General features: G+C 43.8%; 1 non-coding gene across 1 annotated transcript; it reads left to right on the plus strand.

The window, feature by feature from the left end:
• Nucleotides 1-78,093: 78,093 nt before the first annotated feature.
• LOC121000239 lies at nt 78,094-78,278 on the plus strand. The gene has a single exon (XR_005778857.1). It is a non-coding gene; the product is annotated as a U2 spliceosomal RNA (small nuclear RNA).
• Nucleotides 78,279-144,179: the final 65,901 nt, after the last annotated feature.

The following is a 144,179-nucleotide window of genomic DNA, read 5'->3' on the forward strand; positions in this document are numbered from 1 at the left end:
ACATAGTTGACGCAGAGTTGGATTTTAATCCATAAAGGGCATAAATCACCTAACAATCCAATTTTTTTTTTAACAACGTGGTTTAAAACATCCAGTGTGTGTATACGATCAGGTATGATGTTGTATCGATCAGGGAGTGTAAGGGTTACGCCCGCTTCACAGACATTGACAGACGAAACTCCCCTTTTAATGCACCGCAAGCAACCGCAAACAGTCCATTTGCCCAACCGCAAACTCCCCATTTGTACAAAGTTGGATACCAAGCTAGCCATGTCCCGTTGATGTCATTGAAGGTTTCTTCCTCCACCCAGCCACGTACAACACCAAGGGTCCCGGAAAGTTGAATTGAATTGATTTTTCGAACGGGGAGATGTTTAGAAAAACGCTGGCTCCGTCCCCTTTGTTTGAATCCACGGTCACTGCGTCTGTGCAGTGCAATTTACTGTCCCACTCGATATGAGTGGTATTTTCTGTAGTTCTCTCTTCTCATCAGTTTAATCCCTGTTACGTCCCCAATCTGGGGTCCATTTATTAAATAGATTTTTCGAACGGGGAGATGGTTAAAAAAAACGCTGGCTCCCTCCCGTTTGTTTGAATCCATGCCACGGTCACTGCGTCTGCGCCGTGCAATTTACTGTGCCACCCGATATGAGTGCTATTTTCTGTAGTTCTCTCTTCTCATCAGTTTAATCCCTGTTATGTCCCCATTCTGGGGTCCATTTATTAAAATTGATTTTTCGAACGGGGAGATGGTTAAAAAAACGCTGGCTCCCTCTTCTTTGTTTGAATCCACGCCACGGTCACTGCGTCTGCGCCGTGCAATTTACTGTCACACCCGATATGAGTGGTATTTTCTGTAGTACTATTCTCATCAGTTTAACGTCCCATATCAGGGTGGGATTGCCTTTTGTTAAAAAAAAAATTAGGCCGGGTACCTTCGACTGCCTTCACAGTGACAGACCAAACTCTGATACACCAAACTTAATTGATTTTAGGAACCGGGAGATGGAAAAAGCAGCTTGGTCGGTCCTCTTACTCCCAAGTTGGCGCACTGCGCGTGCACGGAGCAATGTGCTGTGACACCCTATATGAGTGGTGTCTTAACTAGTACTATTCCTATCAGTTTAATCCCTGTTACGTCCCCTATCCGGGGACGTGTGTTGAATTGATTAACCATTGTCGAATTAACGAACCATTACGACATCCTGGAATAATTTTGTTCTGAGCTTTGTACTTGCTTTGTATTGGAATTGATGGGGATTTTTTTAATTGTCTGCATTATTTCTAATAAACTATTAAGAGACTTTATAATGATTTTTTTATTTTATGTATTAAAAACCCACCCATACAACCTAAAATAAATAAACAAAAAAATGTAAGTTTTTTCTATAAAAAATTATCCAGCCGATCGCTTTTGGTCTGATCATAATGAAGCAACGGATTTGAGAAATATAGTATAATATAGTGAGCACTCAATATCTGTTGCTATATATCAGGTCCGATATGTTTATAAATTATTTATTAAATCACAATATAGCATACATAACATGAATTAGATTGGAATTGAACAGTATAAAATGTAAAATAACTCAGTCTGATGTAAAATAACACAGTTAGTTAATAGATGATTTCAGATATATATCAATAAAAGTTAAAACTTATTAAAAATGTAGAAAATCCTATTCATATTATGTCATGGTCTTACCTTCTTGCTGTTCTCCTTCGTTTGACATGTGCTGGTGGCCATCTTGGTTTCTGGGTTTCTTGTAGCCTTCCACCCTGCGGCTCCTCCTTCCCACTGGGAGGAGCTGGATGCCTAGCTCATATATATAGGAGGTCTGTGGCTTCAGTTCCTTGCTTGGTCCTCCTGTGTTCACATGCTTCTAAGACTGCTGCTGCTTCTGGTTCCTGATCCTGGCTTCGTCTGACTACCCTGCTGGTTCCTGATCCTGGCTTCGTCTGACTACCCTGCTGGTTCCTGATCCTGGCTTCGTCTGACTACCCTTCTGGTTCCTGATCTCTGGCCTCTCAAAGACTCTGCTTCGGTTTCACCATTCGTTTGGACTTTTGCTTTACAGCTTTATGTTCAATAAAGCCTTCTTATTTTCACTTATCTCTTGTTGTACGTCTGGTTCATGGTTCCGTGACATTAGGACCAAGCCATGAGTTCTGACGGTACAGGGCCATCCTCGCTACCCATGCTGGTTGCCAGACTTGATCAGCAGGATCACCTGTTGGGTCGGTTCGCTGTGGCGTTGCAAACCCTGCTTGAACGCACGGCTCATTTCGCTCCCGTTGCCGATGGGTCGGTTGTCGCTCCTACTGCCGCTCCGGTTGTTGCGCCAGAGTCTACCCCGACACCTGTTGTTGCGCCTGCGGTGTTTCGGGGTATGACCGGTTCTGCCCCTCTTCCACAGCGCTTTGGGGGAGAGCCAACTCAGTGCCGAGGTTTCCTTAACCAGGTGGGCATTTATTTCGAGTTGCTGCCACATGCCTTTCCTACTGAGAGATCAAAGGTGGGCTTCTTGATCTCGCTGCTCTCGGACAAGGCCTTGGCCTGGGCCAGCCCTTTATGGGAGAACAACAATCCGGTGGTTGCCGAGTTTTCCGGTTTTGTTGCTTCTCTTCGGAAGGTATTCGATGTGCCGGCTCTCCATGGATCCTGAGAAGGTTTCGGCTGTCTTACAGTGGCCCCAGCCCAGTGGTCTTCGTTCCCTGCAGCGCTTTTTGGGCTTCGCCAATTATTATCGGAAGTTCATCAGGGACTTTTCCATGCTGGCCAAGCCTCTCACGGATCTGACCAGGAAGGGCAGTAATTCCCAGGTCTGGCCGCTCGAGGCCATCCGAGCTTTTGAGGCCCTAAAGTCCACTTTTGTGTCGGCTCCGATTCTGTCGCATCCCAACCCTGGGTTGCCCTTTGTCCTGCGAGGTGGACGCGTCTGAGACGGGAGTAGGCGCCCTTCTGTCTCAGCGTAGAACACCAGAGGGTCCTCTGCTTCCTTGTGGGTTTTACTCCCGGAAACTGTCTTCCGCGGAGTGCAACTATCAGATTGGTGACAGGGAGTTATTGGCCATCGTGCAGGCCCTTAAAGAATGGAGGCACTTGCTCGAGGGTTCGGTGGTTCCGGTTCTCATCCTGACGGACCATAAGAATCTGACCTACCTTTCTGAGGCCAAGAGATTGACACCACGTCAGGCCAGATGGGCTCTGTTCTTGTCACGTTTTAATTATGTGGTCTCCTACCTACCCGGTTCCAAGAACATCAGGGCGGATGCCCTATCACGGCAGTACTCCGAGCTGTCCATGGAGGAGTCGATTCCGACTTCGGTCATACCTCCGAATCAGATCCTGGCCGCCATTCGCACCAGCCTGACCTCTCCCCTGGGTGAGCAGATTTTGGCGGCTCAATCTGGTGCTCCCCCTGGGAGACCCAACGGCAGATGTTTTGTGCCTGAGGAGTTGCGCACTCGGTTGTTGCGAACCTACCATAACTCCAAGACCGCGGGGCATCCTGGAAAGAATCAGCTGTCCTGGGCTGTTTCACGTCTGTTCTGGTGGCCTTCCCTACGTTCCGACATCGCCGCATATGTAGCGGCATGCTCCGTTTGTGCCCAGAGTAAGTCCCCTCGGCACCTTCCGTTGGGCCTTCTGCAACCCATAGCCATCGGGGAGCGCCCATGGTCACACCTGGGGATGGATTTCATTGTGGACCTCCCTGCATCCCGAGGCCATACGGTCATTCTCATGATTGTGGATCGGTTTTCCAAAATGTGTCCAGGTTCTGGCGCGCCTTTTGCTCCCAGTTGGGGATTCATCTCTCCTTCTCCTCGGCCTACCACCCTCAGTCCAATGGGGCCGCAGAACGATCCAATCAGGCCTTGGAGCAATTCCTTCGTTGCTATGTCTCCGATCACCAAGACAATTGGGTTGACCTTCTGCCTTGGGCTGAGTTTGCCAGGAACACGGCGGTGAACTCTTCCTCTGGGACGTCTCCCTTCATGGCCAATTATGGGTTCCAACCTGCCGTGTTACCGGAGGTATTCTCTCCCCAGGATATTCCGGCTGTGGAGGATCACCTTTCCATCCTACGTGCTTCTTGGGTACAGATCCAGAAGTCCCTTGAGGCCTCTGCGCAGCGCCAGAGACTCCAGGCTGATCGCAGACGAGCGCCTGCTCCTTCCTACCAGGTCGGAGACCGTGTATGGTTGTCCACCCGCAACCTCAACCTTCGAGTGCCCACTCCCAAGCTGGCGCCTCGATTTGTTGGTCCCTTCCGTGTGCTTCGCAGGGTAAACCCGGTAGCCTATGCCCTTGCGCTTCCTCCTGGCATGCGGATCTCTAACGTGTTTCATGTCTCCCTGTTGAAGCCACTGGTGTGTAATCGTTTCACTTCCTCGGTTCCTCGGCCTCGTCCGGTCCGAGTGGGCAATCTTGAGGAGTATGAGGTGAGCAATATCCTGGACTCACGCCTGGTCCGCGGTCGGGTGCAGTTTTTGGTCCATTGGCATGGTTATGGTCCAGAGGAGCGTTCCTGGGTTCCCTCCGCAGATGTCCATGCTCCTGCCTTGCTCCGAGCCTTCCACGCACGCTTCCCTCAGAAACCGTTTTTTGCTCCGCGGAGGAGGGGCCCTTGAGGGGGAGGTACTGTCATGGTCTTACCTTCTTGCTGTTCTCCTTCGTTTGACATGTGCTGGCGGCCATCTTGGTTTCTGGGTTTCTTGTAGCCTTCCACCCTGCGGCTCCTCCTTCCCACTGGGAGGAGCTAGATGCCTAGCTCATATATATAGGAGGTCTGTGGCTTCAGTTCCTTGCTTGGTCCTCCTGTGTTCACATGCTTCTAAGACTGCTGCTGCTTCTGGTTCCTGATCCTGGCTTCGTCTGACTACCCTGCTGGTTCCTGATCCTGGCTTCGTCTGACTACCCTGCTGGTTCCTGATCCTGGCTTCATCTGACTACCCTTCTGGTTCCTGATCTCTGGCCTCTCAAAGACTCTGCTTCGGTTTTACCATTCGTTTGGACTTTTGCTTTACAGCTTTATGTTCAATAAAGCCTTCTTATTTTCACTTATCTCTTGTTGTACGTCTGGTTCATGGTTCCGTGACATATTATTAGCGCTACACCTATATTTGCAGCGCTACAGAGTCTCAATCGTGTGTTTATGCTGGAGGAAAAAACAGTTCACAGTCTTATGCGGTATCTCCGTGAGTAGAAAGTTCAATATTACTCACTATTTGGGGTCCAGTTTATGCGTATCAGCCCATGGTGGCGTCCCACCACAGGTCAGTACACTCACCCGACTTCTTTGTAACGCTATAGGATATCTTCCGATAGCTAAAATCCGCAGTGTCGTTACGGTGAATGAAAAACCTGCTCACAGCTGACTTTTATGCGCCCCACGTGTAGCTGGCGTCCTGTATTTTACCGGCACTCCACGAGATCAGGGCGTCAGGGAATTCTCACTTGTAGATAAGTTCGAGGCTCCTATGGTGAGTCAGGGATGATGCCAGTTACCGTCTATGCGGTTATATCCGTAACTGTGCGTGCTGATCAGCTTATGATTCCGGTATGGTGAGGTGTCTTTTTCAATACAAGGATCCCATCCGCTATACGCGTTTCAAGGTCTCTGACCTCTTCCTCAGTAGCTGGTTATGAGATCCATCTTTACTTCCTTATATACCCTAAAACGGGTTACACCTCTTTTACTTGATTAGGGCTCATTACAAAATCTGGTTTGGAGTGAGGTGCTTTTGAAGTCATTCCTCATACTATTCAATCAGGATATTCAACACTTTTCTCTACTATAAATATATATTATATACATTGATACATATCTTATACATTGAACAGACCTAATTCATACGCACTATATAATTCTGTAATAAATATCATTCTATAATCTAAAAAAAAATTTTTATTATTATTTTCATAAAAATACCAATAAACATTTCAATAAACATTTTATATATATAGACATAAAATTATTAAAAAATGATATAAGTTCTGTATGGTTGTTAAAGAAAATTTTTTGTTAGCTAAAATATACTAAAATATTAATTTAATTAAAATTATTCTGAATTCATCTGTGATTGATGTTCGTGTAGCGCTAATAATATGAATAGGATTTTCTACATTTTTAATAAGTTTTAACTTTTATTGATATATATCTCAAATCATCTATTAACTAACTGTGTTATTTTACATCAGACTGAGTTATTTTACATTTTATACTGTTCAATTCCAATCTAATTCATGTTATGTATGCTATATTGTGATTTAATAAATAATTTATAAACATATCGGACCTGATATATAGCAACAGATATTGAGTGCTCACTATATTATACTCTATTTCTCAAATCCCTTATCGTGGTCAGGGTGAACCACACCTTAGTTTGAGCACCTACCCTAGCTGTCTGAAGGGTGAGCCACTATAAACCTATACTATTTATTCAAGCACTATCACCTGATAGTTGAGCCCCCCTTCTGAACAACTATGGATATTTGGAGCTATATTGAAGGTCAAAAATTACGGATAGATAATTATTCATTTGAGGAATCAAATACAAGAGAAAATACTGCAGATAGATCCATAACGGAGACCTTTAGAGAACTAGAGTTTTTACTCATCAAACAATTGAAACAAAGATGGGAAATTAAATCCCTGAACCGCCATTTGGAGCAGGGTATTGTACCAAAGAGATTAAGACTCAGCACAGGATCTCTGCAGTATTAGTTTTGACAAAGAATGGGAAGATTTACTTAAATCACAATCTATATTACTTGTGCAACTTATTATTAAAAGGAGAATAACAATATTAGAGGAAATATCTGGTAAAATAGAAGCACTAAGAGAAATTGTAGATAAACTCCCTAAGAATGAAATATTTAAAAACTGGCACAACAGAATATGCAAACAATTGGGCACAGTGGAACAAGAAATTATCTAAAAAAAAAGTAGAAAAATTTTAAATTTGGTGAAAAATGATAGACAGATGGACAGATATAATACAATAGAAGATCGTCCAAACATTGTCAAAACACCAAACCAAAGAGAAAGAGACATAAATGAAGAAAGAACAATACAATATAATATCCCAATCACTAATAGATATGAGACACTGAATAATCCCCCTTTTTTAGACCGCACCCCCCCACACCACAGGATTCGAACAAGGTCATCCAGACAATCACCACGGGATCACCATCACACAACACCAGTCACAGGGCACAACTACAATTTGAGACACAGGGAGGAAACACAAAGGAACAATCAGAACCAATATTTTCAGAGGGCACATCAAACACGGAATCAACATGCACCTCACAACAGCAGAGAGAATTATGTAGAGAATTATCACAAACACCAGCACAATCAAAAATTAGAAACCAGAAAACACCAAGAGGTAAGAGAAGGAAGGGAAAGGACAAATTACAGGAGACACTAACTGAGGAGGATGACTCTATAATAAATTTAAGCACAGTCACTTTAACCCCGGCACAACATGCACTGTTGAATAAAGGTTTGAAATTTTCGCCTACGGCTTCACTAAGTAAATTTGACACATATATAGGGATAGAGAAATTTGTACGTAAATTATGTCTAAAAAAATATTTTTTGAAGAACCCTATAAACACAATAGGGACAACACAAGGGAAATACACACATACGAATCTCAAAGTAAAAAGTAAAACATACCCAAGACATGAAATGGGACAGGATATCATTACATTTAAGAAAAATGTAGAGGCTGATATAAGAAAAATCAAAAAGGATCCAAGAAAATTGAATAATTTGAAACCCCATGAAATTCATGCAATCAAACAATTGCTACAAAATGATAATATAACCATACGCCCAGCGGTATAGGGGGAGCAATTGTGATTTTAGACACATGTAAATATAACATAGAATGCAGAAGACAATTAGAAGATAAAGAAACATATCTAAAACTACAAAAAGACCCTATGTTAGGATTTGTGAAATCCTTGGAGGTATATGTAGAACAAGGTTTGGCAAAAGGACTCTTAAATATACAGGAATCCAAATTTATCATGGGAACACCTAAACGTACACCTGTTTTCTACATTATACCAAAGGTTCACAAAGATCCATTGAACCCTCCGGGGAGACCCATTATTTCCGGTATAGGATCATATACATCAAATTTATATCAGTATCTAGATAGATTATTGCAACCAGTGGTAAGGAAGACATTTGCCTATATTAGGGACACTACACAGATAGTTCAGATTATAGAGAATCTCGAATATGAACCAAATTGGATTCTTGGAACCCTTGATGTCAATTCCCTATACACTATAATTAAACATGAGCAGGGATTAGAAGCTTTGACACAACAATTAACATCATATGGGAAATATCTGCCGGACCAGGTAGAATACATAGTGAAAGGGGTACAACATATCCTAACCATAATTATTTTATATATGATTCCGACTTCTTTCTCCAGATGATGTGCACCGCCATGGGCACCAGGTTCGCCCCCCAGTTATGCCAATTTGTTCATGGCACAATGGGAGGAAGAACATATAGCACCCATACTGGGGGCGGACTTGGTGCTCTGGCGAAGGTTCATTGATGATGTGATCTTCATCTGGAGGGGAATGGAGGAACATTTAGCGTCATTTTTGGACCATATAAATCGGAATGAGAATAATATAAAATTCAGTTCTAAAATTCATAAAAAGCAAATAGAGTTCTTGGATCTAACTATCATGGTGGAAGATGAAAAATTTATTTGTCAAACATATCAAAAAGAGATAGCGAGGAATAGCTATATTCTTTACACAAGCTGCCATCTTCCAAGATGGTTTCTGAATATCCCTAAGGGACAATTCAGAAGGTTACGGCGCAACTGCACAAGGGAAGAGGATTATATGAAAGAGGCTATATCCATGAAGGAACAGTTCCTGACAAAAAAATATCCTCCACAACAAATAGAAAAAGCTTTAGTGGAAGTGAAAAGTATGGATAGAAAAATATTCTTTGAAGAGAAACTAGGGACCAGAATAGAAACTGACCCCAAAATAGGGGATCCAATTAGAATTGTTCTACCCTATAGTGCACAATACAGGAAGATTGAAGCCATTATTAAAAATCATTGGCATCATGTTCCAAACGATAAATTAATAGGACCATATTTAACTAATGGTCCTCAAATAGTATACACAAAAGCACCTAATCTGGCCCTTAAAGTAGCACCAACCATAAAAAATAAAAAGGAAAATACCCATAAAAATTATTTTAATCTTAAGGGTTTCTACAGGTGTAACACCTGTAGTAACTGTAAAAATACAAAATTTTCGAAAAAGACAAGTTTAATCTCTTCCACATCCAACTCATTCTCGTATGAAATTGATACTTTTTTATCATGTAATACATCAAATGTCTTATACATGATAGAATGTCCCTGTAAAAAACAATATATAGGGCGGACAAAAAGGTTACTAAAAGTCAGGATTGCAGAACACATGACTAAGATTAGAACAGGATACGAAAAGCATTCATTGTCCAAGCATTTTAAATATCACCATAATCAGGATCCCTCCCTATTAAAATTTATGGCATTCGAAAAAATAGATATACATTGGAGGGGTGGTGATCACATCTCCAATATGTCGAGACAGGAGGCAAGACGTATTTACGATTTTAACACATTACTACCTGAGGGCCTCAACGCAGATTTTGAAATATTCGGTTTTCTGTAGATCAAGGGGTGGGTGCCCCTAGCGGACGAGATATCGGTGGTTTAGCTATAAGATTGGCACCCCGATTTCTCCTTCGCTGGGAGTCCCCACCCCCTATACATCACTACGAACATCAATCACAGATGAATTCAGAATAATTTTAATTAAATTAATATTTTAGTATATTTTAGCTAACAAAAAATTTTCTTTAACAACCATACAGAACTTATATTGTTTTTTAATAATTTTATGTCTATATATATAAAATGTTTATTGAAATGTTTATTGGTATTTTTATGAAAATAATAATCAATTTTTTTTTTTAGATTATAGAATGATATTTATTACAGAATTATATAGTGCATATGAATTAAGTCTGTTCAATGTATAAGATATGTATCAATGTATATAATATATATTTATAGTAGAGAAAAGTGTTGAATATCCTGATTGAATAGTATGAGGAATGATTCAAAAGCACCTCACTCCAAACCAGATTTTGTAATGAGCCCTAATCAAGTAAAATAGGTGTAACCCGTTTTAGGGTATATAAGGAAGTAAAGATGGATCTCATAACCAGCTACTGAGGAAGAGGTCAGAGACCTTGAAACGCGTATAGCGGATGGGATCCTTATATTGAAAAAGACACCTCACCATACCGGAATCATAAGCTGATCAGCACGCACAGTTACGGATATAACGGCATAGACGGTAACTGGCATCATCCCTGACTCACCATAGGAGCCTCGAACTTATCTACAAGTGAGGATTCCCTGACGCCCTGATCTTGTGGAGTGCCGGTAAAATACAGGACGCCAGCTACACGTGGGACGCATAAAAGTCAGCTGTGAGCAGGTTTTTCATTCACCGCAACGACACTGCGGATTTTAGCTATCGGAAGATATCCTATAGCGTTACAAAGAAGCCGGGTGAGTGTACTGACCTGTGGTGGGACGCCACCACGGGCTGATACGCATAAACTGGACCCCAAATAGTGAGTAATATTGAACTTTCTACTCACGGAGATACCGCATAAGACTGTGAACTGTTTTTTCCTCCAGCATAAACACACGATTGAGACTCTGTAGAGCTGCAAATATAGGTGTTGTCATGGTCTTACCTGCTTGCTGCTCTCCTTCATTTGACATGTGCTGGCGGCCATCTTGGTTTCTCGGTTTCTTGTAGCCTTCCACCCTGCGGCTCCTCCTTCCCCTGGGAGGAGCTGGATGCCTAGCTCATATATATAGGAGGTCTGTGGCTTCAGTTACTTGCTTGGTCCTCTTGTGTTCACATGCTTCTAAGACTGCTGCTGCTTCTGGTTCCTGATCCTGGCTTCGTCTGACTACCCTTCTGGTTCCTGATCCTGGCTTCGTCTGACTACCCTGCTGGTTCCTGATCCTGGCTTCGTCTGACTACCCTGCTGGTTCCTGATCCTGGCTTCGTCTGACTACCCTGCTGGTTCCTGATCCTGGCTTCGTCTGACTACCCTTCTGGTTCCTGACCTCTGGCTTCGCAAAGACTCTGCTCGGTTTCACTATCCGTTTGGACTTTTGCTTTACAGCTTTATTTTCAATGAAGCCTTCTTATTTTCACTTATCTCTTGTTGTACGTCTGGTTCATGGTTCCGTGACATTAGGACCAAGCCATGAATTCTGACGGTACAGGGCCATCCTCGCTACCCACGCTGGTTGCCAGACTTGATCAGCAGGATCACCTGTTGGGTCGGTTCGCTGTGGCGTTGCAAACCCTGCTTGAACGCACGGCTCATTTCGCTCCCGTTGCCGATGGGTCGGTTGTCGCTCCTGGGCTCGCTCCTACTGCCGCTCCGGTTGTTGCGCCAGAGTCTACCCTGACACCTGTTGTTGCGCCTGCGGTGTTTCGGGGTATGACCGGTTCTGCCCCTCTTCCACAGCGCTTTGGGGGAGAGCCAACTCAGTGCCGAGGTTTCCTTAACCAGGTGGGCATTTATTTCGAGTTGCTGCCACATGCCTTTCCTACTGAGAGATCAAAGGTGGGCTTCTTGATCTCGCTGCTCTCGGACAAGGCCTTGGCCTGGGCCAGCCCTTTATGGGAGAACAACTATCCGGTGGTTGCCGAGTTTTCCGGTTTTGTTGCTTCTCTTCGGAAGGTATTCGATGTGCCGGCTCGTGCTGCCTCTGCTGCGAAGCTCCTTATGTCCATCAGACAGGGTTCACGATCCGTAGCTGAATACGCCATTGAGTTTCGTACCCTGGCAGCAGAGGTGGGCTGGAATAATGAGGCTCTGGTCGCTGCTTTCTCTCATGGTCTCTCGGATGCCTTGAAGGATGAGGTTGCAGCTAAGGACCTACCAGTTGAGCTCGAGTCTCTTATTTCTTTCCTGATTTTGATTGACACCAGACTCAGGGAGAGACCTTCCTTTAAGGAGAACCTGCGGAGGTCTTCTAACAGATTGGTGCCTACGTTTGCTGTCCCACCCGTGCCTCCCTCTCCTCCCACGCCTCCTGGGGATGACTTGTCTGGGGGTGAACCCATGCAGCTGGGGTTTGCTCGCCTGTCCGAGGGGGAGAGGGCACTCCGGAGACGTGAGGGCCGATGCATGTACTGTGGTCTCGGTGGGCATTTTCGGTTGGCATGTCCGAACCGTCCGGGAAACGCTCGTACCCTGAGATCCTGTCGGGGGCAGATCTTGGGTGGAGTCTCCTCGTCCCCGGTTTCCCGTGTTGACAAACCACTGATCACTGTTGTCCTCTCCTGGGTCGGGGGCTCGGTGACGACCCAGGCGTTGGTGGACTCTGGTGCTGGTGGTTTGTTCATTGATAGTGTGTTCGCTGCCGCCAATTCCATTCATCTGCAGGCTCGAGGTTCCCCACTGGCTCTTGAGGCGATAGACGGCAGACCCCTTCTGCCGCCACACGTGACTCATGAGACCCTTCCAGTGGGGATAGCCATTGGTGCCGTTCACAGAGAGTCGGTCTGCCTCCAGGTTATTTCGTCTTCACACTACTCGGTGGTCTTGGGGTACCCCTGGCTCCAGAAGCATAATCCGACTTTCGATTGGAGATCGGTCGAGATCCTCTCGTGGTCACCGCAGTGTGGGGCTAGTTGCATCCATGGGTCTGTCAAGTTGCTGTGTACTTCCTCAGACTCTCTGTTGCCTCCTGAATATGAGGAGTACCGGGATGTATTCGATAAGGTGCGCGCGGTTGCCCTACCTCCGCACCGCCCATATGATTGTGCAATAGAGTTACAATCTGGTGCCGTTCCTCCTCGTGGCAAAGTCTATCCACTGTCGGTAGCGGAGAATGAGGCCATGGAGGAGTACGTGTGGGAGGCGCTTTCACGCGGACACATTCGCAAATCTTCGTCCCCGGCAGGGGCTGGATTTTTCTTTGTGAAAAAGAAGGGCGGTGAGTTGAGGCCTTGCATCGATTACAGGGGTCTCAATCGCATCACGATCAAGAACGCTTACCCGATACCCTTGATTTCCGAGCTGTTCGATCGCCTTAAAGGGGCCACGGTCTTTACCAAACTCGACCTGAGGGCGGCATATAACCTGGTAAGGATCAAGGCGGGCGATGAGTGGAAGACCGCGTTTAACACCAGGACCGGTCATTACGAATCCTTGGTTATGCCCTTTGGGTTGTGCAATGCGCCCGCAGTCTTTCAGGAATTCATCAACGATGTTTTCCGTGACCTGTTGCAGCAGTGTGTGGTAGTCTATTTGGATGACATCTTGGTATATTCTGAATCCATGGAGGCCCACATTCTGAATGTCAGACGAGTGTTGCAACGGTTACGAGAGAACAAGCTGTTCGGTAAGCTTGAGAAATGCGAATTTCACCGATCCCAGGTAACCTTCTTAGGTTACATCATTTCCGCTGAGGGGTTCTCCATGGATCCTGAGAAGGTTTCGGCTGTCTTACAGTGGCCCCAGCCCAGTGGTCTTCGTTCCCTGCAGCGCTTTTTGGGCTTCGCCAATTATTATCGGAAGTTCATCAGGGACTTTTCCATGCTGGCCAAGCCTCTCACGGATCTGACCAGGAAGGGCAGTAATTCCCAGGTCTGGCCGCTCGAGGCCATCCGAGCTTTTGAGGCCCTAAAGTCCGCCTTTGTGTCGGCTCCGATTCTGTCGCATCCCAACCCTGGGTTGCCCTTTGTCCTCGAGGTGGACGCGTCTGAGACGGGAGTAGGCGCCCTTCTGTCTCAGCGTAGAACACCAGAGGGTCCTCTGCTTCCTTGTGGGTTTTACTCCCGGAAACTGTCTTCCGCGGAGTGCAACTATCAGATTGGTGACAGGGAGTTATTGGCCATCGTGCAGGCCCTTAAAGAATGGAGGCACTTGCTCTAGGGTTCGGTGGTTCCGGTTCTCATCCTGATGGACCACAAGAATCTGACCTACCTTTCTGAGGCCAAGAGATTGACACCACGTCAGGCCAGATGGGCTCTGTTCTTGTCACGTTTTAATTACGTGGTCTCCTACCTACCCGGTTCCAAGAACATCAGGGCGGATGCCTTATCACGGCAGTACTCCGAGCTGTCCAGGGAGGAGTCGATTCCGACTTCGGTCATACCTCCGAATCAGATCCTGGCCGCCATTCGCACCAGCCTGACCTCTCCCCTGGGTGAGCAGATTTTGGCGGCTCAATCTGGTGCTCCCTCTGGGAGACCCAACGGCAGATGTTTTGTGCCTGAGGAGTTGCGCACTCGGTTGTTGCGAACCTACCATAACTCCAAGACCGCGGGGCATCCTGGAAAGAATCAGCTGTCCTGGGCTGTTTCACGTCTGTTCTGGTGGCCTTCCCTACGTTCCGACATCGCCGCATATGTAGCGGCATGCTCCGTTTGTGCCCAGAGTAAGTCCCCTCGGCACCTTCCGTTGGGCCTTCTGCAACCCATAGCCACCGGGGAGCGTCCATGGTCACACCTGGGGATGGATTTCATTGTGGACCTCCCTGCATCCCGAGGCCATACGGTCATTCTCATGATTGTGGATCGGTTTTCCAAAATGTGCCACTGTGTTCCTCTCAAGAAGTTACCCTCTGCACAAGAGTTGGCCACGATTTTTGCCAGGGAGGTCTTCCGGTTGCACGGTTTGCCTAAGGAGATTGTGTCGGATCGGGGGAGTCAGTTTGTGTCCAGGTTCTGGCGCGCCTTTTGCTCCCAGTTGGGGATTCATCTCTCCTTCTCCTCGGCCTACCACCCTCAGTCCAATGGGGCCGCAGAACGATCCAATCAGGCCTTGGAGCAATTCCTTCGTTGCTATGTCTCCGATCACCAAGACAATTGGGTTGACCTCCTGCCTTGGGCTGAGTTTGCCAGGAACACGGCGGTGAACTCTTCCTCTGGGACGTCTCCCTTCATGGCCAATTATGGGTTCCAACCTGCCGTGTTACCGGAGGTATTCTCTCCCCAGGATATTCCGGCTGTGGAGGATCACCTTTCCGTCCTACGTGCTTCTTGGGTACAGATCCAGAAGTCCCTTGAGGTCTCTGCGCAGCGCCAGAGACTCCAGGCTGATCGCAGACGAGCGCCTGCTCCTTCCTACCAGGTCGGAGACCGTGTATGGTTGTCCACCCGCAACCTCAACCTTCGAGTGCCCACTCCCAAGCTGGCGCCTCGCTTTGTTGGTCCCTTCCAAGTGCTTCGCAGGGTAAACCCGGTAGCCTATGCCCTTGCGCTTCCTCCTGGCATGCGGATCTCCAACGTGTTTCATGTCTCCCTGTTGAAGCCACTGGTGTGTAATCGTTTCACTTCCTCGGTTCCTCGGCCTCGTCCGGTCCAAGTGGGCAATCGTGAGGAATATGAGGTGAGCAATATCCTGGACTCACGCCTGGTCCGCGGTCGGTTGCAGTTTTTGGTCCATTGGCGTGGTTATGGTCCAGAGGAGCGTTCCTGGGTTCCCTCCGCAGATGTCCATGCTCCTGCCTTGCTCCGAGCCTTCCACGCACGCTTCCCTCAGAAACCGTTTTGTGCTCCGCGGAGGAGGGGCCCTTGAGGGGGAGGTACTGTCATGGTCTTACCTGCTTGCTGCTCTCCTTCGTTTGACATGTGCTGGCGGCCATCTTGGTTTCTGGGTTTCTTGTAGCCTTCCACCCTGCGGCTCCTCCTTCCCCTGGGAGGAGCTGGATGCCTAGCTCATATATATAGGAGGTCTGTGGCTTCAGTTCCTTGCTTGGTCCTCTTGTGTTCACATGCTTCTAAGACTGCTGCTGCTTCTGGTTCCTGATCCTGGCTTCGTCTGACTACCCTGCTGGTTCCTGATCCTGGCTTCGTCTGACTACCCTGCTGGTTCCTGATCCTGGCTTCGTCTGACTACCCTGCTGGTTCCTGATCCTGGCTTCGTCTGACTACCCTGCTGGTTCCTGATCCTGGCTTCGTCTGACTACCCTTCTGGTTCCTGACCTCTGGCTTCGCAAAGACTCTGCTCGGTTTCACTATCCGTTTGGACTTTTGCTTTACAGCTTTATTTTCAATGAAAAAAATAAGGGGTTGGGTCAGCACAACCTGCTGCAGGTGCAGATCACTATGGCGAAATACATATACAAACGGAAAATGCAAATGTGATCGCACACTACATCCAGCACTCTGCCCTCCATGCTGGATGAGACATTGGTTTATATTTTGGCCAAAGCATAGTAAGCCACTCACCGCGTCAAGGCTGTCTCATGAGTGGTCCCTAACTCTTGTTCCTACCTGTTCATGGGCCATGACAGCCACATAAAATCCAGGGAATGCAGGTCAGCATGCAAGCCAAGTACACTTTGCTTGTAACCCCGTCCGGTGCCATTACAGCTTTCATCGGATCCAGGGATGCAAGTACCAACATGCATGCTGAACCTACCATATACTTCTCCTGGAGCCAGATGGCTAATGGTAGGTTCTATACAAGCAGACTCAGTTTTATACTGACTTTAAAACCAGCCTCAAGGACAGATTAACTGGTCAGGTGTGCAATGACTCCAAGGAGATCGCCACGCCTCCAATATATACTACAAAGAAAAAAATAAGGGGTTGGGTCAGCACAACCTGCTGCAGGTGCAGATCACTATGGCGAAATACATATACAAACGGAAAATGCAAATGTGATCGCACACTACATCCAGCACTCTGCCCTCCATGCTGGATGAGACATTGGTTTATATTTTGGCCAAAGCATAGTAAGCCACTCACCGCGTCAAGGCTGTCTCATGAGTGGTCCCTAACTCTTGTTCCTACCTGTTCATGGGCCATGACAGCCACATAAAATCCAGGGAATGCAGGTCAGCATGCAAGCCAAGTACACTTTGCTTGTAACCCCGTCCGGTGCCATTACAGCTTTCATCGGATCCAGGGATGCAAGTACCAACATGCATGCTGAACCTACCATATACTTCTCCTGGAGCCAGATGGCTAATGGTAGGTTCTATACAAGCAGACTCAGTTTTATACTGACTTTAAAACCAGCCTCAAGGACAGATTAACTGGTCAGGTGTGCAATGACTCCAAGGAGATCGCCACGCCTCCAATATATACTACAAAGAAAAAAATAAGGGGTTGGGTCAGCACAACCTGCTGCAGGTGCAGATCACTATGGCGAAATACATATACAAACGGAAAATGCAAATGTGATCGCACACTACATCCAGCACTCTGCCCTCCATGCTGGATGAGACATTGGTTTATATTTTGGCCAAAGCATAGTAAGCCACTCACCGCGTCAAGGCTGTCTCATGAGTGGTCCCTAACTCTTGTTCCTACCTGTTCATGGGCCATGACAGCCACATAAAATCCAGGGAATGCAGGTCAGCATGCAAGCCAAGTACACTTTGCTTGTAACCCCGTCCGGTGCCATTACAGCTTTCATCGGATCCAGGGATGCAAGTACCAACATGCATGCTGAACCTACCATATACTTCTCCTGGAGCCAGATGGCTAATGGTAGGTTCTATACAAGCAGACTCAGTTTTATACTGACTTTAAAACCAGCCTCAAGGACAGATTAACTGGTCAGGTGTGCAATGACTCCAAGGAGATCGCCACGCCTCCAATATATACTACAAAGAAAAAAATAAGGGGTTGGGTCAGCACAACCTGCTGCAGGTGCAGATCACTATGGCGAAATACATATACAAACGGAAAATGCAAATGTGATCGCACACTACATCCAGCACTCTGCCCTCCATGCTGGATGAGACATTGGTTTATATTTTGGCCAAAGCATAGTAAGCCACTCACCGCGTCAAGGCTGTCTCATGAGTGGTCCCTAACTCTTGTTCCTACCTGTTCATGGGCCATGACAGCCACATAAAATCCAGGGAATGCAGGTCAGCATGCAAGCCAAGTACACTTTGCTTGTAACCCCGTCCGGTGCCATTACAGCTTTCATCGGATCCAGGGATGCAAGTACCAACATGCATGCTGAACCTACCATATACTTCTCCTGGAGCCAGATGGCTAATGGTAGGTTCTATACAAGCAGACTCAGTTTTATACTGACTTTAAAACCAGCCTCAAGGACAGATTAACTGGTCAGGTGTGCAATGACTCCAAGGAGATCGCCACGCCTCCAATATATACTACAAAGAAAAAAATAAGGGGTTGGGTCAGCACAACCTGCTGCAGGTGCAGATCACTATGGCGAAATACATATACAAACGGAAAATGCAAATGTGATCGCACACTACATCCAGCACTCTGCCCTCCATGCTGGATGAGACATTGGTTTATATTTTGGCCAAAGCATAGTAAGCCACTCACCGCGTCAAGGCTGTCTCATGAGTGGTCCCTAACTCTTGTTCCTACCTGTTCATGGGCCATGACAGCCACATAAAATCCAGGGAATGCAGGTCAGCATGCAAGCCAAGTACACTTTGCTTGTAACCCCGTCCGGTGCCATTACAGCTTTCATCGGATCCAGGGATGCAAGTACCAACATGCATGCTGAACCCACCATATACTTCTCCTGGAGCCAGATGGCTAATGGTAGGTTCTATACAAGCAGACTCAGTTTTATACTGACTTTAAAACCAGCCTCAAGGACAGATTAACTGGTCAGGTGTGCAATGACTCCAAGGAGATCGCCACGCCTCCAATATATACTACAAAGAAAAAAATAAGGGGTTGGGTCAGCACAACCTGCTGCAGGTGCAGATCACTATGGCGAAATACATATACAAACGGAAAATGCAAATGTGATCGCACACTACATCCAGCACTCTGCCCTCCATGCTGGATGAGACATTGGTTTATATTTTGGCCAAAGCATAGTAAGCCACTCACCGCGTCAAGGCTGTCTCATGAGTGGTCCCTAACTCTTGTTCCTACCTGTTCATGGGCCATGACAGCCACATAAAATCCAGGGAATGCAGGTCAGCATGCAAGCCAAGTACACTTTGCTTGTAACCCCGTCCGGTGCCATTACAGCTTTCATCGGATCCAGGGATGCAAGTACCAACATGCATGCTGAACCTACCATATACTTCTCTTGGAGCCAGATGGCTAATGGTAGGTTCTATACAAGCAGACTCAGTTTTATACTGACTTTAAAACCAGCCTCAAGGACAGATTAACTGGTCAGGTGTGCAATGACTCCAAGGAGATCGCCACGCCTCCAATATATACTACAAAGAAAAAAATAAGGGGTTGGGTCAGCACAACCTGCTGCAGGTGCAGATCACTATGGCGAAATACATATACAAACGGAAAATGCAAATGTGATCGCACACTACATCCAGCACTCTGCCCTCCATGCTGGATGAGACATTGGTTTATATTTTGGCCAAAGCATAGTAAGCCACTCACCGCGTCAAGGCTGTCTCATGAGTGGTCCCTAACTCTTGTTCCTACCTGTTCATGGGCCATGACAGCCACATAAAATCCAGGGAATGCAGGTCAGCATGCAAGCCAAGTACACTTTGCTTGTAACCCCGTCCGGTGCCATTACAGCTTTCATCGGATCCAGGGATGCAAGTACCAACATGCATGCTGAACCTACCATATACTTCTCCTGGAGCCAGATGGCTAATGGTAGGTTCTATACAAGCAGACTCAGTTTTATACTGACTTTAAAACCAGCCTCAAGGACAGATTAACTGGTCAGGTGTGCAATGACTCCAAGGAGATCGCCACGCCTCCAATATATACTACAAAGAAAAAAATAAGGGGTTGGGTCAGCACAACCTGCTGCAGGTGCAGATCACTATGGCGAAATACATATACAAACGGAAAATGCAAATGTGATCGCACACTACATCCAGCACTCTGCCCTCCATGCTGGATGAGACATTGGTTTATATTTTGGCCAAAGCATAGTAAGCCACTCACCGCGTCAAGGCTGTCTCATGAGTGGTCCCTAACTCTTGTTCCTACCTGTTCATGGGCCATGACAGCCACATAAAATCCAGGGAATGCAGGTCAGCATGCAAGCCAAGTACACTTTGCTTGTAACCCCGTCCGGTGCCATTACAGCTTTCATCGGATCCAGGGATGCAAGTACCAACATGCATGCTGAACCTACCATATACTTCTCCTGGAGCCAGATGGCTAATGGTAGGTTCTATACAAGCAGACTCAGTTTTATACTGACTTTAAAACCAGCCTCAAGGACAGATTAACTGGTCAGGTGTGCAATGACTCCAAGGAGATCGCCACGCCTCCAATATATACTACAAAGAAAAAAATAAGGGGTTGGGTCAGCACAACCTGCCTGTAGGTGCAGATCACTATGGCGAAATACATATACAAACGGAAAATGCAAATGTGATCGCACACTGCATCCAGCACTCTGCCCTCCATGCTGGATGAGACATTGGTTTATATTTTGGCCAAAGCATAGTAAGCCACTCACCGCGTCAAGGCTGTCTCATGAGTGGTCCCTAACTCTTGTTCCTACCTGTTCATGGGCCATGACAGCCACATAAAATCCAGGGAATGCAGGTCAGCATGCAAGCCAAGTACACTTTGCTTGTAACCCCGTCCGGTGCCATTACAGCTTTCATCGGATCCAGGGATGCAAGTACCAACATGCATGCTGAACCTACCATATACTTCTCCTGGAGCCAGATGGCTAATGGTAGGTTCTATACAAGCAGACTCAGTTTTATACTGACTTTAAAACCAGCCTCAAGGACAGATTAACTGGTCAGGTGTGCAATGACTCCAAGGAGATCGCCACGCCTCCAATATATACTACAAAGAAAAAAATAAGGGGTTGGGTCAGCACAACCTGCTGCAGGTGCAGATCACTATGGGGCTGGTTTTAAAGTCAGTATAAAACTGAGTCTGCTTGTATAGAACCTACCATTAGCCATCTGGCTCCAGGAGAAGTATATGGTAGGTTCAGCATGCATGTTGGTACTTGCATCCCTGGATCCGATGAAAGCTGTAATGGCACCGGACGGGGTTACAAGCAAAGTGTACTTGGCTTGCATGCTGACCTGCATTCCCTGGATTTTATGTGGCTGTCATGGCCCATGAACAGGTAGGAACAAGAGTTAGGGACCACTCATGAGACAGCCTTGACGCGGTGAGTGGCTTACTATGCTTTGGCCAAAATATAAACCAATGTCTCATCCAGCATGGAGGGCAGAGTGCTGGATGTAGTGTGCGATCACATTTGCATTTTCCGTTTGTATATGTATTTCGCCATAGTGATCTGCACCTACAGGCAGGTTGTGCTGACCCAACCCCTTATTTTTTTCTTTGTAGTATATATTGGAGGCGTGGCGATCTCCTTGGAGTCATTGCACACCTGACCAGTTAATCTGTCCTTGAGGCTGGTTTTAAAGTCAGTATAAAACTGAGTCTGCTTGTATAGAACCTACCATTAGCCATCTGGCTCCAGGAGAAGTATATGGTAGGTTCAGCATGCATGTTGGTACTTGCATCCCTGGATCCGATGAAAGCTGTAATGGCACCGGACGGGGTTACAAGCAAAGTGTACTTGGCTTGCATGCTGACCTGCATTCCCTGGATTTTATGTGGCTGTCATGGCCCATGAACAGGTAGGAACAAGAGTTAGGGACCACTCATGAGACAGCCTTGACGCGGTGAGTGGCTTACTATGCTTTGGCCAAAATATAAACCAATGTCTCATCCAGCATGGAGGGCAGAGTGCTGGATGTAGTGTGCGATCACATTTGCATTTTCCGTTTGTATATGTATTTCGCCATAGTGATCTGCACCTGCAGCAGGTTGTGCTGACCCAACCCCTTATTTTTTTCTTTGTAGTATATATTGGAGGCGTGGCGATCTCCTTGGAGTCATTGCACACCTGACCAGTTAATCTGTCCTTGAGGCTGGTTTTAAAGTCAGTATAAAACTGAGTCTGCTTGTATAGAACCTACCATTAGCCATCTGGCTCCAGGAGAAGTATATGGTAGGTTCAGCATGCATGTTGGTACTTGCATCCCTGGATCCGATGAAAGCTGTAATGGCACCGGACGGGGTTACAAGCAAAGTGTACTTGGCTTGCATGCTGACCTGCATTCCCTGGATTTTATGTGGCTGTCATGGCCCATGAACAGGTAGGAACAAGAGTTAGGGACCACTCATGAGACAGCCTTGACGCGGTGAGTGGCTTACTATGCTTTGGCCAAAATATAAACCAATGTCTCATCCAGCATGGAGGGCAGAGTGCTGGATGTAGTGTGCGATCACATTTGCATTTTCCGTTTGTATATGTATTTCGCCATAGTGATCTGCACCTGCAGCAGGTTGTGCTGACCCAACCCCTTATTTTTTTCTTTGTAGTATATATTGGAGGCGTGGCGATCTCCTTGGAGTCATTGCACACCTGACCAGTTAATCTGTCCTTGAGGCTGGTTTTAAAGTCAGTATAAAACTGAGTCTGCTTGTATAGAACCTACCATTAGCCATCTGGCTCCAGGAGAAGTATATGGTAGGTTCAGCATGCATGTTGGTACTTGCATCCCTGGATCCGATGAAAGCTGTAATGGCACCGGACGGGGTTACAAGCAAAGTGTACTTGGCTTGCATGCTGACCTGCATTCCCTGGATTTTATGTGGCTGTCATGGCCCATGAACAGGTAGGAACAAGAGTTAGGGACCACTCATGAGACAGCCTTGACGCGGTGAGTGGCTTACTATGCTTTGGCCAAAATATAAACCAATGTCTCATCCAGCATGGAGGGCAGAGTGCTGGATGTAGTGTGCGATCACATTTGCATTTTCCGTTTATTTTCAATGAAGCCTTCTTATTTTCACTTATCTCTTGTTGTACGTCTGGTTCATGGTTCCGTGACAGGTGTAGCGCTAATAATATGAATAGGATTTTCTACATTTTTAATAAGTTTTAACTTTTATTGATATATATCTGAAATCATCTATTAACTAACTGTGTTATTTTACATCAGACTGAGTTATTTTACATTTTATACTGTTCAATTCCAATCTAATTCATGTTATGTATGCTATATTGTGATTTAATAAATAATTTATAAACATATCGGACCTGATATATAGCAACAGATATTGAGTGCTCACTATATTATACTCTATTTCTCAAATCCCTTATCATGGTCAGGGTGAACCACACCTTAGTTTGAGCACCTACCCTAGCTGTCTGAAGGGTGAGCCACTATAAACCTATACTATAATGAAGCAACGGCCTTATCATCTGGGGTGTGGCAACATTGCCAACACACTCATAGAGGTGATGATTGCTTCATTGTGATACGCAAGCCCCTTCACCACAACAAGGTAACGATCACGAAGGGGAATTGACACTTGTATATGCCTGAAAAATAATGTTATTGTTGCAGCCGCTGTTGTAGCAGCGGCCGGAAAAATTGATATTTTCAAGGCAGAAAGGTGACTAAAACATTGCGGCTTGAACCCTAGTTGGTGGCAGAGAATTCACGAAAGTCATCCGGTATGCAGACATTAAATACAAAAGCGTGGGGACCATTTTGAGGCCAAGGCATGTCATCAGGCCTTTTGTTAGTCAAACGTATCCCCCACTGTCAGTCCCTTCGGGATCCATGCCTCATTCATCTTAATGAAGGTGAGGTAATCAACACTTTTTTGACCGAGGCGACTTCTTTTGTCAGTGACAATGCCTCCTGCTGCACTGAAGGTCCTTTCTGACAGGACACTTGAAGCGGGGCAGGCCAGAAGTTCTATCGCAAACTGGGATAGCTCAGGCCACAGGTCAAGCCTGCACACCCAGTAGTCAAGGGGTTCATCACTCCTCAGAGTGTCGATATCTGCAGTTAAGGCGAGGTAGTCTGCTACCTGTCAGTCGAGTCGTTCTCTAAGGTGTGCTATTGGCGTGCTGTCTGGCTGACCCCGGGTGCCGATACATGCTGTCTGACTGTGCCACTAGCTCCTTGCGACGACCTCCCCCTGCTTCCAACTCGTCTCCCCCTTCTCTCTCTCTCCCCTTCTGAACTTTCCCCCTCTTCTTCTTCTCTTCGATCAGGCACCCACGTGGCATCCACGGACACATCGTCATCATCAACCACTTCACTTGTATCTGACACCTCAGCAAAGGAAGCAGCAGTGGGTACAACATCATCATCATCATCACACTGTACGTCCATGCGTGTAATGCTGCCTGACTGAGACATATCCCTGTTATCTCCATCCTCTGGCGATAATGGTTGCGCATCACTAATTTCATCCAACTGATGTGTAAATAACTCCTCTGAGGGATCAAATGAAGCGGCTGTGGTGGCTGTGGTGGTAGTGGTGGTGGTGGTGGCGGGCGGGAGAGTGGTAACTTGAGAGCAGGTGACCAAAGCTGAGCTGGAGGTGGATGGTGCGTCAAGGTTCTTAGCGAAAGCTATTGAAGATTGGGAGTCCTGTGTAAGCCAGTCAATAATTTTCTCAGAATTTTTTGGGTTCAGGGTACGTGGCCTCTGAACACTGGGCATTATTCCAGGGCCAGTGGAAATCACAGCAGCACGAACACGACGGCCCCTGCGGCGTGGCCTGCCTCTACCTGTCATTTTTTATTAGATAAGTGTTACTATGCGTGCAAGGTACTGTGCCACCCTATATAAGTGGTGGGCAGTGGGCACAGTACAGTCTGTGTGGGCCTGACACACACTGGCTTGCAACTGTGATTATATCACAGAAAAATATTAAATCAAATTTTTTTTTATCTGCGAGGTATTTGTGAGTGAGTGACACCCTGTAACGGTATAAGTGGAGGTCTAGCCACTAGCCAGCGGCCACAATACAGTCTGTGTGGGCCTGACACACACGGGCTTGCAACTGTGATTATATCACAGAAAAATATTAAAGATGGGCCCGACACGTATGTGCGCTAAGAGCTTCCATTATTCATGTATACTCATTTATAGTCGGTATTGTACCACTTTTATCTAGAATGACCCCCATTTCCTAGCTCTATTGTTTGTATATATAATGGTGTGCAGCCATTTTGTTTTTGTAATTATGTTTGCTTCATGGATATGCACCTGTGATCCTGAAGGTTTTAGTCTAAATTTTCTTGCAACATGTTGGGGGTGGCACCCCTTTTAGACTGGACACGCCCATCTACCTGGGACTTCTGAGCAGAATATGTTTGTAGCTGGTTCCTACACTGCCCTGAATATTGTAGGCTTAAGTAAGTCCAAAGTGAGGCAGTTTCTTTAGTGATAGGGACCCATCTGCGGAAGCCACCTTGACGCCTGGTAGATGGGCCCGACACGTATGTGCGCTAAGAGCTTCCATTATTCATGTATACTCATTTATAGTCGGTATTGTACCACTTTTATCTAGAATTACCCCCATTTCCTAGCTCTATTGTTTGTATATATAATGGTGTGCAGCCATTTTGTTTTTTTAGAAAAATATTAAATAGAATTTTTTTTTATCTGCGAGGTATATGTGAGTGAGTGACTCCCTGTAACGGTATAATTGGAGGCCTAGCCAGTGGCCACAATACAGTCTGTGTGGGCCTGACACACACTGGCTTGCAACTGTGATTATATCACAGAAAAATATTAAATATAATTTTTATTTATCTGCAAGGTATTTGTGAGTGAGTGATACCCTGTAATGATATAAGTGGAGGCCTAGCCACTAGCCAATGGCCACAATACAGTCTGTGTGGGCCTGATACACACTGGCTTGCAACTGTGATTGTATCACAGAAAAATATTAAATATAATTTTTATTTATCTGCGAGGTATTTGTGAGTGAGTGACACCCTGTAACAGTATAAGTGGAGGCCTAGCCACTAGCCAGTGGCCACAATACAGTCTGTGTGGGCCTGACACACACTGGCTTGCAACTGTGATTGTATCACAGAAAAATATTAAATATAATTTTTATTTATCTGCGAGGTATTTGTGAGTGAGTGACACCCTGTAACAGTATAAGTGGAGGCCTAGCCACTAGCCAGTGGCCACAATACAGTCTGTGTGGGCCTGACACACACTGGCTTGCAACTGTGATTATATCACAGAAAAATATTAAATATAATTTTTATTTATCTGCAAGGTATTTGTGAGTGAGTGACACCCTGTAACGGTATAAGTGGAGGCCTAGCCACTAGCCCGTGGCCACAATACAGTCTGTGTGGGCCTGACACACACTGGCTTGCAACTGTGATTATATCACAGAAAAATATTAAATATAATTTTTATTTATCTGCGAGGTATTTGTGAGTGAGTGACACCCTGTAACGGTATAAGTGGAGGCCTAGCCACTAGCCAGTGGCCACAATACAGTCTGTGTGGGCCTGACACACACTGGCTTGCAACTGTGATTATATCACAGAAAAATATTAAATATAATTTTTATTTATCTGCAAGGTATTTTTGAGTGAGTGACACCCTGTAACGGTATGAATGGTGGGCTAGCCACTAGCCAGTGACCACAATACAGTCTGTGTGGGCCTGACACACACTAGCTTGCAACTGTGATTATATCACAGAAAAATATTAAATATATTTTTTTTTTATCTGCGAGGTATTTGTGAGTGAGTGACACCCTGTAACGGTATAAGTGGAGGCCTAGCCACTAGCCAGTGGCCACAATACAGTCTGTGTGGGCCTGACACACGGGCTTGCAACTGTGATTATATCACAGAAAAATATTAAATATAATTTTTATTTATCTGCAAGGTATTTGTGAGTGAGTGATACCCTGTAATGATATAAGTGGAGGCCTAGCCAGTGGCCACAATACAGTCTGTGTGGGCCTGACACACACAGGCTTGCAAATGTGATTATATCACAGAGAAATATTAAATAGATTTTTTTTTATCTGCGAGGTATTTGTGAGTGAGTGACACCCTGTAACGGTATGAGTGGAGGCCTAGCCACTAGCCAGTGGCCACAATACAGTCTGTGTGGGCCTGACACACACGGGCTTGCAAATGTGATTAGATCACAGAAAAATATAAAATATCATTTTTTTTTATCTGCGAGGTATTTGTGAGTGAGTGACACCCTGTAACGGTATAAGTGGAGGCCTAGCCACTAGCCAGTGGCCACAATACAGTCTGTGTGGGCCTGACACACACAGGCTTGCAAATGTGATTAGATCACAGAAAAATATTAAATAGAATTTTTTTTATCTGAAAGGTATTTGAGTGAGTGACACCCTGTAATGGTATAAGTGGAGGCCTAGCCAGTGGCCACAATACAGTCTGTGTGGGGCTGACACACACTGGCTTGCAACTGTGATTAGATCACAGAAAAATATTAATTAGAATTTTTTTTTATCTGCGAGGTATTTTCTGTCACACCCTGTATGAATGGTGTGCACACAGTACTGTCTGTGACTGAGCCTGCAGCCTCTCACACACGGGCAGGCAACTGCAATATATATATATATATATATATATATATATATATAAAAATATAAAAAAAAGCAGACTGATGTACCAGCCCTGAAAAGGGCTTTTTGGGGTGCTGTCAGGACGCTTTATTTTGGGGGAGTGTATCCCCCGCCGGAGACCTTGAGCATAAGTGATTAAAGGGACGACCCCTACATAAACCCTTCTTTCTCAAAAAAAGCAGGGGGTATGTGGACTCCCAAATGGCTGACTGAGCCCTAAACGTGGCTTTAAAACTAGACCCATAATCCTGCCGTTTGATGAGAGAAGATTGTTGCATAACCCTGGCAATATGGATACCGAATTAGCAATGGAGCACATGCTGCTGAATTCTGTCTTTATGTTATACCACTGTAGAGCCCCTTTGGCAATAAACCACAATTAGAGTGATATTTACATATATTTATTAGAATGGTATTTATGGAGCTTAATTGCCCCAAAGTATATATGGCCATATAAATGGACACACTCTGCGGTAGAAATTGAGGCCAAGGAATGCCCAATATGACATAGACTACCAGTAGGGGTTAAAACTCCAATAGGTAGTGACATAGACTATACAGGGTTAATGCTGAATCGCTCTTTACATGGCAGAGACAATCGCTACACAAAGGCAATACTGGATACACATAGAGGTGCTGAATCGCTACACCGAAGTCTCGATGTGCCACGCCTATCTGATTTGAATAGAAACGTTACTATAGCAACGAAAAGAACACGTCAACATAGGGAATCCAGCTCTTTACCCGATGCGCAGGCGCACTAACTAAGTAGGTGCGCTAGGTAGTTTGCGTCCTCCATGAGCCTGCACGTGCCCATAGCGCATGCGCACCTCTGCTATGGAGACGCTGAGATGCGCACGCTTTTCATACAACATAGGATGATGAGGCAAGTCCCCTCCATGATGTGCCGACCAGACTTGTACAAAGTTTTTTGTGAGTAAACACCATCTCAATGGTATATAATTAAGACACTGTTTGATAGAGATGGGGAATGTAGTATAGGTTTAATACTATTGGACTAAATCACAGGTGGGTGGATTATAGAGGATCCACGTTATTGGTGTATTTTTCATATTATTTGCATGTTTAATTAGGACATGTGACCTACTGGGAGGGGCTGTATGTGTATATATGTCTGCTACTATCCACATTATATGTTGCTTGAGAAAGACCGTTGCGGTCGAAACGTCGCATTTTTTGCTGGTGAAATAAATTCCACAGAATTGAAGACAAGTGAGTGCTGCGGTTTCTTCATATATGACGCAACCAAGGGGGAACTCCAGACTGGCTCCCAACACGGCTGGCACCACCACAAGATAAGGCTTTAATTTTTCCGCTGTGCTGCTATACGCATTTTTTTATATGATCAACACTTACCTGACGCAGCTGTGATGAAAGGAGGCTCCAAGCTGGAAAACCCACAGTCTAGTCTTCGCTTAAACCCCTCCGGGAAAGCACGCCCCTTCCGGAGCCACATACCACAATCAAACCTCCAAGCAAAACCCACACCATAACTACATACACCAGGTGGGGGGAGGAATGACAGAAACACACCGGAGGGGACAACAGACAGAGCAAGGTAAACAAATTAACAAATAGGGATAGTTCACACATAATAATCATTCAGCCAGGGAGCAATGCTCCTACACAGACTGAAGCAAAATCAAACTGACCTTCAGGCTCCACCACACCAACATATAAGGAGGCCTGAGGTCAAACCCACCACACCTACCAAGCACACCTTAACCCCCCGTGCACACCAAAGCAGGGAAAGGAAACATCCTTAAAGGGAAAGCGCACACACATGCACATCAACAAGTTGCCACCGGCAACCCGCATGCGCGGCGAAAGTGTCACGGCACACACCAAAGGCCGTGACAACTGATTGTGGGGTGTGATACACCAGCTTCCACAAAATATTGATTCAGGGGTGTGATACACCGGCTTCCACCAAATATAGATTGAGGCCTGCGATACACCAGCTTCCACCAAATATTGATTAAGGGGTTTGATATACCAGCTTCCAGCAAATTCTCATTATTGGGTTCTATATGCCTGTTTCCACAAAATACTGATACAGAGTATTGATATACCAGCTTCCACCAAATATTGATTGAGGCCTGCGATACACCGGCTTTCACCAAATATTGATTAAGGGGTTTGATATACCTGCTTCCAGCAAATACTCATTATTGGGTTCTATATTCCTGCTTCTACAAAATACTGATACAGGGTATTGATTTATCCCAGCTTCCACAAAATATAGATTATGGCCTGCGATATACCTGCTTCAACAAATACTGCTCTTCTATAGAGACATTGTCACAGGGTCATTTTGAAAATGACCTGCATTGGAAGAGGCAGGCCATTCCACAAGGGTGGTAGCGGTTGGGCAGGTGCACCAGGCCGGAGCCTAAGGCTAAATGCACATGATCAGGATTGGTGCGGATTTTCTGCGTGGATTTACGTACGGAAAATCCGCACTGTAGGTCATGTACATTTTATTCTATGAGAATTTGAAATTCTCAGTGCACACAATACGGATTTTTTCGGCCGGGATTTTGAAAATCCGCATGTGGAAAATCCGCACCGAAACCGCACCAAATCCGCATGCAAATCTGCACCAATTGATGCGGATTGACCGCACAGATTTGCCTGCGAACACCTGCGGATTTCAGTGCGGATGCTCCGCACATGAATCCTGAATGTGTGCATGTACCCTAAATGGGAAGTTGGAAAAGGTGCGTGCGATTACGTCAAAGGACGTACCAGAGTTGGTTGAGTGGCTCACTCAGCCTTCCGCTTCTGCACCCCCCTTATCCTCTGTATCTGCACCCTCCTCACTCTCTGCTGTGTGCACCCCCAAAGACACCACCATAGTCCCTCCACTCGAGTCAGAGGAATTCATTTCCCATCCATTCCCAGACCTTACCGATGCGCAGCCATTCTTGGCATCGGATGAGGAAGAGGAGGTAGCAATGGCCGCCACCCAGCGGTCTGACGACAGTACCCAGATCAGCCCAAGGAGGGTCGTCCCCGCTGTTGCTGCCTACTCCGAGATCTCTAATGTCAGTGGTGGTGAAGGTGACGATGATGACATGTCAATAGACGTCACATGGGTGCCCACAAGAGAGGAAGAGGAGGGGAGTTCAGAGGGAGAGACGGAGCAGCAGATAGGGAAGAGAAGCAGGCAGAACTAGCAGTGCAAAGGAGGCACAAAGCAGACTGCAAATGTATCTGGAGTGAGCCATCCACCATGCATGGTTACATCTGGCGCTCCCAGGATGCCGGCACATGGCTCCGCAGTGTGGGCTTTTTTTAACGTGTCAGCTGATGACAATAGTGTTGCCATCTGCAGCCTGTGCTGTCAACACATAAGTCGCGGTAAGCCCAACACTCACCTAGGGAGGACCGCCTTAAGAAGGCACCTGGCCTTCCATCACCAAGCCCAGTGGGAGCAACACCATCAGAACCCACAAAGCCCCACTCCCACGTCCTGCCTCTTCTCCTTCTCCTCTCTTCTCCCATTTGTCCTCCACTCCACCTTCCACCGTGCCGTCTTCACGTTCATCTGGCAAAAGGCAGGCTTCTGTGGAAAAATGTTCGAACTTAAAAAGTTGATGACGCCGAATAACCCTCTTGCCAAATGGCTGACAACCGGCTTGTCGGAACTGCTAACCCGCCAACTACTTCCATATAGACTGGTGGACTCAGAGGCCTTTAGAAAATTTGTGGCCATTGGCACACCGCAATGGAAGGTCCCCGGAAGGAAATATTTCTCCCAGAAGGGCATCCCAGAGCTATATGGCCATGTTCTGCTGCAAGTGAATGTATTTGTGGCACACAGTGTCAGTGCCAACATACATCTGACCACAGACACGTGGTCTAGCAAACACGGGCAGGGAAGGTACTGAACTTTTACTGCCCAATGGGTGAACCTTCTGATGGCTGTCAAGCATGCAACCCATGGAACCCGTGATACCGCCACGGATTGCATGCAGGCCTGCCTCTTCTTCTCCTCCACTCACTCCATCCCTCGTCTCCTCCTCGGCTGACTCCTCCTTTTCCACTGCTACCGCCTCTTCTACTGCACCCACCCAGCTCCCCAGAACCTATTCGACATGCCAGGTGAGCCGTTGTCATGCTGTGCTGCGGCTGTTGTGCCTGGAAGCCAAGAGCCACACTGCCGTTCCTGCACTCCTTTCAGCTCTACGGTCACAGGCCAATCAGTGGCTAACCCTGCTCAATTTGACAGTTGGTCAAGTGGTGTGCGACAACGGTGCCAATCTGCTGAGTGCTCTGAAACAGTGCAAAATGACACACCTGCCGTGCATGGCACACGTCCGAAACTTAGTCGTGCAGCGATTCGTTGCAAAATACCCCATCCAGGACGTCTTGCGGCAGGCCAAGAAAATCTGTGGCCATTTTAGAAGATCTTACACTGCCATGGCTCGCCTTGCTGAAGTTCAGCGGCGACACCACTTGACCGTCAGACGTCTGATTTGTGACTGCCCGACGTGCTGGAACTTTACCTTGTATATGCTTGATAGGCTGCTCCGGCAGAAATGTGCCTTTAATGACTACTTGTATGAACTCTGCGTCAGGACAGGTTCTGGGAGCTTGTTTTTTTTCACTGCGCCAGTGTCTGCTCATGCGCAACGCATGCAGACTTCGCTTATTGGTACGGTGAATAAATAATTGTTGGGGCCTATAGTTCACTGGCCTGCAGAAAAATTTATATCCATTGACCGTCTAATATGCCTCCAGCCAGATAATCACTTGATGTTTTCTTTCCGGTGAATGAATAATTTTTGGGGCCTGTAGTCCACTGGCCTGCAGTAAAACTGATATCCATTGACCGTCTAATATACTTCCAGCCACATAATTACTTGATCTTTTCTGTACGGTGAATGCATAATTTTTGAGGCCTGTAATCTAACTGGCCAACAGTAAAATTGTTATATGGTGACCGCCTAATGTACCTTCAACCACATTATCAATTGTTCTTTTCTGTACGGTGAATGAATAATTTTTGGGGCCTGTAGTCCACTAGCCTGCAGTAAAATTGATATCCATTGGCCGTCTAATATACCTCCAGCCACATAATCACTCGATGTTTTCTGTCCGGTGAATGCCTAATTTTTGGGGCCTGTACTCCCATGGTCTAAAAAAAAAATATCTATTTTTTTCAATTTAAAAAAAAAAAAAATATGGCTTTTAGAATATGGAGACACTAAAAATGGCATTCCTTTCCCTGCCATGTGCCCATACAGCAGTTTACAATCATATATGGATAATCTTCCAAAAAAGTGAAATTCTGAAATTTTATCTCCATTTTCCATAAATTCTTGTGGTACACCTAAAGGGTTAACAAAGTTTGTAAAATCAGTTTTGAATACCTTGAGGGGTGTAGTTTCTAAAATGGGGTCATTTTGGGTGGTTTCTATTATGTAAGCCTCACAAAGTGACTTCAGACCTGAACAGGTCCTTAAAAAGTAGGTTTTGGGAATTTTCAGAAAAATTTCAAGATTTGATTCCAAACTTCTAAGCCTTCTAACGTCCGCAAAAATTAAAATGGCATTTACAAAATGATCCAAACATGAAGTAGACATATGGGGAGTGTAAAGTAACAACTATTTTTGGAGTTATTACTATCTATTATAAAAGTAGAGAAATAGAAATTTGGAAATGTTTCCAACTTTTTGGTAAATTTTGTATTTTTTTATAAATAAAAATGAAATTTTTTTACTCAATTTTACACTATCATGAAGTACAATATGTGATGAGAAAACATTGTCAGAATGGCCTGGATAAGTAAAAGCGTTTTAAAGTTATTACTATATAAAGTGACATATGTCAGATTTGCAAAAAATGGCCTGGGCAAAAAGGTGAAAAATGGCCCGGTCCTGAAAGGGTTAATGTTATGTATATAATGTTAAATAGCTAAAAATTTGAATATACACATCTTAAAATAATTCGCAGTAGTTCTATTTGTTTGTATGTAATAGTGGCAGAAAAAGATAAGCTTATAAAACTTTGTCTAAATTATATGAACTGGCCTCCAACCTCAATTAAATTTGACATTTGTAAATATTAAGACATTTTATACATGGAAGAAAATGATTGAAATACTGAAAGATGAGTTTTTAGATACAGTATGAATGTAATAGAAAATGCTTTTTCTACACGAATAATCACTTCATGATTGTGTTTGTATTAATATTTTTTAATGAACTATTACTTTAACTGCCTTTGTTTTCAGAAATGAATTGTGTTCAAAATAAGCCATCAAATAATTGAGACTTTAGAATTAAAGAGTTCACTTTTTCTACTGTAAACAAAATAATTCTTAAAAATATCTTAATTGAGAAAACATTAACTATACAAAGATTCCTATTATTGCACTGTTAAAAATTGCCCAGTACACTAACCATAGAGACTTTTTCATTGGTTAAACCTCTATGGAGCTTTTTAAAGATAAAAATTATTTCATACTAAGGTGAACCATTAATTCAGTATACCCTGTTAGAATTATAAATCTAAAGAGAAAAGCCAAAACAAACTTTAATCCAAGTCATTAAAACAATCTAAGTAATAGACAAAACTACAATACAAGTAAAAAGTCAGATGGAGGGCTATTATGTATTAAGTACAATATAACAATATTTATTCATGGTGCTTCCCTTCCATCAATATTTTAATATTGTAGCAATGATATGCATGAATGGCACATGATCATTGAGTCTTAATGATCATGTGAGGTTCAGGCCATGTCACCGCTGAGGTCAAGAATCAGCAGTAACTGGTGACTTGATGCTGGAAGTACGGATTTTTTATTTTTTTATTTTAGAAATCACACTATTCCCACTTGCCCTGGAAAGTTGTTTTGGGTTTTATATTGTATAGGATTAGAAAAGCATGTTTGTGTTTAGTTTAGTGTTGAGTGAATTGAAGTGAAATAAATTGAATTAGATCTGAATTTCAGGAAAACTTTGATTGGTCACGAATCTGCATTTCTTTGCCCTTCGTGGTAACTAATCTTTTTTTCTAAAATAGCGGTTACACGCGTTACAAAGGTGAAGGTAAGTTGTCTGGGAACAAAATATGACCCATAATGCCGTGTAGCCAGCCAGCTAGAATATTTGATAGGAACAGTGTAGGGACATCCTAGGGAGAGTTTTCAAACATTGTGGGGAGAGCATAGGAGAGTGCAGGGACAGTGCAGGCTCTGTGTAATCGCCCTGTACATTTTGTTCCACTGTTATGCCATTAATTCTTAATGTGTTCTGTTTTACATAGATTGGCTGTGCATCAGACTCAGTCTCAACAGTCGGTCTAATATATAGGCACATGTACCTAGTTCATCTGCTGCATCATAAATAATTAATCTGTTCAGTTATACATAGACATACTGTGCATCAGACAACAGGCGGTGTAATATATAGGTGTAATATACACTCACCTAAAGAATTATTAGGAACACCATGCTAATATGGTGTTGGACCCCCTTTTGCCTTCAGAACTGCTTTAATTCTACGTGGCATTGATTCAACAAGGTGCTGATAGCATTCTTTAGAAATGTTGGCCCATATTGATAGGATAGCATCTTGCAGTTGATGGAGATTTGAGGGATGCACATCCAGGGCACGAAGCTGCCGTTCCACCACATCCCAAAGATGCTCTATTGGGTTGAGATCTGGTGACTGTGGGGGCCATTTTAGTACAGTGAACTCATTATCATGTTCAAGAAACCAATTTGAAATGATTCGAGCTTTGTGACATGGTGCATTATCCTGCTGGAAGTAGCCATCAGAGGATGGATACGTTTTCTCATTCTGTTTACGCCAAATTCGGACTCTTGAATGTCTCAACAGAAATCGAGACTCATCAGACCAGGCAACATTTTTCCAGTCTTCAACAGTCCTATTTTGGTGAGCTCGTGCAAATTGTAGCCTCTTTTTCCTATTTGTAGTGGAGATGAGTGGTACCCGGTGGGGTCTTCTGCTGTTGTAGCCCATCCGCCTCAAGGTTGTGCGTGTTGTGGCTTCACAAATGCTTTGCTGCATACCTCGGTTGTAACGAGTGGTTATTTCAGTCAACGTTGCTCTTCTATCAGCTTGAATCAGTCGGCCCATTCTCCTCTGACCTCTAGCATCCACAAGTAATTTTTGCCCACAGGACTGCCGCATACTGGATGTTTTTCCCTTTTCACACCATTCTTTGTAAACCCTATAAATGGTTGTGTGTGAAAATCCCAGTAACTGAGCAGATTGTGAAATACTCAGACCGGCCCGTCTGGCACCAACAACCATGCCACGCTCAAAATTGCTTAAATCACCTTTCTTTCCCATTCTGACATTCAGTTTGGAGTTCAGGAGATTGTCTTGACCAGGACCACACCCCTAAATGCATTGAAGCAACTGCCATGTGATTGGTTGACTAGATAATTGCATTAATGAGAAATAGAACAGGTGTTCCTAATAATTCTTTAGGTGAGTGTACATTGTCTAGTCTATCTGCTGCACCATTCAGTACATGATGGCCCACAGAATGATGCCTGGGCCCTCCAAAGGAACAGGCAGTGGCAGAAATATTGCTATAGGTACATAAGTAGCAGCAGAAGAAGGGGTGGTACTACTGTAGCAACAGCCACAGCAACAGGCCAAAGCTGCCACTGTCATCCAGAAGTTGTGTTTTGACCAACAATCCAGCTGTACTGGAATGGTTGACTCCCTCTTCAACATCATCTCAGGTGGCAGCAGATCGGGAAGTAATGTATGCTGTCGGCTCTGCTACGCTTTTCAGTGAGGACAAGCTCAGTGAGGACAGTCAGCATCTATAGGCCAGCACAGAATTGTCGAAGAGGTCTGCTGCATCCTCCATTAGGCATGCAGCTAGGAATGATAACAGTTGGATTGGAACACATGTTGTGAGCGGTCAGGGATATGGGCATGAGACTGGTGAGGGTGACATAAGTGACAAACAGACAGTAGTGGATCATGATGTAGCCGATCGCATGTGGGAGCTGGGTGAAGAGGGAGCATCATCATCATCAGGGGGTGAGGGCAGCAGCAGGCCCATAATACAGCAACAGGGTGGAAGTAGTGGGAGATTTTCAGTCAGAAAAATGACAAAAAAAAATAGGGTCCTTTCATTTCAGCATCCAGAAGGCCTCTATCACACAGTCAGTATTTTGCATCAGGATTTGATCATGACTTGGAAGTGAAAAGCAGGAGTGGGTCCAAAGCACAAAAGACATGCAACTACAAACAAGATTCCAAAAAAGTTGGGACACTATACAAATCGTGAATAAAAACTGAATGCAATGATGTGGAGGTGCCAACTTCTAATATTTTATTCAGAATAGAACATAAATCACGGAACAAAAGTTTAAACTGAGAAAATGTACCATTTTAAGGGAAAAATATGTTGAATCAGAATTTCATGGTGTCAACAAATCCCCAAAAAGTTGGGACAAGGCCATTTTCCCCACTGTGTGGCATCTCCCCTTCTTCTTACAACACTCAACAGACGTCTGGGGACCGAGGATACCAGTTTCTCAAGTTTAGATATAGAAATGCTCTCCCATTCTTGTCTAATACAGGCCTCTAACTGTTCAATCGTCTTGGGCCTTCTTTGTTACACCTTCCTCTTTATGATGCGCCAAATGTTCTCTATAGGTGAAAGATCTGGACTGCAGACTGGCCATTTCAGTACCCGGATCCTTCTCCTACGCAGCCATGATGTTGTGATTGATGCAGAATGTGGTCTGGCATTATCTTGTTGAAAAATGCAGGGTCTTCCCTGAAAGAGATGACGTCTGGATGGGAGCATATGTTGTTCTAGAACCTGAATATATTTTTCTGCATTGATGGTGCCTTTCCAGACATGCAAGCTGCCCATGCCACACGCACTCATGCAACCCCATACCATCAGAGATGCAGGCTTCTGAACTGAGCGTTGATAACAACTTGGGTTGTCCTTGTCCTCTTTGGTCCGGATGACATGGCGTCCCAGATTTCCAAAAAGAACTTTGAATCGTGACTCGTCTGACCACAGAACAGTCTTCCATTTTGCCACACTCCATATTAAATGATCCCTGGCCCAGTGAAAACGCCTGAGCTTGTGGATCTTGCTTAGAAATTGCTTCTTCTTTGCACTGTAGAGTTTCAGCTGGCAACGGCTGATGGCACGGTGGATTGTGTTCACTGACAATGGTTTCTGGAAGTATTCCTGAGCCCATTCTGTGATTTCCTTTACAGTAGCATTCCTGTTTGTGGTGCAGTGTCGTTTAAGGGCCCGGAGATCACGGGCATCCAGTATGGTTTTACGGCCTTGACCCTTACGCACAGAGATTGTTCCAGATTCTCTGAATCTTCGGATGATGTTATGCACAGTTGATGATGATAGATGCAAAGTCTTTGCAATTTTTCGCTGGGTAACACCTTTCTGATATTGCTCCACTATCTTTCTGCGCAACATTGTGGGAATTGGTGATCCTCTACCCATCTTGGCTTCTGAGAGACACTGCCACTCTGAGAAGCTCTTTTTATACCCAATCATGTTGCCAATTGACCTAATTAGTGTTAATTGGTCTTCCAGCTCTTCGCTATGCTCAAATTTACTTTTTCCAGCTTCTTATTGCTACTTGTCCCAACTTTTTGGGGATTTGTTGACACCGTGAAAATTGGAATCAACGTATTTTTCCTTTAAAATGATACATTTACTCAGATTAAACGTTTGATCTGTCATCTATGTTCTATTACAAATAAAATATTGACATTTGCCATCTCCACATCATTGCATTCAGTTTTTATTCACAATTTGTTTAGTGTCCCAACTTTTTTGGAATCCGGTTTGTATTTCAATCACATGTTAGCTCTGTTTTGGACCCACTCCTGTTTCTGCCTTATGAATACTGATGCAAAAAAATGACCAAATACTGACTGTGTGATTGAGGCCATTAAAGTACTGCATGCAGGACATCTTTTCCATTTGAAAAAAGCAGATTTTAGAGGCAAATGGCCAAAACTTTTGCAAATTAAGCATTAGGCCTGTATCACACGGTCAGTATCTTGCATCATGATTTGATCATGATTTGGCTACCAAAAGCAGGAGTGGGTCCAAAACACAGAGGACATGAAATTATTTCTATATCATTATCTCTGTTTTCGACCCACTCCTGTTTTTGCCTTGGCAATATAAATCAAATGCTCAAAATACTAACCGTGTGAAGGTGGATGTTCAAACTACTAGATACACTTTTTAAAAAAAAAATAAACAGTGATATGAACACAGCCTGACCCTCATGGGCCACTACCTGGATTCTGGGCACTTCACGGTTAGGTCCACACTAATAAATTAGGATAAATTACACCTGTTGTGTAATATAGTAACTTTACTCATTTCACTTTATTGCTGACCTTTTGTACCAAATATAACCCAGGGACAAGTATAGTGCTGTTTTGGGAGGAAAGCAACCATGTTTTTTTTTAAATCCTGCACAACCCCTTTTATCCCTCTCACTGATTATCTTGAGTTCTTTTTGTTCCAGAAGAATAGGGAAATACTGTTTTGCAGTAGTCCAGCTTGGGTTGCTTGACAGCTAGGGGAAGAGGAAAGGTATTTCTGAGGGCTCTTTTTCAGACTTGTTTTAAAACAAAAAATCTAGTTATGATCTAGTATGAATTAGAGCAGGTTGAAGTGAGAGCTACATATACAGTACCATACATGTAGCTCTTACTTCAGCCTATGTAGAGAAGGAGAGAGGGGCTGGAGGTGTACGAGCAGGTAGCATGCAGGGAGATGAGGAAGCTCACAGACCTTTTTTCCATCCCTGCATGAGATTAAATATTAAAGGGGTTGTCCGAGTTATATAAAAACTAGGGAAACCCCTGTAAATGAACTGAAATAAATGAATGGATACTCACCTACAGTATGTTATCCACTGTTTCTTCAAGAGCTGTGATACAGTCCTCTTCAGTCCAGCTGCAGCAGTGAGCTTTTGTGCATAGGCCACTGCTGCAGCCAAATGCTGGCCTCGGCACTGTATGGGATATCTCTGCTGAGGCTAATGATTGGCTAAAGCTTTGGCTTGTTTGCACAGAACGTCATTACTGTAGCCAGAAAAACAAATGACAGCAGTGAGAACTAGAGTGCAGTGCTGGAAGAAGCAAGGGGAAAAAAAATATCTCCTGAGCAAACTATAAACTTAATACATTATTTATCTGTCACAGAAAGTGCAGTACAAAAAAACTATAATTTTGCACCAAATAAAGTATTTTAATTGTGCAAGTTTTTAAGTTGTCAGTATAAGTTTTAACACTCAAAATACCAAAAGATACATAAATGTAAATTGTGAAGATTTCCCTCAATTTGTTGAGGGTAAAGGACATCATTGCTAAATAATTTGAGCACTATGCTCCCCAATTTCCTTCCTTTTCTCTTTTCCTTTTTCTTTACTCTACAAGTCTGAGTTCAGATTTGTAAAGTAAAAGCCCCTTTATAGCTCTAATTACTGGGTCTGTTTCAACTTTTAAGCTCTACAGACAAATCATGAGGATTTGCATTTATTGCCTGCTATGCCTTATTTAAATTAAATACATGTATCTTTGCTATTGTACTTCTAGGCTATAATGCTATTTGTTCAGTACTTTTCTAGTGATTAAAAAGAAGCTGTTTTATTGCCTTATTACTTGCTTTTATTGGCAATAAAAAATTGTGAGCCAATTTATAGCAGGGCTATCTATAAGCTGTAAATGATAAAATGACTAGGGAAAAAAATCTCCCCATGAGCTTGCTTTTTATCAGAACATATCTGATTAGAATGTACTGTATATAAATATGTTCTAAATATTCTCCTTAGTAAATAGGTTTATTGATAAATAATTCAATACAGATGTATGCCTTTTTATGGCACAATTTAGTGCTTCTTTAGTACCTTTAAAAGTACAATATAAAAGCAGACATAAACTGAAGAAATAAACATTCACCTATGAACACATTAAAAAGCTTTTAAAGAACATTTATGCTGTGCATCAATGTAATGACATAAGGTAGCAATAAAAACACTGTGCACGTGTCAGTGAAATACTGCCATCTTATTCCTAAAAAAATATAGAGTTTTGAGTGTCTTAGAATACTATGCGTTTTAGATATGAGCAAATCACTTGTAAATGAATTGAATTAATTGCTAATTTTCAAAAAATCCTACTTCCAAAGGTTTAGAGTGAAACCTCAAAACGGAACCCACCATTTTACTAGCAAATTCAGACTCACAGCCAATCATGAGGGACAATATTGACCTGTCTATGGGGGTGATTTATCAATTATGTAGTTTGCTCCAGAAAAGTGCTGTTAAAAATTCACAAACTATATAATTGCAAATTTTTAAATGCGACATTTGAGAAAATAGTCACAAGTGGCATTTTTTACTTTGCCCTCACCACTTTTTGAAAGGGGGCATTGCGATGGTAGGAAGTGTGCGTGACCAGATGCAGTGACAAATTTATCTTCATTTACAACAGTTTTCTGGCACAAATGAAGCCCGGAAATTGTATTTTATAGCATCACAGGCAGCATATATTGTGACCTCTGTACACTGGCACCATTTTTTTCCAAAAACCTGTGTCAAAGCTTCTACAGTTAAAAAGTGTACAATAAGTGTATGTTCCATTTTCACCATTCCATTAAAGCATATATTTTAGTTGCAGACGTTGTGCAATTGAGACTTTTTTTTCTCAAAACCTGTTGCAAATTTTCTATAGTTAATAAGTTCAAATAAGCATTTATTTACTTCAGCTATTAACCGACAGTACACCTATTAACTATAGAAAAAAAATTCAGCAGGTTTTGAGAAAAGAAAAGTGCAATTGCACAGCCTCTTCAACCAAAATATACCTTTTTTTTTTTACTGAAGTGGCTGTGGTCAGATGAGACCAAAGTTGAAGTAGTCTAAACCTTAAACACTATGTGTTGCAGAAAACCAACACTGCACATAACCCTGAACACACCATTCCCATTGTGAAACATGGTGGTCGTAGCATCATACTGTGGGTATTCTTTTCTTCAGCAGGGACAGTGAAGCTGGTCAGAGTTGATGGAAAGATGTATGGAGCTAAATACAGGGCAATCCTGGAGGAAAAGCTGGCAGAGGCTGCAAAATACTTGAGATTGGGGGAGAGGTTTACCTTCCAGCAGGAAACGACCATAAGCCTACAGTCAGAGCTACAATGGAATGGTTTAGATCAGTGGTGGCGAACCTATGGCACGAGTGCCAGAGGCTGCACTCAGAGCTCTCTCTGTGGGCACCCGCATCCTGGAAAAAGTCTATGGTGTACCAATATTCCTTAGACTTTTCCTGCCATTCATCAGCGCAGGGCGCTTTATCAACAGCACAGGCAGCGCATTGAATGTAGGCAGGCTATTATAGCTAAATTATAGAGTACATGGGACATATACTATATTTGTATTCAGGCTAAATTGCTGTGTTGGCACTTTGTGATAAATAAGTGGGTTTTGGGTTGCAGTTTGGGCACTTGGTCTCTAAAAGGTCCACCATCACTGGCCTCAATGGCCACTGGCCAGGTACATAATGATCTGATGTTCTCAGCATTAGTTAATGCTACGAGCATTGGATACTTATGCAGCTGGCCAGCAGCCACGGGTGCCCTACGGAATTCAACTGTATCATTGTCCTCAGTATGGTGATCGGGCAGTATTTTATGCTGCACTGTGGTATTTGGTTTTGCTAGAGTGGTATGTTGTGCTGCACTACTGTATTGCTGGCCCCATCTACTTCAATTATTCCTGCTAACTTGTGGCTTCTGTTGGCAATGCCTACTTGTGTGGCCCCCCCTTCTGTCAATTTGGACTCCCCTACAACTTGGGGCCACTTTTAGGTTTTTTTCCAGGGCTACTTTAAGTTCTCATTCTGTTCCTGGCTCAGTCAAAGTCCAGACCTAAAGCTCATTGAGAATCTGTGGCATATATGTGTTCACATATGCTTTCCATACAATCTTACTGAGCTTGAGCTATTTTACAAAGAAGAATGTGCAAAAATGTCATCCTCTAGATATTCAAAACTGGTAGAGACATACTGTACCCAAAAGACTTGCACTGTACACTGAAGATTCTACAGAAAAGTAATATAGACAGTCAATGTGAGTATTGCGTGTTTTATAACTTAGTAACTAATCATTGTATGGACTCACATACTTTTTATCAATGCACTTCTGGTTACTTACAGAAAAGCAAGGAGGGTGGAGCTGGGAGGGAGAGGAGATGCCCTAGAGCTACTAGAAGAGAGAAAATGACAATGTAATCTTGTAGCTCAAACATCATTAGCTACACAGGAGAGACAGATCTCCTGTTTACACACAAAATAATACACTGGCCTGGGGGACAGTCCGGAGATCGAATGACCATACACCTATAGTGAAAGGATTAAAAAATGGGCAAGTGTAAGAGGTTGTCCGTCATTACAATATTGATGCCCTAACAATACGATAGGCCACTAAAATCAGATTAGTTGGGGTTCAACTCCCAACTGTAGGGTTGCCTCAATTTTAAATGAATGGGACAATGCTGCAATACACTGAATAATTGCTGCTATTGTAGGGTGTTCTTATGTATGGATTGAAATAAATATTCAAGAGGCTGCAGCACTCTTATGATTGCCCTGGCCCCTTCAAAGAGTTCATCAGTGGGGGTGCCAATATTTGGACTACAAACACTCTGATATTGATTGCCTATCCTAAGGATAGTGATCTTAGGCAAACCCTTTAAGAACTAACAAACATTTTTCTCCCAGTAGAACTGAAACTAAAATCTGAAAAATGACCGGTTTGTTCCACTGAATGTAGCCAGATGTTGACAAGCATCACTTTTTGCAAGCCAAGACACCTCACATTCAAATGGGTTGATTAACCATCATAATTACATATAGACACTTATCTAGTTGTCTGGCATTAATGCAGATGCTATGGACACATTTCAGACATATTCCAAGACTAAAGCCAAATATGCATAAAGAGATTCTGTTAGTTCAGCTAATAAGTTGCAGCAATGTAATCTTACATTCTGCTTTTACATTACCTCATTGGTGAAGAATCCCCAAAAGCTAATTAAAAGATGTCTTATAGCAAAGACCTGGAGTTGACCTTGTCACGTTTTGCTTGGCTTGTATGTATAATAAAAATGTTCAACTAATCAGCAATACATTGAAACTACTGTTACACTGAACTTGCAGTGTTTCCTATGTTAAGCTTGACAGCAATCTGAAATGCTTGTAATGCTTTCATGCAATTCCCTAGAAACTTATTATATACGAACTCCATGACCCAAGTAATTGTAAAAACCATCTTACAAAATTCTACAAAATATGTGCTTGTAACCCCCTAACCGCAAATTATTCAAGGACACGCAAACACAATATTATTAGAAACTTATCATCCTACTTAGCATAAATGCAGATTAAATGAGGCTTCATAGTTCTATATACATGGGAAACATCCTATTTAAAAAATAAATAAAATGATAACAATGTTGGGATAGAAAATCCTAAAGAAGTAAAGCTATATATTTAATGTAAATTAGACTGAATTCAGATTTTCTATGGGATACTTGTTAGCAAATTTCCTGGCAAAATTGAGTGTTAAAACAGACCTCCAGAGCACACACAACTTTCTAGCATTGAATACCTACCTAATAATCTATCAAGCTATGGACTACTTTTAAGGTATACAGTAGTTTACTCACTTCCCTGCAGTTCAGCCCTGTGTCTGCTTCTGATCAGACACCATCTTCAGTTGAATTTTAAATTTCGCCCTCTTTCTTTGTGTACTCTGCCATTAGTCCCATGAAGCCTCAGCACAGCATCACATGGGTAGATACAGATACACTAAGCCTTCTGGGAGGACAGTGTCATTATTCCCCCTCTAAATTCTCCAAAACAGGTTAAAAGACCATAGGTATACAATATCTTAAAAACATACTGGGTGTATGTTCCTTGAGCCTTAAAGGTAACAGAGGAAGATACTGGGATCTGATAGGTATTAAAGAAGCAAGGTGCTTGATAACAGGTCCTGTATGTGAAAGATATAGAACTTGACAATACAGCATCTGAAAAAGTTTTAAAAACAGCCTATCTTTATTTTTATTTTTTAAAAGACAGTGTGTTATGGAAATTAGATTAGTCTAATGTAATTTCAGCATTATCTAGTTTCCAGGATGATCTCTCCCTGTGTTTAACCAGAGTTGCAAATAAAAACTCTTTTAAAACTCTTTTTTTTTAGATGCTGAAGCACTGCATTTTCTACAGGGTGGGCCATTTATATGGATACACCTTAATAAAATGGGAATGGTTGGTGATATTAACTTCCTGTTTGTGGCACATTAGTATATGTGAGGGGGGAAACTTTTCAAGATGGGTGGTGACCATGGCGGTCATTTTGAAGTCGGCCATTTTGAATCCAACTTTTGTTTTTTCAATAGGAAGAGGGTCATGTGACACATCAAACTTATTGGGAATTTCACAAGAAAAACAATGATGTTTTAACGTAACTTTATTCTTTCATGAGTTATTTACAAGTTTCTGACCACTTATAAAATGTGTTTAATGTGCTGCCCATTGTGTTGGATTGTCAATGCAACCCTCTTCTCCCACTCTTCACACACTGATAGCAACAGCGCAGGAGAAATGCTAGCACAGGCTTCCAGTATCCGTAGATTCAGGTGCTGCACATCTCGTATCTTCACAGCATAGACAATTGCCTTCAGATGACCCCAAAGATCAAAGTCTAAGGGGGTCAGATCGGGAGACCTTGGGGGCCATTCAACTGCCCCACGACGACCAATCCACTTTCCAGGAAACTGTTCATATAGGAATGCTCGGACCTGACACCCATAATGTGGTGGTGCACCATCTTGCTGGAAAAACTCAGGGAACGTGCCAGCTTCAGTGCATAAAGAGGGAAACACATCATCATGTAGCAATTTCGCATATCCAGTGGCCTTGAGGTTTCCATTGATGAAGAATGGCCCCACTATCATTGTACCCCATATACCACACCATACCATAATTTTTTTTGTTCCAACAGTCTTGGAGAGATCTATCCAATGTGGGTTAGTGTCAGACCAATAGCGGTGGTTTTGTTTGTTAACTTCACCATTCACATAAAAGTTTGCCTCATCACTGAACAAAATCTTCTGCGTAAACTGAGGGTCCTGTTCCAATTTTTGTTTTGCCCATTCTGCAAATTCAGTGCGCCGATCTGGGTCATCCTCATTGAGATGCTGCAGTAGCTGGAGTTTGTAAGGGTGCCATTTGTGAGTAGCTAATATCCGCCGAAGGGATGTTCGACTAATGCCACTCTCCATTGACATGCGGTGAGTGCTACGCTGTGGGCTCTTGCTGAATGAAGCTAGGACAGCCACTGATGTTTCTTCATTAGAGACAGATTTCATGCGTCCACATTTTGGCAAATCCAACACTGAACCAGTTTCACGAAACTTAGCAAGCAGTTTGCTAACTGTAGCATGGGAGATGGGTGGTCTCGTAGGGTGTCTTGCATTGAAATCTTCTGCAATGACCCGGTTACTGCGTTCACCAGACATCAACACTATTTCTATCCGCTCCTCATGTGTTAACCTCGGCGACATGTCAATGGCTGTAAACAAAGAGAAACTTGTAAATAACTCATGAAAGAATAAAGTTACGTTAAAACCAAGTACACCATTGTTTTTCTTGTGAAATTCCCAATAAGCTTGATGTGTTACATGACCCTCTTCCTATTGAAAAAACAAAAGTTGGATTAAAAATGGCCGACTTCAAAATGGCCGCCATGGTCACCATCCATCCTGAAAAGTTTTCCCCCTCACATTTACTAATGTGCCACAAACAGGAAGTTAATATCACCAACCATTCCCATTTTATTAAGGTGTATCCATATAAATGGCCCACCCAGTATATTCACCATAAGTAGACAAGAGTCTAATCATTATCAGTAAGTGTATTAGCACTATTTCTTCTACAGGATTATGAATAACTACCATTTATGGACAGTTACCTCACTGGCACCGTGGAGGGAAGCTCCATTAAAGGGAACCTGTCACCGGGATTTTGGGTATAGAACTGATGACATGGGTAGCTAGATGGCCACTAGCACATCCACAATATCCAGTCCCCATAGCTCTGTGTGCTTTTATTGTGTAAAAAACCAGATTTGATACATATGCAAATTAACATAAAAGAGTCATATCTTACTTGTGTGACCAGAGAAGAGTCATATTTTCAAGCTCTGACTCATCTCAGGTTAATTTGCATATGTATCAAATCTGTTTTTATACACAATAAAAGCACACAGAGCTATGGGGACTGGGTATTGCGGATGTGCTAGCGGCCATCTAGCAGCCCATGTCCTCAGCTCTATACCCAAAATCCTGGTGACAGGTTCCCTTTAAGCCAAGCATGCATGTGACTCCCCCATATACATGCATGCTGGTCTCCCTTGAGTGTGCATATGTTCTCAATAGGTAGAGTGTAGCAATCCACTGGAAAACACCTCTGGTGATGGCTCATCTTCTTTTAAACAAAAGAACTGAGCATTGATATTCAACATAAGCAATCCTTTTTTCTCTCAACATTTGTTAAGAAAGTGTAGCCACATTCCAATTAACATAAAACAGTTAGCTCGTCTTGCTGAAATTGGTGTGTTTGACTGACTGCAGTGGGTACTATATATACAGTTCTCACAAAAAGTTAGGTATTAGCGATGATCGAGCATGCTCGGCCGAAAACCTGTTCGGCTCGAGCATCTCGATGTTCGGCACATGGTGGTACTCGGCCGAGTACAGCATGTGCTCGAGTGCCATGCTCGAGTCTCCTCCCCGCACATTTCTTGGCTGCGATGAAACCAATAAACGTGCAGATAAGTACTGCCCGCACTGTGATGCCTGTAGCCATGTTAGCTACTGGCATTACAGTGATTGGCTGGCCGGAACGCGTCATAGAGTGCTATATAGCACCCGATGACGCATATTTGGCTTATTCGTAGTCAGGGAGAGCTGAGCATAGGAAGGGACAGAGAGTGTAGGGAGTGTAATTGAATATTTTTTTTGTACAAAAACGTTTCAGAGACCCAAAAGTCCTTGCAAGGACTATTGTGTCTGACAGCAGCAATATAAGTTTGTAGTGCAACATGCGCTAAATTGTTCAGTTTTAGGGAGAGCTGTGCATAGAAAGGGACAGACAGTCTAAGGAGTGTAATAGGAAGATTTTTATACAAAAAACTTTTCAGAGACACAAAAGTCATTTTAAGGACTATTGCGTGTGACAGCAGCAATATATATTTTTAGCGCATCCTACGCTAAATACAGTGTAATAGGCCGCTGCGGACAGTTAAATTATCTGCGCCACATCTCCTATGTAAAGTGTGTGCATCCCTAAAATATCTGTGACATCCAGTGTACTTTCTTAATAGACAGTGTCTGCTGCGGACAGTTAAATTATCTGCGCCACATCTCCTATGTAAAGTGTGTGCATCCCTAAAATATCAGTGACATCCAGTGTACTTTTTCCGTAGACGTTGTCCGCTTTGGACAGTGACCTTACCAGGGCCACATCTGCAGTGTAACGTGTGCGCTTCAAAAAATGTTCTGTGACATACAATGTAATTTTTCTGTAGACGGTGTCGCTTCTGACCATGACCTTACCAGGGCCACATCTGCAATGTAACGTGTGCGCTTCAAAAATTTATCTGTGACATACAATGTAATTTTTCCGTAGACGGTGTCCGCTTTTGACAGTGACCTTACCAGGGCCACATCTGCAGTGTAACGTGTGCGCTTAAAAAATTTGTCTGTGACATACAATGTAATTTTACATAGACGTGTCCGCTTCTGACAGTGACCTTACCAAGACCACATCTGCAGTGTAACGTGTGCGCTTAAAAAATTTATCTGTGACATACAGTGTACTTTGTCAGCTTTCAAACTACCGTATTTATCGGCGTATAACACACACTTTTTCCCCCTGAAAATAGGGGGCAAATGATGTATGCGTGTTATACGCCGATATTCATTGCGGCCCGGCAAAGATGCAGCATCACAGACTGCGCTGTATGAGCCGGGAGAGAGGAGGGGCTGGAGTCCGTAACTAGGGGCGGGGCCCGGTGCAGTCACTGTACTCTTACACCGGGCCCCGCCGCTCACCAAAGTATTTATAAACGTGAATCCTTATCCTGTTATTAAGCTGCCCTCTCCCATGTTCCCATGTCCCCCCTGTATCCCCATAGCACTTACTTAAGCTTCAATAGCAGGCAGAGCAGACGGCAGCAGTAACATCACTCACTGACGTTGAGCGCCTGCTCCGCCCCCTTTATGAATGAAGCAGGCGGAGCAGACGCGTGACGTCAGTGAGTGACGTTACTGGTGCCGTCCGCCCTGCCTGCTATGGAAGCGTGTGAATCGTAAGTGCTGTGGGGATACAGGGGAACATGGGAACATGGGAGAGCGCAGCGTTAGTTCAACTTAATAACAGGATAAGGATTCACGTTTATAAATACTTCGGTGAGCGGCGGGGCCCGGTGTATTGGGGGACACTGTTATGAGGGGGATCTGTGGATGACATATAGCAGTGTCATCCACAGATTCCCCCCATAACAGTTCCATCCACAGATCCCCCCACCCCATAGCAGTACCATCCACAGATCTCCCACCCCATAGCAGTACCATCCACAGATATCCCACCCCATAACAATGCCATCCACAGATCTCCCACCCCATAACAATGCCATCCACAGATCTCCCACCCCATAACAATGCCATCCACAGATCCCCCATAACAGCACCATCCACAGATCCCCCACCCCATAACAGTGCCATCCACAGATCAACAGTTGCTTTTACTGTCCTTTTACATTATTTACCTTATAAGTGGTAATAATATTAATAAAAAAAAGTTCTGAGCTACCCTTATTTTGCTTCAAAGTTCTTTATTTGAAATTTAATTTTTTTTCCTGAAATTTCCCTTAAAATGAAGGTGCTTGTTATACGCCTGTGCGTGTTATACGCCTGTGCGTGTTATACGCCGATAAATACGGTATACTCCCTCCAGAACCCAAAGACTTTGGTTTCCCGGAAGCAGCTCGGCAGGTCATGGGAATAACGCCGCCAGATCACTGGTCGTCATCGTTTATGGTCGGAACTACGACGGTATCTGATCCTCTTCGAACCTCCTACTTTAGTTTTTGATTAATGAAAACATTCTTCACAAATGCTTTCGCTTTGGTTCGTCTTGTGCCGGTCCAAGAACTTCACCTCTAGTGGCGCAATACGGATGCCCCCGGCCGTCCCTCTTAATCATGGCCCCAGTTCCAAAAAGAAACAAAATAAAACCGGAGTCCTATTCCATTATTCCTAGCTCAAGTATTCAGGCGACCCAGCCTGCTTTGAACACTGTAAATTTATTCAATGGTCAGCTCACCAGCAGGCCCTCAACCATAATGTTTTAGAGGGTCAGCTCAGCAGCAGGCCCTCGCATATAATGTTTTTAAGGGTCAGCACACCTGCAGGCGCCCACCTACAATGTTTTATAGGGTCAGCTCACCTGCAGGCCCTCACCTAATTATACCTAATGGGTAATTTGTGTGCATGCTGCCTTGCTTGGATGTGGTCACCGTAGCCCTTTCTCAGGCTTTCTCTCCGGAATTGAACACTGATTCCCCCTTACCCGTGGTCACCATGTTTGGCGCTGAAAATAACATCGAAAGTTGATAGGGCAGACATCAGAATGGATTCTTGCCATCACGGGGACGTGTAATCGGCCCCAGGTTATCTAGAGTCACCAAAGCGGCAACAGGCCCTCACCCAAAATGTTTTAAATGGTCAGATCAGCAGGCCCTTGCTCCAAATGTTTTTGAGGGTCACAAGCAGGCCATCTATCATAATTTTTCATGGCTGCGTATAATGCCCTCCTTTATGTGTAACAAAGGGTGTATTGGAGTGCCGGTTCCTTATCATTTTTTGCCAGCCCTTTCACTTGGTGCATAGGCTTTATCAGTGTAGGAGTCCCACTACCTGAACAATTGTACCGCAGTTTGTATCAGAGTGCCTCTTCCTTGTAATTTTTGGCAGCACTTGCGCTTTATATACACAAGTAAATATACAGGAAAGATTGTTTCCTAACAATGTTTCCTTTAACATCGATTTTATCTTTGGTTTTGTGCGTATTATTTTCAGTCTGTAAAAGTGGCGTACTACTCGGACAACATCGTTTCCAGCAGCGACTTGGGCATCCAGGATGCATCCAGACAAGATGCTGTTCCAGAACCATTTTGGTGGTGTTTCCATCAATTTCTGACCTTTTCCTATGAACCAGGCACCCTCCCCTCTTCAGAGCAGAGGGTGCCTGGTTTAATGCTCAGGTTCTCCCATTGGCTTCCATTATACTCAGGTGCTTGGTAGAGCACCCCAGCATCCTGATGTGTTCGGCCCAAGCCCCCGAGCACTATGGTGCTTGATCTACACTATTAGGGATACAGTATTTGACTTTAAAGAGAAATTTATAGAAAACGTAAAAAGTTCACTCTACAGTGAATTTATATAATGAAGGAATGTCACTTAAGTAGAAGCATGGAGTGGTGATTTCCTCATCTCAAATAATTTATTTAAACAAAATCCAACAACAGTGGTACATATACCAGCACAAAAAAAAGTCACTGTCTCAAAAACTTGTCATGTGGCCTTGAGCATCAATTATAGCTTGACAATGATGTCTCATGCTGTTCACAAGTCGACTTATTGTCTGCTGAGGCATGCCATCCCACTATTCTTGATGGGCAGCGCTCAGGTAATTTAGGTTCTGGGGTAGAGAGTTACGAGCCTCTACACGGCCACTTAGCTGATCCTATAGGGTTTCAATGGGATTCAGGTCTGGAGAAAGGGCAGGCCACTCCATTTGAGGTACCCCGGTCTCCAGCAGCCGTTCCCTACTGATCCAACCTCGATGAGCTGGCTCATTGTCGTCCATGAAGATGAAATTCGGTCTGTGTTGTTCATGCAGAGGCTCGATGACTGGATTAATGATTCAGGCAGTATGGGCTTGTCACTGTACCATTCACAAAGTATAGGATTGTTCTGCATTGAGTAGACACACCTGCCCACATTATAACACCAACACCACCACCAAAGGATCGTCTGGGGACAACAGTGGCTGTTGCATAATACTCTCACTTACATCTCTAACATCGTTAGCAGCCATAATTTCTGATCAGCGTGAATCGATTTTAATCAGTGAACAGCACTGAGGCCCACTGGTCCCTTATCCAGCATAGATGCTCCCTGGCCCATGCAAGACGATGATGCCTGTGGTCAAGTACCCTTGCAGGTCATCTAGCACGCAGCCCACACTGATGTTAAAGGTTTTGAATGGTCTGACGTGACACTTGGGTGCCTCTCACCTCCCTTAAGTGTGCCTGGAGTTGTATTGCATTCAACATCCGGTTCTGTAGGGCATTGTTCACAATGAAGCAGTCATCAGTGTGGGAACTGGCCAAAGGACTTTCACTTCTATGCCTTTCTGTGACTCTTCCAATCTCTCTGTATCTCTGTTGCAACCTGCTGATGACACTTTGTGACACTTTGAGCTTAGAAGCCTCGCAATAGGGAGGTATTATTGATAAATTTTTAGGTGTCTTCTTGGTCTCGTAATGTCAAAATGTAAACAGCATGATATGAAGGACTGTTTAAATACCAATTTTAATTGAACCAGGAAATGTATTGTGAATTTTGCTGTTAAGCTCCTTGATAGAGAACAGCAAGTTGTGCAAAAAGTACTGAACCATTGAACAGTTGGACATGTGCATTCAAAAGTTTAGAGAATGTCACATTAAGTTCAACATTAAAGGTTAGAATAAATTATAAGTTCATCCTGAAATGTCACCCACAAACCAAATATCCCTAACTTTTTTGTAAATAGTGTATATATTAGGCAGCATTTTTGTAGTAATATGACTCAAATCTGAGCATAATAGCAACTGCAGAAAGAAAAATCAAAGAGTGCTTTATTCCCTGAAAGCTCCAATTACTGCGGTAAACAAACAAAAAAACAACAAAAGAACAAAAAAATTAAATTAAAATAAAATGATGCCTCTGTAGTGAAAGAATGCTGCAGTATATTATGACTTGTGGTCAAACAGGGTTACCAATTGTGCTGAATGTGTGCAAAATCTGACAAGGTATGTTCAAAGCAATCCTGTCACGAATGTACGATTTGATTAATGATCGGATTATGTTTCATTGTATTAATTATAGGACTGTTATTAAAATGTCATTATGTGCAAGTGAATAGTTAACTGTTTTATTTGCAGCAATGCTTTACACATAAAGGCTAATGTGCATTTCAGACACTATAATAAAAGTCATTTGTGCTCTCAAGCCAATATAGGAAATCTCCAGTTGCTGAAGTTAATAGTAACATAAGTGCATACCTATTATAATTACCTCTATTATGTGTGCATCTTGCATTTGGCATGCTGGGCATTGGTAATGGATTTCTAAAATAAATAGTGAAATAATCAAAATCAAAATATCCACTGTAAGCACAATTCACACTGAATATAAACAATATAATTTCCCATATGAATCTGCATGTGTTAAAGCATTTACTCTGTTATCACACAGTAACAATCATCTTTTTATGTATATTGTATTTTTATTCTTACATTAAATATCAGGATTGTTATCTTGATAAGGCCTCATGCACACGACCATATGTATTTTGCGGTCTGCAAAAAACGGATCCGCAAAAAATACGTTTTACGTCCGTGTGCATTCCATATTTTGCGGAACGGGGCAGCTGGTCCCTTTTAGAACAGTACTATCCTTGTCCGTAATGCGGACAATAATAGGACATGTTCTATTATTTTGCGGAAGGGAAATACAACCATATGGAAACAGAATGCACACAGAGTAACTTCCGTTTTTTTTTGCAAACCCATTGAAATGAATGGTTTTGTATACGATCCGCAAAAAAAGCGGAACGGACAGAATATACGTTCATGTGCATGAGCCCTACAGATTTGCACTATTTGTAAGGGATCTAAATGGCGAAAAAATGGATAGTAAACAAATAACAAATCATGATGTTTAATGCTTAACCACCTCCGGACCGCCGAACGCAGCGGCGCGTCCTTGAGGTGGTTGATTTATTCCTCCTGGACGCATATACGCGTACTCTCGCGAGACGCGAGATTTCCTGTGAACGCGCGCACACAGGCGCGCACGTTCACAGGATCGGAAGGTAGGCGAGTGGATCTCCAGCCTGCCAGCGGCGATCGTTCGCTGGCAGGCTGGAGATGCGATTTTTTTAACCCCTAACAGGTATATTAGACGCTGTTTTGATAACAGCGTCTAATATACCTGCTACCTGGTCCTCTGGTGGTCCCTTTTGCTTGGATCGACCACCAGAGGACACAGGTAGCTCAGTAATATGTAGCACCAAATACCACACTACACTACACCCCCCCTGTCACTTATTAACCCCTGATCACCCCTGATCACCCCATATAGACTCCCTGATCACCCCCCTGTCATTGATCACCCCCCTGTCATTGATCACCCCCTTGTAAGGCTCCATTCAGACGTCCGTATGATTTTTACGGATCCACTGATACATGGATCGGATCCGCAAAACACATACGGACATCTGAATGGAGAATTACAGGGGGGTGATCAATGACGGGGGTGATCACCCCATATAGACTCCCTGATCACCCACCTGTCATTGATCACCATTCAGATGTCCATATGATTTTTACGGATCCACTGATACATGGATCGGATCCGCAAAACACATACGGACATCTGAATGGAGCCTTACAGGGGGGTGATCAATGATGGGGGTGATCACCCCATATAGACTCCCTGATCACCCCCCTGTCATTGATCACCCCCCTGTCATTGATCACCCCCCTGTAAGGCTCCATTCAAACGTCCTTATGTTTTTTACGGATCCGCGGATACATGGATCGGATCCGCAAAACACATACGGACATCTGAATGGAGCCTTATAGGGGGGTGATCAATGACAGAAGGGTGATCACCCCATATAGACTTCCTGATCACCCCCCTGTCATTGATCACCCCCCTGTCATTGATCACCCCCCTGTAAGGCTGCATTCAGATGTCCGTATGTTTTTTACGGATCCACGGATACATGGATCGGATCCGCAAAACACATACGGACATTTGAATGGAGCCTTATAGGGGGGTGATCAATGACAGGGGGGTGATCACCCCATATAGACTCCCTGATCACCCCCCTGTCATTGATCACCCCCCCTAAGGCTCCATTCAGACGTCCGTATGATTTTTACGGATCCACTGATACATGGATCGGATCCGCAAAACACATACGGACATCTGAATGCAGCCTTACAGGGGGGTGATCAATGACAGGGGGATGATCACCCCATATAGACTCCCTGATCACCCCCTGTCATTGATCACCCCCCTGTCATTGCTCACCCCCCTGTAAGGCTGCATTCAGATGTCTGTATGTTTTCTACGGATCCACGGATACATGGATCGGATCCGCAAAACACATACGGACATCTAAATGCAGCCTTACAGGGGGGTGATCAATGACAGGGGGGTGATCACCCCATATAGACTCCCTGATCACCCCCTGTCATTGATCACCCCCCTGTCATTGCTCACCCCCCTGTAAGGCTGCATTCAGATGTCTGTATGTTTTCTACGGATCCACGGATACATGGATCGGATCCGCAAAACACATACGGACATCTGAATGGAGCCTTATAGGGGGGTGATCAATGACAGGGGGGTGATCACCCCATATAGACTCCCTGATCACCCCCCTGTCATTGCTCACCCCCCTGTAAGGCTGCATTCAGATGTCCGTATGTTTTTTACGGATCCACAGATACATGGATCGGATCCGCAAAACACATACGGACATCTGAATGGAGCCTTATAGGGGGGTGATAAATGACAGGGGGGTGATCACCCCATATAGACTCCCTGATCACCCCCCTGTCATTGATCACCCCCCTGTCATTGATCACCCCCCTGTAAGGCTGCATTCAGATGTTTTTTTGGCCCAAGTTAGCGGAAATATATATTTTTTTTCTTACAAAGTCTCATATTCCACTAACTTGTGTAAAAAAAAAAATCTCACATGAACTCATCATACCCCTCACGGAATCCAAATGCGTAAAATTTTTTAGACATTTTTATTCCAGACTTCTTCTCACGCTTTAGGGTCCCTAGAATGCCAGGGCAGTATAAATACCCCACATGTGACCCCATTTCGGAAAGAAGACACCCCAAGGTATTCCGTGAGGGGCATATTGAGTCCATGAAAGATTGAAATTTTTGTCCCAAGTTAGCGGAAAGGGAGACTTTGTGAGAAAAAATAAATAAAAATCAATTTCCGCTAACTTGTGCCAAAAAAAAAAAAATTCTATGAACTCGCCATGCCCCTCATTGAATACCTTGGGGTGTCTTCTTTCCAAAATGAGGTCATATGTGGGGTATTTATACTGCCCTGGCATTTTAGGGGCCCTAAAGCGTGAGAAGAAGTCTGGGATCCAAATGTCTAAAAATGCCCTCATAAAAGGAATGTGGGCCCCTTTGCGCATCTAGGCTGCAAAAAAGTGTCACACATCTGGTATCGCCGTACTCAGGAGAAGTTGGGCAATGTGTTTTGGGGTGTCATTTTACATATACCCATGCTGGGTGAGATAAATATCTTGGTCAAATGCCAACTTTGTATAAAAAATGGGAAAAGTTGTCTTTTGCCAAGATATTTCTCTCACCCAGCATAGGTATATAAAAAAATGACACCCCAAAACACATTTCCCAACTTCTCCTGAGTACGGCGATACCACATGTGTGACACTTTTTTGCAGCCTAGGTGGGCAAAGGGGCCCACATTCCAAAGAACACCTTTCGGATTTCACCGGACATTTTTTACAGATTTTGATTTCAAACTACTTCGCACGCATTTGGGCCCCTAAAATGCCAGGGCAATATAACTACCCCACAAGTGACCCCATTTTGGAAAGAAGACACCACAAGATATTTCGTGATGGGCATAGTGAGTTCCATGGAAGTTTTTATTTTTTGTCACAAGTTAGTGCAATATGAGACTTTGTAAGAAAAAAAAATAAAAAATCATCATTTTCCGCTAACTTGTGACAAAAAATAAAAAGTTCTATGAACTCACTATGCCCATCAGCGAATACCTTAGGGTGTCTACTTTACGAAATGGGGTCATTTGTGGGGTTTTTCTACTGTCTGGGCATTGTAGAACCTCAGGAAACATGACAGGTGCTCAGAAAGTCAGAGCTGCTTCAAAAAGCGGAAATTCACATTTTTGTACCATAGTTTTTAAACGCTATAACTTTTACCCAAACCATTTTTTTTTACCCCAAATTTTTTTTTTTTATCAAAGACATGTAGAACAATAAATTTAGAGAAGAATTTATATATGGAGAGAGGTCCCGTAACAGAGAATCTGGCTTCATGTCAGCAGAGAATCAGTCTGCATGTCATAGCAGAGAATCAGGCTTCACGTCACCCAACACTGAAACAGTCCATTGTCAGATATTTAGGTCCAGGCACCCAGGCAGAGGAGAGAGGTCCCGTAACAGAGAATCTGGCTTCATGTCAGCAGAGAATCAGTCTGCATGATATAGCAGAGAATCAGGCTTTACGTCACCCAACACTGGAACAGTCCATTGTCAGATATTTAGGCCCAGGCACCCAGGCAGAGGAGAGAGGTCCCGTAACAGAGAATCTGGCTTCATGTCAGCAGAGAATCAGTCTGCATGTCATAGCAGAGAATCAGGCTTCACGTCACCCAACACTGGAACAGTCCATTGTCAGATATTTAGGCCCAGGCACCCAGGCAGAGGAGAGAGGTCCCGTATCAGAGAATCTGGCTTCATGTCAGCAGAGAATCAGTCTTCATGTCATAGCAGAGAATCAGGCTTCATGTCACCCACCACTGGAACAGGCCACTGTCAGATATTTTTAGGCCCCGGCACCCAGACAGAGGAGAGGTTCATTCAACTTTGGGTTGCCCCGCAATATAATTGTAAAATGAAAATAAAAATAGGATTGAATGAGGAAGTGCCCTGGAGTACAATAATATATTGTTAAGGGGAGGTAGTTAATGTCTAATCTGCACAAGGGATGGTCAGGTCCTGTGGGATCCATGCCTGGTTCATTTTTATGAACGTCAGCTTGTCTACATTGGCTGTAGACAGGCGGCTGCGTTTGTCTGTAATGACGCCCCCTGCCGTGTTGAATACACGTTCAGACAAAACGCTGGCCGCCGGGCAGGCCAGCACCTCCAAGGCATAAAAGGCTAGCTCTGGCCACGTGGACAATTTGGAGACCCAGAAGTTGAATGGGGCCGAACCATCAGTCAGTACGTGGAGGGGTGTGCACAGGTACTGTTCCACCATGTTATTAAAATGTTGCCTCCTGCTAACACGTTCCGTATCAGGTGGTGGTGCAGTTAGCTGTGGCGTGGTGACAAAACTTTTCCACATCTCTGCCATGCTAACCCTGCCCTCAGAGGAGCTGGCCGTGACACAGCTGCGTTGGCGACCTCTTCCTCCTCCTCTGCCTTCGCCTTGGGCTTCCACTTGTTCCCCTGTGACATTTGGGAATGCTCTCAGTAGCACGTCTACCAACATGCGCTTGTACTCGCGCATCTTACTATCACGCTCCAGTGCATAAAGTAAGGTGGGCACATTGTCTTTGTACCGTGGATCCAGCAGGGTGGCAACCCAGTAGTCCGCACACGTTAAAATGTGGGCAACTCTGCTGTCGTTGCGCAGGCACTGCAGCATGTAGTCGCTCATGTGTGCCAGGCTGCTCAGAGGTAAGGACAAGCTGTCCTCTGTGGGAGGCGTATCGTCATCGTCCTGCGTTTCCCCCAGCCACGCACCAGTGATGGGCCCGAGCTGCGTTGGGTGCCAGCCCGCTGTGAACCTGCTTCATCCTCATCCTCCTCCACCTCCTCCTCATCCTCGTCCTCCTCGTCCTCCAGTAGTGGGCCCTGTCTGGCCACATTTGTACCTGGCCTCTGCTGTTGCATAAAAACTCCCTCTGAGTCACTTCGAAGAGACTGGCCTGAAAGTGCTAAAAATGACCCCTCTTCCTCCTCCTCCTCCTCCTGGGCCACCTCCTCTTCCATCATCGCCCTAAGTGTTTTCTCAAGGAGACATAGAAGTGGTATTGTAATGCTGATAACGGCGTCATCGCCACTGGCCATGTTGGTGGAGTACTCGAAACAGCGCAACAGGGCACAAAGGTCTCGCATGGAGGCCCAGTCATTGGTGGTGAAGTGGTGCTGTTCCGCAGTGCGACTGACCCGTGCGTGCTGCAGCTGAAACTCCACTATGGCCTGCTGCTGCTCGCACAGTCTGTCCAGCATGTGCAAGGTGGAGTTCCACCTGGTGGGCACGTCGCATATGAGGCGGTGAGCGGGAAGGCCGAAGTTACGCTGTAGTGCAGACAGGCGAGCAGCGGCAGGATGTGAACGCCGGAAGCGCGAACAGACGGCCCGCACTTTATGCAGCAGCTCTGACATGTCGGGGTAGTTGTGAATGAACTTCTGCACCACCAAATTCAGCACATGCGCCAGGCAAGGGATGTGCGTCAAACCGGCTAGTCCCAGAGCTGCAACGAGATTTCGCCCATTATCGCACACCACCAGGCCGGGCTTGAGGCTCACCGGCAGCAACCACTCGTCGGTCTGTTGTTCTATACCCCCCCCACAACTCCTGTGCGGTGTGGGGCCTGTCCCCCAAACATATGACTTTCAGAACGGCCTGCTGACGTTTACCTCGGGCTGTGCTGAAGTTGGTGGTGAAGGTGTGTGGCTGACTGGATGAGAAGGTGGAAGAAGAGGAGGAGGAAGCTGAGTAGGAGGAGGAGGAGACAGGAGGCAAAGAATGTTGCCCTGCGATCCTTGGCGGCGGAAGGACGTGCGCCAAACAGCTCTCCGCCTGGGGCCCAGCCGCCACTACATTTACCCAGTGTGCAGTTAGGGAGATATAGCGTCTCTGGCCGTGCTTACTGGTCCACGTATCTGTGGTTAGGTGGACCTTGCCACAGATGGCGTTGCGCAGTGCACACTTGATTTTATCGGAAACTTGGTTGTGCAGGGAAAGCACGGCTCTCTTAGAGAAGTAGTGCCGGCTGGAAACAACATACTGTGGGACAGCAAGCGACATGAGCTGTTTGAAGCTGTCTGTGTCCACCAGCCTAAATGACAGCATTTCATAGGCCAGTAGTTTAGAAATGCTGGCATTCAGGGCCAGGGATCGAGGGTGGCTAGGTGGGAATTTACGCTTTCTCTCAAATGTTTGTGAGATGGAGAGCTGAACGCTGCCGTGTGACATGGTTGAGATGCTTGGTGACGCAGGTGGTGGTGTTGGTGGTACATCCCATGTTTGCTGGGCGGGAGGTGCCAACGTTCCTCCAGAGGCGGAGGAAGAGGCCGAGGCGGCGGCAGCAGCAGAAGAGGCCGAGACAGCAGCAGCAGAAGAGGTAGCAGGGGGAGCCTGAGTGACTTCCTTGTTTTTAAGGTGTTTACTCCACTGCAGTTCATGCTTTGCATGCAGGTGCCTGGTCATACAGGTTGTGCTAAGGTTCAGAACGTTAATGCCTCGCTTCAGGCTCTGATGGCACAGCGTGCAAACCACTCGGGTCTTGTCGGCAGCACATTGTTTGAAGAAGTGCCATGCCAGGGAACTCCTTGAAGCTGCCTTTGGGGTGCTCGGTCCACTGCTCCCTCTTTGTCTTTTGCTACGCTGTTGGTTCTGTCTCACCACTGCCTCTTCCTCCGAACTGTGAAAGTCAGTGGCACGACCTTCATTTCATGTGGGGTCTAGGACCTCATCGTCCCCTGAATCGTCTTCCACCCAGTCTTGATCCCTGACCTCCTGTTCAGTCTGCACACTGCAGAAAGACGCAGCAGTTGGCACCTGTGTTTCGTCATCATCAGAGGCGTGCTGAGGTGGTATTCCCATGTCCTCATCATCAGGAAACATAAGTGGTTGTGCGTTAGTGCATTCTATCTCTTCCACCCCTGGGAAAGGGCTAGGTGGATGCCCTTGGGAAACCCTGGCAGCAGAGTCTTCAAACAGCATAAGAGACTGCTGCATAACTTGAGGCTCAGACAGTTTCCCTGATATGCATGGGGGTGATGTGAAAGACTGATGGGCTTGGTTTTCATGCCATATCTGTGCGCTTTCTGCAGAAGACTGGGTGGGAGATAATGTGAACGTGCTGGATGCACTGTCGGCCACCCAATTGACTAATGCCTGTACCTGCTCACTCCTTACCATCCTTAGAACGGCATTGGGCCCCACCAAATATCCCTGTAAATTTTGGCGGCTACTGGGACCTGAGGTAGTTGGTACACTAGGACGTGTGGCTGTGGAAGAACGGCCACTTCCTCTCCCAGCACCAGAGGGTCCACTAACACCACCACGACCATGTCCGCGTCCCTTACTAGATGTTTTCCTCATTGTTACCGTTCGCCACAATAAGAAAAATTATTATTATTATTCGGGCCAATGTATTGAATTCAAAATCAGGCCTTTTTTTACAGACACCTAACACTATCTGGCTATCTATTTAGATACCGTATTACACTAATACAGGCACACCAGTAATGACAGATTTGGATGAATATAAATGTGAGGCCTATTTTTTAGGCGCTGGGTGACAGGTATACGTTTAATCACAGAATTAGATTTGGATCTGCACTGTAGCGTGTGTGTGAAGTTCTTGAGAATGACCCTATCAGCACCTTGAATCTAATCTACCCTTTTAGGGATAGATTTAAAGTAGGCCTGATACAGCAGAAACCACTAATTTTGAGAATTGCAAAATTGGGAATTGTTTTTCAACCCAGAACAAAAACTGTGCTTTGACGGACACTAAATAACTTGACCAGCTAAAACAGTAATGACAGATTTGGATGAATATAAATGTGAGGCCTATTTTTTAGGCGCTGGGTGACAGGCTCAACTTGCCCCTGATGTAGTATATGGCCAAAAAATAACCACACTATTGATGGTTAAATGCACTTTGTGACAGGCTCAGCTTGCCCCTGATGTAGTATATGGCCAAAAAATAACCACACTATTGATGGTTAAATGCACTTGATGAAAGCTTGACCCTGATGTAGGATATAGCAAAAAATAACCACACTATTGATGGTTAAATGCACTTGGGGGACAGGCTCAGCTTTCCCCTGATGTAGTATATGGGCAAAAAATAACCACACTATTGATGGTTAAATGCACTTGATGACAGCTTGACCCTGATGTAGATATAGCAAAAAATAACCACACTATTGATGGTTAAATGTACTTGGTGGCAGCTTGTGCTGGCGCACCACAAGCCACAAAATGGCCGCCGATCACCCCAGAAAAAAGTGACTGAAAAACGCTCTGGGCAGCCTAAAAACACTGAGCAATTGAATAGCAGCAGTTCAATGATCCACAGCTGTAGATCGATCACTGAATGAAGTCTTTTGGAGGAGTTAATCACTGCCTAATCTCGCCCTAACGTCGCAGCTGCAACCTCTCCCTACATTTGTATCAGCAGAGTGACGTGCAGCGCTACGTGACCCAAGCTTATATAGAGGCTGGGTCACATGCTGCACTGGCCAATCACAGCCATGCCAATAGTAGGCAAGGCTGTGATGGCCTCTTGGGGCAAGTAGTATGATGCTTGTTGATTGGCTGCTTTGCAGCCCTTCAAAAAGCGCCAAGAAAGCGAACCCGGACTTTTATGAAAGTGTACAGTTTGGGTTCGCTCATCCCTAGTCAGCAGCAATGAAATAACCACCAAATGAAAGCTCTATTAGTGAGAAGAAAAGGAGGTAAAATTCATTTGGGTGGTAAGTTGCATGACCGAGCAATAAATGATGAAAGTAGTGTAGGTCAGAAGTGTAAAAAGTGGCCTGGTCATTAAGGGTGTTTAAGCTAGGGGGGCTGAGGTGGTTAAAGGAATGCAATCTGCACTGGATTTTTATTTTGTTTTGTTTTTTAAATATTTTACTATATTTTTTTTCTGCTGTTTGGCCATTCTGAAAAATAAAATTAATGCTTTTGCTTTATTAGTTTAACCCTTTATTTAAAGAGGGAAAAGAGTTTAAGGGTACGACCACACATTGCGGTCATGATCCAGTCGGGTTGCGGCCAGCTGTGGTCAAAACCCGCTCAGCCAATTAGGCTGCAGCTGCCTGATATTTACCTAATGAAGACCATACTATATAGGCGGTCTGAATTCTTAATGGCTGCACAGCACCTTCAATATTGGATCACAACTGCGCTGTGAGGTCGTACCCTTAGGGTCAGTGTAGGCTTCTCTTTTGAGTGCACAACTAAGCATTCTAAAAGGAACTCATTTTAAGCATTGCTTTTTGGCCTCCTGCTCACGTATGTTCATATTGAACATGTCGTTAGTAACCCTATTTTGCACCATATTGTGGCTGCTTTGTTTCAAGTTAGGTTTCACATGAAAGATCACATTTTCTTAATTTGCAGGGAAAACTCGTGTATTTATCAGTGTATTTCAATAGAATGAAGTGTTTGACCATTTAAAATGCTTTGAAATAGTTCTTTATGATATAGATCCTGAATATACTTGTGTGCATGACACCTTATAGTGAGGGGGTATACCTCAGGTAGACTTAAAGCTGCTCCTGTTAAAGCTGGTAGGAATCCATTAGAAAAATAAGGATGAAGTCTAATCACAAAAATTGTTGATAATCCTAAAGCCTTTTGGGAAAATATTCTGTGGACTGACGAGACAAAAGTATAACTGCCACCTCCACACTGTCATTGTGCCACCCTGTAGCCTCCTCCGGATGCTGCTGCCGCCACCTCCACCTCCACATTCTGTAATTGAGCCACTTTGTGGCCTCCTCCTGATTCTGATGCTGCTGCCACCTCCACTCTGTCACCTTGCCACTCTGTGGTCTCCTGATGCTGCTGCCACCTCCATACTTTGTCACCTTGCCACTCTGTGGTGTCCTGATGCTGCTGCCACTTCCACACTTTGTCACCTTGCCTCTCTGTGGTCTCCTGATGCTGCTGCCACATCAACACTATTTCACCTTGCCACTCTGTGGTCTCCTGATGCTGCTGCCATGTCCACACTATGTCACCTTGCTACTTTGTGGTCTCCTGATGCTGCTTTCACCTCTACACTGTCATTGTGCCGTTTGGCCTCCTCCTGATGCTGCTGCTGCCGCCATCTCCACAATCTGTCACTGTACCACTCTATGGCCTCCTGATTCTTCTGCTGCCACCACCTCCACACTGTCATTGTGCCACCCTGTGGCCTCCTCCTGATGCTGCTGCTGCCGCCACCTCCGCACTCTGTCATTGTGCTACTCTGTTGCCTCCTGATACTACTGCTGCCACCTCCACACTATGTCACCTTTCCACTCTGTAGTCTACTGATGCTGCTGCCTCCTCCACACTGTGTCACCTTGCCACTTTGTTTTTTCTTGATGCTGCTGCCACCTCCACACTATGTCTCTCTGCCAGTCTGTGGTCTCTTCATGCTGCTGCCACCTCTGCACTATGTAGTACAGAAAAGAGAGGGGAAAAAAATAACTGTGTGTCAATCAACCAGATTACCCCTTTGGTAAACACCTCCAAGGGAATCGTGAATGAGAGGCACAGGAGGGCGCCAGAGATCGAACTAGGGTTAGGAAAAAATCTGAGACAGAGAAAAGAGATTGGGAAAAAGAGGGATCAAGCAGGCTGCCAGTGTAGGCTATTGTGAAGTATACTGTCACAATTAGTGGTAAGATATGAAACAAGAAAAAAATAACCAAAACCACCAAAGGAAGTTGTTCGGCACCTCTATATATATCTCAACTAAAAAGAAATGAGTTCAGAGTATAATCACTAGTACAAAATACATATAGAAATAAAGTGTAGAATGCATACCCAACACTTTAACAGCATAAATAGCAGAACTTACTTCACCAGGGAGGAATCCAATAGGATAAGCTCAAGACACCCATTGGATTTACCCCCCTCACCTGGATCACACGTAGAGTCACAGGATAAAAACAGCAGATCCACAGTCGGATCTTCTTGAAACTTCCTTTATTAAAAATACAGGCAAAATGATGAGCTCAACGTGTTTCGGGGTCTTCCAAACACCCCTTCCTCAGGAGCTCCTGTGTGCAGCAGTGATGAGCTTCAGGGGCAATATTCGAATTTGCGATATTTTGTGAATATTTGGGCGAATATTCATCATATATTCACGAATTCGAGCTCTCCAGTTATTATTTTCTTGTTTGCAAAAATCGGCAATCGGAAAATTAGCGATAACAAAATTTGCAATCAACACTACTCCTATAGCCAACTTTCCTATTGGTTGCTAGGGATGTTGCTAAGTGCTGATATTTGCGATAAATTGTGAATACGAATATATAGCACTATATTCTAAATATTTGCAAATTCACGAAGTGGCGATATTCGTGATTAAAATTCACGATTCGAATATTCGCGCTCAACACTAGTATGCAGTGATTCTAAGAGCAACACCTATCATCTTCATGTCATACTGGCTCAAACTATTGTTTCACTACCATAGCAGACTCACTATGCAAGGCACAGTGTTCTACACCACTATAAAGGCTCTCTGCAGCCAGGAAATAGACGTTTTTTTTAACGTGATTCACCACGAATAAATTCGGATCAAAACAAATTTTTGGGGGAAATTCGTGGAGCCGGCCGAATTATAATTTTGAGAAATTCGCTCATCTCTAATCAGAATGTGTATACTACAATCAGACCACATGATACAATGTTTAAAGGATAGAAAGTATTTAATTTTATTGTGGAGATAAGTTGAATAATTAATTATATGTGTAGTTTACTTTTTAAATTGATTTGTAAAGATGTTTCACCATAAAATCAATGCTAATCAATGTACATTTTTCAAAAAGAGATTATCCAATCATGTTTCTCCCCACAGATTTTTTTTTTTTTTTTTTTATTAGAAAAAGGTTCATATTTGAGAATAAGTTCAGGATAAAAAGATTTATTTGCTAACATGCAATAAGGAAAGTGTTTATTCCAAATGTCAAAATGTAAAGAAGACAGACACGACTATAAGGTTTTCACGTACTGAAGTTATAAACTATAGGATTTTCTAGGGCTTGCTCTCCATTGGGGGCTTTTATATATCCGATTTTACAATGAGTAAAATAATCTTTTTATTTTCAGGAAGAAGATTTCTATATTTCTGGATGTCAAAATGTTCTCTTTACTGTTATGTAGCAGCAAAACATATAAATGTGAATCCGGTTTCATAAAAATATTATTAGCAAAACATCTTTAAAATGTCATGCAAATTTACACAAAGGTGTCCCTATAGGAAAGCAACTACAATTTTGTTTCAATAGCAAGGCAACTACAATTTTGTTTCAGTATCATTCTTTTTTTTTGTACAGACAGAAGACATTTTACAGAATCAACATCTTACCCTAGTGATCCGGTACTAAGGGTAATATATTTCTTTTACAAAGCCACTAAATTAAAAGTTATTGGAAATGTGTTTACATAAACTTATATAGCATTATAAAATGAACACATTTTATAATATTTAATATGACTATTTTACTTTTTGTTTATGAGACTAAAGATAAATAATACATTACAATTTCGAAGAAATGCCCTGCAATGACAATGATACCCATTAACTAAATACAAGATTTCCCTACTGCAATAGAAAACAATAGGAATTATAATGTCATTTAACAGAAAAAATATATTGAAACTTACAGTGAAACTTACACATTCACTATGTTAATATGTTACTTTCTGGATCATGTGCCATACATTTGGCATGTGATCCTAGCCTGTCTACAACCCATGATGTACACGACTTGCACTTGCTACGTCAGGCAGCCTCAGGCACTGACAGTGACTAAGGTCGCATTACTGCTCAGACACAACCCATATTGTGAGTTGTAATTAGGCTAGGATAACGTGCATAATCTATAGCATATCATCCATGAAGTGTTTTCAACGTAATTGCAATGGGGAGCGCAGAGAGTGCAGCCCAAGCCCGGTAGAAATATTTTTAACATTACCACTGTTAAAGTGCTTAATCACATGAGGGGGTGACCATTAAAAAATAAAAAATAAATTGCGGATAACCCAGACCTGAGCCTCTTTTGGCATTAATGGCATTAAGCACCACAACATTTTTCTTTTCATTTTCTGTCACCCCATTCGAGAGCTATAGCTTTACTTTTGGCAATGTAGTACTATGAGGGCTTAGTTTTTTTTTGCAAAATAAGTTATATTTTTAATGGCACTATTTTGGGGTACATTGATTAAAGCAGTTGTCGCATGATGTAACCAGTTCTCAACCATCCATAGGCTATAAACATCCTGGCAGTCTGAACTTATCTCTGAACAGACATTCTGGAAGTCAGTGACAGCTAGGCACCCAATAGAGAAGACAGGAATGAGCACTGTGTATACAGCTGAGGAAGTGCTATGCCCCTTCCTGTTCTTTTCCTAACAATCATGCGACTGCAGGGACTGGAGACTGCAAGAGCTGCCAGGTCTTCCTAGACCTCGATCAGCTCTGCAGTGAGGATATACAGCATTGTGTAGCGCTGTGCAGCATCTGTGGGTGCTGCATTCCCCCTGTAACTGAGGCTAGTATGTCAGCCCCAGTTAGAGGAGAAATCAGCAGTAAAACATTTCATGGTAAATGTCCCCCAAAAGGTCTTGTATGACATTTTGGGGGACACAAAACATTAAATAAGAAAAGTGTTTTGTAAAAAAAAAAAATGTTACAGGTGTAAAAACAAAAACACCCCATTTCCCCAATCAAGTCATGTAAAAATTGTAAAAAAATAGAAAACAAAAAAGTCATATTTTGTATTGCCATGATTGGCTCTATAAAAATATCCCATGATCTACCCCAATGGTTAAACGCCATAAAAAATATGCCAAAAAAAAGCTTCTTTTTAGTCACTTCAGCTCCCAAAAAAACACATCAAATTATCAAAAAGTTGTAGTTACCCCAAAATCGTACTAATGTCACCTTATCCCACATAAAACAAGCCCTCACACAAGACCATTGCCAAAAAAATAAAAAAGTATGGCTCTATAAAAGTGACAACACAACAGCATGATTTTTTTCAAAAAGCTATTACTGTGTAATACTGAAAAAAAAATGATAGAACTATTTGGTATCTCTACATCTGTAACAACTGGCTCTATAAATATATTCGATCTACCCCTTCAGGTGAAAAAAAATCTAAACTATGCCAGAATAACTTCTTTTGTCACCTTTTCTCCCCCAAATAAACAGGTGATCAAAAAGTCAACAATGGAATTATAAAAAGTAAAGTTTGTTCTGCAAAAGGCAAGCACTCAGCTGATAGAAAAATAAAAATGTTATGAATGTTAGTGTATTGCGATACCAAATATAAAGTTTTAAATAAAAAGTGATTTTATTATGCAAAAGTAGTAAAACATGAAATATATATATATATATATACTGTATATAAGTTTGGTTGATTGGATTGGCTCACCCTCTATTAGCATGGAATGGGTGCTCCCCCTAAAAAAGATATCCCCAATCTTTTAAAATGGTTTGATTATCTAAAATAAATGGATAAGAGGGGCACACCAACAACTAGAATCACATTGGAGACCAACCAGTAAGTGAATAAGCTATTTATTAGCAACTAAATAAAATAAGGTGAGGATCCTCAAAAATCAATCATTAAAACATGCACATTAAAAGACATATAAAACCATGAGGTGGTGGTATCGTTGGATACAACAATATCACTGATGGATATATTGGCTGATTGTAGCAGGTTTATATAGACGGTCTTTTTAGGAAACAATTCAGATGCGCAAGTCTGATGCGCAATGTCTCTCTTGTTAATAAGGGTTCAGGCTAAGCCGATAATTGCAAGTACATGCAGAGTCTTTGTAGTATTAAATCTTCACAGCATATAACAAAGAATCTGCTGCTAGACTGTACTGTGTATGGACACACTACTCACAGTTTCGATGTAATGGAGCGGCCGATCACTCGTGCTTAGCGTGGCGTCCCACGTGGTACAGCACCGATGGTCTGATTTTGGATCCGCTTATTTATACTGGTGAGTAGATCTCCAGGACAAAGCAAACAATAGGTTTAGGCGCCGGGGTCAAGTAGGTCAGGACCCAATATGATGTTCGGCGTTACTGTGTGTCTTTTATCCAGACACAAAAAATCCTATGTTTCTTCCTGTCCGCGGTGTGGAAGCGCTTCTGAAGATTCAAAGACGGTGCGCAGATGGTGGCCTGCGGTTTCTTTCTTTCCTGCGGTTTCTTGGTGTACACAGTCTCGAGGAAAGAAAGAAACCGCAGCAGATTCTTTGTTATATGCTGTGAAGATTTAATACTACAAAGACTCTGCATGTACTTGCAATTATCGGCTTAGCCTGAACCCTTATTAACAAGAGAGACATTGCGCATCAGACTTGCGCATCTGAATTGTTTCCTAAAAAGACCGTCTATATAAACCTGCTACAATCAGCCAATATATCCATCAGTGATATTGTTGTATCCAACGATACCACCACCTCATGGTTTTATATGTCTTTTAATGTGCATGTTTTAATGATTGATTTTTGAGGATCCTCACCTTATTTTATTTAGTTGCTAATAAATAGCTTATTCACTTACTGGCTGGTCTCCAATGTGATTCTAGTTGTTGGTGTGCCCCTCTTATCCATTTATTTTAGATAATCAAACCATATATATATATATATATATATACAGTGAGTGCAGAATTATTAGGCAAGTTGTATTTTTGAGGATTAATTTTATTATTGAACAACAACCATGTTCTCAATGAACCCAAAAAACTCATTAATATCAAAGCTGAATATTTTTGGAAGTAGTTTTTAGTTTGTTTTTAGTTTTAGCTATTTTAGGGGGATATCTGTGTGTGCAGGTGACTATTACTGTGCATAATTATTAGGCAACTTAACAAAAAACAAATATATACCCATTTCAATTATTTATTTTTACCAGTGAAACCAATATAACATCTCAACATTCACAAATATACATTTCTGACATTCAAAAACAAAACAAAAACAAATCAGTGACCAATATAGCCACCTTTCTTTGCAAGGACACTCAAAAGCCTGCCATCCATGGATTCTGTCAGTGTTTTGATCTGTTCACCATCAACATTGCGTGCAGCAGCAACCACAGCCTCCCAGACACTTTTCAGAGAGGTGTACTATTTTCCCTCCTTGTAAATCTCACATTTGATGATGGACCACAGGTTCTCAATGGGGTTCAGATCAGGTGAACAAGGAGGCCATGTCATTAGATTTTCTTCTTTTATACCCTTTCTTGCCAGCCACGCTGTGGAGTACTTGGACGCGTGTGATGGAGCATTGTCCTGCATGAAAATCATGTTTTTCTTGAAGGATGCAGACTTCTTCCTGTACCACTGCTTGAAGAAGGTGTCTTCCAGAAACTGGCAGTAGGACTGGGAGTTGAGCTTGACTCCATCCTCAACCCGAAAAGGCCCCACAAGCTCATATTTGATGATACCAGCCCAAACCAGTACTCCACCTCCACCTTGCTGGCGTCTGAGTCGGACTGGAGCTCTCTGCCCTTTACCAATCCAGCCACGGGCCCATCCATCTGGCCCATCAAGACTCACTCTCATTTCATCAGTCCATAAAACCTTAGAAAAATCAGTCTTGAGATATTTCTTGGCCCAGTCTTGACGTTTCAGCTTGTGTGTCTTGTTCAGTGGTGGTCGTCTTTCAGCCTTTCTTACCTTGGCCATGTCTCTGAGTATTGCACACCTTGTGCTTTTGGGCACTCCAGTGATGTTGCAGCTCTGAAATATGGCCAAACTGGTGGCAAGTGGCATCTTGGCAGCTGCACGCTTGACTTTTCTCAGTTCATGGGCAGTTATTTTGCGCCTTGGTTTTTCCACACGCTTCTTGCGACCCTGTTGACTATTTTGAATGAAACGCTTGATTGTTCGATGATCACGCTTCAGAAGCTTTGCAATTTTAAGAGTGCTGCATCCCTCTGCAAGATATCTCACTATTTTTGACTTTTCTGAGCCTGTCAAGTCCTTCTTTTGACCCATTTTGCTAAAGGAAAGGAAGTTGCCTAATAATTATGCACACCTAATATAGGGTGTTGATGTCATTAGACCACACCCCTTCTCATTACAGAGATGCACATCACCTAATATGCTTAATTGGTAGTAGGCTTTCGAGCCTATACAGCTTGGAGTAAGACAACATGCATAAAGAGGATGATGTGGTCAAAATACTCATTTGCCTAATAATTCTGCACACGGTGTATATAAACGACAGAAGTTCAGGGCAGCACACCTGGTGGTAAATAGTTGGGTGCCAGCGGTGAAAACACCTTACCAAGGTGTATAATACGAAAGAAATAAAGACACCGCAGCACATCCGTTGGTGAAGAAAAAGTGTGAACCTTTATTCACCCTTGCGACATTTCAGTCCACTTGCTGGGACTTTTTTCAAACGTCGCAAGGGTGAATAAAGGTTCACACTTTTTCTTCACCAACGGATGTACTGCGGTGTCTTTATTTCTTATATATACAGTACAGACCAAAAGTTTGGACACAGCTTCTCATTCAAAGAGTTTTCTTTATTTTCATGACTATGAAGGCATCAAAACTATGAATTAACACATGTGGAATTATATACATAACAAACAAGTGTGAAACAACTGAAAATATGTCATATTCTAGGTTCTTCAAAGTAGCCACCTTTTGCTTTGATTACTGCTTTGCACACTCTTGGCATTCTCTTAATGAGCTTCAAGAGGGATAAGATGTAGCTTCCTCAAATGACGTAACTGGCGCATGCGCATGAGTGTCAAAAGCTGTGTCGGCCATCTTGAAAATGGTAAAAACCTCATATGGGAAAAAACGCAGACAATAGACCGCAACAATAACGCGATATAGTGTGATCTCCTCACAAATCACAGTGGGAGTATGCGCAGAATGGCACTACTTAAATCAAATAGAAAAAGGTAACTAATGATGATCACTGTGTGTGCGCATAGCCTGACAATGAACAGAGTAGCGCAAAACGGAAACAGTGCCGTTCACCTAATTGTGTATCCATAAGGAACAGAGAGAAACGAGTGCATAACAAAATGCAACATGCTTCCCCAAGTGAGCCATCTGAAGCAATATACCCAGCAGCAATCATGCTGTGGGCATGCCACAAAAAGGCCCACAGTTCCCCATGGACACACATGTCATATAGGACACACAGTATACAGCGCAATATACCAATTATATAAAAATCGGAAAAAAGTATGACCACAGCAAAAAACAACAAAAACTCTGTATGGAAACATGTAGGCAGATACGGGACATCTAGGGTACGTCTCACTTCTCCAACCTGCAGCATCATTCGTGTCTGTGAGTGAAAGAAAAAAGAATAGAAATAAGAAACTGGCTTAATAGTGTTCAAAATACACTAAATACCCTCAAAAGATAGACACATATCGCATATATGACAATTGTGGGGCAAACTACTCCACTAAACATATAACCCCGGGTTGTAATCCGCATTGAGACCATTGGGTCTCAAGCTGTTGAGGGTATAAATCCAAAAAAGCTCTCTTTTTCTCAGGATCAACACCCTGTTGCCCCCACGTCTGGGCATGGGAATGTGGTCAATGACCCAACATTTGAGATCTCTTTCGGAGTGTTGAAGCTCCGTAAAATGTTTGGCAACAGGGAGGTCCTTTCTTTTTTTGCGTATTGACAATCGATGATTGTTCAACCGCGTTCTGAGATCCGTCGACGTTTCACCCACATATAATAATTTACACGGACAGATCAACACATAAATTACATAGTTTGAATTGCATGTAAGGTGAAATCGGATAGGGTAAGAAACTCCAGTGGTAGGATGGACAAAGGTAGAGCCCCTACCCATGTATTTGCAATCAATGCAACACAAGCAGGGGAAACTACCCTTGCCATGTGTAGTTAAAGAAGTTTGAACAGATTTGGACCTAGGCCCAATGTCCGCTCTGACAAGTTGGTCACATAGATTCCTAGATCGACAGAAAGAGAAGAGGGGAGGGGATCTAAATTCTAAGATCTCACTATGACAACCACCCAGAATACCCCAATGACGCTTGATGATGCGATTAATGGCCTCACTTTGTTCCGTATATTTCGAGATGAAGGGTATCCGACTGACGGACCTATCGGACACCCTCCTCTCCAAAGTGCTGCTCCTGTCTATATCACGGACCTTTTGTATGTGAGAATCCAGGAGCCGGGTGGGATACCCCCTATTCTGAAATTTCTTGGACATATTGTCCAAGGCCAGGTCAACCTGTTCAGGTTCAGAAACGATGCGTTTAACTCTGAGAAATTGAGAAAAAGGCAAACTTTTAAGCATACTCCGGGGATGTCCACTATTAAAGCAAAGAAGGGTGTTTTTATCTGTGGGCTTGGTGTATAACCGTGTATGCAGCTTGCCCTGATTGAAAATGACCGTGGTGTCCAGGAACTGCAATTCAGTCTCAGAGTGTACCAAGGTGAATTGAAGGTCCCTGTTGACACTATTGAGAAATAGATGAAAATCATCAAGTTGGGCAACACTACCTGTCCATATGAGGAAGATGTCGTCGATGTATCTCCACCACTGCAGCATGTCATTGACCACATTCCCATGCCCAGACGTGGGGGCAACAGGGTGTTGATCCTGAGAAAAAGAGAGCTTTTTTGGATTTATACCCTCAACAGCTTGAGACCCAATGGTCTCAATGCGGATTACAACCCGGGGTTATATGTTTAGTGGAGTAGTTTGCCCCACAATTGTCATATATGCGATATGTGTCTATCTTTTGAGGGTATTTTGAACACTATTAAGCCAGTTTCTTATTTCTATTCTTTTTTCTTTCACTCACAGACACGAATGATGCTGCAGGTTGGAGAAGTGAGACGTACCCGAGATGTCCCGTATCTGCCTACATGTTTCCATACAGAGTTTTTGTTGTTTTTTGCTGTGGTCATACTTTTTTCCGATTTTTATATAATTGGTATATTGCGCTGTATACTGTGTGTCCTATATGACATGTGTGTCCATGGGGAACTGTGGGCCTTTTTGTGGCATGCCCACAGCATGATTGCTGCTGGGTATATTGCTTCAGATGGCTCACTTGGGGAAGCATGTTGCATTTTGTTATGCACTCGTTTCTCTCTGTTCCTTATGGATACACAATTAGGTGAACGGCACTGTTTCCGTTTTGCGCTACTCTGTTCATTGTCAGGCTATGCGCACACACAGTGATCATCATTAGTTACCTTTTTCTATTTGATTTAAGTAGTGCCATTCTGCGCATACTCCCACTGTGATTTGTGAGGAGATCACACTATATCGCGTTATTGTTGCGGTCTATTGTCTGCGTTTTTTCCCATATGAGGTTTTTACCATTTTCAAGATGGCCGACACAGCTTTTGACACTCATGCGCATGCGCCAGTTACGTCATTTGAGGAAGCTACATCTTATCCCTCACGCGACTCGGCGCCTGCGCATTGCATCCACCTGAACGCCGGACGTGGCGGCTATCGACATGTGTGGCATCGAGCGACATCGGGTATGTCATTGCTCCTCCTCCCTTTGGCAGCATCGTTTTGTTCTTCCCACTCATTATATATCCCAGGATACACCTGATGTTTATTGATTCATCAATTTATCTTTATGCACTTTATTGCGATTACGCATTGATTTTATAATATATTTGATATATACCACTGATCTATTGATATTTTGTACATTGATATACTTATGTTTTTATGTATCACATATGCACTATTTGCACTTTGTTGTATTTGGCTGATAATTGATCACATTGTGATGTCATAGGGGTTGGCCTATATATACCCCCTTTTGTATTGTGTTCATTGCTTGACAAAGGCTCTTGTATGAGCTGAAACGTTGCCATCCACATGGGTGAATAAACACCATCAACTTTTACCTGGAGTGCTGTCCGTTTTTCATCTATATTTGACGGGGTAAGCTGCTACATCCCTGGACATAGCACCCTTCCTGTGTTGTTTCTCCGGTGCCGCCATTGTTTTTCTTTTTTTTATATATATATATATATATATATTATATCGCTCCTTTCCTTCTGTGCCCTGGCATATCCCCAAACAGCAGTTTGTGATCACAAATGTGGAGTTACTGTATTCAGGAGAACATTGGTATCAGAGTGATATTCTTCTACTATCCCTTGTGAAAAAGAAAGTTTGGGTCTAATGTACTTTTTCATTTTCATAGCCATGTGTTATAAACCTGTTGGGTTAGAATTCTCACTAAACCTCACAAATTCCTTGTGTGGTGTAGCTTCTAAAATGTGGTTACTTTTTGGGGGTTTCCATTAGTATAGTATAGTTTATGTTCACATATGAGGTGTTTTGTAAATTGCAGAATCAGCATAATAAATATTGAGGTTTGTTTTGCTGTTAACCCTTGCTGTGTTATAGAAAAAATTAACTAAAATGGAAAATCTACAAAAAAGTGACATTTTTACATTTTACTTTCATTTTGCATTTATTCACATGGAATACCTAAAAAGTTAACAACATTTCTAAAAATCTGTTTATGAATAAATTGAGAGGTGTAGTTTCTAAAATGGGTCATTTATGAGCTTATCTAAGCTACCCCAAGTGACTTCAAAACTGGATTGGTCCTTACAAAATGTGATTTTGGAAATTTTCCTGAAAATTTTAAAAATAGCTTCTAAAATTCTAAGCCTTCTCACAGCCTTAAAAAATAAAATGGCTTTTATAAAATGTTTTTTTTTTTTTTATAAATAAAGGTAAAACATATTGATGCAAATTTACCACTAACATAAAGTACAATGTTTCATGAGAAAACGATCTCAGAATGGCTTGGATAAGTAAAAACATTCTAAAGTTATTATCACATAAAGTGAAATTTCAGATTTACAAAATTAGACCTGGTCAGGAAGTGGGTGAATAGCCTGGTCTGGAAGTGGATAAACATATCCTCTGTCTATTCTGTGTGGGACTACAGGAGGTAGCTGAATTATACCACTTGCCTATGTACACTAGTCTTATTAAGATGAATGCAGCAGCAGCATTCAAACTTAACTCCATTTACACACTACATTTGCTAGGGTACAAAACAGAAATTATATCATAATTTTTGCATCTTGCGGCATAAATAACATGTCACTTGTATTTAGAGATGAGGGAATCGAAGTTGACGAAGTAGAATTTGATCCGAATTTCTGGAAAAATTAGATTTGCAATGAATCCAAATTTCCTCACGCTTCAGGGTAACGAATCGCATTTTTCCCTAAAATGGCTGCTGGAGGACATGGAGCAAGGAACTCTGGGAAGGCAGGATCACCCATAATGCCATCCATGCAGCCAATCAGCAGCCAGTCAGCCATGTGATGTCACAGCCCTATAAATAGCCTCAGCCATCTTGGATTCTGCCATTTACCAGTGTACTTAGAAGAAAAATATATTTGCTGTTCAGCGGTGCAGTTATATGTTCTAAAACCCTTTTTGTCGTGTAATAGTGGCAAAATAAAAATATGTTTGCCATTTAGCGGTGCAGTTATGTTATAAAGCCCTTTCTGTCGTGTAATAGTGGCAAAATAATATATTTTCCGTTCAGTGGTGCAGTTATATGTTCTAAAGCCTTCGGTGGCGTGTATAGGTGGAAAAAAATAAGGGCCTATTTGTTGTTCAGTGGTGCAGTTATATGTTCTAAAGCCCTTTTTGTCATGTATTAGTGGCAAAAGAAAAATATATTTGCTGTTCAGCGGTGCAGTTATATGTTCTAAAGCACTTTTTTTGCGTGTATTAGTGGCACAAAAAAAAGTATTTGCTGTTTGGTGAAGTGAGAGAATTACAGCCTTTTTTGTCATGTATTAGTGAAAAAAAGGGGCTTATTAGCCGTTGTGTGGTGAAGTGAGAAAAGTACAGACTTTTTGTGGTGTTTTTATTTCCTTTTTATTTATTTATCTGATCTAACAATATGTCAGACAGAGAAGTGCCAGGCCCTGCACAGGGAAGTGACAGAGGCCTAAATGTTTCTGGTGCTGGCACAGGTCGCAGCAGAGTAAGGGGGTGTAGCAGCAGTAGTCGCAGCGAAAGGCCTGAGCTCCCGGTGTCATCTAGCGGTCGTGTCTTGACCAGCAATCCAGCGGTTCTTGAATGGTTGACTCGGTCATCTCTGTTTTTGATCTACTCCTGTTTTTTTTTTTGGCAATACTGATGGATTACTGAGCAAATGCTGACCGAGTGAAGGCGGATGCTCAACAGACAGATCAGTTTTTTTGGGGTTATTGTTCTGAGGGATCAGAGGAAGGGCAAAATAATCAGTGACGTCAACACAAACTTACTGCTGACACCCTCTCCACTCTGTTAGGGGGCTCTAATTGCATAAGCGTTCAATAGAACAGGTTCTGTAGAAATCTATGCAGAATTAGCTGACAACGGTGTAAAAGAATTTCAGTTCTTCTTGACGCTAACATCGACCTGTAAGGTCATACTTCAGTTATTTGGTCAGTTTTGGCCCCATGACTGCCCAAAATAAGTGAAGTGTGCAGTGATTCTAAGAGTGATGCCTGTCATCTGCATGCCATACTGACTTACAGTATTATTTCACTACCATAGCAGACTCCCTTTGCAAGTTACTGCAAGGCACCGTGTTCTACACCACTATAAAGGATCTCTGCAGGCAGGAAATAGCATTTTATTTTTTATTTTTATTCAGCGAACCGGCCAAATCAAATTTTTTAAAAATTCCCTCATCTCTATTTGTATTTTATGGGTTAGTACAATTACTTGTATACCAAATATATGTAGGATTTTCTAGGTTTACCTTTGTACAATTATAGTACATTTCATTGAGAAGAAGATAGGGTGACATTTATCAAGACCAGTGTTTTCCATGACAATCATGATTCCCCTGCATAATCGAAGGGTGCAGCAAATTTATGCAGAGGCGTAGGCCTCTCTTAGATTTGTCAAATCCTCCAGCATGCCATGTGACAGATTAAAATCTATTGTAGCCTCCTATCTGCCATAGATTTTTGTCTCTCCAAAAAACTGGCGTGAATTAAAATAAATGTGCTGTCCTGTAGTGTTAATATATTTTTTTTATAGATTTAGCTAGCAATATTTTGACACCAGCTGTGTCAGGATGGTCACTTTAAAGCAATTTGTTGTATTGTTGTAATGTGTTTTTTTAACACATTAAGGCCTGTTTAAGATGACTGTATGGCTGCTGTTCCCTTGTTGCAGACTGGAAACTGTGGGTCAGCAATATATGGGCACTGGCTGTGTGAACTCCTTGCTGCAGTGTGGAACCATTGACTTCAATGGGTCCACGATCAGCAACGTACAGCAAAAGATAGGACATGTCCTATCTTTTGCGGTGCCAAGGCATGGATTAGAAGCCCACAGAAAAACTTGAAAGATCGCTTTTCGGCCTTTTGGCTAAGATCAAGTGTAGTATCTGTTCTTATCAGTTCAATATCTGATACATCTCTGGGGACCATATATTAAATGATTTTTCAAACAAGGAAATGGAAAAAGAGCTTGCTCTGTCCACTCCATGCATTGACCTGGTATTGCAGTACCTCCTGGACTGGTGCACTAAAAAAAAAAAAAAAAAAAAAAAGGAACACTTGAAAGTTCTTTCATGGACTTCTGGGTCCTTGCCTCTGCATAGCAAAAGATAGAGCATGTCCTATATTTTACCATATGCTACGGATTGCGGCCTATTCAAGTCAATGTCCACAACACAGGCACAGAGGCCATATGGTTGTCTGAATGGGGTCTAAGTCAGACAATATAACGATGAAGACATCTATATATGTCAAGTTACTGTGTGCTGCAAGTGTTTATGTGACTCTACTCTGTCTTATTTCCACACCATTCAAGAATGGCTGAGTCTTGCACTGCTTCCTCAGGCCCTATACTAGGCAAAACACATTGGGGGAAGTTGACTAATCAAAATGCACAAGACTTTTGATGTAATTTACACCAACAAACTGGAGTACATGCTTTGCACCACATTTATTAGGTTTTTTAGACACCTATTGAGCCTCCTTCTAACCTTCCACCAAGGTATGGCATACCGTAAAGGAGTGTGTTTTATGATGTGAAAATATGTGTAAATAAATTAGGCAGTGATAGCCACAGCTCCCCAAATATCAGTGATAGACCTTATGTCCCCCATATGAGTAGCTGCTAAATATCAACCTAACAATGTCCCTTATAACAGAAGATGCCACAGTATCACCCAAAGAACTGAAATCCATAGTCCTTTCCCATTAGAGTCAGCTGCAATACCTACCCATTAGTGCCAGGCAAAGCCCCATTTAGTGCCAGTAATAGTTTCCCCTATTAATGCTATCAGCCACAGTGCCTGCCATTAGTTCTACCAGCAGGATTTGCACTGTTTAATGAAGGGAAGACAGAATGGTGCTGTGGTCAAATAATAACTGTACACTTACATGCTTCTGCGCCTTTGGTAAAAATGACAAGTAAGTCTGTGTCCTGATAGTTTTGGGCCACACATAGTTAAATATTGTGCTTTACTAATGTCTTAGTTCTGGCATTATTATATCAAAGAGCAATGTTCATAATTCTGCTGATGGTCATTTATGAAGAGACAAAACTTTGATGTTGCATAATAATATAATTTTCTGACCTCTGAAATGCTTGAAAACCTAAAAGAAAAAATAACTTGAAATATACTTAACTTAACATTCATCCAGTGCAACATCATGTCAACTGACATGAGCCAATTGTTGGTCACCACAATGAAGTGTTACCCTTCACTGCAGCAGCCAGTCTGCCACTGTTACATGAAATGATGCTTAACCATAACAACAAGGAATGCCTATGGATGCTGGTTACCAGCAACACGACAAGGGTTAAAGTTTTAAGGGTAATTTTTTTAAAAATAGAATTGAAGGTTACTTGTGGGAAGGAAGGTATCATTATCTCTTTAACAACTCTTTAATATTTTTTAACAAAACATACACAGAAAAAAGCACTAGACAAAGACCGTGCAAACTTACTCTGTATTAAATTGTTTTCTATTATTAAGAAAAACATATTCCATTTTTAAACAATTATCAATTTCCAATTTTCTGAATTGCAAAATGAACTGAGAAAGCAATTTTTAGCAAAATGTAAATTATGATATTTTTTGACTGCCAATTATTTCTGTTGTTTCACACACTGTAGTGTACTTTTGCAGACAATAGGGAACTATTCTGGGTTTGTAAAACAATGAAAAGCTGGAGCCTGTTTGCTGTAGTGAGCTTTCATTTGCGTAAGCCTAATTTCTATTCTGTTCAGCAACTTAGAAAATGAATGAAGCAATTTCTTTTGGTCTTCAGAATAATAAACATTTAAATTAAATACTATGTCATTTAAGATTATGTTCTTCCATGTGAAGCTGATTAAACTAATTCATTTAAGAGATATGGACTATGAAAAAATCAGTTAATGTTCTACTCAACACAATTGTGCATCCTATTAGGTTGAAAATTGAGCAAACATAGCTTCTTTAAGTACATCATTGTCATGGTCACTTAGAAACCCATTCAGTGGAAAAAGGTTTGTCTATAACTGATCAATTGTACAATGAACATTTAGAAAGCAAGTATCTAAATCGAGAAGGAAAACTTAGAAACAAAGATTTAGGAAAATCTTCCAGTTTATTTCATTTATGTTGCTTATATGACTTCAACATATTCCATAGACAAGTACAACTATTTTCATCATATCAGTCCCTGTCTTTGCTATGGCTCCCGAGCAAACCTCTTAATGGTTAGCACACACATACATACTTGAGCCAATTTCCTTGGAACCCAATTGCTGTACCAACATATCTTAAGGGTTTAAGAATACCCCTAGTACCTTTGCCTGCATGGTAGTGATTGAATAACTGACATTTAGAGTACAGCCACATGGGCCATAATTTCTGATGCAGATTTGTTATAGATTTTGCTGTAGATTTGCCATGGAATTTACCCTATGCATTGAAAAGGGAGAAATCCACTGTGGAAATCTGCCTTCTAAATTGACATGCTGCAAATTTACAATCTGAACCACAAGTGAATTTACCCTACAATTGTTTTCGTCAAAGTCTGATCCACTGTGCAGCTTCTCTAAAACACCCCAAATTTGCTCACAAATAACCTAACTGACCTAACATATGTAATGAACAATAATGTAGCTCAAGAAAACCCAGGCTGATGGTGTTCTGCAGAAAGAAATTTCTGCTTAACAGAACACAAAGAAAATACTCCAGCCATTTACATATTTGAGTAGACCTCATCAACCTAAAGGCCCTAAAGTAGCTGCTACTTATATAACTATAGTTATATTCATACATAGAATTGAATACTCTAGTTCCTAAATCAAAACTCCAAAATCAATATTCTTTTAACTTCTATTACAACCTACAAATCAAAAGTTAATGTAAAAACTCGTATGAAACCTAAGAATCACAAATATTTCAAATATTTGCATTATATTGTGTATGAAGTTTTTCTGTTGGAATGACACAGGTACATTTTAAATTATCCAGTGATGTTAAATTTTATTTTATACCACAGTTGCCCATATTCTTTTAATTAATTAGGCTTTGGTGCTATTTTTATAATTCTAGCAAGAAGAGGGTTTTAAATACTAATGACGCGATCTGTGAAAGCTGTATCTTCCTCACTACAGTGTTCCTAAGCCACCAAATTGATGTCTCATTAAATCCCTTCTTGAGATGCCATTATACTTTTCACATTAAGCTGCTGCTGATTAAATTGAAGTACATTATTTAAGTAAGTGAAATCACTTGCTAACAACCGAAGCTTATTCTATCCTGATCTGTGTTTCCAATGTTTTAGAAATGTAATGCATCCCATCCAAATTAAAATAAGGTGGGATCATTTGGCCAGGTAATGATAACTGAGGTCAAATTATCTTTTTAAAATAAAATCATCTATGTTAAAAACAATATTGTTAGATTTCTATCTCATGAGGATATGAAATGCGAAATTGGAATCCATTCTCTAAAATAGAATTAACTTAATAATAGTTCCCAACAGCTTTTATACATCTTTAGAAATATGACAGGGCTAAAGGGATATAGAATACTATAGATCTGTAATGTTATATATAACAGTAAATCCCTGTTCACAACAAGCAACCAGATTTTTTACATTTGCAAAAAAACAAAAAATTATAACAATTAAGTAAAAATCAACTTTGAACAATGAAAATGATTTTTATAATTTATGGCTGTTTCTTTTTGCATTTTGATATGGCAATAATTGGCAAATATTACATTTCAACATAATACTCTATGCGTTAAAGTAAAAAGAGGTAAAGCCTCAACAAATCACCATAGGCTGTACCAAATGACAAGCAGAAAGGCTATGGACACCTTTAGGGACATTTTTTTTATTATTATTGAATTGTACTTATTTTGAGCCAATTACATTTTTTTTTTCATTTTGTCTTTATTAAAGATGCTGACCCCTTTTTTCTGTATGACCTTGAGATTTCCTAGTAGCCTGCCATCTGTTTTCACTCTGTTCCATCAGGCAGCTCAGCTGATGGCTCTTTATCTTTGATCTCAGACCTCCTAAACACTCATTGTAGCTTAATTCTTATCTTACTGATAAGAGAGTGTCTTAAATAAGCGTTTATGGCCTTTTAGTAATTTATTCAGAAGGGTTATTAGATGACCAGCATAAAGTGAGGAATAACACAGCTAGACAGTTAGTGACAGAACCCTTTGTGCAATCATGAACAATTTACCCCCAAATGTGTACATAGCCTTTAAAGAGGACTTGTCACAACAAAATGCAATGCAATCTGAAAGCACCATGCTACAGAGTAGGATATGGTGAGTAGATTGATAGATATCAGAGACTGATAGCTAACTCGGTTTATACACATACACACAATGCTATCAATAACTAATAACTCCCTTTTGTACCAATAGCTGTTCAAAGGAGGGTCGAAAAAAAAACCAAAGATATAAATCTATAAATGACAGGTTTTACTGAACCCCCCCACATCTGAACTTAGCCTTTTTTTAAACAGAATCTTAAGGGTACAGTGACATGATCAGGTGTCTGGATGCAGTTTTGGAAGCCATAAGCAGAGCAAGACTAAAGGATAGATACGACTTCTCTTTTTTTAAAATTAACTTCCTGTATCAGGAAACCTGACCATGTGGCTGTACTCTTACAAGACTGACCAGATAAGATGTAAACTGGGCCAAATTTCCAAATACAATGCATTTCAAACCATAGATCAAAACATTTGAAAAATTGCTACCTCCATGCAGAAATCAAGCCACATTCCTCCTCAGAAGAAGTTGATCAAGTTTTGATGTAGGAAGTTTCATCAGCAAGAGATTTGCAATATTCCAGATATGGTTGATGAGATAAAAACAGAAAGCAGACAGTGAGAGGAAGAAAATCTCATCTCTTCATTTCATAAAAATATACGAGATACATTTTGAGCACAATGATGCTTTTAAGATTGCATTTTGAAAATGAAATAAGCGCAGCACTACAATACTGTAACATACTTAGTTTGCCAAGCAAATCTATGAAAAAGTGTGCCTTATGGGTCCATAATTTCCCAAGTGACAATTTTAATTGCTTTGCCCTGCTTGTTGAAGATCTGTCCAAAGACGCATCAACAATCTCATAAAATCTCCCTGGTAAATTAAAATAAGAACATAAACGAGTCATTTTTCCTAAATTGATTATTCACAGGAGATTCTACATAGTGGTAAAGTCAATGAGAAATAATATGATCACTGATGAACTACATATTTTATTAGGTTTATTAAATTGTCCTGGCGTTTAAAAATTCTTTGTGATTCCATGGTAGCAATAGAATATGCAATTGATATAAAATCTAGTAGTGCACAGTATCTGAGTAATTAGACCCCATCATAACAGAGGGGAAAAAAATGGGAGTGTTTGCTGTAATATTACTTAGCTCAGTCATGTAGGTCAAAAACAGATGTCAACAGTATCATTATTAATACAGTCGCAAATTAGTAAAATCTTTGTGTAACATACGAGACCTGCTTGTGGTGAGTTACTCAAGGCACATACTAGTTTTATAGATAACCAAATAATACTACACACATATAGTATGAACTCAATCTTTATTATTTAAAAAAGAACAATTAATTACATGATACAGCAAAAAATTTATATAGTGATAGTAGTGCAGGAAAATACTGCGACAAGTATAAAACCACCATCCCTCCAACACCAATAACTCCTATGGTTCGTTTTGCGCAGTTAATAGTGAGATTGCAAACCAACAATTAATACGAATGTTGTTTAAAAATCACATATAAAAGTATAAATAGTGGGCATATCTCATACCTTGACCTGATGCCATGGTAACTAACCATACCCATTAAAATGTCATTGCATATAAGTTAGTTAGTTAGTTAGTCTCCAGAGGCATCTCCAAGTACACCAAGAGTGTGCTAACATGGATGCAAAAACTGGATAATGTATAAAGGATAATGATGGGCATAAGACAAGCAATTACTGACCCGGAGTGGAGAGAGGATGATGGCACCAACCGGACTTGCATTTCGCCTCGCTTCTTCAGGGGCAAAGCCCTGAGCCAGATCTGTTTAGCAGCCATAGTGGGTCCATACCTGCTGTATTACGCTAGGTAAATACTATGCTAATATCAGCTCCTATGCAAATTGTACTTATGAAAATTGTACTTTTCAATATCTGCAGATAATATTTGAATAAAGGGTTTAATAGTTTAGAAAGTATATTTTTATATATAGGATCATCTTCTCTTGGTCATAGTGGAGAGTAGTTGCAAAGAGCATCCCTCTCAAGTTCTAAAAGTTTATACTTTGTGATCAGTATATTATCAAGGAACTTGTCTAATGATGAGGACAACCTATTAAAAAATATTTGTTAATAAGTTCTATACTTATATTGCTTACTACTTTCTACTTGCTACTTTCACAACTGCTCTTTTGCTGTCCGGTTTTGAGATCCAGAATGGCATCTCAAAACCACAGCAAAATGCTTCCTTTATAATAATACAACTGTCTGCAACAGTTCTGAACAGATCCAGTTGTATTATAATGAAAATGAATAAAAAATGTAATCCTTTGACTTACATGGTTTTTGGCGCCTGATCCAGCTTCTTCCGTTTCCCATGCCTCACACAAAAACACTGCTTGCAGCATTTTTGCCACGGCATGGGAACGCAACAAACCCGGAACGGAATGCCTTCTGGTGCACTGTGTTACGGTTTGTCCAGTTTTTTCCCCATTGACAATGAATGGGGACAAAACTGAAGCATTGTGCTATGGTTTTGAGAGCCTGTGCCAGATCCTCAAAACTGGAAAGCACAATGCAGATGTGAAAGTATCCTTAGCATAAAGCCTTTAGTGACTCCTTTAGACTTTATACCCAATTAATTTCCAAAAGCATTGTGCTAGATGGGGCATGGAAGTGTGGTGATCAGCTGATCACTTGGTTGCCTTTAGACTGGAAAAAGGTTGTCTTAATGTGACAACTTTTTTGGTGGGCAACTCCAACCCTACTATCCCTGCTCTTTGCAGGAGGAAACTGCTGGTGTCCAATACTGTAGTGTTGATTAGGGGGTGGTTAAGAATAATAAAAGTATTTCTGCTGCAAGGTTCCTTTAAGTAAATAAGTTAACATTATTATAGCATATTTCTTTAAAAGTTTGCATACTGAGATATGTTGACAATATAATTTCCTTGCCCCTCTTTTTGAAGGTTATTTATTAGCATACGGTACACTGCTTTTGTAGTTTTTATTTAATAAATTAGATGCATAAAGCAAACAATTACATTTGCTTTAATGCCATATTTACATTTTTATGATGTTCCTTCGGTTGCCAATATTTAATTTATAAAAATATTGGAATTTATATTTGTGATGAACTAACAAATCTATATCTACAAGGAGATTTTGCAAGATTTGGGATTTTATTACCTGAGTCTCTTATTAAATTTATATTGATTTTTTTTCTTGTCCATTATTTGCTATGAGGAAAAGACTCTTATGTCTCCATGAGCAGCATGCCCCAGCTCCTTTAATACAACTGTCTATACAGAATGGAAAGATGCTTTTAAAAAAAATATCATTTACTCGAGTCATATTTCAGTAATGGCCTGGACTGAACCACTGCCACTATAAAATGCATTGTGTAGCTTTAAAATAATAACACAAATCTTTATATTTTTATTGTCAGAGAATGAGATGCTGCTAGCAAAAAATATTCATGCTCTAATATATCTGCAGTTAAAAACTTTCAATACGTCATCTATCCTCACCATTCTGCATCCTGAAAAAGAATATAGTGTCATTTCTGATTATTGTTTTTCAATATGTAAACACTATCATAGTCAAGGCAGTAGTGCTGTAGAAAATGGGGAAATGTGAATGGAACGAGCAGTTGCAATTATGCCGTCGCTACAAATGAGATGAAGCACAGGCATTCTTAAAGAAGAAACAGCCCCGCTTCCTCTTCAAACAGCTAATCTGGGTGTCAGACCCCGCCGATCTGAAATTGACGACCTATTATGAGGATAAGTGGATATCCTTAGGATAACTACTTATCACAGTAGTTTGAGCTTCTTGGTGGTGATGATGATAGGTCATCAACATCAAAGCAGTGGAGATGCATAGCCACTACAATGTAGATACCATGCTGGTAAACATTGAAGAAGACACAGCACTTTCACTGTTGACTGGGAAGACGCTGAGAGTTGGACTCCCACCAATCTAACATGTATGACCTATTCTGAGGAAAGCTCATCAATATCTTCAAACTGGAATACTCTTTATAGCTATTAAGAATATGTAAGTACTATAGGTGAGCAAAGCTCTTTCAACTAATAGCACTTTACTATTTTAAGGTTTATGATATGTTAAAAAAGTTGTGCAGGCCATACATATTGATGACCTATCCTCCTCTTTCCCTGATCTGTGGGGGTGCGGGGTGTCGGGCCCCTGCCAATCTGATATTGATGACCTATCCTGAGGATGTCATCAATATGTATAACCTGCGCAACCCCTTTAATAAGTATTCTTCATCTACATGTTAACACAAAAAAAATGTTGCTATTGTGTAATTTGAATGTATTACACATACTAATACTAAGTGGTTAAATCATTTCATGTCGCCAGGAAATAATAAATTTGTACGTTTTAAAAATATTTCCAGGCTAGAATTTACATATAATTATCAGTTGAAAAAATAGGAATCCTTAAAGTTAGGTTTCTAGACATTTCTTTTCTCCTTTCATGGCTGCAGCACTGTGCTATATTGAATGCAATGCCTGCCTTTATATTTGTACAAAGTCCACCTTTCTCTAAGGGATCTTTGAAAACATATCTTCATGAATTTTGTATGACTATAACATCAGTTGACATTAAAGACATAGTTACAAAGTCTTATTTTTGTCTTGAAAATTGTGTTCCACCCTATCTGGGATTTCAGGGTTTATAGATTCAAACTAGATTTCTCATTGCTTTATGCTCATACATCAGTATTACAACAATGTACCTATAAATTTGAAACACATCTGCAGCATATACTAGAGATAACAGGGGATTTAGATGTAAACCAGAATAAGGATTAGACAAGCTATTAAACAAAGAAGGTCATAAATCACAGCCAGATGACCATGTTTATGATAACTAATTTTGTTGAGTTCAATCTATATATTGAAATTTAAAAATATATTGGAATCATTGTAGATTATGTTAACTGGTATCTGTTACCATTAGAGATGAGCAAATTTCTCAAAAATATGATTCGGTCGGTTCGGCGAATTTTTCGAAAAAATTTGATTAGATCCAAATTTATTTGCGGTGAATACGGCTATTTCCTGGTTGCAGAGAGCGTTTGTAGTGGTGTAGAACACATTGCCTTGCAGTAACACATAGGGAGTCTGCTATGGTAGTAAAACAATGCTATGAGCCATTATGACATGCAGATGACAGGCGTCGCTCTTAGAATCAATGCACACTTCACTTATTTGGGCAGTTACGGAGCCAAAACTCAAGTGTGAACTCAGCCTTACAGGTCAATGTTAGCATCAAGAAGAAGCACACTCCTCTTACACTGTTGGCAGCAAATTCCACATAGATGTCTACAGAACCTGTGTAAATGCTTATACAAGTAGAGCTCCGCCGACAGAGTAGAGAGGGGGTCAGCAGTAAGTTTTTGTTGACGTCACTGATTATTTTGCCCTTCCTTTAAACCGTCAGAACAATAACCCCCAAAAAAGGGATTCTGTCTGTTGAGCATCTGCCTTCACTCAGTCAGCATTTGGTCAGTAATCCATTAGTATTGCTAAACCCCCAAAAAAACAGGAGTGGATCCAAAACAGAGTTGACACGTGAATGGAATATTTGCATATCTTCTGTGTTTTGTAACCACTCCTACTTTTGGCTACCAAATCATAAGACAATTCTGATGCAAAATAGGGACCATGTCATGCAGGCCTTACAACTGTTAAATAGATAGGATCCGTTGTGCTTCTCATTTTTCCTTCCTTCTGACAGATCAGAAGAAGGGTAAAATACATGATGATGTCAGCCAGGCCAAAAGGCAAAATAGTGGTAAGGTCATAAAGCAACGCGGGTGGGAACAGATTAGAAGTCCACAGAGTGGCCCTATGACATAGTGGTGAGGTGGAAGCAGCAAGAGGAGACCACAGAGTGGCCAAATGAGTCTGGAAGTGGCAGCAGCATCAGGAGAAGGCCACGGAGTGGCACAATGACTGTGTAGGTGGCAGCAGCAGCATCAGGAGGCCACAGAGTGGCACAATGACAAATTGTGGAGATAGTGGCAGCAGCAACATCAGGAGGAGGCCATAGGGTAGAACAATGACAGTGTGGAGGTGGCAGCAGCAGCAGCATGAGGAGACCACAGAGTGCCACAATAACAGAGTGTGGAGGTGGCAGCAAAATCATCAGCAGAAGGCCACAGGGTGGCACAATGACAGAGTGTGGAGGTGGCAGCAGCATCATCAGGAGGCCACAGAGTTGCACAATGAAAGAGTGTGGAGGTGGAGGCAGCAGCAGCATCAGGAGGAGGCCACAGAGTGGCACAATGACAGTGTGGAGGTAGCAGCATGAGCATCAAGAGGCCACAGAGTGACAAGCTGACATAGTTTTGAGGTAGCAGCAGCATCAGAAGAACACAGAGTGGCAAGGTCTCATACATAGTGTGTAGGTGGCAGCAGCATCAGGAGACCACAGAGTGGCAAGGTGACATAGTGTGGACATGGCAGCAGCATCAGGAGACCACAGAGTGACCCGGTGACAGAGTGGGGAGGTGGGTGGCAATACCAGTACCAGCTGAATATGGGGGGTGAAAGAAGGAACACTTGGCATCAGATGTGTGGCATCAGGTGGGTGGCAGCGTAAGAATAGAAGCAGAGGAGGTAGCCATAATAAACCGGTCTCTTTTGTCAAAGTGTTGGTGTGGCACCATGGATGATCTAGTCTGATGCATCAGGCATTGGTGAGTTGAAATATTTGCTGATTTATGCCTGATTAATCTTGACAAAGGTCAGCCTCTCCACATTTTGGGTGGACAGGCGAATACTGATTGAGGAGTGCCATATACCTTATTCCACAAATACAGCTCTTCTCTACGGAATTAGGCAGAGGGTCATTTAGAAAATTACAGGCAGACCGTTCCACAGGGATGGTAGGGGTCGGGCATGTACACCAGGCCGGAGCCTAAGTGGGAAGTTGGAGAAGGCGCGTGTGATAACTTCAAAGGGCGCACCAGAGTTGGTTGAGTGGCTCACTTAGCCTTCCGCTTCTGCACCCTCCTCATCCTCTGTATCTGCACCCTCCTCACTCTCTGCTGTGTGCACCCCCAAAGACACACCACCACCACCACCATAGCCCCTCCACTCGAGTCAGAGGAATTTTTTCCCATCCATTCCCAGACCTTACCGATGCGCAACCATTCTTGGCATCGGACCCAGCGGTCTGATGACAGTACCCAGGTCAGCCCAAGGAGGGTGGTCCCCGCTGTTGCTGCCTACTCTGAGATCTCTAATGTCCGTGGTGGTAAAGGTGACAATGATGACGTGTCGATGGACGTCACGTGGGTGCCGACAAGAGGGGAGGAGAAGGAGGAGAAGCAGGCAGAACTCACAGTGCACAGGAGGCAAAAAGCAGACTGCAAATGTATCTGGAGCGAGCCATCCACAATGCACGGTCACATCTGGCGCTCCCAGGACGCCGGCACATGGCTCTGCAGTGTGGGCTTTCTTTAATGTGTAGCTGTTGATAATAGTGTAATAGTGTAATACCAGTTTAGTTGTTTATTGTATTACTTGCTCTATTTGCTGCCTTCAATATGTGGGTTGCACCACAAATAGTTTAAAGGTCAGAATCTGCAGACATCTATCGGACATTCCGCATGCTGGGACAAGGAATGTTTCAGCCGTCAGTCTTCACTATTCGGTTGTCCACCAAGGCAACACTGCAGGTTTTCAGGTCCAGGGTTTGGAAAGAGTTAATCCACCTGTCAGGGGTGGAGACCACAAGCGCAAGCTTCTGAACAGGAAAACTTACTGGATCTTTTGTATGGGCTCATGTATCCCGCAAGGTCTGAATCGTAAACATGATTTGATTCTGCACTATTAATTCTTCTTATCATATTTGTATTTGTTTTGATAAGTTATATATATGTATTTTTTTAAAGGTATATCTCTACACCAATGTGGTATCTCCAAACTTTTTAATGTGATGTTAATGTGGGTGTGTTCTGTTTGCTTATCCCAATTGTCTGTGATTAGTAACTTCAGCTATATAAGCCCTAGCTTTTGTGTTTGCAACCTGTCATGAGTAAGGATCGGTATTAGCAGATCCGAAATGCGTAGAATAAAGCACAACACTTTTTTGGAAGCTGGGATCCCTATGGTTTTCTTTCTACATGCTTAACCCCTTAAGGACTCAGCCCTATTTCACCTTAAGGACTTGGCCATTTTTTGCAAATCTGACCAGTGTCACTTTAAGTGCTGATAACTTTAAAACGCTTTGACTTATCCAGGCCATTCTGAGATAATTTTTTCGTCACATATTGTACTTCATGACACTGGTAAAATAAAGTAAAAAAAAATAATTTTTATTTATAAAAAAATACCAAATTTATCAAAAATTAGTAAAAAATTGCAAATTTACAAGTTTCAATTTCTCTACTTCTATAATACATAGTAATACCTCCAAAAATAGTTATTACTTTACATTCCCCATATGTCCACTTCATATTTGGATCATTTTGGGAATGATATTTTTTTGGGGATGTTACAAGGCTTAGAAGTTTAGAAGCAAATCTGGAAATTTTTCAGAAATGTTCAAAAACCCAATTTTTAGGGACACTTTGTGAGGCTTACATAATAGAAACCACCCAAAAATTACCCCATTCTAGAAACTACACCCCTCAAGGTATTACAACTTATTTTGGAAACTTTGTTAACCCTTTAGGTGTTCCAGAAGAATTAATGGAAAATAGAGATACAATTTCAAAATTTCACTTTTTTTTGGCAGATTTTCCATTTTAATATTTTTTTTTTCTAGTTACAAAGCAAGGGTTAACAGCCAAACCAAACTCAATATTTATGGCCCTGATTCTGTAGTTTACAGAAACACCCCATATGTGGTCGTAAACCGCTGTACGGGCACACGGCAGGGCGCACAAGGAAAGGAATGCCATACAATTTTTGGAAGGCAGGTTTTGCTGGACTGTTTTTTTTTTACACCATATCCATTTGAAGCCTCCCTGATGCACCCCTAGAGTAGAAACTCCATAAAAGTGACCCCATCTAATAAACTACACCCCTCAAGGTATTCAAAACTGATTTTAACGTTGTTAACCCTTTAGGTGTTCCACAAGAGTTATGGGCAAATGGAGATGAAATTTCAGAATTTAAATTTTTTGCCAAATTTTTCATTTTAATCTATTTTTCCCAGTAACAAAGCAAGGGTTAACAGCAAAACCAAACTCAATATTTATGGCCCTGATTCTGTAGTTTACAGAAACACCCCATATGTGGTCGTAAACTGCTGTACGGGCACACGGCAGGGCGCAGAAGGAAAGGAATGCCATACGGTTTTTTGGAAGGCAGATTTTGCTGGACTGTTTTTTTTGACACCATGTCCCATTTGAAGCCCCCCTGATGCGCCCCTAGAGTAGAAACTCCAAAAAAGTGACCCCATTTTATATACTACAGGATAGGGTGGCAGTATTGTTGGTACTAGTTTAGGGTACATATGATTTTTGGTTGCTCTATATTACACTTTTTGTGAGGCAAGGTAACAAGAAATAGCTGTTTTGGCAAAGTTTTTATTTTTTGTTATTTACAACATTCATCTGACAGGTTAGATCATGTGATATTTTTATAGACCAGGTTGTCACGGATGCTGCGATACCTAATATGTATACTTTTTTTTTTATTTATGTAAGTTTTACACAATGATTTTTTTTCGAAACAAAAAAAATCATGTTTTAGTGTTTCCATAGTCTGAGAGCCATAATTTTTTCAGTTTTTGGGCGATTACCTTGGGTAGGGTATGATTTTTGCGGGATGAGATGACGGTTTTATTGGCACTATTTTGGGGTGCGTGTGACCTTTTGATCGCTTGCTATTACACTTTTTGTGATGTAAGATGACAAAAAATGGCTTTTTTTACACCGTTTTTTATTTTTATTTTTTTACGGTATTCACCTGAGGGGTTAGGTCATGTGATATTTTTATAGAGCAAGTTATTACGGACGCGGCGATACCTAATATGTATACTTTTTTTTATTTATGTAAGTTTTACAAAATAATATCATTTTTGAAACAAAAAAATAAATCATGTTTTAGTGTCTCCATATTCTGAGAGCCATAGTTTTTTCATTTTTTGGGCGATTATCTTAGGTAGGGTCTAATAGGTATTTAATGCAATAAAAAAAAAGACCGCATTTTTACTCACCTTCTCTCTGGAAACTACAATTCCCAGCACACCCTGTCAGTTGCAGACCTGTAGGACCTTCTGGGAGTTGTAGTTTTCTTACTACAGAATGCTGTACCCTTAGGGCCTGTACCCTGTACACATGACAAATTTTGATGCTCTCAAAATCTGCAATGTACTGTATACCACTTGCATCTTAGCTCCTTTGAATACATCCAAGCAGCAAGTAGACAACATGCAGACCTCCGCACTGAAAACTGCACCGCTGCCTCCTATTGAAAACAATAGGAAGCAGTCACCACATGGCCGCTGGACAGGGTTGCTAATTGTCCTGAATTTTCTGGACAGTCAGTAAAAATAGATGATGTTTTTACTGTCTATGAAAAAAAATAGATGTGTCCATGATTTTTTAAAAAATATTTTTAGGCTTGTGGTACTTGACTAGATTATTTTGGTGGTAATTATCATCACCTTACAGCTCACAGTAAATGATGGTGATGAGGTTTTCTCAGTATATTACTAGTGATGAGCGAGCATGCTCAGCCAAGTACCTCTTCGGCTTAAGCATCGCTATGCTCGGCATGTGGCAGTACTCGGCCGAATACCACGTGTGCTCGTCGCATTGCTCGAGTCTCCGCCCCGCACTTTTGGCGCCTCCTGAAGCTTCCAATCAGCGTTCAGGTAAGTAATTCCCTCCAGTGTAATGCCATAGCCATGTTAGCTATAAGCCTTACACTGGTTGGCTGGCCGGAACACGTGGTACTAGGTCATTCAGCACTCAGGTCATTTAGCGTCAGGGAGAGCCAACAGTAGGCAGGGTCATATAGGGGTTTGCTGAAATTACAACGATTGAACTCCCAAAAAGCACTTGAAAGACAAAACAGTCCTCTTCAGGAATGAAGTGTGTGTTTGACAGCAGTGCAGCATTTTATTTTATTTTTAACAAGGGTTAAATTCAGCAGTATTATGGATTGGCGTCTGCAGGAAGGGACAGATAGTGCAGAGCTGGAAAATCGCTGTGTTCAGTACCAAAAAGCTTTCAAAAGAAAGAAATATTACATATCAGTGAGATCTACAGTACACCATTAGAAAGCAGTGTGTTTAGCAGAAATTCTAAAAAGGGGCTTATTCACTAGAGTGTGCCTGCTAGTGAGATACCCACCGCTCCATCATAGAAATTTATTTTTCTGGGGAAATTAACCTAATTTGTGCCACATATGTGCGCGCATTCAATCCACAAACGTTATGTACAGTATTTCAGCCTAGAATCATTTCTATTTGGGACGAATTTCACTAGTTTGGGTGACTTCTGTGGTGAATTTTGTCCGCAACCGTTATATACAGTAATTCAGCATAGATTTATTTCTATTTGTGACAAATTTCACTACTTTTGGTCACATCTGTGCGTGAATTTAGGCCGCAACCATATATACAGTTATTCACCAGAGAATTATTTATATTTGGGAGAAATTTCACTAGTTTGGGTGATTTCTGTGCATGAATTTAGTCCGCAACTATATATACAGTTAGTCAACAGAGAATTTGTGACAAATTTCACTAGTTTTGGTCACATCTGTGCGTGAATTTAGGCCGCAACCATATATACAGGGAGTGCAGAATTATTAGGCAAGTTGTATTTTTGAGGATTAATTTTATTATTGAACAACAACCATGTTCTCAATGAACCCAAAAAACTCATTAATATCAAAGCTGAATATTTTTGGAAGTAGTTTTTAGTTTGTTTTTAGTTTTAGCTATTTTAGGGGGATATCTGTGTGTGCAGGTGACTATTACTGTGCATAATTATTAGGCAACTTAACAAAAAACAAATATATACCCATTTCAATTATTTATTTTTACCAGTGAAACCAATATAACATCTCAACATTCACAAATATACATTTCTGACATTCAAAAACAAAACAAAAACAAATCAGTGACCAATATAGCCACCTTTCTTTGCAAGGACACTCAAAAGCCTGCCATCCATGGATTCTGTCAGTGTTTTGATCTGTTCACCATCAACATTGCGTGCAGCAGCAACCACAGCCTCCCAGACACTGTTCAGAGAGGTGTACTGTTTTCCCTCCTTGTAAATCTCACATTTGATGATGGATCACAGGTTCTCAATGGGGTTCAGATCAGGTGAACAAGGAGGCCATGTCATTAGATTTTCTTCTTTTATACCCTTTCTTGCCAGCCACGCTGTGGAGTACTTGGACGCGTGTGATGGAGCATTGTCCTGCATGAAAATCATGCTTTTCTTGAAGGATGCAGACTTCTTCCTGTACCACTGCTTGAAGAAGGTGTCTTCCAGAAACTGGCAGTAGGACTGGGAGTTGAGCTTGACTCCATCCTCAACCCGAAAAGGCCCTACAAGCTCATCTTTGATGATACCAGCCCAAACCAGTACTCCACCTCCACCTTGCTGGCGTCTGAGTCGGACTGGGAGCTCTCTGCCCTTTACCAATCCAGCCACGGGCCCATCCATCTGGCCCATCAAGACTCACTCTCATTTCATCAGTCCATAAAACCTTAGAAAAATCAGTCTTGAGATATTTCTTGGCCCAGTCTTGACGTTTCAGCTTGTGTGTCTTGTTCAGTGGTGGTCGTCTTTCAGCCTTTCTTACCTTGGCCATGTCTCTGAGTATTGCACACCTTGTGCTTTTGGGCACTCCAGTGATGTTGCAGCTCTGAAATATGGCCAAACTGGTGGCAAGTGACATCTTGGCAGCTGCACGCTTGACTTTTCTCAGTTCATGGGCAGTTATTTTGCGCCTTGGTTTTTCCACACGCTTCTTGCGACCCTGTTGACTATTTTGAATGAAACGCTTGATTGTTCGATGATCACGCTTCAGAAGCTTTGCAATTTTAAGAGTGCTGCATCCCTCTGCAAGATATCTCACTATTTTTGACTTTTCTGAGCCTGTCAAGTCCTTCTTTTGACCCATTTTGCCAATGGAAAGGAAGTTGCCTAATAATTATGCACACCTAATATAGGGTGTTGATGTCATTAGACCACACCCCTTCTCATTACAGAGATGCACATCACCTAATATGCTTAATTGGTAGTAGGCTTTCGAGCCTATACAGCTTGGAGTAAGACAACATGCATAAAGAGGATGATGTGGTCAAAATACTCATTTGCCTAATAATTCTGCACTCCCTGTACATTAGTCACTAGGAAATTATTTCTATTTGTGACAAATTTCACTAGTTTTGGTCACATCTGTGCGTGAATTTAGGCTACAACCATATATACAGTAAGTCACCATCTGTGATTGTTAAAAACAAGCTTGAAATACTTCAATAATTTTCTGGGTTTTTAACAACACCCATTTTTGGCAATAACCTCCATCTTGGGCCTATGCCGCATTAGTCAGTGTGCAATTTAAGCTAGAAATACAGCAATAATTTTCTGGGATTTAAAAAACACCCTTTTAGGGCAAAATACTCAATATTACAGCTCTTGCTGCATCTGTCAGTGTGAAATTCAAGCGTTATATACTGCTGTCATATTCTGTTATTAAAAAACACCCATTTTGGGCAAAAAACTAAATTTGCGGCCTTGTCTGCATCTGTCAGTGTGAGATACAAGCTTGAAATACAGCAATAATATTCTGGGTTTAAAAAAAAACACCCATTTTGGGCAAAATACTTAATTTTACAGCCCTTGCTGCATCTGTCAGTGTGAAATTTAAACGTTATATACTGCTGTCATTTTCTGCTATAAAAAAAACACCCATTTTGGGAAAAAAAACAAAATTTGCGGCCTTGTCTGCTTCTGTCAGTGTGAGATACATGCGTTAGATACTGCTGTAATATTCTGTTATAAAAAAACACCTATTTTGGGCAAAAAATTTAATTTGGCAGCCTTTGCTGCATTTGTCATTGTAAGATACACCCTTTAGAAACTGTTGTTGTATTCTGCTATTAAAAAAACACCCATTTTGGGCAAGATCCTAAATTTTAGAAATATGAGGAGAGCGTCGAATAAGGGACGTGGCCCCGGTCGTGGTGCTGCTGGTGGAGCTCCTGTTGCAGGGAGAGGACGTGGTTGATCTGTACCAGCTACACGCACAACTGAAACACCTTCCTCATGTGCGAGTAGGCGACAGAACCTTCAGCGGTATTTGGTCGGGCCTAATGCGGCTTTACAAATGGTGAGGCCTGAACAAGTACAGGCGATAGTAGATTGGGTTGCTGACATTGCCTCCAGTTCCTTTACATTGTCTCCCACCCAGTCTCCTGCTGAAAGATCAGAGTTGGCACCTGCAGCCAATGTCCATCAGTCTTTCACCTCACCCCCTGTCACGAGTTGGAGGTCCCAGGAGAGACCACCGCGTCGTCAAGCAATAAACGGAAATCAGGTACAGACACATAAGAGTTTATTGCGCAAACAAAAACATGAAAGGCAGCACAGAGAAAACATGAGCTCTATGTACCGTCAGCACAGTGGGAGAAAACCCCCACTGCGCCACTGTCTAGTAATACTCCAGAGGGGTGTAACTAAGCAACTCCTGGTTTTCACTAGAGCCCTAGATGGTAGGGTTAGACTTAGCCGCAGAAAGTTGCCAGGGTCCACTCTGGAGCGTGACCTAGACAGTGACAGCAGGAGCGAATGGACAACAGGTACCAGAAGGTACCGACGGCACATAGGCAAACATAACAGACAGGTAAATACAAAACAGGGCAAATAATAACACAAGCAGGAGTTCATGCAAGGGAGCAGGAGTGGCAATGAGCAGAGAAGGACTTGCTCCACCAGTAGTAAACTGCATGGCCTTGTCATGCCACTCTGCTGCAAAGGCTTGCTGAACACAGACATCAGAATAAACACAAAGTAACTAAAACATAACTGGCAGAACAGAAAGACAGGAAAAAGGACACAAGAGAACGTAAATGAACAAGTAGGAAAACCCACAGAGCACAGGCAGACAGACACGGATCCCATGGGTCAGCAGCATGGGAGAAAGAGTACAAACCAGGAGCAGAGCAGGACAAGACAACACACACCAGGAGTGCTGACACAGAACTGAGGAAACCTCAGCCTTATATACAGGTTCCATGGGTGCAGCAGAGAGACCACACCCATGGAGCAGACAGAGGATTAACTCCTAATAGGAACACAGGGGAGTTAACCCATACAGAACCACAAATAATACACAGGAACAGAACTTCAGCGAGGAGCGCCAAACAAGCAAGAACGGAAGGTCACAGCCAGAGATAGTGGCTGTGACACCCCCCTTGCAAATCAGCCAAGCATTCTGAGCCCCAAGTCGTGCAGCAGTCTCTTCTGCTTTTTGATGACTCTGCTAGCAGGGTTTCCCAGGGCCATCCACCTAGCCCTGCCTCAGAAGTGGATTGAGTGCACCGATGCCCAACCACTTATGTTTCAAGATGAGTACATGGGAGGACAACCGCAGCACGTCTCGGATGATGACGAAACACAGGTGCCAACTGCTGTGGATTTCTGCAGTGTGCAGACCGACAAGGAAGGCAGGGGTGAAGACTGGATGGAAGATGATGTGGAGGACGATGAGGTCCTCGACCCCACATGGAATCAAGGTCATGCGAGTGACCTGTGTAGTTCGGAGGAAGAGGCGGTGGTCGCACAGAGCCACCGGCACAGCAGAAGAGGGAGCAGGGTGCAAAAGCGGAGCGGCCGTCCCCTAGACAGCACGCCTGCTACTGCCCACCGCAGCAAGGGACCGAACCCACCAAAGCCAGCTCCAAAGACTTCCGTGGCGTGGCAGTTCTTCAGACAATGCTCTTGTAACAAAACGCCTAGCACCCCGACCGGGTACCTCTGTTGATAGGTGCTCCTAGTGCTTTCAGAGGACTCCGAGCACTCCACTTGACACCGTCAGCACTGCAGACCCCACGAACCGCCGAAGCTTGGTGGAGGTCTCGCCGTCTCCTACCCACCCTGGACCTACGACAAGGATCCAGGCTCCAGTGGGTGAACCTCTCCTAAATGCAGAGACAGGAACCAGGAACAAGCTCTTACAAGAGCTTATACTCAGGAGAGTATTGTGATATAGCAATCCCCAAGAGTGTAGTTATCCCATTCCCCAAACATGAGCCAAAACTTCACGAAGGTATAAAAACAGGAACTCACTTTATTTGAACACACAAGCATTGATTTATACACATCTTCCAACAAGGTTACCACCCACAGGGTTTTGTAAAAACAGCCAATCACATGCATTTACAGTATTCAAACCTTCCCAGCAATTGTACACAAAATCCCCTTCCCTCTGTCTGTAACGCAATCAACAAAATACAATGAGCATTGTCTGTGACGCAATTAACTAACACACTGGAATTGTCTGAGACGCAATCAACAAAATACAATTACCAAACGTAATGGGCTAACTTAATCACTCACAGACAGAAAACACACATTTTTCCCAAAAACACAGAAAACACCCCAAAACCCCATACATCCCCATAATGTATACATCCATGGATAGCTCTGATCTGGGTGAACCACATATCCAAAAATCACCCAGATCCGAGCAGGGGTTCCCGAATTCCATGGAAGTCACATTTGGCCGGCCGCAAGCATGGCTTTCCTGCCCAAAACAGTTCCACAGATTAAAGCTGTGCGGCCGGTCTGTCTTCTCCTTCAAAGTTAGTATGGGCCATAATCCTGGGGCCGGAGGCTGGCAAACAGCCCCCTCCAAAACACCGTGGCGAGGTTGGTTTTGCCACAGTTCTGAAACAAAGCACACGATTGGTTTGCACGCTGTGCAATCAGAGCCTGAAGCGAGGCATAAACGTCCTCAACCTGAGCACAACCTGCATGACCAGGCATCTAAGTGCAAAGCACGAGCTGCAGTGGAGTAGACACCTCAAAAGCCAAGAAAGGTCTCTGGCTCTCCTGCATCCTCTTCTGCTGCAGTCTCGGCATCTTCATCCACCTCTGGAGTGACAGTGGCACATGTCACCCCGCCAACAAAGAATCTGCCAGCAACACCACCACCTGGGTCACCAAGCATCTCCACAATGTCACATGGAAGCGCTCAGCTCTCCATCTCGCAAACACTGGAGCGGAAGAGAAAGTACCCCCCTACCAACCCGCGATCCCTGGCCCTGAATGCCATCATTTCAAAATTACTGTCCTTTGAAATGCTGTCATTCCGTCTGGTGGAGACGGAGAGTTTTAAAAGCATTATAGCGGTGGCTGTCCCAAAGTACGTCATTCTTAGCCACCACTACTTTTCCAGGCGTGCCATCCTTTCCCTGCCCAACCAAGTGGGGGACAAAATCAGGTGTGCACTGCGAAACGCCATCTGTGGCAAAGTCCACCTAACTACGGATACGTGGACCAGTAAGCACGGTCAGGGACTTTATATCTCCATAACAGCACACTGGGTAAATGCAGTGGTGGCTGGGCCTGAGGCGGATATCAGTTTGGCGCACTGAGGATTGCAGGGCGCTTCAGTTTGCCTCCTGATGCTTCCTCCATCTACTCCGCTTCCTCATTCTCTACCGCCTCCTCATCCGGTCAGCATAACACCTTCACCACCAACTTCAGCACAGCCATGGGTAAACGACAGCAGGCAGTTTTAAAACGTATTTTTTTTGGGGGACAAACCCCACACCGCGCAGGAGCTGTGGACGGGCCTTGAACAACAGAACGATGAGTGGTTGGTGCCAGTAAGCCTCAAGCCCGGCCTGATGGTGTGCGATAATGGGCAAAATCTCGTAGCAGCTCTGGGACTAGCCGGTTTGACGCACATCCCTTGCCTGGCGCATGTGCTGAATTTGGTGGTGTAGAGGTTCCTTAAAAACTACCCTGATATGTAAGAGCTGCTACATAAAGTGAGCACTTTTGGCGTTCTCATGCTGCTGCAGCTCGCCTGTCAGCCCTGCAGCGTAACTTCGGCCTTCCCGCTCACCGCCTCATATGCGACGTGCCCACAAGGTGGAACTCCACCTTGCACATGCAGGCGACAGTGGAGTTTCAGCTGTAGCACGCACGGGTGAGTCGGTCTGCAGAACAGCACCACTTTACCACCAATGACTGGGCCTCCATGCGAGACCTGTGTTTCTTGTTGCACTGTTTTGAGTACTCCACCAACATGGCCAGTGCCGATAACGCCGTTCTCAGCATTACTATCCCACTTCTATGCCTTCTTGAAAAAACGCTGCTGGCGATGATGGAAGAGGATGTGGCACAGGAGGAGGAGGAGGAAGAGGGATCATTTCATAGGGTGTCCAGCCAGTCATTCACAAGTGGCTCCAAGGGTGGGTTAATGCACCCACAAATGGCAGGTACACAATAGTCCAGCCAGGGCACAGTTCTGGAGGATGACGAGGTGGAGGATGAGGAGATGGAGGAGGAGGAACCTTGTTCACAGCAGGGTGGCACCCAAACCAGCTCATGGCCATCACTGGTGCGTGGCTGGGGGTTACAGAGGACACAGACGATACACCTCCCGCAGAGGACAGCTTGTCGTTGCCTCTGGGCAGCCTGGCACACATGAGTGATTACATGCTGCAGTGTCTCCGCAACGACCGCCAAGTTGCCCACATTCTAACTTGTGCTGATTACTGAGTGGCCACGCTGCTGGATCCCCATTAGAAGGACAACATACCGTCCTTAATACCGTCACTGGAGCATGATCGTAAGATGCGCGAGTGCAAGCGCACGCTGGTAAACGCACTGCTGGTGGCATTTTCACTTGACAGCGGGCACAGTGGAAGCACAAGGCCAAGGCAGAAGAGGAGGAAGAGGTCACCAATGCAGCTGGGGCACCACCAACACCTCAGAAGGCAGGGTTAGCATGACCGAAATGTGGAATAGCTTTGTCAGTACGCCACAACAACCAGCACCACCAGCTGATATGGAACGTCTTAGCAGGAGGCAGCATTTCAGCAACATGGTGGAGCAGTATGTGTGCACACGCCTACACGTACTGAATGACGGGTCTGCCCCCTTCAACTTCTGGGTCTCCATATTGGGCATATGGCCTGAGCTTGCCCTTTATGCCTTGGAGGTGCTGGTCAGTGTATTGTCTGAATGTGTGTTTAGCATGGCAGGGGGCGTTATCACAGACAAGTGCAGCCGCCTGTCCACAGCCAATGTGGACAAGCTCACGTTCATTAAAATGAACCAGGCATGGATCACACAGGACTTGTCCGTACCTTGTGCAGAATAGACATGCATACCGGCCTTAACCAGCAATTGTTATACTATAGCGCAATTTCTCATTGTTGTATTTTGGATATTTCACACTCTTTTGGAGAGTACCCTATAAAATAAATAAATAAAATTTAAACCAAAAACCAGTGTTGGCTACCTCGTCCTCCTCCACCGCCACTTCTACCTACACCGCTACGTCCACCGCCTACTCAAACTCCTACTACATATGGACCTTTACCTCATAAATCAAGTTTAATATTTTTAATTTGTGCGTATTTTGTTTTATTTTATGTAATTTCACTAATTTGTCTGTTACATTTTTGGGTGAAAATCCCCAATATTTGGGTGTGATATACCTATGCTCTACCTAGTAGAGAGGTAAAAACATTTCACTAATTTGTCTGTTACATTTTCTGGTGAAATTCACCAATTTTTGGGTGTGATATACCCATGCTCTACCTAGTAGAGAGGTAAAAAAAATGTCACTAATTTGTTACATATTTGGTGAAATTCACCAATTTTTGGGTGTGATACACCCTGGCTGTACCTAGTAGACAGGTAAAAACATTTCACTAATTTGTCTGTTACATTCTTGGGTGACATTTGACCATTTTTGCCGTGATTAAATTCCTGCTCAGCATAGGTGATAGGGACATAAATTTCAAAAAATCATCTGTTACATTGTCAGGTGACATTTAACCAATTTTGCAGTATACAAACCCCTGCTCTGCATAGGTGACAGGGAATTAAATTAAAAAAATTCTTTAATTGATGCGCGCCCCCTCATTTCATTCAATGCTTAATCTTTAACAACTTGTCCCACACTTGCACTACAATAATTTGTCCCACTTTTCCGCTCGATCATATTTAATTTAAAAAAATTTACCTCCCTTGGATGTTGTATCTCTTTCTCACACTCCCTCTCCCTCTCCGGCGTGGAACCGTGATCCGTCGATAACCGTGATCAACATGGTAGGCTCAGAAAAGAACATCGAAAGTTGATAGAGAAGATATCCAAATGGATCGTGGACGTCACGGTGACGTGCGATCAGGCAGAAGTTATCTAGAGTCAACAAAGCGGCAGCAGGGCCTTGTAACGGATCTCCTGGCACCCCGACCGGGTACCTCCATCGAATGATGCTCCTAGGGCTTCCCGAAGACTCAAAGCACTCCACTTGACACCGTAAGCACTGCAGACCCCACGAACCGCCGAAGCTTGGTTGAGGTCTCGTACAATACACTCAGACACTCCCACACAAAATCCTCCCCTCTGCCTGTGATACAATTACTTTACACAATGGGTTGATGTAATTGTATCACAGGCAGGAGAATACACAGTGTCTTCTGTCCTGGAGACAACCGAGGAGTAACTCAATTATCTCTCAGGACAAAGGGAAATCGCCAATACACACGTGGGGACAATAGGACAGACATCACTACTCAAATATACAATGTCACACCCTTTACAGTACGCATAGACATTTAACATATCCCAAAATGGCACGAATTAGACCAGGGATTCAAAAGTTAGTACAAGTCCTTTGTGAACAAAGGAAGCCTGGCTGATGAGAGGGCCCATAATCCTGGGGCAAGAGGCTGGTAGCCAGGCTTCTCCACCACCCAGTGGCGAGGTTGGTTTCGTCACAGGCCTCTCCTGTCTAACGTTTTCAAATCCTAAATACCCCAGTGACATTCCCTATAATTTTTTATTAATCATTCCAATAACAGGGCATCTTAAGAGTCCTCTATTGTTATTTATTGTCACTATCTCCCCAAGTCGGAAGTGGGTAATTGCCACGCGCCCCCTCCTTTCCTTCGATTCTTCCGTTTTAATAACTTCTCCCACATTTCCGCTCGATCACAATTAAATTTCATCCATTGATCTCCCTTGGATGTGCTATCCCTTTCTCGCGCTCTCTCCGGCGTGGAACCCTGATTCGCCGCTAACAGTGATCAACATGGTAGGTGCAGAAAAGAACATTGAAAGTTGATGGAGCAGATATCAAATTGGATCGTGAACATCACGGGGACGTGCGACATGGTGGGGCAGTATGTGTGCACACGCCTGCACGAACTGACTGATGGGTCTGCCCCCTGCAACTTCTGGGTCTCAAAATTTGGCACATGGCTTAAGTTTCCCTTTACGCCTTGGAGGTGCTGGACTGCCCTGCAGCCAGTGTATTGTCTGAACGTTTGTTTAACACGGCTGGAGGGGGTTATCATAAGTTATATTTCCCAATGTTTTGGGGTGTACCCTAAAAAAAAAAAAAAGGCTACCTCCTCCTCCTCCACTGCCGCTTCCACCTACACCGCCACATTCACTGCCTCCTCAGCATCCTACTCCATATGGACCTCGTCCTCCTAGATCAAGATTATTATTATTATTTTACTTATTTTATGTTATTTGAAGTCATTTCCCTATCCACATTTGTTTGCAGAGCACTTGCCATGCTCTTAACCACATTTTGCTTGACATTTTAAGAGCCATTTTAGTGCTCAAAAGTTCAGGTCCCCATTGACTTCAATGGGGTTAGGGTTCGGGGTCAGGTTCGGGGCCGAACATCCAGGTGTCTGCTCAACTCTAGCCGCAACCGTTATATACAGTAATTCATCAGAGAATTATTTATATCTGTGACAAATTTTACTTGTTTAGGTCACATCTGTGTCTGCATTTAGGCTGCAACCATATATACAGTAATCCAGCAGAGAAGAAATTTTGTTGGCGGCATATTTAACAAAGTTGCCCAACATCTATACAATAAAACTTTTAATATGAAGAAGGCGAGCACTAAGGAACGGGGAAGTGGGCATGTTGCTGACGGTTCAGGCAGATGCCATGGCTTTGGGCGCAATGAAACTGTGGCAGCTGCCGGTGAAACTGGAAAAAAGAAAAAAAACACTGTACCCAGTTTCATTTCACAGTTAACTTGGCGTCGCAGGACAACACTATCCAAGTCTGACCAGCTTGACCAGGTGGTCGGTTGGATGACAGAAGATTATTCTTCCACCCCCTCTTCCACCAAGACCAGTCTCATTAGCAAAGAGTCTGGTCCACAGAATCCTCACCCTCATGTTCCTTCCTCCCACCATGTAGAGTCAGGAGTCGGACAAACCGTTGATAACACACTCGGCCATTCCTAGGACCTATTTTCATCGCTTTCACTAGATTTGGCACTCTCGCCAAGCACGCTTGAAGAAGCACAGATCTTGTGCCCTGATTCACAACCTCTTAACCTATCACAGGGTCAAGAAGATGAGGGTGGTGAATGTCCATTATTTGTTCATGAGGTGGATGAGGATGAGACACAGTTGTCAATCACTGAGGTTGTGCTTAGGTCAAGTCAGGAGGATGGGGATGAGGAAGTGGAAGAGAAGGTGGTCGACGATGAGGTCACTGACCCAACTTGGGAAGGTGAAAAGCCAATCGAGGAAAGCAGTACAGGCGGGGAGGGATCTGCAGCACCGCAACAAGCTGTAAGAGGCAGTGGGGTGGCAAAAGGGAGAAGTCGGCCCACACCAAACTGGCCCGCAACCGTTACAACGAGCACCCACATGTGTAAGTCTCCCTTGCCAAGGGGTAGGTATTCCGCAGTATGTGCAGACAACAAAAGAGTGGTACTTTACAACCTGTGCCGTACCAAAATGAGTCGGGGCGCGAACACCAGCAACCTCACCACCACCAGCATGATCCACCACATGGCATCCAAGCACCCTAATCAGTGAGTCCACAATCTGGGTCTGCCGGCCATCCCACTGCCTACTCTTCCCTTGTGTTGCGCACTGCTGGCCAATATTCTGTCAAAGGCGCAGCACAGCGTCCAATTGTCCTTACCCCAGGCATTTGAACGCAAGCGGAAATACCCAGTGACCCACCCACTGTCCATAGTTCTAAATGCGCAACTTTAAAATTACTGGCCCTTGAAATGTTGCCATATTTGTTTGTGGAGACTGAGGCCTTCCACAGTTAACCTACAAAAAGGCAGCTCTGTCAACTAAGACAGCTAAAGTACCCACTTGTACCACATCCAGAGTAAACTAAAAACCAAACAAGTGGAATATAGTATCACAAAATATCATTTATTATAAAATATAAAAAAATCTGGAGAACAACGGGATGTTATACAGTACACGGAGAAGCACAAGGCCAGCAGCATCAAAAACGCCACCATGGAACTGCGCAATGTATGGCGCAGAATGGTATGACCCAAAGATAGAGCTAAGACTCTGGGATAGCCAGGTAGATATCACATATGAAAGGTCTCCCCAATACGGGTATAGTATGCAGAGTACCACAGACCAAATACGGGTGTAGTATGCAGAATACCACAGACCAATTATGGTAAACCCAGAGCCGTAGCTGGCAAGCACGGAAATGATGTAGGCACCACAGTCAGCCAATAAAAAAATAATACAATGAATGTAGATCACTGGCTGAAATAAAAATAACAAACGTGCGCCTAAGTACAGAGGCCCCAGTGTGGATACATACGAGGGTGCCCTGCACGCAGCATGAAACCGTGCTAATAGCGGGACGTACCTGAAGACATGGTGGTGGGATGAATGACAGGCCCTGAGCGCGAGACCTCGACGCGCGTTTCACCTCAACGGCTTCGTCAGGACCTCCTGACGAAGCTGCTGAGGTGAAACGCGCGTCGAGGTCTCGCGCTCAGGGCCTGTCATTCATCCCACCACCATGTCTTCAGGTACGTCCCGCTATTAGCACGGTTTCATGCTGCGTGCAGGGCACCCTCGTATGTATCCACACTGGGGCCTCTGTACTTAGGCGCACGTTTGTTATTTTTATTTCAGCCAGTGATCTACATTCATTGTATTATTTTTTATTGGCTGACTGTGGTGCCTACATCATTTCCGTGCTTGCCAGCTACGGCTCTGGGTTTACCATAATTGGTCTGTGGTATTCTGCATACTACACCCGTATTTGGTCTGTGGTACTCTGCATACTATACCCGTATTGGGGAGACCTTTCATATGTGATATCTACCTGGCTATCCCAGAGTCTTAGCTCTATCTTTGGGTCATACCATTCTGCGCCATACATTGCGCAGTTCCATGGTGGCGTTTTTGATGCTGCTGGCCTTGTGCTTCTCCGTGTACTGTATAACATCCCGTTGTTCTCCAGATTTTTTTATATTTTATAATAAATGATATTTTGTGATACTATATTCCACTTGTTTGGTTTTGAGGCCTTCCACAGCCTGATGTCGGCGGCCGTCCCTCGGTACGCGGTCCCCAGCTGCCACTAGTTTTAACGGTGTTCCATGCCCGCCTTACACCAACATCTGTCCCAGAACATCACCCGTGCCCTGACCAATGCAGTTACTGGGAAGGTCCACTTCACCATGGACACATGGACAAGTGCTGGTGGCCAGGGATGCTACATTTTCCTGACCGCACACTGGGTGAATGTTGTGGAGGCAGGGAATGAGTCGTACCCTGGGATGGCACAGGTGCTACCCACACCCAGGATTGTGTGCCCTACGTCCATCAGGTCTCCTGCCAGCAGCTATGTTACTGGCTCCAACCCCCACTTCTCCTCCTCCTCCTCTTCCGCCGTTACCTCCCCCACTTCTACCTCCAGCAGTCAGCCATCAGTTGGTAGCTGGGAGCAGTGTAGCACTGCTGTGGGGAAATGTCAACAAGCCGTGCTGAAGCTGATCTGCCTAGGGGACAAACAGCACACCGCTGCAGATCTGTGGCAGGGTATAAGGGACCAGACTGAGCTGTGGCTATCGCCACTCAACCTACAACCAGGCATGGTTGTGTCGGACAATGGCCGTAACTTGGTGGCGGCTTTGGAGCTCGGCAACCTGATGAACGCGCCATGCCTAGCGCACATATTAAACTTAGTGGTTCAGCGCTTAATTAAAACATACCCAAATTTGACAGAGCTACTAGTAAAAGCGCGCTGCATGGGTGCCCATTTCCGCAAGTCGTCCTTAGCTTCACTTGCTCTGTCAACGCTGCAGCAGCGCTTGGGGCTTCCAGCTCACTGTTGTCCGACTGTTGTCCGACGTAAGCATGCGCTGGAACTCTACGTTCTACATGTTGTCCAGGCTTTGTGAGCAGAAAAGGGCAGTTGTGGAATACCAGCTGCAACATGGTCGTCACCTTTCGAGTCAACTTCCACTATTCACAAGCGAGGAGTGGGCATTGATGGCAGACCTCTGTGAGGTGTTAAGAAACTTTGAGGAATCCACACAGATGGTTAGTGGCGATAACGCTATGATCAGCGTAAGCATCCCACTTCTACTCAAATGATCACTGCTCACAATTAAGGATGACGCTCTGAATGTAGCAGATGTGGAAATGGGGGAGGACTTAAAGGAATTCAAGAGGGGCCTGGATGTATTTCTGGAGTGTAATAATATTACAGGCTATAGCTACTAGAGAGGGGTCGTTGATCCAGGGAGTTATTCTGATTGCCTGATTGGAGTCGGGAAGGAATTTTTTATTCCCCTAAAGTGAGGAAAATTGGCTTCTACCTCACAGGGTTTTTTTGCCTTCCTCTGGATCAACTTGTAGGATGACAGGCCGAACTGGATGGACAAATGTCTTTTTTCGGCCTTATGTACTATGTTACTATGTTACTTTAGTGTGGGTGATAGCCAGACCACCCACATTTCGTTTTCTCAGCGCGAATTAGACCATGAGGAGGAGGAGGAGAATGTTGCCTCTGCTACAGAGGGTACTACCGACGGAACTTTAATTCCACTGGTTTGATGTAGATGGGCACAATTGGATGAGGAGGAGGATGAGGAGATGGAGAGTCATGCTGATGTTGACATAGACATCTTGCCTGTTGGTACTCTGGCACACATGGCTGACTTCATGTTAGGCTGCCTTTCCCACGACCCTCGCGTTTTATGCATTTTAGACAACACGGATTACTGGGTGTTCACCATTCTCAACCCCCGCTACAAAGAGAACTTCTCATCTCTCATTCCTGCGGTGGAGAGGGCAAGTAAAATGGTGCAATACCAGAAGGTCCTTGTTGAGAAATTGCTCCAAACATTTACATCTGACAATGCTGGCGGCAGAGTCCGTACTTCCTTTGGGAACCGAGGAAGGGAGACAAGGGGAACACACATAAGTTCCAACAAACGCAGGGCAACACTGTCTAAGGCATGGGACACTTTTATGACACACCGCCAGCAACCTCACCCAGAAGCGTGGCCTAGTGGCTAATGGAGGAACAAGTTTTGGAAGATGGTGCCTTACAACTACTGGGTGTTCAAACTGGACACGTGAACCGAACTTGCGCTCTATGTCTTGGAGGTGCTGGCCTGCCCTGCCGCTAGTATATTGTCTAAGCGTGTATTTAGTGCTGCTGGTGGCATTATAACAGATAAGCGTATCCGCTTGTCCACTGGCAATGCTGACAGGTTGACTCAGATAAAAATGAACAAGGCCAGGATTTCCCCTAACTTCTCCACTCCACCAGAGGAACGCTGAGCTAATGAGTAACAAACACGCAATTTAAATGTATGCTTTACAATGTACTCAATCCACAAGATTCAGATGCACCCTTTTCACCTCAAAAAAGGGTATATGTTTGAATCTTGTTTTCTCATCCTCCTCCTGTTCCATACAGTAGATATGCCCTCAGTACAATGTTTTATGGGGTTCGCTCACCTTCAGGCCCTCACCTCCAATGTTTCATACGGTCTGCTCACCTGTAGGCCCTCAGTACAATGTTTTATGGGGTTCGCTCACCGTCAGGCCCTCACCTCCAATGTTTCATACGGTCTGCTCACCTGTAGGACCTCAATACAATGTTTTATGGGGTTTGTTCACCTTTAGGCCCTCACCTCCAATGTTTCATACGGTCTGCTCACCTGTAGGCCCTCACTACGATGTTTCATGGGGTTTTCTCACCTTCAGGCCCTCACTACAATGTTTTATGGGGTTCGCTCACCTTCAGGCCCTCACCTCCAATGTTTCATGCAGTCTGCTCACCTGTAGGCCCCTTACTACAATGCTTTATGGGGTTCGCTCAACTTCAGGCGCTCACCTCCAATGTTTCATATGGTCTGCTCACCTGTTGGCCCTCACTACAATGTTTTATGGGGTTCGCTCACCTTCAGGCCCTCACCTCCAATGTTTTATACGGTCTGCTCACCTGTAGGCCATGACTACAATGTTTTATGGGGTTTGCTCACCTTCAAGCCCTCACCTCCAATGTTTTCCAGGGTCAGCTCACCAGCAGACCCTCAACCATAATGTATAAGAGGGTCAGCTCAGCAGCAGGCCTTCACCCGTAATGTTTTAGAGGGTAACCAGCAGGCCCTTGCTCCTAAAGTTTTTTGAGGGTCACCAGCAGGCCATTAACTATAATTTTTAAAGGGTGTGTATGATGCCCTCCTTTATGTGTAATAAAAGGTGCATTGGAGTGCCGTTCCTTGTAATTTTTAGCAGCCCTTTCACTTAATGCATAGGCTGTATGAGTGTAGGAGTCCCACTACCTGAACAATTGTACCACCATGTGAATGAGACCCTCCTTTAGGTGAAATACAGGCTGTATCGGAGTGCTTCGTCCTTGTAATTTTTGGCAGCACCTTACACTGTACATACATGGAATCTACAGGAAAGAAAGTTTCCTAACAATTTTTCCTCTAAATAGGATTTTTTTGTGGGTGCAGGGTTTTGGGCGTTTTTTGTCAGTCTGTAAAAGTGGCGTACAACTTGGACAACATGGTTCCCAGCAGCGACATTGGTGTCCAAGATGCATCCAGACATGGTCCCCCTGCTGTTCCTGATCGATTTCAGAGGTGTTTACATTACTTTCAGACCTTTTCCTATGGTCAAGGCACCCTCCCCTCATCCGAGAAAGGGGTGCCTGGTTGTCTCCCATTGACTTACATTATACTCAGGTGCTCGGCCGAGCGCACGAATATCGCGATGTGTTCGGACCCAACACCCGAACACATTGGTGCTCGCTCATCACTATATATTACGCTATATACATGTATGACAACTAAAAGTCTATACGATATACAAAGAAATTAGAAGGGTTGTCCTGGCATCCTGAGAAATACACGCGTTCCGTGGACCTGTGGAAGAAATTTGGTTTCATTACTACTTACCTGTCCTTTGCTCTGTCAATACTCCTACACTCGATCAAAACTACAGTAATAGCCCAAACAAAATACACATAGAGTATGATATAAAATGTATCAATATTTATTTATTGAAACATGATCACATAAAATGTATAAATATTAAGGTGAAAAACAGTACGGGGATCAGTTGGAATAGTCTATAATAAATTTTGATATATTTTATATCATACTCTATGTGTATTTTGTTTGGGTTATTAGTTTTGATCGAGTGTAGGAGTGTTCAGTGTTGCTACTAGGCCCTTATTGTATTGCATATAATTTTCTGAGGTACAGTACTGTTTGGATTTATACTTTGCTCTGTCAATGCCGCTGTCCAACTGCAGTTGCACAGGCCATGAGCTCTTGTCCCGACCGAATGTGTGCGCTTCTCTTCCTGTTCACTTGCATTTATTACCATATGCAACATATTAATAAATGCAAATTAACAGGAAAAGCGCACACATCCATTTGGAACAAGAGCTTATGGCCTGTGCAACTGCAGTTAGGACAGGCAACATTGACGAGCAAAGGACAGGTACGTAGTACTGAAACCAAATTTCTTCCACAGGTCCACGGAACGCGTGTATTTCTCAGGATACCTGGAGAACCTTTTTAAGAATTTGCCTAAAATCGCACAACCATTAACAGTTAGTAGGTAGTAAAGAAGGGTAATTTACAATAAAAATATACTCATATTGGGGTGTATTTGTGTCGCAAAGGTTATTTGTGTTGCAATCTGCGACTTTAAAAGAGTGGATGTGGCATGGGCAGGGAAGGTAGGGGCGGGTGGGCAGGCCTGTCTCATTCATCAAATTTCTATGCCTGTTTCAGGATGAGGCGAATCGACTTTGGATGAGACATCTGAAGTCGATTTGCATAAAACCTTGTTCTAATACCGTACGGAGCAGGAGCTGATGATCCGAAGGATTGTTTCACAAAATCTCGCGAGACTTTGTGCAATAACTTCATAAATTAATTTGTACTGGTAAAAAATAATTTCTTGAACTCAGGTTCTGTTCCAAGTAACCACTCATCGGAGCCAATACATTCTAATACTGTACGGAGCTCCTGCTCCATACAGGTATTAGAATGAAGTTTTATGCGAATCAACTTCGGATGTTTCATCCGAAGTCGATTCGCTCATCCCTAGTCTAAATGTAAGACAGCAAGGAAGCTGGCGTAAATTTAGACCAGTGCTGGTTACGCGGAAGTTATGAAGAGGCTGGCCCCTCTACATAACTTTGACGGATTATTGATAAATAGTATAGCATTTACAGTCTATGGGCGGCACAGGCACAAGTCAAACACAAAGATAAAAAAAAAATTCCATACCATTCAAAAAATAGAAAAGTAATAATTATCAAACTGTATTTTATTTAAATCATGGTAACATGGTGCTAATGAGAGCTACACATTGTACATTACACTAGACAGTGCATGGCATAAAATAAGCAAAGAAAAGCAATTGATTTACTTTCTTTCCTATTCCTTTTGGTGGAAAAAAAAAAAGAATGATGTTCAATTTGCACAATAATGGAAACCGACCATTGCAGACTATGGGTGCTATTCACTTGGCAGTTTTTTTAACGACCATAAAAAAATAGGACATGTCCTATTTTTGTACATTTAGATATTTGATAGCCAGACGTACCTCATTTGAAATCATGGGCCAATTTTAGACAAAAGTGCGCAGGTACATGAGTGAGTAGCACGGAAGGCAGGGAGTTTAAAAATAGGGGTATATTTAATTAAGACCGGTGTTTTAGACACTGCTCTTAATAAATACAGTTCTGTTCTGCACACATGTGTTGTGTGCTAAAGTGCGCATGTTCATGCACATGAGGCTGAAAAATATACATGTAATGGCGTATTTGTTTACGGTAGTGTTAGGGTGGACCCCCAAAATTAATTACACTGGTGGGCCCTCGGCACCCCAGTCCGACACTGTTTATAATCATAAAAGAGAATCATGTGGGAACTAGGTTGCCAACCGTCCAGAAAATTTCTGAACAGTCCGTAAAAGATAGGCAACTTTTTTTCCCTGTGTCAGTGAAAAAAAAAATATAGATGTAGCAGTGATTTTTTTGATGCTGGTAGTACTTGATTAGATGATTTTGGTGTAATATCATCATTTTACATCTCACAGTAAATGCTGGTAATGAGGTCTTATCAGTATATTGAGCCATAGACATGTATAACTTTATAATCTTTATCATTCATTATAGTCTATGATTCTGTGATAAGTTGTCCAGAAAAAAGAAAAAATTCCGGTTGGCAAAGCCCAGTGGGAACTCTTGATGTATGTCTAAGTAAAGTACTTTATTTGGATTATCATAAAGATTGACCAGTATATATTGCTATCTGCAGATGTTGATGCTGGGAGTAGCGTATGCAGGCAGCAGGGCAGGCTCCAGGTTCATGTGGGCCCTTTGGCGATAAACCCCAGTGGGCCCCCTTGAGGCATTTTCATGTCCCCCTGTGGCTCCCACACGGTATAATGACCACCAGTATCCCCTATATAGAATAATGACCACTAGTGACCCATCACACATTATAATAACCCCCTAATGCCCCCAAACACAGTATAATGACCCCCAGTGGCCCCACACTCAGTATACTGACCCCACAGTGGCCCTCCATTCAGAATAATAACACCCAGTTGCCCCCCATTCAGAATAATGACCCCCAGTGGACCCCACACTGGGGGTTATACAGTATGGAGGGGGCACTGGGGGTCATTATACTGTATGGTGGTCAGTATATTGAATGCGGGCTCTGGTGGTCATACTGAATGGAGGGTCATTGGGGATCATTATACTAAATGGGGGGTCATTGGGGGTCATTATACTGTGTAAGGGGCCCTCACAGTGTAATAACCCCCCCCCTCCCCAATGGCACCCTTACATACCTATTATTGCTGGAGCGCAGGGGAGCCGGCGGTCCTGTCCTTCACTAACCACAGCTCCCTGCACTCCTTCTCTCCTCAGGCCAGCTGCAGCAGTGAGACACACGTCATGATGTCACTGCTGGGCTGGGCCTGGAGGAGAGAAGGAGCTGTGTAGTGATGTAGCTAGAACTGACTGGGCCCCACAGAAAATTTTAGTACGCCACCCGCTCCTCCCCAGTGGGTTCACATCACGTTTTTCCTATCGGTTTGATGTATACAAATGTGCAGCACTCCACGTTTTTGTATCCTGTTGAGTTCAGTAAAAAAATGCATACGTTAATGTATATGTTTTTTTATAATGGAACTGTATGGTGAACGGACGCCACTGTACGGCATCAGTCTGAGGCATCTGTTAAGGTATACATTTTTGGTATGCATTAAATGGATGGCAAAATGGGATGTTAACCCAGTATTAGTGTCAGAATAAGCACCAGTACACAGCGGAGCAGCATGGCGGAGAGGGGAGGCTGCCATGTACTGACAGAGTGCTACCTGGTCCTGGTGGTCAGGGATGAGGACTGTGCTTCCCAAGGATCATTTATCTACTAGGAAATACAGGGCACAGTATAATACACTAGAATCTATATACTATAAAGATATTAGCCCTACCCCCAAATAATAATACAATTAGGGGGTCATTTATTATATAGAAATACATCTATATTAGGCGTGACACAGATTGTGGCGCAAAGGTTCATAGCACCGCGATCTGCATATTTTTACCGCTCATGCCAGGTCTAAAAAAGATGGTGTGGGCAGGGAAAGGGATACAGTTATGGCCATACAGTTATTGGATACCACCGCCATACAGTGACCTGATAACACCTCTGTACAGTGACCAGATATTAACACCGCCATACAGTGACTGGATAAAAGGGTATAAGAGGGCACAATACAGGAAATGACTAGGGGCACTGTACAGGCTGTGCTAAGAGGGCACAATGCTGGGTATAAGGGGGCACAGTATGGGGTGAGAGGCACAGTACGGGGTGGGTGGCACAGTCACATGACCCTGTGATGTAAGAAGGTCCTTATGGTGAATGCGGCAGAGGAGTGAGACTGCAGCAGCCGGTCTCATGTGACTCAGATGGCCCACCAGAGGGGTACTGCGTAAATGAAGTAACAGCAATGAGTGCTTCCATCTGTATTGATGGAAATGCTCATAGCAGCTCAGTGGGCCCCCTCAGGATCAGTGGGCCCCGGCATTTGCCTGGGTTTGCTGGGTGCTGACCCCGGCCCTGGCAGGCAGCTATAATAATGTGCATTATTAAACCATTGAGGACGAAATCTGATGGTTTAATATCACTAATTAATGTTTACATGCAGATCCTTTCACCTGCTGCCAGAGCTACACTCTGAAATTGGCTGCTGATGAAGGGTTCTGTCTATCAGTGGCCTCCATTCAGTTAAACTGGAGACAGACAGTGTAAATGAACTGAGGTCTCTGATGGATGGAAATTTCTACTAGTGGACATTTTTGGAATGTTGCGTCGACAAGCAGGTGAGTGGACCTGCATGTAAACATTAATTATTCATATTAAACCTTTGGACATCAGTGCCATTAGTATAATAATGCTTATTACTAGATGTAACTGCTATTCCCAACCCATGTGCAGCTAGTAACGGATACCAGCCAACCCTTTTAATTTGCATTTTGTATTTTTGTTACACATGAGTCTCTTCTTTGATGTTATATTTTGATGCATATATTGGACAAGTATTTTGGGGTTGGCATTGTACGTGCATTTATAATCAATTTAATCTTTAAGACATATTTAGTTTTATGCTTATAGGGCTAAAATAATGTTGCTTATCGAAAAAAATAAAAAAAAATTATATATATATATATATATATATATATATGTTGGTAAGGCTGATTAGTCAGCCTGCATTTGTGGGAGGGGCGGAGGCCCTTCATATACGAGCCACAGCCTCACTTTCAGGTGTGGGTTCTTAGGTGCACAGCTGCCGCTGGGTGTCATTAGCAAACTAGCTTCTCTGGTGGTAGGATTCTTTCTTTGCAGCATGGAGCCAGAATAGAGCTTGTTGTTTTGCTCTCTGCTACCGTAGCATGCAAGCGCCATACAATGTAAGTAGGTTGGGCCGGGGCCGTCTCTCCTGGCCGGTCAAAACCGACTTCGCTAGCGAACGGGAGGCTTTGCCTCAGAATCTGCTACCTCAGGTTTGTTCGTTGGGCCTAAATACTTATATTTTCTTTTCAACTTTGTTTGTTGGTAATAGGAGTTAGTTCCTATAAATCTTACAAGATTCACTTTGCTTCGTTCTTCTCGTATGAAAAGTTACTTCAGCCGGTTTGCTGTAAAGAAATAGTTACCCGGGCTGCACGTGACGTCACGTTTGGAGATCGGACGCAGCGTTTATTGTTTAGGCCTCTTGCTGTAGCTGTAGCTGTTCCTTGCCATGTGTCTCCCCCTCCCCCGCTACCACCATCTTTAGACTTCATGTATTTCACTGCTCCATGTACTTATAAACCCTGCCGCACTTTCATGCTCTGCTGTTATCCTGAGCGGCATTTACACTTTCGGCTTTTATTTCATGTCTTATGCTGCATCCGCACGTCCTTACTGTCCTGCACTTTTCTACTCTTGGTTTGTATTCACTCAGATTGGTCTTACATTCAAGCTGCGTTCACCTGTTGGCTGTTACATCTCATTCCGTCCCCAGCCGACAACCGGATCCGTATTACACGCCTGTTATCACATGTTGTATACTCGGCTCACAGCCATAGCTGCTACTGTTACTCCGTTTTCATGCTCTGGATGCACCACACTGGTGTTCCCACCTTGCTCCACTCACAACCAGAGCTGCGTTTATACCAAATTTCATGCTTTGCTTATACCCAATGTTGTGTTCACACTTCTACTGCTACACCAGGTCGTATACCCCACTCACCAAAGCCGCTTTCCATGTCTGCTGTCACATCAAGTTAATATTCTGTTCACATCCAAAGCTGCGTCCGCATGTCTGCTTTCACATCTTGTCCTATACTCCTTTCACTACTAGAGCTGCGTCCACGTGTCTGGTTTCGCATCACGTCAATACTCTGCTCATTTTCAGGTTGCATTTATATGTCTGCTTTATACCATGCTTTCATGCGCTACCCATACTCAGAGCTGCGCCCATACCATGTTTTTTAGGTACCACTCACATCCAAAGCTGCATTCACCCATTTATTGTTACATCATGTGTTGTACTCTGCTCCCACTCAAAGCTACATTCTCCTGTTCATTGCTACGTCATGGTTTTGCTCAATCTCACCGGGGCAGTCTACACCCACCGCTCTGGTACCTCTCTCCCGACAAACATAACTGCGTTCTTTTCAGGCTTACGTTCCCTTCCTCGGTGGTCTGTTACATTCCATAGGCCTACTTTCTGTTTTAATCCTGGTTCATATTCACTCAGACTGGTCTCCTTTTACTTTTGGTTCGTATTCACTCAGATTGGTCTCCTGCCCCAGTTCACCAAACAGCTCCTCAGCAGAGGTCAGTGGGCCAGTAAGTTTCCTGCTATGTTTTCACAGCTGTTTATTTGTTTGTCACGATAAGAGACTTCTCTTAGCGAACTTGCAATGCCTCAGGCTCTTGTTTTTTCTCCCATCTCTGTTTCAATTTCATGTTTACGTTTATGGTTCGCGGTGGTTAGTGTTTTATGTATGCACGTGCTTCGGATTACTAATGTCTATATTTTTAACGCCTGTTGGCAGTCATCTTCCTTAGGCCACCTTCTAGCCAATCCAATCATTCAAGTCGCTTCTATGCCATCAGGTCCGGCTTACGTTTTAATTACTTATCGTCACCGCAACGTCATCCCTCTGTCTTCGGGGGCCCTATGACTGATCCGGCCTCATGGCTCCGGGGGCCCCATGACCGCTTTTTTTGTTAGGGGTACGACATGGTTGTAGGCTGGTTTGTGTTCCAGGTTTGCTGTTGGAGGGGGTCATGGTTATGCGAGTCCCCAAGGCATTCTGGTGCTGCATAAGTGGTTTATTAAAAAAAAAAAAAAATCATAAGAGGCTCGCACGAGTGGCTCTTTGCTTATAGGACCTCACGACTGGCATCGTCATTTGTAGTTTGCACGGTCATCTGATACTTGTTCCGCCATAAGAGGCTCTCACGCATGGCTCCCGCCATAAGAGGCTCTCACGCATGGCTCCCGCCATAAGAGGCTCTCACGCATGGCTCCCGCCATAAGGGTCTCTCACGCATGGCTCCCGCCATAAGGGTCTCTCACGCATGGCTCCCGCCATAAGGGTCTCTCACGCATGGCTCCCGCCATAAGGGTCTCTCACGCATGGCTCCCGCCATAAGGGTCTCTCACGCATGGCTCCCGCCATAAGGCTCCCGCCATAAGGGTCTCTCACGCATGGTTCTTGGCTTAGAGGATTTCACAATTGTCATCGATACTATTTTCCATGGCACACCTTTCAGAAGTTTTCTTTTGTTCATTTATATTTTACAGATTAGTACTTGCGGTTCATTTCAGCCTCATTTCATTAAGAAGCTTTACCCCATGTCTTTGTCTTTCTAGGTTATCGAGTCTAGTTGATTACTAAACCCATTGGGTTAAGCCCCAATCTTTTCCCCAGCCGGCTGCCCGGCCCCATGGGCCCCTGGTGGTTGCTTCGGCCCCATGGCTTCAGGGGTCCGACCAATGGTTGTCTGTGCAGCTATGCTTTTGAATGACTCATATCTTTACCTGCTTGCCAGCTTATGTTATTCAGGTTTAATTTTAGTTTATGCCCGTTATTATCTCCATTTTCTGTCACGTTTCCCTTCGTCTTTTCAGGTCATGCAGTTGAACTCATATTGGGGTCACCTTCCACGTCGGTCAGGTCTTGTTCCTAACGATATTTCGCCTTGCATGTTATTCAGGCCACGTAGTTTATCTTAGGTATCGCCTGCCACATCGGTCAGGCTCATGGTTTAATTTCACCTGCACCTTATTCAGGTCAGTTTTTATAGTCATAATTATAAAAAAATATATAATAACTCGGCCCCATGGCTTCGGGGGCCCGATGACCGCTTCGGCCCCATGGCTTCGGGGGCCCGATGACCGCTTCGGCCCCATGGCTTCGGGGGCCCGATGACCGCTTCGGCCCCATGGCTTCGGGGGCCCGATGACCGCTTCGGCCCCATGGCTTCGGGGGCCCGATGACCGCTTCGGCCCCATGGATTCGGGGGCCCGATGACCGCTTCGGCCCCATGGATTCGGGGGCCCGATGACATCTTTGGCCCCATGGCTTCGGGGGCCGATGACTGTTTTCAGTCCTGCTGGGCTGATTGCCTGGTTGGTTGTCCATCTGTGCATCTGGGCTGATTTGGCCCCTATGTATCGCATACATACCTGCTTCCCTAATTTCCTAATAATCCATGTTGATTGCTCACTTTATGTTTTGACCGCAAACTGGTCCGGTTCTCCCTACAGCATCATTGTCATGTCTTGCGCAGATATTTCGTCTTTCTTTAATTGTTCATGCTTTCGTTCAGGTCCTGCCAGAGGAAGGACGAGTAGGGCAATTCCCTCTAACATTTCAGTCTCTGATCGTAGTCGATCATATCTTGTCAACCAGGTCCCTGCGCAAAGTCTTTGCCTTTTTACCACGACCAGGAATTCATTTTCGCCGGTAACTTCATTGCATTGCATTCCCTCACTCATGGGAGGACATAGACAGAATCTTGTATATTATGGCTTCGTAGCTTCTTGCCGCACTAACCTCAGACTCCCTACAACCACGTTGAATGGGATTTTGGACAAAGTCCAGCATTTCCTCACGGTAGAAGATTCAGATAGTAGGTCGGTCTTCACGTCTCAAGCGTTAAAACAATTCTCAGGGGCTCACAGAACAACGCGCGGACCACGGCTAGCAGTTAGCTGTTGTCTGGGGAACTATTCAAGGACTCTCTTCCTATCTACATGGTTCTTTTTGGCCCTCATTCCTGCATAGTCTAGGCAGTTAGGTTGCGGTCCCACGATCTGAGGCTAGGGCATTGCCAGTACTCTCACTAGAACCAAACTTTACTAGTTTCAGTTGGTTTTTATGATCCATTTCACAACGTATTCCCGGTCCTCCATTCCGCTTTGGAGCAGTATCCGCAATATTGAGCGTCATGTCTCTGGCCTTGTCATCCACAAGATGGGTTGTAGGTCTCCTACTGGTCTTGCCTCATATACCCCGAATTTTCGCTCGAGATCCCTGACGCCTTGCAGTTGGCTTGGGGATTAGTTTGCACATGCCATTTGAATTCCTTTTCTACCCTACTTGGCTTGGTTTTTGCCCACTTATAGGCCTACCCACGATCATGGCTTAGGGCACACAACAAGCCATATAGTCAGGTCAGCTAAGACACGCCTAGCTGGGTCAGGTTGTTCTCGTTGTTTCTCTCCCTCGGGTTCTTCGGATACCTCTTGGCCGTAGCCATGACCACAAATATATATATATTTAATTTGACCAAAAAAGAGGAATGTTATACCATCATTTATATTATATTTATTTATATTAAATGCTGCATAATAATAAACAAAACAAACAAAATCTACTGAAAAGATGAAACATAATAGGTAAAGCATTCCTAAGTGCTGGTAAATGGTAACAGAGAAACCAATGAGAATGTCCTAAAGCTTTAAAAAGCAATATTCCTACAGTACGATAAGTGCCACACAGACCTCTATAATACAAATTTTTCTCAATAACAGTGTAATCTGATATTCTGTGATATAGTGGTTTGCTTTCTATAAAAATATTCTAATTAAATTTGACAGATACCTAATTAAATTAACATATTAGGAATATTTGCACATAAAAAGCTTACAGCTATTATTTCTTGTAAAACAAATGGTGGTCATTATTACAGGGTCCCAGGAGCCCAAGAATGAACAGTGTAGGCCAAAATATAATTGCTTAAGCAAAAAACGTGAAATATCTGTTATCATCTGTTCAACTCTACAGTCATTTACCTATTTAGCTGCTCATTTTGTTGAGAAAAAATTTATAGTTCTATGTATGAATATGAGGTAATTATAAAACGGATTATTTAGAGTGAGTTTCTCTAAATTGAGAAAAAAATAATTTTGTTGTTTTATATTTTTTCATAAAATGTAGGATAACAGGCCGAACTGAATGGACAAATGTCTTTTTTCGGCCTTATATACTATGTTACTATATTACTATGTAACAAACCTTTATTTAATAGTTAATTTATTTACATTTTGTGGTTTTTCTTATTATAACCTTTTGTAATCTACAGTATAAAAAAAACAACAGGAATGTCTGGCTGTAAAATTCATATTTTTATTTATTTTTCAGTTTGTTTCTCTCTTTTTAAGGGTTCCTCCATCACTAGTAGCAGGGGCAATATTCGAATTTGCGATATTTCGCGAATATTTTGTAGAATATTCGCCATATACTCGTGAATTTGAGAATTCGAGATTATATTCTTGATTGCGAAAATCAGCAATGTATTATTCGCGTAATGCACGCGAAATACCGGCGTGGGTCACTTATTCTACATTTTTCAAGCTGATATATATTTCCTGAGACTGGAGAAAATGGTTGGCACGGCAGACCATTAGAATAGCTTTATATACAGATAGTGCTCCAATATATTTGCGCTTGCGAATTTTTGGCAATTAATGATGCGCATATTTTTTCACAATACGTGTAACTTGTGACATCACAGCACTATGTCTGTAGCATGTACTGTATGTATGGACAGCAGAACCTATTACACTGCCTAACACCTTGCACTGGAACCAGCTACACTATAGATCAATCTAACCTACACTGACTATCTCCCCCTAACGATCTGAATTAGATATATAAATTAACTGTCTAATGTAATACAACAAAACACAGAGCACAGCAATGTCACTGCTTTCTCTTTCATAACTGCAATAAACTTATACTTAAATATATATATATATATATATATATATATATATATATATATATATTTAAGTATAAGTTTATATATATATATATATATATATATATATATATTTTTTTTGTCATTATGAATATATAGCACTATATTCTAAATATTAGCGAATTCTAGAAGTGCTGATATTCGCAATAAAAATGTGCTTTTTCGAATATTCGCGTTCCACACTAATCACTAGACAGTGTTATGTTGTCTGTCCTTTTTAGGCTACTTTCACACTACCGTTCAGAGCGGGTCCGTCTGGTGTCTGCTCAGACGGATCCGCTCCTATAATGCAGACGTTTGGATCCGTTCAGAACAGATCCGTCTGCATTATAGTTTAGAAAAAATTCTAAGTGTGAAAGTAGCCTGAACGGATCCGTCCAGACTTTACATTGAAAGTCAATGGGGGACGGATCCGTTTGAAGATTGAGCCATATGGTGTCATCTTCAAGCGGATCCGTTCCCATTGACTTACATTGTAAGTCTGGACGGATCCGTTCGCCTCCGCACGGCCAGGCGGACACCCGAACGCTGCAAGCAGCGTTCAGGTGTCCGCTTGTTGAGCGGAGGCTGAACGCTGGCAGACTGATGCATTCTGAGCAGATCCGCATCCACTCAGAATGCATTACGGCTGGACGGATGCGTTCGGGGCCGCTTGTGAGCCCCTTCAAATGGAGCTCACAAGCGGACACCCGAACGCAGGTGTGAAAGTAGCCTTAGGCCCCTTTCACACGAGCGAGTATTCCGCGCGGATGCGATGCGGGAGGTGAACGCATTGCACCCGCACTGAATACTGACCCATTCATTTCTATGGGGCTGTGCACACGAGCGGTGATTTTCACGCATCACTTTTGCGTTGCGTGAAAATCGCAGCATGCTCCTCTTTGTGCGTTTTTCACGTAACGCAGGCCCCATAGAAATGAATGGGGTTGCGTGAAAATCGCAAGCATCCGCAAGCAAGTGCGGATGCGGTGCGATTTTCACGCACGGTTGCTAGGAGACGATCGGGATGGAGACCCGAACCTTATTATTTTCCCTTATAACATGGTTATAAGGGAAAATAATAGCATTCTGAATACAGAATGCATAGTAAAACAGGGCTGGAGGGGTTAAAAAAAAATAAAAAGTCATTTAACTCACCTTTATCCACTTGCTCGCGTAGCCGGCATCTCCGTCTGACTCTTTTACTGTCTAGGACCTGTGGAGAGCATTAACTATAGTTTAAGGACCTGGGATGACGTCACTCCGGTCATCACATGGTACGTCACATGATCTTTTACCATGGTGATTCATAGGTATCTAATCCTATCTTGTATGATCCTGCCTGTTGAGCTGTGTATCTAATCCCTTATGCACACAATCGTATCCATTTTCTGCAGTTTTTTGCAGTTCTGAGAGAGACAGCAGTGTCATTGTGGTGCTCTGTGCTTTCCTGTGTCATTACGTTAGTTAGTTAGTTAGTTAGTTCTCATATATATATATATATATATATATATATATATATATATATATATATATACTGATAATTAGTGGGAGATAGTCAGTGTAGATTAGATAGTGATATAGTGTAGATGTTGCAGTGCAGTGTGTTAGGTAGTGTGATAGGTTCTGCTGTCCATACATACATGCTACAGACATAGTGCTGTGATGTCACAAGTTCACAACAATACTTAGTGCACCAATCAGTAATATGTAGTCAGACCTGCTAAAATCTGAAGTTGCACGTATTGCGCAAAAATATGCACATTATTCATTGCCTATAAAGCTATTGTAATGTTCTGCCTTGCCAACCATTTTCTCCAGACTCAGGAAACTTCTAGCAGCTTGAAAAATGTAGCAAAAGTGACCCACGCCTGTATTGCGCGCCCAATGCGCGCATATTACATTGCCGATTTTCGCAATCAAGAAAATAACGGCAAATTCGAATATTGCCCCTGTCGCTCATCACTAATAGTGAAAAGTCTAGATGAATTTTACAATCAAATGCTGTGGTCTGGTCAGATGTATCTAAGGAATAAAAAAGAGGAGAAGCAGAAACATAAGAGCTTATTGTCAACAGTCAAACATGAGGGTAATTCTGTGCTTTGTGGTTTTGTGGCATCTAGTGTTGCCCATAAGACTATGGGGCTAATTAATTAAAGCCCCTTAGCCACATTTCTCAAATGTTTTATGCCACTATTGTGGTGTAAAAAAGTTGTGAATTATGGTTCATGCCAAATTTACAAATTTGTGACATTACTTCTTTTGCCACTTTTTAAAAGTGCCAATGAAAGTGGATGTAGATTGGAAGGTGAGGCATGGCCTCTCACGTTGGACAGACTTACTATAATTTATGACAGAAACTGGGGTAAATAATAGTTCAAATTGATGCCAGCTACTGTATAATTTACATTTCTGGCACACAGACTGTCTGGAAATGCGCCAAATGTATTAATGGGACTGTGTCTCTGAATAAATTTGGCATATTGTGCTCCAATGGACTTTATTCTAATACTAGTATTTGTAATGACAGTCGTTAGTATATCTGCCCCTGTATGGCATACAAAAGTCACAAGTTTTTATGCAAGTGGCTTTTTGTACCGAAAAAAATTGCAACTTTTCTTATTTTTATGTGGACTTTGCCACTTTCAGGAAAAGTGGGAAGGTCTTAGTGGGAATGGGCATGGCTTCCTGTGGCCCAAAAGACTCAGTATAATTCTGACCAGAAACGGGCATAAATTATAATGCGTATCTATGCCAGCTCATAGCTGACGTATATTTGATTCGATTTTCTGGCATAGAGACTGCCAGAAAATGTGCCTAATTTATTAAAGAGGTTGCCGGTCCCAAAATCTAAATTATTTTTATGTGCTCCTAACACCCCTCACATCCATACATATACCACCAATACCTGTTTTCATGTCTGAGCTTTCCTTCCCCCCTGGAAGACATCACATTATCCTGGCAGATCTGTTTACTTTCTGCCCTTTTTGTTTTGTTGAATACATAACTTTATTGATGCACAAGCCTGGCTGCACTGCACAGTGATGTCACAGTCTGGCCACGCCCCCACTGCTCTGTCTGCAGCGGCTACTCCATCTATGACTCCTGTGTCCATCTTTCTGCACACAGACATGAATCTACTTCTCACCCAGTGTCTAAATCCCATTACTGACTGTCCACAGGCTCTGCCCTCACATGTGTATCTAATCCTATCCTGGGTGATACAGCCTGCTGAGCTGTGTATCTAATCCCATCACTGACCGTCTGCAGGCTCTTCCCTAACCATCTCCAGTGTGAAAAACAGCTTGAGCCAGCAAGCGTATCCAATCACATCTGTATCTAATCCTATCCTGTGTGATACAGCCTGCTAAGCTGTGTATCTAATCCCATCACTGACCGTTCACAGGCTCTTCCCTCATTATCTCCTGAGTGTGATAAACAGCTGGAATCAGCAAGCGTATCCAAACACATCTGTATCTAATCCTATCCTGTGTGATACAGCCTGCTGAGCAGTGTATCTAATCCCATCACTGACCGTCTGCAGGCTCTTCCCTAACCATCTCGAGTGTGAAAAACAGCTTGAACCAGCAAGCGTATCCAATCACATCTGCATCTAATCCTATCCTATGTGATACAGCCTGGTGAGCGGTGTATCTAAACTCATCACTGACCGTCCACGGGCTCTTCCCTCACCATCTCCAGTGTGAAAAACAGCTTGAACCAGCAAGCGTATCCAATCACATCTGTATCTAATACTATCCTGTGTGATACAGCCTGCTGAGCGGTGTATCTAAACTCATCACTGACCATCCACACACTCTGCTCTCACCATCTCTAGTGTAATAAACAGCTGGAAGCAGCAAGCGTATCCAATCACATCTGTATCTAATCCTATCCTGTGTGATACAGCCTGCTGAGCAGTGTATCTAAACTCATCACTGACCATCCACACACTCTGCTCTCACCATCTCTAGTGTAATAAACAGCTGGAAGCAGCAAGCGTATCCAATCACATCTGTATCTAATCCTATCCTGTGTGATACAGCCTGCTGAGCAGTGTATCTAAACTCATCACTGACCATCCACACACTCTGCTCTCACCATCTCTAGTGTAATAAACAGCTGGAAGCAGCAAGCGTATCCAATCACATCTGTATCTAATCCTATCCTGTGTGATACAGCCTGACGAGCTGTGTATCTAAACTCATCACTGACCGTCCACGGGCTCTTCCCTCACCATCTCCAGAGTGTGATAACAGCTGGATTCGGCAAGCACGTCCATACACATCTGTATCTAATCCTAACATGTATGTGTGCCTGATACAGAGCCTGTTGTGTGCAATACTGCCTGCTGAAGTGTATCTAATCCCATCTTTTATGATACAGCCAGCTGAGCTATGTATCTAATCCTATCTTGTATGATCCTGCCTGTTGAGCTGTGTATCTAATCCCTTATGCACACAATCGTATCCATTTTGTGATCCACATTTTTTGCAGTCCCATTAAGTTCTATGAATTTAAGGACCTCATTTTGAGGACCAGAATAGGACATGTTGTATCTTTACTGGAACTGACATATGGATTTAGAAAACACACTGATGACGTCCCTGTGCTTTCCACATCCGTATGTCAGTTCTGCAAAATATAGAACATGCCCTATTCTGGTCCTCATAATGCAGATCTAAAACGGATAGAAATCAATGGGACTGCAACAAAAAAGTCTAAATCGCACACGGACAGTGCTCCCTGTGTGTGATCCAGGACACTTTGTGTCCAATCCACAGTGCCCCTTGTGTGCCATCCAGTGCAACCACTGCCATCCACGGTGACGTTTATGTGCCATACAGTGCCCCCTTTGCCATTCACTGCCCCTCATATGTCCCTTTGCCATCCACACTGCACCTCAAGTGCCCCCTTTGCCAGTCACGAGTGCCTCTCATGTGCTCAATTGCCATCCACAATGCCCCTCATGTGCCCCCGTTTCCATCCACAGTGCCCCTCATGTGCTTATATGCCATCCACAGTGCCCCTCATGTGCCCCTTTGCCATCCAGAATGCACTTTATGTGCCCCTTTGCCATCCACGGTGCCCCTCATATGCTCATTTGCCATCCACAATGCCCCTCATGTGCCCCTTTTCCATCCACAGTGCCCCTCATGTGCTAATTTGCCATCCACAGTGCCCCTCATGTGCCCCCTTTGCCATTAACAGTGCTACTCATGTGCTACTTTGCCATCCACAATGCCCGTCATGTGCCCCCATTGCCATTCACAGTGTTCCCCATGTGCCCCCATTTGCCACACACAGTGCCCCCTTTGCCACGCACAGTGCCACTCGTGTGTTCTTTTGCCATCCACAAGGCCCCTCCTATGCCCCCATTGCCATTCACAGTGCCCCTCATGTGTTACTTAGCCAACCACAATGCCCCTCATGTGCCCCCATTGCCATGAACATTGCCCCTCATATGCCCCATTTGCCATCCACAGTGCCCCTCACGTGCTTCTTTGCCATCCACAGTGCCACTCATGTTACCCCATTGTCATTCACAATGTCACTAATGTGCCCCCTTTGCCATACACAGTGCCCCTAATTTGTCTCCTTTGCCATCCACAGTGCTCTTTCATGTGCCCACTTTGCCATTCACAGTGCCCCTTGTGTGCCATCCAGTGCCCCCACTGCCTTCCACAGTGCCCCTTATGTGCCATCCTGTGCCCCCTTTGCCATTCAGTGCCCCTCATGTGCACCAATTTGCCATCCACACTGCCCCTCATGTGCCCCTTTGCCATCCACAATGCCCCACATGTGCCCCCTTTTGCCATCCACACTGCCCATCATGTGCCCCCTTTGCCATCCACACTGCCCCTCATGTGCCCCCTTTGCCATCCACAATGCCCCTCATGTGCCCCCTTTTCTATCCAAAAAGCCCCTCATGTGTTACTTTGCCATCCACAATACCCCTAATGGGCCCCTTTGCCATCCACACTGCCCCTTTACCATCCACACTGCACCTCATGTGCCCCTTTGCCATGCACACTGCCCCTCATGTGCCCCAATTGCCATCCACAATGCCCCTCATGTCCTACTTTGCCATCCACAATACCCCTTATGTGCCCCTATTGCCATTCACAGTGTTCCTCATATGCCTAATTTGCCATAGTGCCCCTCATGTGCCCTCTTTGCCATTCACACTGCCCCTCATGTGCACCCTTTGCCATCCACAATGCCCCTCATGTGTCCCCTTTGCCATTTACACTGCCCCTAATGTGCCCCTTTTCCATCCACACTGCCCCTCATATGCCCCCTTTGCCATGCACAGTGCCACTCATGTGCTCATTTGCCATCCACAATGCCCCTCATGTGCCACCTTTTCCATCGACAGTTCCCCTCATGTGCTCATTTGCCATCCACAGTGTCCCTCATGTGCCCCATTTGCGATCCACAGTGCCCTTCATGTGCGCCTTTGCCATCCACAATGCCCCTCATGTGCCCCCATTGCCATTCACAATGTCCCTCGTGTGCTCCATTTGCAATACATAGGGCACATCATGTGCCCCATTTGCCATCCACAGTGCAAATCCCCTCATGTGTTCCTTTGCCATCCACAATGCCCCTCATGTGCCCCCATTGCCATTCAAATTGCCCCTCAGTTGCTACTTTGCCATCCACAGTGCCCCTCATGTACTCCTTTGCCATTAACAGTGCCTCTAATGTTCCCCCATTGCCATTCACAGTGCTCCTTATATGCTCATTTGCCATCCAAAGTGCCCCTCATGTGCACAATTTGCCTTCCACAGTGCCCTTTATGTGCTCCTTTGCCATCCACAATGGCCCTCATGTGCCCCCTTTGTCATCCACAGTGCCCCTTGTGTGCCATCCAGTGCTTTCACTGCCATCCATGTTGCCCCTTTTGTGCCATCCTGTGCCCCCTTTGCCATTCACATTGCCCCTCATGTCTCACCTTTGCCATCCACACTGCCCCTCATGTGCCCTATTGCCATACACATGGCCCCTCATGTGCCCCCTTTGCCATCCACAGTGCCCCTCATGTGCCCCCTTTGCCATCCACAGTGCCCCTCATGTGCCCCTTTTCCATCCACAGTGCCCCTCATGTGCCCCTTTTCCATCCACAGTGCCCTTCATGTGCTCCTTTGCCATCCACAGTGCCCCTCATGTTCCCCCATTGTCACAGTGCCCCTCATGTGCCCCCTTTGCCATCTTCAGTGCCTCTCATGTGCTCCTTTGCCATCCACAGTGCCCCTCATGTTCCCCCATTGTCACAGTGCCCCTCATGTGCCCTCTTTGCCATGGACAGTGCCCATTGTGTGCTATCCAGTTCCCCCACTGCCATCCACGGTGCCCCTTATGTGCCATCCCGTGCCCCCTTTGCCATCCACAATGCCCCTCAAGTGCTACTTTGCCATTGACAATGCCCCTTATGTACCCTCATTGCCATTCACAGTGTTCCTCATGTTCCCCTTTTGCCATACATAGTGCCCCTCATGTGTCCCCTTTGTCATTCACACTGCCCCTTATGTGCACCCTTTGCCATTCACACTGCCCCTGATGTTCCCCTTTGTCATCCACAAAGCCCCTCATGTGCCCCCTTTTCCATCCACATTGCCCCTTATGTGCTCATTTGCCACCCACAATGCCCCATTGCCATCCACAATGCCCCTAATGTGCCCCTTTGTCATCCACAGTGCCCCTAATGTGCCCCCTTTGCCATCCACAGTGCGTGCCCCTCATATGCTAATTTGCTATCCACAAAGCCCCTCGTGTGCCCCCTTTTCCACCCTCAATGCCCCATTGCCATCCACAATGCCCCTCATGTGCCCCCTTTGCCATCCACAATTCCCCTCATGTGCTACTTTGCCATCCACAATGCCTCTTAATGTGCTACTTTGCCTTGCACAATGCCCCTCATGTGCTACTTTGCCATCCACAATACCCCTCATTTGCCCCCTTTGCCATCCACAGTGCCCCTTATGTGCCATCCAGTGACCCTTTGCCATTCACACTGCCCCTCATGTGCCCCTTTGCCATCCACACTGCCCTTTTGCCATCCACAATGCCCCTTATGTGCCCCTTTGCCATTCAAAGTGCCCCTCATGTGCTTCTTTGCCATCCTCATTCCCCCCTATTTGCCCCCTTTGCCATCCACAGTGGCCCTCATGTGCCTCCTTTGCCATTCACAGTGACCCTTGTGTGCGATTCACAGTGTCCCCACTGCCATCCACCGTGCCCCTTATGTGCCATCCTATGTCCCCTTTGCCATTCAAAATGCCCCTTATGTGCCCCCTTTGCCATCTACACTGCACCTCATGTGCCCCTTTGCCATCCACAGTGCCACTCTGCCATCTACACTGACCCTCATGTGCCCCCTTTGCCATCCACACTGCCCCTTTGCCATCCACACTGCCCCTCATGTGTCCCCTTTGCCATCCACACTGCCCCTCATGTGTCCCCTTTGCCATCCACAATGCCCCTCATGTGCCCCCTTTGCCTTCCACACTGCCCCTCGTGTGCCCCTTTTTCCCCTCATGTGCCCCCTTTGCAATCCATAGTTGAAGTTGAAATGAAATGAAACTGTAGGAAGCAGTTTCTGACGCTTCCCTGACTCAAGATACCGGCGCATGCGCAGTGTAAATTTCTACGGAGCAGGAGCAGAGAGACCGGCGCATGCGCACTGTACTGCGTACATTGTGTGTACTCCCCTGCGTTGGAGGAAAAAACAGAGGCCGGCGCTTCAACTTGCTGGAGGCGGTGACTTCATTCGTGACGATCCGTCTCTTGCTCAAATCAGGAAGAGAAGAGAGGAAGATTTGAAAACGGACTTTGCCCGGAAGCACCGAAAACCCATCTGGAGGGACCACGTGACTGGGAGGCCGATCTCAAGAACGGCTGCACTGTGGAAGGTAAGTATTTGATCAATAATCTTTCCTCCACAGATAAAAAAACTTTAGCTAAAAAAAAAGGTTAAGCCCGGAGAACCCCTTTAAGATGCCTGCAACTCAAATAAATGTGGTGCGTGTTCAGCACATTTTTTATTAAGACTGACATACTGAAATGCCAGTCTTAAAGGGAATCTGTCATCTCATAGCATCAAATACAGTTATGTCCATATACATTTGGACAGAGACAACATTTTTCTAATTTTTGTTCTGTACATTACCACAATGGATTTTGAACAAAACTATTCGGATGCAGTTTTTAGCTTTAATTCAGTGGGTTGAACAAAATGATTACATAAAAATGTGAAGAAGTAAAGCATTTTTTAAACGCAATCCCTTCATTTCAGGGGCTCAAAAGTAATCGGACAAATTAATTAATTGTAAATAAAATGTTAGTTTCTAATAATTGGTTGAAAACCCTTTGTTGGCAATGACTGCCTGAAGTCTTGAACTCATGGACATCACCAGATACTGTGTTTCCTACTTTTTAATGCTCTGCCAGGCCTTTACTGCAACGGTTTTCAGTTGCTGTTTGTTTGTGAGCCTTTCTGTCTGAAGTTTAGTGTTTAACAAGTGAATTGCATGCTCTATTGCAGGCATCCTCAGACTGCAGCCCTCAGCTGTTGCAAAACTACAACTCCCAGCATGCCCGAACAGCCTACAGGTATCAGCCTACAGCAGGGCATTGTGGGAGTTGTAGTTTTACAACAGCTGGAGGGCTGCAGTTTTAAGAATGCCTGCTCTATTGGTTCAGATCAGGTGACTGACTTGGCCATTCAAGAATTTTCAACCTCTTGCTTTAACCCCTTAAGGACTTGGCCATTTCACCTTAAGGACTTGGCCAATTTTTGCAAATCTGACCATGTCACTTTAAGTCTGATAACTTTAAAACGCTTTGACTTACACCAGAGGCCGTTCTGAGAATGTTTTTTTCGTCACATATTGTACATCATGACACTGCTAAAATTGGGTAAAAAAAGTTAATTTTTTTGCATAAAAAAAATACCATATTTACCAAAAATATGGAAAAATTAGCAAATTTTCAAAGTTTCAGTTTCTCTACTTCTGTAATACATAGTAATACCCCCAAAAATTGTGATGACTTTACATTCCCCATATGTCTGCTTCATGTTTGTAGCATTTTGGGAATGATATTTATTTTTTGGGATGTTATCAAGGCTTAGAAGTTTAGAAGCAAATTTTGCAATTTTTCGGAAATCTTCAAAATCCCACTTTTTATGGACCAGTTCAGGTTTGAAGTCACTTTGTGAGGCTTACATAATAGAAACCACCCCATTCTAGAAACTACACCCCTCAAGGTTTTCAAAACTGTTTTTACAAACTTTGTTAACCCTTTAGGTCTTCCACAAGACTTCATGGCAAATGGACATAAATTTTATGAATTTTGATTTTTTGAAAATTTTTCCAATATAATCAATTTTTTTCTTGGAAAAAAAACAAGGGTTAACTGCCAAACAAAACTCAAAATGGGTTGCCCTGATTCTGTAGTTTGCAGAAACACCCCATATGTGGTCATAAACTACTGTTTGGCCAAACGGGAGGACATAGAAGGAGGGAAACACCATATGGGTTTTGCAAGGCAGATTTGCAGGACTGGTTTTGTTTATACCATGTCCCATTTGAAGCCCCCTGTTGCACCCCTAGAATAGAAATTTCAAAAAAGTGACTCCATCTAAGAAAGTACACCCCTCAAGGTATTCAAAACTGGGTTTACAAACTTTGTTAACCCTTTAGGTGTTCCACAAGAGTTAATGGCAGATGGAGAAACAATTTCGAAATTTCTATTTTTGGAAAATTTTCCAATATAATACATTTTTTCCAGGAGTAAAACAAGGGTTAACTGCCAAACAAAACTCAATATGGGTTGCCCTGATTTTGTAGTTTGCAAAAACACCCCATATGTGGTCGTAAACTACTGTTTGGCCAAACGGGAGCACATAGAAGGAGGGGAACACCATATGGTTTTTGGAAGGCAGATTTTGCTGGACTAGTTTATTTACACCATGTACCCTTTCAAGCCCCCTGATGCACCCCTAGAGTAGAAACTCCATAAAAGTGACCCCACCTAGGAGACTACGGGATAAGGTGGTTGTTGTTTTGGGGCTATTTTAGGGGTAAATATGATTTTTGGTTGCTCTATATTACTCTTTTTTGAGGCAAGGTAACAAAAAAATGTAAATTCAAAAATTGTTTCTACATTCGCTATTTAGTTTTGTGGAACACCTAAAGGGTTAACATAGTTTGTAAAGTAACTTTTGAATACCTTGAGGGGTGTAGTTTCTTAGATGGGGTCACTTTTTTGGAGTTTCTATTCTAGACTACATCAGGGGGGCTTCTAATGGGACATGGTGTAAAAAAAAAAAAACAGTCCATCAAAATCTGCCTTCCAGAAACCATATGGAGTTCCCTTCGTTCTATGCCCTGCCGTGCGGCTATATAGCCATTTACGACCACATATCGGGGTGTTTCTGCAAACTACAGAATCAGGGCCAATAAATATTTAGTTTTGTTTGGCTGTTAACCCTTGCTTTATTACCAGAAAAAAGGATTCAAATGGAAATTTTGCCCAAAAATTGGTGTTTTGGCACCGTTTTTTATTTTATATTTTTGGTCAAAAGTTATTTTTATAGCGACGACTTTTACGCACGCGACGATGCCCAATATGTATGGCTCTCAGACTTTGGAGACACTAAGCAGGCATCCTAAAACTGCGGCCCTCCAGATGTTGTAAAACTACAATTCCCCCGCCATTCCCTGCTGATGGCTGTAGGTTGTCTGGGCATGCTGGGAGTTATAGTTTTACAACATCTGGAGGGCCGCAGTTTGAGAATGCCTGCACTAAAACAAATATTTTTTGGGGAAAAAAAAATTGTTTCTGTGTCTCCAAAAGTCTGAGAGCCATAGTTTTTTATGTTCTCTAGTGGACTGTTGGGGATTATAAAAATGTAGTACTTCATGGAAGTGTGATACTCCCTGAAGCAATCGATAACGCAGAGGCCCGGATGATCGGGGCACGTGTCGCACTGATTGGTGGTGTCCTTCCGTATCCCCCTCCCGCGACATTCTCTGCACTTTTTTGGGGTTCGTCCCTTCTTTCCAGTATGGGGGACCACACCTGGAAAGTGTTGGCCAGGGACGATCCGGGCGCCTCCAGTTCCCGAGGTACTCCGGCCTGCTCTTTCCCGGTCTGAAAAGATCAGGGCCTTGAGGACTGCCTCATAGAATTGGAGGAATGTCCCTGTGCTGCCAGCGCTTCGGGATAGTACAAAAGAGTTGTACATGGCAACCTGTCCCAAGTAGACCGCAACTTTTTTGTACCATGCAAGGGTTTTGCGCATGGCGTTATATGGCTTGAGGACTTGATCAGAGAGATCAACTCCTCCCATATACCGATTGTAGTTGACGATGCAATCGGGCTTGAGGACCGTTGCCACGGTACCTCGCACAGGGACAGGGGTGGTGCTGTTACCGTGGATTGTGGACAGTACAAGGACATCCCTCTTGTCCTTATACCTGACCAGCAACAGGTTTCCACTGGTAAGGGCACGGGTCTCACCCCTGGGATAGGTACCTGGAGGGGGTAGACAGGGGAGGGCCGCGTTGATTTTTTCCGCACGGTCCCACAAGCGAACGTGGATCTGGCGGCAAGAGACCTGAACAAGGGAATGCTGGTATAAAAGTTATCCACGTACAAGTGGTAACCGTTATCCAGCAGTGGGTACATAAGGTCCCACACGAGTTTCCCGCTAACACCCAGAGTGGGGGGGACATTCTGGGGGTTGAATACGGGAATCTCGCCCCTCGTACACACGAAATTTGTAAGTGTACCCTGAGTTACTCTCACAAATTTTGTATAGCTTCACGCCATACCTCGCCAGCTTTGTGGGAATATATTGGCGGAAACTGAGTCTCCCCACGCAACGAGAGACTCATCAACCGCGACCTCCCTTCCAGGTACGTAGGCCTCCATGAATTTGGCCCCAAAGTGATCGATGACCGGCCGTATCTTATACAGCCGGTCATAGGCAGGATCACCTCAAGGGGGACATGCTGCATTATCGGAATAATGCAGACATTTCCGGATGGCCTCAAACCGGGGACGTGTCATGACCATACTGTACAGTGGGGTCTGGTATAGGACATCCCCACTCAAGTATTGCCTGACACTGGCTTTTTGGACTAGACCCATATGCAGCACGAGGCCCCAAAATTAGGGATGAGCGAACCCGAACTGTATAATTCGGGTTTGTACCGAATTTTGGGGTGTCCGTGACACGGACCCGAACCCGAAAATTTTCGTAAAAGTTCGGGTTCGGTGTTCGGCGCTTTCTTGGCGCTTTTTGAAAGGCTGCAAAGCAGCCAATCAACAAGCGTCATACTACTTGCCCAAGAGGCCATCACAGCCTTGCCTACTATTGGCATGGCTGTGATTGGCCAGTGCAGCATGTGACCCAGCCTCTATATAAGCTTGGGTCACGTAGCGCTGCACGTCACTCTGCTGATTCAAGCATAGGGAGAGGTTGCAGCTGCGACGTTAGGGCGAGATTAGGCAGATTAACTCCTCCAAAGACTTCATTCCGTGATCGATCTGCAGCGTGGATCATTGAAGTGCTATTATTGACTTGCTCACTTTTTTGAGGCTGCCCAGAGCGTTTTTAGATCACTTTTTTTCTGGGGTGATCGGCGGCCATTTTGTGACTTGTGGTGCGCCAGCACGAGCTATCACCAAGTGTATTTAACCATCGATAGTGTGGTTATTTTGTGCTATATCCTACATCAGCTGCAGGCTGAGCCTGTGTCACCGAAGTGCATTTAACCATCAACAGTCTGGTTATTTTTTGGCCATATACTACAACAGCTGCAGGCTGAGCCTGTGTCACCGAAGTGCATTTAACCATCAACAGTGTGGTTATTTTTTGGCCATATATTACATCAGGGGCAAGTTGAGCCTGTCACCCAGCGCCTAAAAAATAGACCTGACATTTCTATTCAACCAAATCTGCACAGTTTTAGCTGGTCAAGTTATTTGTAGTGACTGTCAAAGCAGACTTTTTGTTCTGGGTTGAAAAAGCATTCCCAAATTTGCCATTCTGAAAATAACTAGTTTGTGGTATTTCAGGCCTACTTGAAATCTATCCCAAAAAGGATATCTTACATTGAAGGTACTGATAGTGTCATTCAGAAAAACCTAAGACACACGCTACCGTGCAGATAGAAGTCTGATTCTGTGATTAAACCTTAACCTGTCACACAGTGCAAAAAAAAAACAGGTCTCACATTTCTATTCAATGGTCTGCCGGGTGTTCACTCCAAGGTCATGAAGTCACGCCTGCGGCCACCCCGTTCTCCGAGGGATATGTCCTGAAATCCAGCTGAAAGCTGCAGAACATCAGTCGGAGGTCTCTCCACTACTGGCGGGCCTCTCTGGCGCCCTCTTCCCACAAGCAAAGGCTCGTCTGGTGGCTGCTGGGGTCTTTCAATGCGTCTAGGTTCTTGAGCCTCTTGCTCCTGTCCAGGCTGTCCTTGGCTGGGCTGCCCCCTGGCACGTGCTCTTCCGCGGGCTCTGGCTCGTCCACTCATCTTCTATTCCTGAGAGGATATAAACCGCTAATAAGGTCAATCTGCCGCCTAGCAGCTCCGCCGTGGCACAATCACCTCAGAACTCGCACACTGGTGACTTTAGGTATCTTCACTGGTCACTTTAAGCAGAATGATGACATCCGAGTCACGGCACCAAATGTAACCCTCTTTTCCTTGCACCATCTGCGACACCTCCAGCTTTCACACTCACTCGGTCACCAGCTCCTCCAGGCATAAACTCTAAGTGGACTCTAAGGGACGACACTCAGGTCTTCTGTGGTTTAAAGCTTTATTGAGGTGTAGTGCACTTGGCTGGAGCCTGTAATACAACAGGGAAACACTGCCACTATGTGGTATACAGCCAGGTCACCAGCCCACCTATATCATAACAGGCAGTCATTATATTACATTCCCACATACATGTTACAGGATATAACAAAGCATACAGAAAAATGAACAAGAGAAAATCATTTACAAAGATATTGCAGCAGGGTGACCTGGAATACAGCATGTCTTGCAGCCATTTTAGGAAGAACACATGTCTCTTTAACTGTACATCATCTACTCAGCCTAGCTTGTGCTGCAGGGTTTAAAGGCTGCTAAAAAACATACAGTCACCTCTTTACATTCTACAGAACTATTATGGGTATATATTATAACTTTTTACAATAGATAAATGAACTTTAGCTTTAGAGAACTTAGACAGAGATCCTACCTCCTTCACAGTAAATGTCTGCACTGAGGAGACCAAACCAAGTAGCAGAATACACAGGGGGCTTTCTGGAAGAGTCCACTGTAAAGACTCTGTCTGTTAAAACTTTCCTCAGTTATCTAATAGCACATTTGAAGAGGTTTATTTAGCATGTCCTGACTCTCTGCTAACAGCTTATGAATATATGGAACTATATTTAACAAGTGATCATTGCTGCAGCTCCTGTATATTGGTATGACCCTATTGCAAACCTGCAGACAGGATATTTGGTGAAACTTCATGTGGTTCATATCGACTGTACTACACCACTGACTTGGTGCCTGGGCCTAAATGTGTGACAGTGGCCTGTTCCAGTGGTGGGTGATGTGAAGCCTGATTCTCTGCTATGACATGAAGACAGATTCTGCGCTGACATAAGGCCAGATTCTCTGTTACGGGACCTCTCTCCTCTGCCTGGGCCTAAATGTGTGACAGTGGCCTGTTCCAGTGGTGGATGACGTGAAGCCTGATTCTCTGCTATGACATGAAGACAGATTCTGCGCTGACATAAGGCCAGATTCTCTGTTACGGGACCTCTCTCCTCTGCCTGGGCCTAAATGTGTGACAGTGGGCCTGTTCCAGTGGTGGGTGACGTGAAGCCTGATTCTCTGCTATGACATGAAGACAGATTCTGCGCTGACGTAAGGCCAGATTCTCTGTTACGGGACCTCTCTCCTCTGCCTGGGTGCCTGGGCCTAAATGTGTGACAGTGCCTGTTCCAGTGGTGGGTGACGTGAAGCCTGATTCTCTGCTATGACATGAAGACTGATTCTGCGCTGACATAAGGCCAGATTCTCTGTTACGGGACCTCTCTCCTCTGCCTGGGCCTAAATGTGTGACAGTGGCCTGTTCCAGTGGTGGGTGACGTGAAGCCTGATTCTCTGCTATGACATGAATACAGATTCTGAGCTGACATAAGGCCAGATTCTCTGTTACGGGACCGCTCTCCTCTGTCTGGGTGCCGGGGCCTAAATGTGTGACAGTGGCCTGTTCCAGTGGTGGGTGACGTGAAGCCTGATTCTCTGCTATGACATGAAGACAGATTCTGCGCTGACATGAAGCCAGATTCTCTGCTATGGCATGAAGAGACTGATTCTCTGCTGACATGAAGCCAGATTCTTTGCTATGGCATGAAGAGACTGATTCTCTGCTGACGTGAAGCCAGATTCTCTGCTATGGGACCTCTGTCCAATTGATATTGGTTTATTTTTATTTTTTTTATTTTAATTTTAATTCATTTCCCTATCCACATTGTTTGCAGGGATTTACCTACATGTTGCTGCCTTTTGCAGCCCTCTAGCTCTTTCCTGGGCTGTTTTACAGCCTTTTTAGTGCCCAAAAGTTCGGGTCCCCCATTGACTTCAATGGGGTTCGGGACGAAGTTCGGATCGGGTTCGGATCCCGAACCCGAACATTTCCGGGAAGTTCGGCCGAACTTCTCGAACCCGAACATCCAGGTGTTCGCTCAACTCTACCCAAAATGTCCTCATCTCGGCTGCACTGACCGGCGTCCAGCCACCGGGTCTAGCCAAAAATGAGCCCGGGTTTTGAGCGACGAACTGTTGGGCGTACAGATTCGTCTGCTCCACCATCAGATTCACCAGTGGGTTACTGAAAAAAAAACTAAAAAAGTCAATTTCACTAAACCCCACTGTGGGAATCTGGATTCCAGGATTGCCAGCAAAATCCGAAATCTCGGGCTGGTGGTGGGGGCAAGTGGCAGGGGGGGTCTGGGGTCTGAAAGATGGAACACAGAAAGTTTTAGATAAAAGTTATTATTATTTTTTTTTTCCTAAACTAACTTTTCCCTTCTTTCCCTGCCTAACGGTGCCTGTAGCAGCGGCCAGAAAAATTGATGTTTTCCAGGCAGGCAGAAAGTGCACTAAAACATTTTGGCTTGAACCCTTGTTGGTGGCAGATAAGTCACGCAAGTCATCCGGCATGCAGAGATAAAATACAGCAGCGTGTGGACCATTTTTAGCCCAAGGCAGCTCATCTCATCACCAGGCCTTTATTAGTCAAATGTATCGCCCACTGTCAGTCCCTTCGGGATCCATGCCTCATTCATCTTAATAAAGGTGAGGTAATCTAGACTTTTTTGACCTAGGCGACTTCTCTTCCTGCTGCACTGAAGGTCCTTTCTGACAGGACTCTTGAAGCGGGGCAGGCCAGAAGTTCTATTGCAAATTGGGATAGCTCAGGCCACAGGTCAAGCCTGCACACCCAGTAGTCAAGGGGTTCATCGCTCCTCAGAGTCTCGATATCTGCAGTTGAGGCGAGGTAGTCTGCTACGGTCGAGTCGTTCTCTGAGGGTGGACCCCGAAGGGCTGTGGCGATGCGTAGGACTTAAAAAGCTGCGCATGTCCTCCATCAACATCACGTCTGTAAAGCGTCCTGTCCTTGCCGGCGTGGTCGTGGTAGGAGGATTACTTTCACCTCTTCCCCTGTTAGATTCCCGTTGTGCTGTGACATCACCCTTATACGCTGTGTAAAACATACTTTTTAATTTATTTTGGAACTGCTGCATCCTTTCCGACTTGCGGTAATTCAGTAACATTTCAGGCACTTTCTGCTTATACCGGGGGTCTAGTAGCGTGGACACCCAGTACAGGTCGTTCTCCTTCAGCCTTTTTATACGAGGGTCCCTCAACAGGCACGACAGCATGAAAGACCCATTTGCACAAGGTTGGATGCCAAGCTACTCATGTCCCGTTCCTCGTCCTCAGTGATCTCAGTGAAAGTCTGTTTTTCCCCCCCTGGCACGTACAACACCACGGGTACCAGATAGGTGACAACGAGCACCCTGGGATGCCTGCTGTGGTTGGTCTTCCTCCTCCTCCTCCTCCAAGCCACATTCCTCCTCTGACTCCTCTTCCTCACACACTCTTCCTCTTCCTCTTCACGCTCATCTATGGCCTGATCCAGCACTCTTCGCAGGGCACGCTCCAGGAAGAATACAAATGGTATGATGTCGCTGATGGTGCCTTCGGTGCGACTGACTAGGTTTGTCACCTCCTCAAAAGGACGCATGAGCCTGCAGGCATTGCGCATGAGCGTCCAGTAACGTGGCAAAAAAATTCCCAGCTCCGCAGAGGCTGTCCTAGCACCCCGGTCATACAAATACTCGTTGACGGCTTTTTCTTGTTGGAGCAGGCGGTCAAACATTAGGAGTGTTGAATTCCAACGTGTCGGGCTGTCGCAAATCAAGCGCCTCACTGGCATGTTGTTTCGCCGCTGGATATCTGAAAAGTGCGCCAATGCCTTGTAGGAACGCCTGAAATGGCCACACACCTTCCTGGCCTGCTTGAGGAAATCCTGTAAGCCTGGGTACTTATGCACAAAGCGTTGTACAATCATATTCAACACATGTGCCATGCACGGCACATGTGTCAACTTGCCCAAATTCAATGCCGCCAACAAATTGCTTCCGTTGTTACACACCACTTTGCCGATCTCCAGTTGGTGCGGAGTCAGCCACTGATCCACCTGTGCGTTCAGGGCGGACAGGAGTGTTGGTCTGGTGTGACTCTCTGCTTTTAGGCAAGTCAACCCCAAGATGGCAAGTCAACCCCAAAACTCCAGGCAAGTCAGCCCCTGGAGAGCTGGGGGGGTGCCGTTGATGTGGAGCAAGACACAGCAGCAGAAGAGGACTCAGCCGAGGAGGTTATGGAAGAGGATGGAGTAGGAGGAGTAGAGGAGGTGGCAGCAGGCCTGCCTGCAAGTCGTGGCGGTGTCACCAACTCCTCTGCAGAGCCATGCATTACATGCTTGCAGCCGTCAGCAGGTTTACCCAATGGGCAGTGTAGGTGATATACCTGCCCTGACCGTGCTTTGCAGACCAGGTATCAGTGGTCAGATGGACCCTTGCCCCAACACTGTGTGCCAGACATGCCATTACTTCCTTTTGCACAATCGAGTACAGGTTGGGGATTGCCTTTTGTGAAAAGAAATTTCGGCCGGGTACCATCCACTGCGGTGTCCCAATAGCTACAAATTTTTGGAAGGCCTCAGACTCCACCAGCTTGTATGGTAAAAGCTGGCGGGCTAAGAGTTCCGACAAGCCAGCTGTCAGACGCCGGGCAAGGGGGTGACTTTGTGACATTGGCTTCTTACGCTCAAACATGTCCTTGACAGACACCTGACTGTGGGCAAATGAGCAGGAACTGCTCAAGGCGAGAGACGGAGTGGCGGATGGTTGAGAGGGGGCAAGGAGGACAGCAGTGGTTGATGTGGCTGAAGATGCTGGACCAGGAGGAGGATGGCGGCTTTGAGTTTGCGTGCTGCTTGTACTCATGTGTTGTTCCCATAGGCATTTTTGATTTGAGATCATGTGCCTTCGCAAAGCAGTTTTACCTAGGTGGGTGTTGGACTTCCCACGACTCAGTTTCTTTTGGCACAGGTTGCAAATGGCATCGGTGTGTTCAGAGGCAGACACACAAAAAAAATGCCACACTGCTGATCTCTGCAATGACATCATTCTGGTGGTGGCAACAGCATGTGTCGATTGGCGTGCTGTCTGGCTGACCCTGGGTGCCGATGCATGCTGTCTGACTGTGCCACTAGCTCCTTGCGACGACCTCCACCTGCTTCCAACTCGTCTCTTCCTCCTCTCTGTCTCCCCATCTGAACTTTCCGCCTGTTCTTCTTCTCTTGGAGCGGGCACCCACGTGACATCCACGGACACATCGTCATCATCAACCGCTTCACTTGTATCTGACAACTCAGCAAAGGAAGCAGCAGTGGGTACAACATCATCATCATCACACCGTATGTCCATGTGTGTAATGCTGCCTGACTGAGACATATCCCTGTTATCTACATCCTCTGGCAATAATGGTTGCGCATCACTCATTTCTTCCAACTCATGTGTAAATAACTCCTCTGACAGATCAAGTGAAGCAGCTGTGGTGCTAGTGTTGGTGGTGGCGGCAGGCGGGCGAGTGGTAACTTGAGAGGTGCCCGAAGCTGAGCTAGAGGAGGATGGTGCGTCAAGGTTCCGAGCGGAAGCTGTAGAAGATTGGGTGTCCTGTGTTAGCCAGTCAACTATGTCCTCAGAACTTTTTGAGTTCAGGGTATGTGGCCTCTGAACACTGGGCATTATTCTAGGGCCAAAGGGAATCACAGCACCATGACCACGACGGCCCCTGCGGGGTGGCCTCCCTCTGCCTGTCATTTTTTTTAGATTAGTTTAGTTGTACTATGCGTGCAAGCTACTGTGACACCAGATATGAGTTGCGCTAGTGACACTATGCACTTGCAGGGCACGAAACACACACGCGCGTGCAGGCAACCGACTGCTATTTATTCATAGTCAAAATTGTTGTTTTTCTTTAAATGTAATCTACTGTCACACCAGATATGAGTTGCGCTGGTGACACTATGCACTTGCAGCAGAACCTTAAACACACAAACACGTGCAGGCAACTGACTGCTATTTATTCACAGTCAAAATATATATATTTTTTTAATGTAATCTACTGTGACACCAGATATGAGTTGCGCTTGTGACACTATGCACTTGCAGGGCACGAAACACACATGTACGTGCAGGCAACTGACTGCTATTTATTCACAGTCAAAATTGTTGTTTTTCTTTAAATGTAACCTACTGTGACACTAGATATGAGTTGCGCTGGTGACACTATGCACTTGCAGGGCATGAAACACACACGCGCGTGCAGGCAACTGACTGTATTATATTACAGTCCAAAAAGTTTTTTTTTTTTTTTTTTTAATGCAAGCTACTGTGACACCAGATATGAGTGGTGGCACTGGGCAAGTGGGCATAGTATATGCTGTGAGCCTGACACACACGCTGGCAGAAAAATGCAATTAGATTACACAGGAAAAAAAAAAAAAAAGCAGACTGATGTTCTAGCCCTAAAAAGGGCTTTTTGGGGTGCTGTCCTTACAGCAGAGATCAGATGAGTCTTTCAGGACTGGAGTGGACACTGAATACACTAGTCTAGCTATCGATTTCCCTATTAAATCAGCAGCAGCTACACTGTCCCTCCTCTTACTAAGAATGCAGCTTCCGAATGAATCTAAAATGGATGCTGTCCAGGAGGTGGGAGGGTCTGGGAGGGAGGTTATGATGCTGATTGGCTGGAATGTGTCTGCTGACTGAGGTACAGGGTCAAAGTTTACTCAATGATGACGAATAGGGGGCGGACCGAACATCGCATATGCTCGCCCGCCACGGCGAACAAGCTATGTTTGCCGGGAACTGTTCGTCGGCGAATAGTTCGTGACAACTCTACAGATGCTTTGAATCATGAGCTGTACCATGTTTTCGCCATACTTTTTTCTTTCCATCATTCTGGTTGAGGTTGATTTTGGTTTCATCTGTCCAAAGAATGTTCTTCCAGAAGTGTGCTGTTTTTTTTAAGATACTTTTTAGCAAAGTCCAATCTAGCCTTCTTATTCTTGAGGCTTATGAGTGGCTTGCACCGTGCAGTGAACCCTCTGTATTTACTTTCATGCAGTCTTCTCTTTATGGTAGAGTTGGATATTGATACGCCTATATCCTGGAGAGTGTTGTTCACTTGACTGGCAGTTGTGAATGGGTTTCTCTTCACCGTAGTATTTATTCTGCGATCATCCAGCACTGTTGTCTTCCATGGGCGTCTAGGTCTTTTTGCATTGTTGAGGTCACCAGTGCTTTTTTCCTTAGGATGTACCAAACTGTAGGTTTTGCCACTCCTAATAATGTAGCAATTTCCTGGATGTTTTTTTTCTGTTTTTGCACATAAAGGATGGCTTCACCTGCATGGAGAGCTCCTTTGACCACATGTTTGCTTCTCAGCAAAATCTTCAAAATGCAAGCACCACACCTCAAATCAACTCCAGGCCTTTTATGTGCTTAATTGAGAATTGCCCACACCTGCCCATGAAACGGCCTTTTGAGTCAATTGTCTTTTGGTCCCTTTAAAAACAGGGTGCCACATGTAAAGGAGCTGAAACTCCAAAACCCTTTATAAAATTTGAATGTGGATACCCTCAAATGAAAGCTAAAAGTCTGGACTTTATGTCCATGTCCATTATATAATTATAACTTGAATATGTTTTA

This window comes from Bufo bufo, chromosome 4 (assembly GCF_905171765.1).
Source record: "Bufo bufo chromosome 4, aBufBuf1.1, whole genome shotgun sequence".
NCBI lineage: Eukaryota > Metazoa > Chordata > Amphibia > Anura > Bufonidae > Bufo > Bufo bufo.